At 44.1% G+C, this 144,179-nt stretch overlaps 1 gene segment (V, D, J or C); it reads left to right on the top strand.

Moving 5' to 3' along the window:
- Positions 1–54,958: 54,958 nt before the first annotated feature.
- On the top strand, positions 54,959–128,293 carry LOC143380311 (Ig kappa chain C region, A allele-like). The segment is given in 2 exon segments: positions 54,959–55,022; positions 127,813–128,293. Coding segments are annotated over 2 exon segments (372 nt in total).
- The last annotated feature ends 15,886 nt before the right edge of the window (positions 128,294–144,179 follow it).

Below are 144,179 nucleotides of genomic sequence, written 5' to 3'. Positions count from 1 at the left end.
TTTTCAGAGAGCAACTTCTCAGACTGGGCCCCTCTCTCCTCCAGGGGAACAGGCCAGCAGGCTGATGATCCCTCTGCCAGGCCAACCATATTCTTCTGATCCATGTCTTCCTCTACAAAGGCAAGATAGGTTTTACTCAAATTGTGGTAGACCATCGGGACCAGGAGAACACAGAATTCCTAATATGCCTCCTTTGAATAAATGGGATGGGCCTATGTCTTTACAAAGGCAATCCAGTAGAAAGGAGACCATAGTCGATCTCGGGGACTCTGATGTGCTTGATTCACCTCTCCATGCTGAAAACCAAGCAACTGGCTCTGGCTCTGTGTTGGCACCTTTCCCTCCAATCAGAGGTGCCTTGTTTCCAGTTGACCCAAGGAGTCAGTTCATGAGAAGGGGACCTTTTTTTACCTCCACCTCTCCCAGGAAACTTGTATGGGAATCTGGAGTTTATTTTCCACCTGGCCCACCACCCACTCCATTTCCAATGTGAAATGTCGATGGAGGGAGGGGGTTTTCCTCACAATCTTCCCCCAAGAGCTGGAATTCAGACATCTACACCTGCATTCTGAAAGTACAAGTGAGTTCCCTGAAGGGTTCCTTCCACCTGCAAATGAGCCTGTTACTCAACATCCAGAACCAAACAAGAAACCTCATGCTGTTGCTCTCTCTTCAAATGTAACTGGACTTATCTCTCAATCTTAGTTTTTTAAGTAACTGCTTTTACTTCAGTAATTGACTATACTTTGGCTCCAATTGAAGCTCAATGAAACTATAATTCATAAGATAGTTTTTTGTAAATAAAGGTAGTTTACGTAGGAATCTTATGAGTAAATTATTCCTATTTTATTTTACTCCAGAGTACAGCATTTAATCTGATGAAGCCACTATTACATAAACAAGAATGGGAGTTCTAGGCACTTGTAATCTAGCTGATGGAAATATATTTTAAACTCCCAACAAAGAAGTGTATTTAGTATGCCTGTAGCAAATTTGAAGTGACTTTAGGCTTAATGAAAAATTGTCACTGATTTAAGACTGGTTGGGCATATCAGCTAGTTTTTCCATATCAGAATAACTAGAGCAGAATACAACAGTTACTAATATGGCCTTTTGTAAAAATGTGGATGTGTAAACAATGTGATTGTGCAATCTGTATATAGGGTAAAAATGGGAGTTCATAACTCACTTGAATCGAATTTAGGAAATATGATATCTCACGAGCTATTGAATGTTTTAAGCAACCAATATAAAAAAGAGGTCTTCATTTTTCTTTGTAGTTGAGATCTCCTGTTTCCGTGACATGTTTCGTTGTGTTCTCTCCTGTAGTCCTTCCACAAAACTCTGCCTAAAGGGCCTGTTACTGAGGGAGACATTTGTCTCTCAGCAGCAGTGTGACCTTCTGCATCACAGTTTAAAAAATTTAAAACAAACAAGGCATGATTAAGGCTATTTTGGGGAGTCATAAGCCTATTCCCCCTTTTAGTTTTTGTAATTGAAGTTTAATAGATAAATGAGCTCATTCTACAATGGCTTGACCTTGGGGGTTATAAGGAATTCCTGTTTTATGATTAATTTTAAACTCTTGACAAAATTGTTGAAAAGAAGAGCTTACATAAGCATTATCTGTTTTAATCTGCATAGGGCATCCTAAAACAGAAAAAGCTGCTAGGCAATGAGAAATTACATGTTGAGTGTTTTCCTTAGTACGTGCTATGCAAAAATAAATCTAGAATAAGTATCCACTATGACATGCACATAACATTGTTTACCAAATTGAGGAATATGAGTTACATCCATTTGCCATATTTTATTTGGTTTTAATCCACAGGGATTTATCCCTGATGGTAAAGATGGAGTGTGAATAACACACTTAGGGCATTGGCTTACAATCTGACAAACTTGTTCTCTAGTAATATTAAATTTTTTACATAAGCTAGAAGCATTTTGATGATGTAAGGAATGGGAAGCTAGTGAACAGTCATATGAAGACATCTGTTGACAAAAAACTACTAACCTATCAATTTTGTCATTACCTGAAACTAAGGGTCCTGGAAGATTAGTATGAGCCCATATATGTCCTATGAAACATGGATATTTCCGCATTAGCACTGCCTTTTGTAAATTATGAAATAATTCAAATAACTCTTGTGATGAAGTATACCCAATAACTGAAGTTTCAATATTTTTAGTAACTCCGACTGCATATAAGCTGTCAGAATAAATATTAATAGGCTCATTTGCAAAGTAATTTAAGGCACAAATCAGAGCTTGAAGCTCTGCTCTTTGGGCAGAAGTATAAGAAGTTTGTATTACCTCTGTGTGAACACGACTATAAAAACCTGCTTTACCTGAGCTTGATCCGTCAGTGAACACTGATAAGGCTTCATCTATAGGATGTGTACATACAATTTTTGGAAAAATAAGTGACATTAATGATGCAAATTGTATAATTTTATCACGAGGATAATGACTATCTATCTCGCCAGGAAAATCAGCAAAAGCTATTTGCCATGAACTAGAAGTTTGAAAAAGCCAATTAATCTGTTGAACAGAAAATGGAATAATTATGATATCAGATCCAATTAATTGTAATATCCTAGTTTTACCTTTAATTGAGCCATAGAATAATGAAAAGGAATTAATTTTTTTTGAGGGGAGTGGGAAAAATAAATCCACTCAATAACTCCTAATCTTTGCCATATGGCTCCTGTTGGGGTATGTTCAGTTGGAAATATTAATAAATACACCATTTCCTTAGGATCAACTCTAGTAAGTTGTGCATTTTTTATTGCATGTTCAACTTTCTTTAAAGCCATTTTAGCCTCTAAAGTTAGCTGACGTGGAGAGGTTTTAGAAGGATTTCCTTGTAATATCTGAAATAAAGGACTTAACTCAGAAGTAGTTAGTTTTAAGGATGGCCTCAGCCAATTAATATCTCCAAATAGCTTTTGAAAATCATTAAGGGTATGTAACTCCTTGATTTTTATCTGAAGATTTTGAAAACGGATTGTATGTCCTTGAATTATCTGACCTAGATATCGAAAAGGAGACACTTTTTGAATTTTTTGAGGAGCTATGCATAAACCCATTGCTGTAAGAGAAGTCTCTAACTGAGTAAAGATTTCCAAAAGTACCTCTGGATTACCATGAGCCAATAATATATCATCCATAAAATGAATAATATATGCATCAGGAAAGCTATTTCTTATGGGATCTATTGCCTGGTCAACGTATTTTTGGCACAGGGTAGGACTATTACGCATTCCCTGTGGGAGTACTTTCCAGCAATATCTTTTAACAGGTTCCTTAAAATTAATTGCTGGGACAGTGAAAGCAAATCTCTCACAATCTCCAGGATGTAACCTTATAGAGAAAAAACAGTCTTTTATATCTATTACCATTAAGCTATAATCTAATGGGATGGCTGTGGGGGAGGGAAGTCCTGGCTGTAAGGATCCCATAGGCTGAATTTCATGATTTATTGCCCTTAAATCCTGTAGCAATCTCCAATTTCCTGAATTTTTCTTAATAACAAAAATAGGTGTGTTCCAAGGACTGAGCGTTGGTTCTATATGACCAGCCTGAAGTTGTTCCTCAACTAGCCTATGAATTATTTTAAGCTTTTCCCCTGAGATGGGCCACTGAGAAATCCATATAGGCTCCTCTGTGAGCCAAGTGATTTTTTCAGCTGTCTTAGGGATCGGGGAAGTACTCAGGGCCCCTAATAAAAATTTTGGCTTGGAGCATTTATCGTGGAGACTGGTTTGTAAACAGATACTCTTCCTGAAGGGTCTCCTTATCATCTCCAGGAAAATACCTCTGACTAACTTCCTCAACTGACCTTATAGAGTTAGGAGTAACTAATAATAATCCCATTTTGGTTAAAATATCTCTTCCCCATAGATTAGCTGGTAAAGGTTCTGCACTGTCGCCATTTTGAAATTGGGCTTTTAAGTCACGTGGCTGAGAAGAACTTTGAGCCCCTCTAGGAATCTCTTCCAGATTTTCCTCTCCAGGAAAATTGTCTACCTCCTCTGGAGGACTCTCTAGGACTTCGGAGGTATCTCCTCTCTGATGTTGCTCTTGATAATTTCCCTGCGGGCTAGCCTGATTTTGCAAGTTTAAGTTTACATTTTTAACCTTCAGCTTGGCCCCTAGTGTCTTTGTTTTTAAACGGCTTAAGGGAAAGGAAATGAACTTAGCCTCAGGCGGATTTTCCATTTGAATAGAATTAATGGCTCCTTGAATGCCTTTTAGCAGGTCCTCAGGGGGCCCATATATTCAAAAAGACAAAGTTCCAGAGCTGTCCAGGTTCTCTGATTATTATCTATGCCTCCAGGTAATTCATTTGAAAGAAGGACCTTTTGTAACTTTCTTCCTAATTTCTCCCAAGTAAGTAAATTTGGAGACTCTTGTTCACAAAACCAAGGACAATATTCACCTACAATCTCTAAGAATTGTAATAACTGAGCTTTCTTTATCTGTTTTCCTTTCTGATTAATTATACTGTCTAAAATAGTCAGATACATTTCCTTATCCCTAGAAGTTGAATTTCCCATTTTAGTTAATTTAATGTCTCTTTCCTTCAATATCTTAAGGTACTTTTGTGACCCAAATCGTCACCACTTCCTTTATCTTTACTTTTATCTTTATCTTTATAGAGTGCTCCCACTCAATCTAACTTATCTAGAATGCCCCCCTCGTGGGCGCCAATTCCACCATGCGGCCAGCGCAATGGTTTCATTAATGAGGTTCTTGGCATAAAAGTTAGCTAGTGAGATCGGAATAAACACACAGACTCAGTTACCTTTTTCTATGACCAGGTCTGAGATGGCTCCCCTCTCTGGTTCCCACCTCTAACCGCCCAGCAGGGCAGCAAGGATTACTCAGGGCTAGCAGGAGAGAGAAAGAGCGAGCACGCCAGGGAGTAGCCTTTTACTGGGGAACAAGAAATTCAGGGGATAATTCCATCCAATGAAGGTTGAATGGGGGCCACACTCCAAGGTCAGGGTCAGTGATTGGGCCTCCGGGATCAGTGGTCAGTCACACCCCCACACGGACAGGTTCTCTCAACAGGAGAGGGCCGGGAAAGCTCCAACACAGCCAGAACACCTCAGACCCTAACCAGGAGTCGCCCAGTCACATGTGAGAATGGCTCCCGACACTGGAGAGACCCAGGTGGAAGAAGATTGCGTGTCATAAAGGAGGCCAGGAGGACAAGGAATAAAAGTTGGTACCTTCTATATTGGATGAGGCACAGGGAAATACTAGTCATCAGAGTGTGGAAGTCACCAGATTCTCCTTTGAGGTGAAGACTAATGTTGGCCAGTCACGTGATCTGTCTATGGAAACATGCAGATTCCTGTCACCTGAAAATCTTGTACTGTCCCCAGGAGGCCTGCACAGCCTTGGGCTTGGTGACTCCCATAAGATGAACAAGCAGTCACATGGCCAATAAAGGTTCCATACTTGATTTTCTCCTGGGTCCTGAAAATCCACCAAGAAATCAATCATAATATATGACCTGTGAGGGGAGAGGAAGCAGGAAAGCCCAGAGCCCTGTGAGGAGGAAGCAGCTGAGCAAAGGCTCCCTGACCCTCAGCCTGGAAGAGGCTTGTGTCTTAAGGCTGAGGCTCTTGGGAGGAGCACTGTGGTGTTTCTACAGGAACAATCTGCCATGTCCTCAGCCTGAGGCTGCTGATGGGGAGAGTGGAATCTGCTCCTGACCCACTGCCCCTGAATCTGCATAGGATTCAAGATGTGGATGCCCAGGAGAGGAGCCTAGGAACCTGTCCTGGCTTCTGATGATGCCTTGCTATGTAGTCCTTTCATTTGGATAAAAGACTCTGGCTGGACTTCCAGCTGATGATGACCATGTCTCCTGCAGACAGAGCCAGGGAGCCAGGAGACTGGGTCATCACCTTGTCCCCAAAGGCACCTTTAATCAAGAAAATCTGGAATGGACCCTGATATACCTCTCTCTCTCTCTCTCTCTCTCTCTCTCTCTCTCTCTCTCTCTCTCTCTCTCACACACACACACACACACACACACACACACACACACACACGTATTGTGTTGTATTATAGTAGAAATTATTATAGTAGAAATATGTACTTTGTAATATCATTTAACATCCATTCTCCAGTAATGTGTGATGAGCTCAAAATTAAGCCCATGTTGGAATTCACCATAATTTCCCAGCACATGTTTTAATGGCTGTTCCAAATCTATGCTTATGAAGACATTTAAGATCCAGAGCCACAGAAACATGAACTACGGTATCTGGGACATCATCTTGCTTCCCAAGCCTGCCTGAGTCATCTCAGGTCTCATGACAATGACTTTGTTTATAAAATGTGGCAGTTGGGCTGGTGCATGGCCCATGCAAAGCCCTCAGCAGATAGGGAAGCCCATTGCCTGGATGGTGGGTTCTGAACAGAGACTAAATCTGTAAACAGGCAGATGAATTAATGAAGAGCTTCTATTTTAACTCAAATATAACTCAGAGTAAATTCATTACTCAAAAATATTTTTCAGCTAATGAATAGAGACTAATAATACTGGTAAAATAATAAAAACTGCTGCAAAATACCACATCATATGAAGAAGAGAGAAGAGGGTAAAGGAGGGCCAGGAGGGAAGGGAGGGAGGGAGGGATGGAGGCAGTGGAAGAAAAGAAACAGAAACAACATCTTCAAATACTAAAAAATAACATTCAACCCAAGTTTCTGTAACTAGAAAATTGAGATTTTTAGATTGAGGAAAATGGAGAAACCTATTCACACAGAATCTGGAGGACACATCCTTGGTCTTTGCACAGGACACGAAATGCCCACATGACACATCCAGGCAAAGGTGGGTGGCTGCAAATGAAGGTCTCATTTGTACAAAGATGAAAAACAGGAATGAGTTTTTAAAACTTTCTTCTTATTTGAATGTCTGTGATAGCTAATGGAACCTGTCCCCAAAATTATAAGGAGGCACCCTGTGGTGTGTAACCTATCACAGTCTGTTGAGAGCCACCACTGAAGGGGCCCCAGCAAACTTTCAGCTGCCAGCTGATGATTGTCTCAGAGCGGGCCCAGCAAACTTTCAGCTGATTGGCTCCTCTGCAGTGATGCTCATTGGGCTGTTTCCCCATGCTTTCAGACCACAGATCTGCTCATTGGGGGACTCTTTTGGCTCTGCCCACGTGACCCAGCCAATTGGCCTCAAGAGCAGGAGGAGTTGGGGGGGGGGGGTTGAGAGGCTTGTGGGAAGCTAGTGGTGGCAGTTGGGCTCTGAGGGAATTCCTGAAGAGCTCGTGTGGTGTAGCATGTGTGTTCTAAAAATAAAGTTCGTTTCTGCTTGATAAGTGAATTGTGTCCAGCCAGACTGTGGCATTTGGTGGCCCACATGGGGAATGACTGAGGGTAAGTGATAAGGTAAAATGCTCATCCATGAGGGCAGGGCAAGAGGATGGGTAGCAATTTTAAGATTCTTCTTTCATTTTGTTTCACTTTTGTTTTAAGTTGCCTGTCCCTGGAGATGAGTGAGATGGAAGAAAACCCACTGACATCTGAGGAAAAACTATTTGTGTCTGAGGAACAGATAAGGAGAAAGGATGGATAGACATCTCAGGAGGATAGAAAGGCTGATACAATGATTTTTTGTTGTTCCATTTTTGTTTCATTCTGTCTCGGTTTTGTTTGGTATCATCTTGTTGGGTTGTATTATAGTAGAAATATGGGATCAGAAATTAGTAAAAAACAAACTGAAAGAGTGTTAAGCAAATTGTTAGAGGAAGGAGGCATCTCCTTAAAATCAAGAACAGTCAGGGCATACGTTGATACAATACAAAAATGTGGCCCATGGCTTTTTAAGGAGGACTTGTTAAATATATCACAATGGAAGCATGTTGGTGAAGATTTAAAAAGAATAGAAAAGAAAAGCTCAGGAACTCTGCCAGTTGGCACATTGCCATTGTGGACATTGGTATCTTGTTTGCTTAGTCCAAAGTCTTCAGTTCAGACAATGGTAGAGGAAGGAGAAGATATATTGATTCAGGAAAAGAAAAGATATCTCAAGCTAGTCAGACAGAGGAAAAGATTCAAGTAAAAGAGAAGGTCTCTCAAGTTAGTCAGACAGAGGAAAAAATTCAAGTTATACTTCTACATCTTTTAAACAATTTTGCTCATCATTTGGCATTACTCATATAACAGGAATCCCATACAATCCATAGGGACAAGGCATAGTTGAAAGAGCTCATCAAACTATTAAAATGTACTTATTAAAACAAAAAGAGGGGATTGGGAAGGGGTATATATTCCCAAAAGACAAACTTAAAATAACCCTTTTTACTCTAAACTTTTTAAATTTGTTTTTTTTCTTTTTTTTATTATTGGTTGTTCAAAACATTACAGAACTCTTGACATATCATATTTCATACATTAGATTCAAGTGGGTTATGAACTCCCATTTTTACCCCAAATACACATTGCAGAATCACATCGGTTACACATCCACATTTTTACATAATGCCATATTAGTGACTGTTGTATTCTGCTACCTTTCCTATCCTCAACTATGCCCACTCCCCTCCCCTCCCATCTTCTCTCTCTACCCCATCTACTGTAATTCTTTTCTCTCCTTGTTTATTTTCCCATTCCCCTCACAACCTCTTACATGTAATTTTGTATAACAATGAGGGTCTCCTTCCAGTTCCATGCAATTTCCCTTTTCTCTCCCTTTCCCTCCCACCTCATGTCTCTGTTTGATGTTAATCTTATCCTCCTGCTCTTCCTCCCTGCTCTGTTCTTAGTTGCTCTCCTTATATCAAAGAAGACATTTGGCATTTGTATTTTAGGGATTGGCTAGCTTCACTTAGCATAATCTGCTCTAGTGCCATCCATTTCCCTGCAACTTCCATGATTTTGTCATTTTTTAGTGCTGCGTAATACTCCATGGTGTATAAATGCCACATTTTTTTCATCCATTCATCTGTTGAAGGGCATCTGGGTTGTTTCCATAGTCTAGCAATTGTGAATTGTGCTGCTATGAACATTGATGTGGCAGTATCCCTGTAGTATGCTCTTTTAAGGTCTTCAGGGAATAGTCCGAGAAGGGCAATAGCTGGGTCAAATGGTGGTTCCATTCCCAGCTTTCCCAGGAATCTCCATACTGCTTTCCAAATTGGCTGCACCAATTTGCAGTCCCACCAGCAATGTACAAGAGTACACTTTTCCCCACATCCTCACCAGCACTTGTTGTTTGACTTCATAATGGCTGCCAATCTTACTGGAGTGAGATGATATCTTAGGGTAGTTTTGATTTGCATTTCTCTGACTGCTAGAGATGGTGAGCATTTTTTCATGTACTTATTGATTGATTGTATGTCCTCCTCTGAGAAGTGTCTGTTCAGGTCCTTCGCCCATTTGTTGATTGGGTTATTTGTTATCTTGTTGTCTAATTTTTTGAGTTCTTTTTATACTCTGGATATTAGGGCTCTATCAGAAGTGTGAGGAGTAAAGATTTGTTCCCAGGATGTAGGCTCTCTATTTACCTCTCTTATTGTTTCTCTTGCTGAGAAAAAACTTTTTAGTTTAAGTAAGTCCCATTTGTTGATTCTTGTTATTAACTCTTGTGCTATGTGTGTCCTATTGAGGAATTTGGAGCCCGACCCCACAGTATGTAGATCGGAGCCAACTTTTTCTTCTATCAGATGCAGAGTCTCTGATTTGATATCAAGCTCCCTAATCCATTTTGAGTTAACTTCTGTGCATGGCGAGAGGAGGGGATTCAGTTTCATTTTGATGCATATGGATTTCCAGTTTTCCCAGCACCATTTGTTGAAGATGCTATCCTTCCTCCATTGCATGCTTTTAACCCCTTTATCAAATATAAGATAGTTGTAACTTTGTGGATTAGTCTCTGTGTCCTCTGTTCTGTACCATTGGTCCACCCGCCAGTTTTGGTACCAGTATCATGCTGTTTTTATTACTATTGCTCTGTAATATAGTTTGAAATCCAGTATCGCTATACTGCCTGATTCACACTTCCTGCTTAGAATTGCTTTTGCTATTCTGGGTCTTTTATTTTTCCATATGAATTTCAAGATTCCTTTATCTATTTCTACAAGAAATGCCGTTGGGATTTTGATTGGCATTGCATTAAACCTATAGAGAACTTTTGGTAATATCGCCATTTTGATGATGTTAGTTCTGCCTATCCATGAACAGGGTATATTTTTCCATCTTCTAAGATCTTCTTCTATTTCTCTCTTTAGGGTTCTGTAGTTTTCATTGTATAAATCTTTCACCTCTTTTGTTAGGTTTATTCCCAATTTTTTTTTTTGAGGATATTGTGAATGGAGTGTTTTTCCTCATTTCCGTTTCAGAAGATTTGTCGCTGATATACAGAAATGCCTTTGATTTATGCGTGTTGATTTTATATCCTGCCACTTTGCTGAATTTATTTCTTAGTTCTAGTAGTTTTTTTGTAGACCCTTTTGGGTCTTCTAGGTATTGAATTATGTCGTCCGCAAATAGTGATAATTTAAGTTCTTCTTTTCCTATTTTTATGCCTTTAATCTCTTTCGTCTGTCTAATTGCTCTAGGCCAGTGTTTCGAGAACTATATTGAATAGAAGTGGTGATAGAGGGCATCCCTATCTTGTTCCAGATTTTAGAGGGATTGCCTTCAATTTTTCTCCATTCAGAATGATGCTGGCCTGAGGCTTAGCATAGACAGCTTTTACAATGTTGAGGTAAGCTCCTGTTATCCCTAGTTTTTCTAATGTTTTGAACACAAAGGGATGCTGTACTTTGTCGAATGCTTTTTCTGCATCTATCGAGATGATCATATGGTTCTTATCTTTAAGTCTATTGATATGGTGAATAACATTTATTGTTTTCCATATATTGAACCATCCTTGCATCCCAGGGATGAATCCTATTTGATCATGGTGCACAATTTTTGTGATGTGTTTTTGTATCCAATTCGCCAGAATTTTATTGAGGATTTTTGCATCTAGGTTCATTAGAGATATTGGTCTATAGTTTTCTTTCTTTGAGGTGTCATTGTCTGGTTTCGGAATCAGGGTGATTTTGGCCTCATAGAATGTATTTGGAAGAGCTCCCTCTTTTTCTATTTCCTGAAATAACTTGAAAAGTATGGATATTAATTCTTCTTTAAAGGTTTTGTAAAACTCCGCTGTATACCCATCCGGTCCTGGCCTTTTCTTGGTTGGTAGTCTTTTGATTGCTTCTTCTATTTCATCCATTGATATTGGTCTGTTCAAATTGTGTGTATCCTCTTGACTCAGTCTGGGCAAATCATATGACTTAAGAAATTTATCGATGTTTTTACTATCTTCTATTTTATTGGAATATAGGTTTTCAAAATAATTTCTAATTGTCTTCTGTATTTCTGTAGCATCTGTTTTGATATTGCCTTTTTCATCCTGTATGTTAGTAGTTTGAGTTCTCTCTCTTCTTCTATTCATTAGCATGGCTAAGGGTCTGTTGATCTTATTTATTTTATCGAAGAACCAACTTTTAGTTTTGTTAATTTTTTCAATAGTTTCTTTTGTTTCAATTTCATTGATTTCAGCTCTGATTTTAATTATTTCTTGCCTTCTGCTACATTTGCTGTTGTTTTGCTCTTCCTTTTCTAGGGCTTTGAGATGAAGTGTGAGCTCATTTATTTGTTGGTTTTTTTCTTTTTTTGAGGAATGACCTCCAGGCGATGAATTTCCCTCTTAGAACTGCTTTTATTGTGTCCCATAGATTCCGATATGTTGTGTCTGTATTTTCATTTATCTCTAAGAATTTTTTGATTTCCTCCTTTATGTCTTCTGTAACCCATTGATCCTTCAGTAACATATTGTTCATTTTCCACGTGATGTAGGATTTTTCCTTCCTTCTTCTATCATTGATTTCCAGTTTCATTCCATTATAATCAGATAAAATGCATGGTATTATCTCCACCCCTTTATATTTACTGAGGGTTGTCCTATGGCATAATATATGGTCTATTTATGAGAAGGATCCATGTGCTGCTGAGAAAAAAGTATATCCACTTGATGATGTTTGATATATTCTATATATGTCAGTTAAGTCTAGGTTATTGATTGTGATATTGAGTTCTATAATTTCTTTATCCAACTTTTGTTTGGTGGATCTGTCCAATGGTTAGAGAGGTGTGTTGAAGTCACCCATAATTATTGTGTTGTGGTCTATTTGATTCTTGAACTTGAGGAGAATTTGTTTTATGAACGTCACAGCACCATTATTTGGTGCATAAATATTGATAATTGTTATGTCTTGTTGGTGAATGGTTCCTTTTAACAGTATATAATGTCCTTCCTTATCCCTTTTGATTGACTTAGACTTGAAGTCAATTTTATTCGATATGAGGATGGCCACCCCTGCTTGCTTACAAGGACCGTGTGCATGGTATACTTTTTCCCAACCTTTCAGCCTGTGTATGTCTTTTCCAATCAGATGTGTCTCCTGGAGGCAGCATATTGTTGAATTTGTTTTTTTAATCCATGTTATCAGCCTATGTCGCTTTATTGGAGAGTTTAAGCCATTAACATTTAGAGTTACTATTGATAGATGGTTTGTACTTCCAGCCATGTTTGATTATTCATCTTTTTTTTAATTTAGTTTGTTTCTCCATGATTAGCTTTCCCCCCACCCTCTGTCTTTACTGAGGCACTTCCCACTGATGGTTTTGGTTACTGTTTTTCATTTCTTTCTCATGTAGTGTTTTGCTCAAGATGCTTTGCATGCTGGTTTTCTGGCTGCAAATTCTTTTAACTTTTGTTTATCATGAAAGATTTTTATTTCATTGTCATACCTGAAGCTTAATTTTGCTGGATACAGAATTCTTGGTTGGCATCCTTTGTCTTTCAGTGTTTGAAATATGTTGTTCCAGGATCTTCTCGCTTTCAGCGTCTGTGATGAAAAATCCGTTCTTAACCTTATAGGTTTACCCCTGAATGTAATCTGCCTCCTTTCTCTTGTAGCTTTTAATATTTTCTCTTTGTTCTGTATATTATATATCTTCATAACAATGTGTCTTGGCGTTGGTCTACTGTGATTTTGTATGCTCGGTGTCCTGTATGCATCTACAATTTGTATATCCATTTCCTGTTTTATTTCTGGAAAGTTTTCTGTAATTATTACATTCAGCAGGTTACTCATTCCCTTGGTTTGAATCTGTATACCTTCCTCTATCCCGATGACTCTTAAGTTTGGTTTTTTTTATGTTATCCCATATCTCTTGGATGTTTTTTTCGTGATTTTTTTACCAGCCTTTCTGAGTTGGCTAGACTCTTTTCAAGATGATATATTTTGTCTTCATTATCTGACATTCTGGCTTCTACTTGCTCCACTCTGTTAGTGATCCTCTCATTTGCATTTTTAATTTGGTTTATAGTTTCCTTCATTTCTAGAATTATTGTTTGATTCTTTTTATAATCTCTATCTCCTGATAAAGATGCTTAACTTCTTTTATCTGTTTATGTAATTCATTTTCAGTGTGTTTTTCACTGTTTGAATTTGATGTCCCATATCCTCTTTAAGGCTCCATTCCATCTGTCTAAGGTATTCCTTGAGTTCTTTATATGACCATTTTTCTGATGACTCTAGGTCCTCCTGAATATTTAGGCTGTCCTGCATTGTTTGTTATCCTTTTCTTCCTTGATTTTTCATGCTTCTCATGTTACTTCTTGTTCTGTTTGACTGCTGAGTTACTGTTTACTCCTATAAATTTATTTGATGCTTGGGAGGAATGGTATTAGAAAGGAAGGGAAGAAGTCACTAAAGAGAATGAGAGTAAGCAGGTAGAATTCAAGGAAGGGGGAATAAGAAAATTGAAAAGAAATGAAAAGACAAAAGAAAAAATAGAAAGGAAAAAAAGAAAAAGAAATTTAAAAAATAATTAAAAGAATAAAAATTTAAATTTAAAAAAATAAAAAATAAAGAAATTTTAAAAACAACAAAAAAAATGAAAATGAAAAAAAAAAACAAATAAAAAAAATTAATAAATGCAGTCTTAGAGTTTGATTAACTGTCTTCCAAGAGGTGGAACTGTGCCCACCGGGCCAAGCTTCTCCTCTCGATATGTGGGAACCAATCACTGTGCAACAGCGCCTTCTCCCAGACTGGGCGGGTCTCCAATCCTGAGTGCCTAGGGCCTTCTCTTGTGTCTAGTCACTTCCCCACTTTTCCTCAAGCCAGGCCCCGCTCACCAATGATGCTCACCACAATACTGGCTACACGGGAGCCCTGTTTTCATGAACGACTGGGCACACTCTCCCTGTTTGCCATTCCCTTAGACCCTAAGTTTGTAGAGCTTGGGGTTGAGAACGCTCAGTGAAATATGCTTGCCCTCCAGTAGCCACGCCCCTGGTAGCTGGTGCAAGAGGCCTCAGTTATCAGCACTGGTGGGAGCGGTAGCCGGGAGTTTCGTGCCGCGGGTCCCGCGCCACTCCTGATTCCCTCGGTCTGGCTATTGTGCTCATGGGAGAGCTGGGAGGGACCCTTAAGGTTTCTCCGCTGTGTGGAGAGGGAAGGCTAGGGGGTTACACACCTGTCACCGCTGGTTTCAATGAAGTTATCACTTCTGCCACATTCTGGTGACGTCAGTTCTCTGCCATGGTGGTATCCCATGCAAATGGCGACAGTTTGTTTCCCTTTGCCGGGTGACCAATGCAAAGGGTGGGTCCTGACTGGCTATCCCAAGCCCCGTTTCAATCCTGTGGCCACTGCCTATGAAGGTTAGGTTGGCATTTACCTCCGTAGGTGCAGAAGGGCTGACCAGTTGTTTCAGCGGGATTGTTTAGAGATGAGTCACAGCAGTTTGTCTTCGAGAAGCAGGTGAACAGGAGCTTTAATTCAGCCGATCCGGGCTCGGTGTGTGTTCTGAGAGGCCCAGGCTGTTCACCCCAGATCCACGTCAGCTCAGGATTGCCTAGTGATCCTGAGCAAACAGCATTTAGATGGTTTACGACTCCCTATGCCCGCGCAGCTGAAGAGGTCAGAGACTTGATCTCTCCACACCTGCTGCCATGTTGAATCCTAAAACTTTTTAAATTTGGATACATCAGGGCTTAGTGCTGTGGAAAGGCACATGTGTCCAAGAAGTGTACATAAGCCCAAGGTACTTTGGAAGGATATCCTATCAGGACAATGGAAAGGTCCTGACCCAGTAATTGTCTGGAGTTGGGGGTCTGTTTGTGTGTTCCCACAGGGAGAACAGCAGCCTATTTGTATTCCAGAGAGATTAACTAAAGCAATTTCTAGAGACCAAAAAGAAGATGATTTGGCTCAAATCCATAACAGCTGATATCCAGAACTACAGTTTGGCTATCCTTACATCTGCGACAGAACCAGGATGCTTTTTTTCAATATCTATTTTATTATTGCCCTTTCCCACATCATGAAGTTCTATTTTGTTTTTTGAGCTCATACAGACCTAGGTTAATGTTTTGCTGATCAGTTCTATTTTTTGACTATAGAGTTTTTAAACATTGCAATGGAGATTTCATCTGTGAAAAGTTATAAGGCCTTTACTATTATGTTATGTGTTGTATGTATTATATTATGTGTGCACACTTGTGTTTTGTGTTGTACGTTTGTATGTACATAGGTCCATATATCATATATGATGAGCGCTCATGAAAAAATGGATCCAAATATTTTTTTTATTCACGTGATTTAAATGGTTTAATTTAAATTGGGTAAACAGCTGTTGAGGATTGTTTTAATATGTGAACAAAAAAGGAGGTTAACAGATCTGTTTGTTTACTTTCACCTTTCCTTTTCATTATATTTAATAATTCTATTCAGGATAATGTAATCTGTTCAGAAAATTGTTTTATTTTAGTGCCTGCTGGAATGTTACATAATTTTTTCTTTAGCCATTATTACCAGAATTCCTATCTTCATCCCAGTGCCAGTGAAGACAAAGATAAAACCAATCTACAGCTTCTGCAATAGCTATCACTGAACTGCTTGCAGAACTTGCCTAAACTATGTATCACTTGTATGCATTGTGAACTATCTGTTGGTGCAGTGACTAGTGATAGTGTTGGGGTATTTTTGCTGATGGTGTCATTGGTGGTACAATTTTTCCAAAAGGAGCCATCAATTGGCTTGGTGTATTCTCCTCCCTTCTGCTTGTGATGGTCGTTCAGCTAAAATTTGGGGGCCAACAGAGTTGAGGCAAAGAACCTCATCCCCCCACTGGTACAAAAGCCTATCCACAGGTGTGGCTGTATGCTGGACTGGTAGTCAATGATTGGTAAGATCTAATTGCAATGGTGCCAACCTAAGACAGGAGGCTGATGCCTTGAAGTCAGCTCCTCCGATGATGGGTAAGGACCAAATGTAGTATTGGACAACCTAAGGCAGGCACGGTCCCTAAGCCACATGCTTGTTGTTTAAACAGAGAGGGGGGAGATGTTGAGAGCCACAGCCAAAGGGGCCCCAGCAAACTTCTAGCTGATTGGCTCACTGTGGCCCCAGCAAACTTCCAACTGCCAGCTAATGATTGGCTCACAGCGGCCCCAGCAAACATCCAGCTACCAGCTGATTGGCTCCTCTGCATTGATGCTCATTGGGCTGTTTCCCCACCATTTCAGACCCCGGATCTGCTCATTGGGGGACTCTTTTGGCTCCACCCACACAACCCAGCCAATCAGCCTCAAGAGCAGAAGTATGGGGGGGGGTTGAGAGGCTTGTGGGAAGCCAGTGGTGGTAGTTGGACTCTGAGGGAATTCTTGAAGAACTCGTGTGGTGTGGCGTGTGTATTCTAAAAATAAAGTTCGTTTCTGCTTGATAAGTGGCTCGTGAATTGTGCCCAGCCAGACTGCAGCAAAAGTCAAATGCCTGAGGACAGCACAGTTGACAATATTTCCTGCAGAATCCTACTGCTAGGAAAGCTGGGAGGATCCTCCAGGCAGGAGGCCACCAGGGGACAGTCAGGAACAGTCTCAGCCACCAGGAGGCCCCAGTGCCCTGCCTTCTAAGTCCCCTCCAGTTATTCAACACTCTCCCCTCCACACAGGACAGGGCTGGCCTGTTACCAATCCAGGACCAGGAAATGGCAGTGAGTGACTCCAGAGGCCAGGACACTGAGACTCCTTCCTGCTGACCACTCTGGGAGAATTGCTTCAGAAGAAGCCAGATGATACCTGGTGAGGACCCCCTGGCACCACAGGGCATGGCCACAGTGGAAACCCCAGGCCCTTGCTATGGCAGCCTCAGCTGGCCAACATAGGGGAGGCCCCTGAGACCCACCAGAGAAGTCCTTCTATGGCTGCCCATGTGGCTAACACCCCGCAACACCTAGGGACAAATCTTGAGCCAAAACCACCTGGGCAGCCCCTTCTGATTCCTTTCTCACAAAAGAGGAGTAAGAATAAAAGGGTAATGGTTGAAATTATTTGGTGCAATGTCTCACACAGAAACACACAATGCATGCAGAGAAACAGTAAGAAATTCTAAACGGATTGGCAAGACTCTAATATCTGTTGGCTGTAAAAAGCAACAGTGCTTCACTGGGTGAGCACACACACTGAAGGACCTACCTTGCATGATATTATTAGCACCTTGTAATTTTTCTGGCAAAATACAGAGTTATTTTTCACTATTTCTTCTACTGTCTGACCTGGGAAACAGTGATGTTGTTTCTTTTTAAGAAAAGACTTTTCTGCAAAAGGTAAAAATAACCTTCAATAAGTCACTCCATTTCCAGGGCTCCTATTCCACAGCAGCTAGAGACCATGGAATCCACATGGGGCAAATATAAGGGGTGGAGCCTCTTCAGCCTGGGTCCCTGTGACACTACCTGCAGCTGTCCTTGCCTGGCCCTGGAGCAAGCCTGAGGAAGATTCTGTGTTGCCTGCTGTGACGTTGGCACTCCCTGAGTGCTCTGAATGCATAAAAGAAAACTTGAATGACAGCAGAGAGACCACGGGGTCTTGTGCATTTCCTATAATGAGGCTTCCTTAATAGGTAAAAATGTGAAATTAATTTATGCTTGAAATATAGATCAGCCTCTCCAGCCCTGAGGTAATGGTGAGTTTATTTGCAGCTACTAATGTTGTGTCCATCCTCTTTGTCCAGACCAGAGTCCAGACACAGCAAGATAAACAGCACCAATATAAATGGTTACAAATACTCTGAATTTGTTTCTTTAGATACTTTAGGACTGAGCTTCTCCTGTCTTCATCTGAGCTCAATGTGAAGAGAATAGTCAACCTCTGCCCCCCATCCAGCTGTTGTCTATTGGAGCAGTGGGAAGATTACTTTGGAATTGTGGGGGCGGGGGGTTCTTCTAGTGAATAAAACAACCTGTGCCTTTTATCCTGCATGTGTGTGAACTTAAACATGGTATTTCTTACCTGAGACATTCAGGTAAGAGGACACTCCGGAGCAATGATTCTGAGTTTACATGGCTCCATGGTGCCCACTCTGACACCACTTGGTGTGCTCAAACTTGACCCACCTGAATTTGAGAAGATCAATAAAGAAAATGACATCTTTGGGCATTTTAGGAGCAAGGTTAGAGTCTGCAACAGATTCCAGGGTCCATTTCTCTATCTGGAGCAAGGACCCAGTGTCCCCTGCTCTCTCCAGCTCCTGAGCATGATACACACATCGTGCAGACACTCTTCTGAGCTCCCTGTACCCTTGGAGGATCTGAAGGTGACCTGGAAACAGGGGACTCAGTGCTGCCCTCTGCTGGCCACTCTCCAGTCCTGTGCGCTTCCAGGAAGGTGGCTCAGCAGGCTTCCTCTTCAGGGGACCCTCCTGTGATCAGAGCCAAGCTGAGGAACTGCTTTTGTATCTCAGGGTATTCAGCTATGAGGAGCGAGATCCTTTGTCTTCATCCTACATGAAGGAAACAGGCTCCCACAGGACATGTGTGTGCAGGATGTGTTCTTGGTCCATGCAACTGAATTCCTAAGTCTCTGCCCTCATGGGGACACACTCCTGACAGCCAATGCCACACACAGGTTTCTCTATGTACTGCACAGCTATCTGTCTGCTGATGAGATGGTTTTTAACTACTCTGGTGGGATCCAATCCATGTTCCTTCACCACACACTGCAATCCTGGTCAACTCCACCTGGTGACAGAAACAGGACAATTCACAGACCAAAGTAATTTCCAAATACAGATCACCACATAACAAACCAGCAACTTAGTTATAAGTCTTCATTCATGATATAGATCCATTAGTTTTTTAAAATTTTTTACTTTTTTCATAATGAAGTATTTTTGCATAAATTTTAACCTTTTAAAAATATTTCATTAAAATAAAATGTATGAAAATACCCACATTGGGGAGGTCCTTACACTTGGCCCCAAGGTCAATGCCTCCCAGGCCTAAGCTTAGTCTGGAGCATGTCCCATGGATGGTGAGGACACTGGTGACTTTTATACACCAGAGACCCCACCTTCACTGAGAAGGACACTGGCCTGGAAACAGCACCCTCCACAAGGACGATGCAGGGCTCGAGAGCCCATGGAAGAGTCTGAGTTCGAAAGCCATCCACCTAGATTCCTCAGGAATGAGCTCCAGGGCCCTGAGCTGGGCTAGAACATCAGGGAACAGAGGGAGGGGAGGTAGCCCAGTCTCTGTAGGAGGCCTGGTCATAAGAGGGGAGAGCACCCCACACACTGGCAGGGGGAAAGGAGGCCTAGGGAGAAGGCTCAACCCAGAGTCTCCCTGGAGCTAGGCAGGATTAACACTGACCTCACCCCCAGAAGGAGGATGTTGGTGAGCTCTGCATGTCCTGTCCCAGACTCTGGGGTTGAAAAATGATCCTCAAGTTGTCATCATCATCATAATCATCATCATCATCATCAAGCTACACCCACCCTCATCAGACAACCCTCTCTGGCTCTGTGGGCTAAGACCCAGGCACAGTAGTGTGCAGATACTTCCATGAGGTTCCAAAGTCACAGGCCAAGGATGGAAAACCGCATGAGAACCCAGGATGAGGACAGTGAGCTTCTAAGTTACTGAGAGCCCTTCATAGTGTTTACCTGTGTGAGGTGGCGGCTTCATATTTCTGAGGCAGTTGTGTGGTTGTTTAGTTTTGTGGTTGTTTTAGTTTGCAGTTGTGGTTTTTGGTTTAATACTGAAGAATGAACACCAGGGCACTCTACTACTCAGATTCCTTCCCTCTCTTTTCTTACTTACAAAAGTATTTATTTATGTTTATTTTGATAAGTTCTGTTTCCCATGCTGGCCACTAACTTGCAGTCCTGCTGACTCAGCACCTGAGTTCCTGGGATCACAGGCTGGCACCACCAAGCTCAGGTCTTGGTTTTATTTCAAGATATTTCTGATTATTTTGTGAAAGATAAAAATATGAAGAACCTATTGACCATCAACCACCTGTCTGCACATTTGCTTCCACAAAATTACATCTAACCAAAACAATGAGTCATAACTAAGATCATAGAATGTACCCAGGTTACTCCTCAGACAACTTTATAAGAGAGATGTTATTACTCCCATGTTTCAGATGAGGAACTGAGGCTTGAGTAAAATGAAGTAACTAACCCAATGTCACACACACTTCTTAAGTTGCAGTGTCAAGATTCTAAGCATCTCTGGGTGAGTGTTGCATTAATCATGCCACGTGTCCTCCAGCTGGTAAGAAACCTGGGGACCAGAAGAAGCCACTGGGCTGCCTACAGGAAGAGTAGGTATCTGGTTTCCATGAAGACATCAGCATATGGCATCAAGATGAATCCACAGGGGACTGAAATAATACCAAAGGGATGTGAGTCTGCAGGTCTCAGGTGGAAATTCATAGAAAAATTCACCAGGATTGATGCCTGGGAGGTCACAGCATGGCTTGTCCCCATGTTCCCAGGCTGCACAGCAGCCTTGCTCAAGGCTGGAGAGGGACAGGCTGGTCCTGTGGAAGGAAGTCACAGAGTCAGTGTTTGGAGGCAGACAGGGTCTGAGGCTGGGAGGCCATGGAACTCTGTCAGGGAGCATGAGGCCTCTAATGAGGGCAGGGAGCGCCGGTGGGTCCAGGAGAGAAGCAGGCCATGTGTTGCTGAGTACTTAGTGCCTGGTGCAGCTGACACACAGGAAGACAGGGGAAGCCATTGTCACCTCCATACTAACTGTGTGTTAGCCCTTTATCCTCTCCATATCTGGAATCAACTGACCATAGAAGAACAGAATCCTCCAAAAATACCAAACTCCAAACATCCAACAGGGATCCAGTCATTATGGTGATAACCAAAGGCAGTAGATAGTCAGGATTCTAAGTGGTTCTCCCAAAAACCTAGTCCCCATATCAAAATTCACCCCAGAAATTGAAAAAGGATTTCTGGAAAAATTATTTTGAAGGATTTTATAGATGTAATGACATAGATGGTTTAAGAGAGGAAAGCCTCTCATATCTGCATGTAGAGTCAGAGGAAGAAAATCTCATGCCATGAAGATTGGATGTGGGGACATGGTCTAAGGCTGTCTTGGAGGTGGCACTAGCCACAGTGAAAGCACTTAGAGCAGCTTCAAGTAACGCTGTTATGATGGCCACAGGGAAATTGGGACTTCACCCTACAACTGTGGAAGGATGACTCTGCCTCATTCATTGGACCTGGAAGAAGACCCTGAACTTCAGCAAGGAGAGCTGCCCACTGACTGCTCCATTTCATTCTTGTCAGACTGAGCTGAGGACCCAGCCTGGACTCCTGAGGGACAGGCCTGGGAAGGAACACACTGCTCAATAGGGGGGAATTTGTTGCTCAGCCACAGAAAACTAGGAGTGACATCAAAGTGCCATATCTCATCAAAAGGATCAGAAAACTAAACACAAGTAGTAATTGTCCCACATGGCTCATGGCTGATGGGACCCTCAGCTTTCTGCTCTCTCTGCAGTGTGGTCAGGTTCTGCCTTCTTCTGCCACAGAGATCCTCCTGATCTGTCCACATCCACACAATCCAGGCTGAACTTGGAGCCTTAAAGAGGAAGGAAATGGTGGGATTTGCTGGTAAATGGATGGAAGTAGAGAACATCATGACAAGTGAAAGAGCCAGACTCTGGAAGGTGAGGGTCCCATGTCACCCTCCTATGTAAAAGCTAGAGCAATGGAAGGGGAAAGGGGGTAATGTGTCATAGGAGAGAAGGAGGATCAGTGGCAACCACAGAGGTCTTTAGACCTCCACAGAGGTCTAAAGCCCACCAATAACAAAAGAGCAGATGAATAAACAGAAGGAGGATAGGAACAAAGAAGGAGGGGTGCGGATGGAGGAAAGGGAAAGAGGGGGCACCAGGGACTATGATGGAGCACAGTGTATCCCATGCCTGCAGATTGTGCCCAGGGAACCATCTGTTTTGCAGAACTCTAATGCACCAATAGGAGCATTTACTATAGTAAATAGGGCACTGAAGTAGAGTCATGGAAAAGGGAAATCTACTTACCTAGAAAATTGTTTATAAGTCAATCAGGCATAAACTATGGAAATCAGTTGAATAACCAGATCTAAACTGTAACTGAGATGGCTCAGGGCCATCATGAGATCCCCCAGGAAACACCCTGAGGACATCCTTAGGGCAAGGAGAAGACAGAGGAGTGATCTGCCCACCACTTTCTCCCAAGGGCTTCTGTGCTCTGGAACTTTCTGAGACTCTGCCCTTTTCCTGTTCCTGCCCAGTGAGTTCCAACCTATCCTCATTCATTTCCTTTCCTTCTGCTCATTCAGAATAAGCACAGGAAGACCACAACCTGGGGAAACTGCAAACAGGCACATTTCACAGGTTCAGAGGATGCTGCCCACTCAGGGCAGGACAGCCACAGAGGTTCAGTTAAACTAAGAGACACATGGCAGGGTCCTCAGCTGCTGGTGGCTCACGTTCTACAGAGTGGAGAGGGTGTGTCAGAGGTCCTGGGCTGGGAGGAAAAGCAGCACAGCCATGTTAGCCAACACAACACAGGCTCCCTCTGTCCCACCTGTGAACAAGTGTTATGCTCGAATTTGGTACCCCCAAAAGACCACGAGAGACAAAGAAAGATGTAAGCAGCAAAGAGGTGTTTATTGTGAGGTAGCTTGGTCCTCCGCTCACACACAGAAACTGGTGATGTTGAGAAGCCCAGAGCCCAGAGTTTGTAGCAGTTTTATACAATCTTTGGGGAAGGCAGGGACTTCACAAACATCATAGCATCTCTTAATAAATCATAACACACCGTGGGAAAAGCAAACAACAACTCTAAAACATGATTAGCACATTCACTGGTGGGAAAAAGTTGGGTAGGGGTGATTGGTTACTACAAGAGGGGGATTCATTTGAACTAATTGGTTAAAGCCAAGAGGGGTGTTCTGGTGAACTTCATGGTTTCCCAACATATTATCAACCAACATAAACTACTAGGAGGGTCATCTGGCATACCAGGTATTTCCCTGTCTTATACTAATTGGTGGCTGCTAGGGGGTTGCTATGGTTCCCCACCTAGCCTGACTGAGTCAGGGATACCTGGTGCAGCCGATCTCTTCTGTTATTTGTAAAAAAACAACTCAGCAGGGTGGGTATGTGCCTAGGAATGCTCTGTGGGTCTTTCCAAGGACAAGGGTCATGCCCCCTTCCTTGGACAGGCTTTGCTCTGAGATAGAGGCTGGTTTTTCATAAGGAGGGATGAAATCAATGTCCCTGTGCAAGGAAAAGGACCTTCTCCCCATGACACCTTGGGGCAAGTCACAGGAGAACAGTAATGCATATGGAACCCCTGGACATGGGGAGAGTGCCTAGGTGCAGTTCTGACCTAGGGAATCTACTTTATTTTTTTTATTGGTTGTTCAAAACATTATAAAGCTCTTGGCATATCATATTTCATACATTAGATTCAAGATGGTTATGAACTCCCAATTTTACCCCAAATACAGATTGCAGAATCACATAGGTTACACATCCACATTTTTACATAATGCCCTATTAGTGATTGTTGTATTCTGCTACCTTTCCTATCCTCTACTATCCCCCCTCCCCTCCCCTCCCATCTTCTCTCCCTACCCCATCTACTATGATTCATTTCTCTCCTTGTTAATTTTCCCATTCCCCTCACAACCTCTTATATGTAATTTTGTATAACAAGGGAATCTAATTTAAAACCCAGAGTAGTGGCACCTGCTCCCTAGTATCCCTGACAAGGAAGAGCAGATAGGGAGAGATGTCTCTATCATCTATGAGAAGGAACTAATGCAGAATCCTCTTTGTCCACACTATCCCGTGGGCTCAGGGGTCCATCTCCTGGGAAATGTTTGGTAACTCTAAGTGTCAAATGCATGGAAATGACTAGGAAAGTATGGCCACCAGTTACAGACCTCACCCCAGGAGCTTCAGAGTGACTACCTCAGGGGACATGCTCCTTGTCCTCTTCCCTTGAGCAGGGATACTTGATCTTCTTCTGAAAAACAATTTCTTATTTCACAACCTTCTTGTCACACTCCTGCTATTATTTCAGTCACTGGGCAAGGAAAAGGTGATATCTAAACTGTCCTTGACATTCTTGTATTTCTCCAGGTAACATCAGACACCAGAAGCTCTTGAACCTCCTCAACTGCATGCTGTGGCTGAAAGAAATTTCAAAGATCAACACTTGTGAGGTGGCACTTATCACCTTCTCTTCTCAGCTGAGAGGAAGACAGAAGAATGGTCATTTCCCTCACAGAGGCTGACCGCAGGCCACCTTCTTATCTGTGCATCTGTGCTGTCTTAGGAGGACAGGCCCTGGGCACCATGACTCTTCACAGTGTGAGGCTTCCATGATGAGGCCTTCTGCCCACACCACAGTCACCAAGGGCTATTTATCTGCTCTCTTTCCTCTAAATATAGAACACATCTGATGTCCCTGGGCTTGTAAGGAGACCCCACCCTCCCTCACTCTCCCCACCCAGAACCCACCAGGGCATTTGCATGCTGCTCCCTGGGGAGGGCCTTCCTGCAAGGCTGACATAAAAGCTCAGCTCTGACCTGCCTGAGACTCACCAGGACTCCTCAGCTCATTTTCTCAACATGAGGCTCCCTGCTCAGCTCCTGGGGCTGCTGCTGCTCTGGATCCCTGGTGAGGACAGAGGGGATGGAGAAGGAGAAGGGGGTGGGAGGAGAGCCCTGGGTCCCCATTCTGCCCATGTGTGCTGTACCCATGTGAGAGATGTGCAGGTCTCTCCTCCAGGATGAGGCATCTGAGGTCAATCAATGTGAGAGAGTATTCCAGAAGGAGCAAGAGACAGGGCTCTGATTAAAGTTGTCACATAACATGAGGGGGATGTTGAAGGGAATTCTAGGGAGGTTCTTAGCTTACAATATTTGAGGTGTTTTTAAATATGAATAATTTTATTATATAAATCAAAACAACAAAAATAATATAGCCTGAAATGTACAATAAAGAAAACATGCAAAAAATTTTCCTAAAGTATTTACATAACCTTTCATTTAATTGTTATTTTTCCAGGATCCAGTGGGGATGTTATGCTGACCCAGACTCCTCTCACTGAGCCAGTCACCCCTGGACAGTCAGTGTCCATCTCCTGCAGGTCCAGTCAGAGCCTCCTACACAGTAATGGAAACACCTATTTGAATTGGTTTGTGCACAAGCCAGGCCAGGCTCCACGGGGCCTAATATATTGGGTTTCCAACCGCTACACTGGGGTCTCAGAAAGATTCAGTGGCAGTGGGTCAGGAACGGATTTCACACTGAGAATCAGCAGGGTGGAGCCTGACGATGCTGGAGTGTATTACTGCTATCAATGGACACATGCTCCTCCCACAGTGGTGCAGCCCCAAACAAAAACCTTCCTGCCTGGGTGGCCCAGCTGCCACATGAGCTGCTGATCTGGGCAGCAGCACAGCAGATTCTCTGCCCTGTGAGAAGAAGGTGCTGGGAACTCAGGGAACAGGTGCAGCTGAGGGCTATGGACCATGACTGCCTGGGCCACAGCTCAGGCCACACCCATGAGTGGCCCTGTCAGCTGCAGCAGCCTGGCCTAGCATGTGGAGGACAAGCACAGAGATGTCTAGGGACTTTGGAATGAGCAAACAGGATGAGCATAGACATTGCAGAGGGAGCGGGACCTGCCCTGGGCAAGAATTGGCCAAGTTAGTGAAGAGATGAAGTGAAATGCTAAAGGTCCCTCCAAAAGCTGCTCTGTGTAAAATTCAGATTCAAACCTAATAAAACAAACAAAGAGGTGAAACAGAAAAATGACTTTGCCTACAATAACTAATTAAAGAAACTTCATGAAATTGAATTATTAATTTTGCATAATATATTCTGATTCTCTCATTATTACAAGTCACATTCCACATCTAAACACTCAAAATCACTCCAGGAAAACTGGGTTGCACAAAATATCAACAAAAGGACAGAGACATGCCTTTTCCTTTGGGTCCTCTGGTGTCTCCTCTGACCTTAGGGTTCCCTGGAATGAGAGAGAGGAGTAAGTGCTGAACCCTTTTAGTAGGAAGAAGCCATTCAAATGAGGCAAGGGGTCAGGATTCAGGGGATGGAGTCTAGCTTTGTGGTGTCTGCTGTCAGCAGATTGACTGACATGTAGGAAGGCCATACCCAAAGACAGAGCAAGAGAAGGGGACACAAAAAGGGAGTTTCCATGAAACCTTCTATCCCTAACAGGCAAAGGGCAGGATGACAAAGGAAACAGGTGAGTGTAACTCAACCCTAGGGACACACCCCACAAAGAGAAAAGACCAAGTCAGGAATCATGGCACTACCCCACAGACACAGTAATCTTTCAGATCCCAGTGGTGCATCAGGACTGGGAGGCCTGGTGAATCAATATGGTCCCCTCAATTACAGGATTCAGCAGAGGCACAGGAATGATACAGACTCCAGTCACCCTGCCTGCAACCCCTCAACTGCCTGCCTCCATGTGGGGAAGAATCAGAGTTGGAAAAATCACTGATAAGTCTCGCAGAGGTTGGAAAGTTTTCCCTGGGGCCCTGTGACTCTAGGTCTCTACTGCCTCAGTGACTCCTAAAGATCCTGGCTAGATGCCCCTCAGGTCACCTCATAGTTTACTAGTCTGGCCACCAGAGCTACTGATGCTATCGATCCCTGGTGAGACAGAAGGAATGAGAAACATAATGGGGAGGAGGGTGAACTCTGGGGCTGCCATTCTGCCCATGGGTGAGGACCTGAGGGCATCTGCCCACCTCAGATGCCTGGGCATGACTGCAGGGAGATGGTCACTGAGGAAGGCCATTTTGGTCAAGGTGAATATAATGTTGACCCAAAAGCAGAGGTGGGCTAGGAAGGTCAGTAGGAGATGCAGTGGGAGCCCAGGTGCCCTCCACTGGCCACAGAAACCACAGCAGGCAGGATCCTGGGAGAGTCCCTGGGGATGGGGGAGGTGTCCTCTGCCTTCTGACCTAGCCCCTTTTCTCTCCCTGAGCACAACACATGTCCAGAAAGTATCCCAGCCTGGGGTCCAGGGCTCAGCTCCTGTCCTGTCTGTCAAGGAGGCTCCATGCCTCTGCCCAGGTCAGCTGGGTTCTCTTCCCCACACTCAACCTGAAACATAGATTTGTTATAATTTTTAAAGAAATGTGAGGTAATATTCCCTACAAGATTGTAAACTCATGCATAATTAACAAGTTACCATGAGAAAAAACAATAATAAAGAAATGATTAATGCAAAGAAAATCAAGAAATCAGGGAAATTCTCCACTTTATGTTCAAGACTTTGTATTTTATCTTCATTGTCTGAGGTTCAGTCTTGCAAGTGGTCTCTGTGTTGGTGGTGCCTTCTTTTGAATATAACATTTGGATTATTGATTTCTCCATTTTCAGGATTTCTGCTTGTAATTTTCTTATAATCTCTGTTTATTGAAGTGATCTTTCACTTTCTGGATTTTTTTCTTTCATATCACTCCTTACACTATCCCTTACTTCACAGATCACATTTCTTCTGTGCTATCTGAACTCCTTCTTGGACATTGATTTTACTGTGTTGTCAGTGGGTTCTGTCATTGGAGCATCTTGTTTTGTTTGGGGCACTTTATTGCCTTGATTTTCATGTTATTCCTGTGTTTTCCCATCTAGCAGGATGGACTAAGGCAGCACAAATTCTACCTGTAGACCTGAGACATCCACACTGCCCAGTCCAGTGTCCACACCAATCCTCATCCTACTAGACCCACCAATGTGACTTAGCACCTCAGAACACCCTCCTCCTCAAGGTACTTTCTTCCTGAGCCTCAGGACATCACTCTCTCCTGCTGCTCCCCCTCCCACTGCCCCTTCCCAATCACCTTCCTGGTCTTCCCTCTCCACCTGTCCCAGAACTCAGGCCCTGGGCCTCTACTCTGTGCAGCCCTCACTGCAGTGGTCATCAGAGCTGAGTCCCCAGGGCAGACCTTACCCCTGAAACCCAGCCTCAAACACTCTGTGGGCTACTTGGCAACACACTGCCAGTCTAATGCACATGGCCAGCCCCAACATCCAGAGCCACATTCCTCATCTCCTCCCCAAGGTCACTCTCCCCACAGACACCACTCTCAGGACAAATGGCAACTCCACCCTGCTCACTTCTCAAATCAAGATCTCAGAGTCATCTTGAGACTCCTTCTCTCCCATCCTTTGACCTAACCACAGCAGGTTGTTCACCTCCAACTCCAAAATGCACCCCTCTCTGCTCCTCCCACTTTAATCACCCAGCACCAAGGAAACCTCCAGGCCCACCCAGGTGCTGGCAATGGCCTCCTAACTGTGCCTCTCCTGTCTTTGACCTTCAAATAGCCTATTCCTTTGTCCTTTCACCCGCCAAGTGAGCCTCTGACTGTCTCTTCATAGACACTGGGAAGAATTCTGCAGTGATCATGGCACTGTGGTCATCTTTATCAGTTGATGACCTGGTTCCCTTGAGTTAATGTCCAGCAGAGAGATACTTGGGTCACAGATTAGTCCTATTTTTATTTAGCTTAGTATCTAAAACAGACACATTTCCTGGGACCTGAAAACAATCCAAGGAATAAATCAGACATATGACATCTCAGCAAGAAGGAGACTTGAATGTCCTTTGAGGAGGAAACAGCTGGCAAAGACTTGCTGACCCTTGGCCTGGCAGGAGGTTCATGTCTGAGTCTGAAGCTCTGTGGGGGGAGCATGTGGTGGTGCTAAGAGTAATACTCAGCCACACCCTGCAGCCTACTGAGGAAAGCTGTTCCTGACCTACTGCCACTAAATCTCATTGGGAACCCAGCTGCCTGTGGGGACACTTAGGAGAGAGGATCAGGACAGGAGCCTGTCCTAGTTTCTGCTGGTTCAAGGCCCTGTCCTTCTCTGGAGGGATAAGAAACTCTGACTGGACTTGTAGGTGATGATGACCATGTCTCCTGCAGACACAGCCAAGGAGCCTGGAGACTGGGTCATCCCGTTGGGCCCACAGGCACCTGCCATCAGGGAACAATGAACTATGAATACACACACATAAACACACACAAACACAAACACACACACACACACACACACACACACACACACACACACACAATGTATCCTTTGGACTTTGAAATACCATTTACAATCCCTTTGCCAGGGTCTTGTGAGTCAGCAAATAGTAAGACCCATATGGAAGTGGCCACTGTTGCCCAGTCCATCTTCTAATTGCTATTCCAACTCCACAGAGTTATTACTCTGAGGTCACTGAAGTACATAAGTTGCTCCCCTGAGGCCCAGAGCCACAGGAACATGCACACTAGGGTTTGGGACACCATCCTGCTTCCCCTGCCTTCCTGACACAGCTCGGGTCTCATGGCAAAGTCCTCCTTTATGACATGTGGGTACTGACAGGTCTGCAGGGGCCTCTCTGAAGACAGTAGCTCATGAGGAAGCAAACTGCCTGGACTGTGGGGGCCAAGCAGAGTCTCTGACACTGTGCATAGGCAGAGGATTAATGAAGAGCTTTTATTCTAACTCAAATTACTTGGAGTGGATTCAGTAGGAAAAAATGTGAAGCTGGGCTGGGGATGTGGCTCAAGCAGTGGCGCGCTCGCCTGGCATGCGTGCAGCTGGGGTTCGATCCTCAGCACCACATACAAACAAAGATGTTGTGTCCGCCGATAACTAAAAAATAAATATTAAAAATTCTCTCTCTCTCTCTCCCTCTCTCTTTAAAAAAAAATGTGAAGCTAATTACCCCAGATTAATAATCCTGGTCAAATAATAAAACAAGCTGTAAACAACAAAGCAGATAAAGAGAGAGAGAGAGAGAGAGAGAGAGAGAGAGAGAGAGAGACAGAGAGAGAGACAGAGAGAGAGAGAGAGAGAGAGAGAGAGAGAGAGAGAGGAGAGAGGAGAGAGGGAGGGGAGGGAGGAAGAGAAGAAGGCAGTGGAGGGAGAGGAACAGAAACCCCTCCTGAGTACTGAAAAACCAGGTCCAACCAAATTCTATAGTCATAAAATCAGCATTTCCAAGGAAAATGTAGAAACTTTTTAACACAGAACTGGAGAACATGTCACCTGCACTTGCACAGAACAGGAATCACCCATATGACTCTTCCAGGCAAAGGCATGTGGCAGCAGAGGAAGGTCTCAGTTACACAGAGGATTGTAAAATAAGATTGAGTTTGTGAAACTTTTTTTTTCTCATTTAAATGTTGTTTTAATATGTAATCCACTATGTACTCATAATTAGAACAGTGATCATGGGGTGTGTAACACACCAAAGTCAAATGCCTGAGAACAGCAGAGTTGATAACTGTCTTCTGCAGAATCCTGCTGCTAGGAAAGCTGAGAGGAACCTCCAGGCAGGAGGCCTCCAGGGGGACAGTCAGGAACAGACTCAGCCACCAGGAGGCCCCAGTGTCCTACTTTCTGAGTCCCCTCCAGTTGCTCAACACTCTCTGCTCCTCATAGGACAGGGCTGGCCTGTTACCAATCCAGACCAGGAAGTTGAGTGAGTGACTCCAGAGGCCAGGACACTTAGACTCCTGTCTGATGACCACTCTGTGAAGAGAACTGCTCCAGAGAAAGCCAGAGGATATTGATGTGGGCCCCCAGGCAGCCCAGGGCAGGGCCACAGTGAGAACCCCAGGCCTTGCCAATGGCAGCATCAGCTGGCCAACATAGGGGAAGAATCTGGAGACCCACCAGAGAAGTCCTTCCATGGATGCCCCTATGGTTAACAGCTCATAACCCCTGGGGACAAACCTTGAGCTGAACCACCGGGAACATCCCTCCTGATTCCTCTCTCACAGAAAGATGGGGAGAGTAAAATGCTAACTCATTAAGCTGCTGGGTTGGGCACTATTTCACACAGGAGAATATGGGGCATTCAGAGAAATAGCCAGACTGTAAATGAAGTATTGGGAACCACACTTTCTGTTGGCTGTAGAGAGCAACAGTGAGTGAGCAGACACTCTGAAGTCCTGTGCTTACTATTAGCACCTTGCAGAAGAGTTAGGTATAGTTTTTTTCTGGCAAAATACAGAGTTATTCTTTGCTATGTCTTATACTGATTCACTGGGTAAACAGTGATATTCTTTTTCTTTTTTTTTTAAAGAGGTTTTTGTAACAAGTAAAAATGACCTTCAATAAGTCACTCACTTTCCAGTCTTCATTTCTCACAGCATCATGTATGAAAAATATGCAAACACAAGGGGATGGAGCCGCCTCAGCATGAGTCCCCATGTGATTCTGTGTAGTAGTCCCTGCCTGACCCTCGAGGACACAGCCTGAGCAAGATTCTTTGGTACAAGCTGTGACATGTGGGAAGTGGTGATATCCACCAAACCAGAGTGCCATGAGTGGATAAAAGGAAATATAAATGTCATCAGTTAGAGACCATGGTGTCTTAATTTCCTATAATGTTTTTGTCTGACCAGTTAAAAATGTAAAATTTAATTTATGCTTGAAAACTAGATCAGCCACTTCAGGGCTGAGGCTATGGTAAGTTTATTTGCAGGTGCAAGTTGTCCTCTGGTGGGCAAAGAAAGGAACATCCTAGCAGAGAATTCAGTGAGAGGAAGCTGAGGTGAGCCTCGCCTGTGTCCACAGGGTCCTGTGCCCTCTGCTCTCCACACTGATGTCCTGCACCACCAAGAAGAGAGCTCAGCCACCTGTTTACCTCATGACACAGACACACTCTGAGAGAAGCCCAGAAACCAGCTGTCATTCCTGGGAACCTGCGAAGAGGCCACAGCAGAAATGTCCACCCAGGACACTCACTGAGGTCAGGCAGAGCTTAGCTAAACCAGTTGTCAAGGGCTAATGTGCTGTCCATCCTCCTTCTCCAGTCCTGAGTCCAGCAAAAAGCAGGACAGAAGAGGCCCAGCATGAAAGAAGTATTTTAAATACTCTGAATATATCTCTTCAGATGCATTAAGATGGGGCTTCTGGTTTCTTTATCTCAGCTCAATGGGACATGAATAAATAAAATCCTCTCTAGTTGTTGGAACCTGACGCTGTGCTGAGGGGATTTCTCATTGGATCCCAGGTCTCTGACTCTCTGTTTCTCCAGAGTTAAGGCTACATGTCAGATTCTCTTCCTCCTTCCTCTCCCCACCCCACTGTCATGGTCTGCAAGTATCCATCTAGGATACTTGCAGGGTATGGCTAGATTGTCTCTCCTCTCTTGATTTGTCTAATTGCTCAAGATATAGGAAGGACGGATCCATGAAATCTAAGTCTAGCCACATTCCTGGAGTTTCAATTATGATGCAAGAGCTGGATGTAGCTCAGTGGCAGAGTGTTGTCTGGGATGCACGAGGCCCTGGATTTCATGCCCAGCACTGAAAAAAGAAAAGAAAAGAAAGAGAAACAAGCAAAGTAGTGACCACACACCATTCACACTACTGCCTTGGTATGCCTTCAAAACATTCCATGCTGCTCAAACTCACATTTGTTCTGACATCTATAAATCTATCTTGCTACAAAGAAAATTTTATGGCTGTATTAATTTTCCCTTCAAACAGAAATTCTAGAGCTGAAGAAGATACTGAATGAGATGAGAAAATGCTATAGAGAGCTCAACAACAGACTCCACCCTGGAGAAGAAAGCACCTGTGAATTAGAGTGTGTGAAAGTATCCACTCAAAAGAGAATAAAGAAAAAAAAAGAAATGGAATGATTAAAACATACTAGATATATGCGACAGGTTAAAAAAAAAACAAGAAATTATATATATATTCCATAAAAATAGGAGACATTTAATGAGGAAAAAAATTGTTAAAAGTAGTAATTATTGAAAATTTCCCAGATGATAAGAGGAATATGGACATTCAGGTTAACTACACTTGAAGGTCCCAAACAGGACCAACCTAAAGATGGTCACACTAAAATGTAATATAAACAAATTATCAAAGTTTACAGACAGAGATAGTTTTGAAAGCCACAAGAGAAAAGTGACTCACAACAACCAAGGGAACTTCCATATGGCTATCAGAGATTCTCAGAAGAAATATGCAGGCAGGAGGAAAAAGAATAATGTCTGCAAAATGCTAGGTACAAGACTCTCAAGCAATAATAACCAGTCATTGATCCCACATTTTCTCATGCAATTTCTAAGCTAACTTTAGACAATTATCAAAATTTTGCCAGTTTTTTATCCTCTTAATTATAAAATTATGGGTAATGAGCTCTAGTGTATCTAGCTCTTGCATACTCTTGGTGGGTTATTGAAGGCAGGAAATGTTTTTACTTGTGTATAGTATTTCATTGCATTCACGTCCCTTATTTCACTTTTCATTCTACTCTTGATTGGCATTTAGCTGATTCAGGTTGCAGTTATCACAGATAATGCTGTGCGGTCACCCATCAGGACACCTGTTTCCTGAGATCCCCCCATTATTGCATGTGCCCTTCCCCCAGCTCCATCTGAGCTTTGGCTTCAGAAGCTAAAGATCTCCTGGACCAGCTGATCCTCTACCCTGAGTCTTCCATGTTTGCTAACCTGTCTTTATTCTGTCACCAAATCTCACCCAGGTCCTAGGAGAACACTGTCCCCAGAGGCTGGTGCAAGGTTGGGGGCACATGCTTGGTGAGGAGAAAGGTGTGTCAGAGGATTGGGCTGGAACACCCTCCATGCTACTGCAGCAAAAGAGGACACCTGTGTGGTGGAGGGGACATTGCAGCAAGGGGAGGATGGTGTCCTCTCATGCAGATGGTGTTAGTGCAGGTCCCTGCGCTGGTCAAATATGGAGCACAGTGAGGAAGACACACTGCAGTGTGGCCCCAGTGAGCAGGTGGGGGACATAGGCAGTGGGAGGAAGGCTTCTGTTACAGTTTATATGTGAAGGGTCCCCCAAAGTCTCACTGGGTGAAGACCTCATTACTATACTCATCCATTTGATGGGTAAATGATTTAAATGAATTTGGGTTGTTGAACCTAGTGGGAAGGAGCAGGTCACTGAGATTGTGCCCTGGAAGATGCTTCTTTATCCCGAGCCCTTCCTCGTACCTTCCTGGGGCCATGGCTGAGCAGCTTTCTTCCAATCAGCCCTTCCGCCATGATCCTTCTGACTTGGAGCCAGCTGATCCTGGACTGAAACCGTGACCCAGAGTAACTCTTCCCTCCACTAAAGTGTTTTACCCCCAGGTTTTTTCACAGTGACAAAAGGTAATTGACATAGTATTCGTACCTGTGTGTAAAGTGGGTTGTGCCCTGGCAAGGGGTATCAGAGCAGGATCAGGGTACGTTCATGAGTGGCCATGAGGCTGTCTAATGGAGGGAAGGCCAATGTCAAGAGGTTGCTTTCAGTCAGAGGAATGTTGGAGGGAAACAATGCCCCAGAGACAATCAGAGCCATGATTCTTACTGTAGGTGGAAGGGATCCCAAACAAAAAGGGACATCACTAGAACAAACACAATTTTGACTAGAATCAGAAATATCAGAATAAACTCAGAATTGTATGTAGGAATAGATAGTAGTGTGCATGCAAATAGATAAAGAGATGATACATGTTTTGGTCCATAGATGGGTTGATTGAGAGAGTTACTTACACATTCTCTTTAACCCAGGCACAATAGCCCATGCTCCCAACACGCACTCACAGTGCCCAGATTTATTTGCCACTAAAGGAATCTTAGGATAAGAAACACCTGCACCACCTTGAGTTGGGAACAAAAGAAGTCCTCCAAAAATGATGAGACCCTGGCAAAAGTAAAGAGAAACTACCAGGAAGGAGGCTCTCACTGGCCAGGTCTGTATAACTTGAGAATCAAAATTTGTAATTACGACAAACTAACCCATTAAACAAAATATCATCCATGAGTTCAGCCTGATACTGATACTTTGATGAGGAATGGAATATCTATAAAGGATTGAGGAACTTTTCAACAATTTCATGTTAACTTTTTTTGCGCTCTATTGTAGGAGATGGATCACAGTGAGGACCTTGGGCATGGTACATAAGTGCTCTGCCACTAAGTCACACTCCCAGCCTCATGCTCATTTCAAATAGCCAAAGAGGAACTACAGGAGAGAAGTCTGGAACATTCCTTTAACCCAGGAATCAACGGGAAGATCTGCAGTAGTGAAACAGATTGAAATCAGGCACCACTCACTAGGGAGCCCTAACAGAAGAGCATCATTTCTAGATATTCCTGCCAGAGATGCTGCAGCTAACTTCTACCATGTGTGGTAGACAAACATCCTAATTGACAGACACTCTACAAAACAGCTTTGTGAGCTCTCCAAAAGTGTAAAATCATGAAGTCCAGGAAAAGTTCAGCCAAAGCAGGTTGCAGCAGTGCTCAGCTCTGTCTCCTAGTACAGGGTCCTGTAGGCTGCAGAGTGCTCACAGTGGATGTATGGCTCCCAGAGCAGCTCTGAGGCAGAGTCCCCATGGAAAGTTACAGCTTCCCATTGACAATACTGAGCTGAGGGGCAGGTGAACAGTGCCACCTTCCTCTGACTCAAAACCATCTTGAGAACCTCTTTCAGGATTTGGTATTTATAATTTGATTTCCTTGATTCAGCTTGATTTGGGTTTGTTCGGCTCTTCTTTTATTAGTTTGTTGAAAGAGAAACTGAGCTACTGATTTTAAACTTTTCTTCTTTCTTTACTATTAAACACATTGAGAGTCCTATGTTTACATTATTTGTTCCTTCATGTGTTTATATTTGTCCATAAAGCAATAAAGAATCTGAATTTTCTCTCACTTGAGAAGAACCTGGGAAACATGAGGACCTGGGAAACTGGGTTAGAAATCACCTGGAGGTATATTTCTAATGCTCTTCACTTGAAGGAGCTTCCATTCTTAATGGTCTTCTCACAGGGACCATTTTGGAGAAATATTTTTTTAAATATCAAAATGATAAGAAATCTAGCTCAAACCATTTTCTGAATAAGTGAATAAATAAATGAATGAATTATGAATAAAAAAAAGACACCTTCTAGCTGGTGTCCCCACTCACTACCCTGAGATATGGGCACAGTGGACAGAACAGGAGGTTTGCTTTTGGTTCAGGAACTAATGGAAAGGTGAAGGGATTATTATGCAGATACAATTAACATGCCAAGGCTGTTCATTTTAAGTCAGTCAAAAGGAGATTATTCTGGGTAGGCCTGATTGATTCACATCAGAGCCCTTAAAAGGGAGTCAGCCTCTCACTCTGGTGGAAGGATTCTTTATCCTGGACTCATTACTGAGCAGACCATATGGTAGACACTCAGGAGAGGATCAGGCCAGGAGCCTGTCCTGGTTTCTGCTGGTTCCAGGCCCTGTCATGCTCTGGTTGGATAAGAGACAGTGACTGGACTTGCAGCTGAGTGACCATGTCTCCTGCAGACACAGAGACTGGGTCATCACGCTGTCCCCACAGGCACTTGCCATCAGGGAAATGAACAATGAACTATGAATACACACACGCACACACACACACACAAACATACACACACACACACAATGTGTCATTTGTACTTTGAAATGGTATTTACAATCCCTTTGCCAGGGTCTTGTGAGTCAGCAAATAGTAAGACCCATATGGAAGTGGCCACTGTTTCCCAGTCCATCTTCTAATTGCTATTCCAACTCCACAGAGTTATTACTCTAAGGCCACTGAAGTACTTAAGTTGCTACCCTGAGGCCCAGAGCCACAGGAACATGCACACCAGGGTCTGGGACACCAACCTGCTGCCCCTGCCTGCCTGACACAGTTCAGGTCTCGTGGCAAAGTCCTCCTTTATGACATGTGAGCACTGACAGGGATGCAGGGGCCTCTGTGAAGATGGTAGCTCATGAGGAAGCAAACTGCCAGGACTGTGGGGCCTAGCAGAGCCTCTGGCATTATACATAGGCAGACAATTAATGAAGAGATTTTATTCTAACTCAAATTACTTGGAGTGGATTCAGTAGGAAAAAATGTGAAGTTAATTACCCCAGATTAATATTCCTGGTCAAATAATGAAACAAGCTGGAAACAACAAAGCAGATAAAGAGAGAGAGAGAGAGGGAATGAGTGGAGGGAGGAAGAGAAGAAAGCAGTGGAGGGAGAGGAGCAGAAAGACCTCCTGAGAGTACTGAAAAACCAGGTCCAACCAAATTCTATAGTCAGAAAATCAGAATTTCCAAGGAAAATGTAGAAACATTTTAACACAGAACTGGAGAACATATCATCTGCACTTGCACAGGACAGGAATCGCCCACATGACTCTTCTAGCAAAGGCAGGTGGCAGAAGGACTCAGTTGCAGAGGATCATAAAATAAGGATGAGTTTGTGAATCTTTTTTTTCTTATTTAAATGTTATTTTAATATGTAATCCACTGTATATTCAAAATTATAACAATGCTCATGGGGTGTGTAACAACCAGAGTGAAATGCCTGAGGACTGCACAGTTAACAACTGTTTTCTGCTAGGAAAGCTGAGAGGATCCTCCAGGCAGGAACAGACTCAGCCATCAGGAGGCCCAGTGCCCTGCCTCCTGAGTCCCCTCCAGCTATTCAACACTCTCCCCACACACAGGACAGGGCTGGCCTGTTACCAACCCAGGACCAGGAAGTTGAGTGAGTGACTCCAGAGGCCAAGACACTGAGACTCCTGCCTTCTGACCACTCTGGGAGGAGAACTGCTCCAGAGGAAGCCAGAGGACCCCTGGTGAAGACCCCCAGGCCACCCAGGGCAGGGCCACAGTGAGAACCCCAGGCCTTTCAATAGCAGCATCAGCTGGAAAACATACGGGAGGCCCATGAAGACCCACCAGAGGAGTCTTTCAATGGCTGCCCCTGTGGTTAACACCTCACAACTCCTGGGGACAAACCTTGAGCCAGAACCACTTGGGAAGCCCTCCTGATTCCTCTCTCACAGAAAGATGGGGAAGAGTAAAATGCTGACACATGAAGCTGCTGGATTGGGCACTATTTCACGCAGGAGAACATGGGGCACACAGAGAAATGGCCAGACTGTCAATGAAGTATAGGAACCACACTTTCTGTTGGCTGTAGAGAGCAACAGTGCTGCACTAGGTTAGCAGACACTCTGAAGTCCTGTGCTTATTATTAGCACCTTGCAGAGGAGGTTAGGAATAGCTTTTTTCTGGCAAAATACAGAGTTGTTCTTTGTAATCTCTTGTACAGTTTCTCTTGGGAAACAGGAAAATTATTTTTCTTTTTAAGAAAAGAGGTTTTGAAAGAAGTAAAATGACATTCAGTGAGTCACTCACATTCCAGGCCTTGTTTTCTGCAGCAACCACTGGAGGCCATGGGCTCCACATGGTGCAAACACACGGGCTGGAGCCCCTCAGTCTGAGTTCCCATGTGACTCTGTGGAGAAGCTGCTGCCTGGCCCTAGAGGACAGGTGTCGCGACCCCTTGCCCGCAAGGAAGACGCAACTCAGGAATCTTCTTTCAGCAGTTTATTCAGGCCTTGATTTAAGTATCTTTTAGTGACTCCCTTTCTTTCTCTCCTCCCGAGGGCCCAAGCACAGCCTAATAAAGCCTCCCACGTACCAATCTTAAGCCGCCGCATGGATCTTTCTTATAGGGTGGCAAGAGATAGCGTGCCAACTCTCCACAAAGGAATTTGTTTATCACAGGCCACAGTGGAAGCCGGCGCCATCTTCTAATGGCGGCCACAATCTACAACAATGGCTTACTACAGTTCCCCCTTCTAATTTATAAAACAATGCAGGCGAAAGTAGAGGTCCTATCCTACTGTGCAGAAGTGGCTGCAATGTATGGTTCAGTCCTAAGGAGGCGCCTTCCCCAGACCTGACCCCATATCAGCCGACGCCTTTTTTCGTAGGGCGGGGGTGTGGACGTCAAACCCGCATGCAATAGGACATGCTTTCCTTGAGGTCCGTTGAGGGATCACTCAAGTGCAGTGCTTTGCCTTGCATCCTGCATCGTGATGAAGGTGGACGAAGGGGGACAGCTGAGGCTGTTCTGTGGCTGTACACAACGACAAACAAGTTGACAGCACCCCGAAAGAAAGGCACGGACTTTAAGGCGATAGAGAAGCATTAGTGTGGAAACCCACCTGCGTGCAATGGCAGCAAGACCGGCAGAGTGCAAGGGCTTTCCAACACCAAGAGAATAATGAGGAAAGACATGCCGATCCCAGTGCAATGTTATAATAACTTGGGGTGCAATGGCCATGTCAAAGATTTACTGTTTAAGCTGCGCAAGCCAGACTTGAGGTGAATTGCCATTTTCTAAAGCTGCAAGAGCTTGGATGATCATAGCCTTATCGTGAGCATTGCGGGCCTTGAGGCGACAGAGAAACCACAAACAGAGAAACATACCGAAGCAACACATTGTACCAAAAATGCCTACCCCCACCCACTCTTTAAAAAAGGAAAAGGCAGAAGATATCTAATCGGTGAATTGACCCAAAGTCACAGGATCAACACGGGTGCTATTCAAGACAGCTATCTGGGTTAGTTGAGACTGGATCATGTCTTCCGCTTCCATGGACCAATTTCCAGCCAAATATTCACCAATGATGCGGGAAGCATTCCTGGAATCATTAAATCTGACAGAGGTTATGCATAAATGTGCACGTTGGTCAACACAACCCAAAAGTACTAAGTCAGCCAATTCTTCTACCTGAGTTTGGAGTAAGTCTATTCTTTGGTTGGCAGCTAAAATCCCTGACAAAATATGTTGATTAATTGTATTTTGGGATTCAAGTATGGTGGAAGTTTGTTGGACAACTTGATTAATGGTGGCAGCAGTTTGTACTTGATTGGCCATAGCCACTCCGGCCGTAACCGCTGCAGCAGCAGATATCGCCACGGCTGTCACTATAGCCGCTGTGATCCCAAAATCTCTGCGGACTCTAAGTAGCTCAACAATAGGGAATTTATCAGGATCCGCAGTGACCGGGATTGGGACAAAAGTTGGAATTTTCATAACCACTGCTACAGTCCAGGAACCATTCCAACACTCAGATAAGAGACAGGTAGTATGAGAACAATCCAGCATCCCCGATGAGGTGGCCTCAGCCAAAAGGAATAAGAAGGGGGATTGGACACAGACCATTGCAGGAGGCAACGTGGCATTATACAACAGAGAGTTGAATGAAACAGATGTAAGTCTATTACCTTGTTCACTTTCCCTAACAGTACCAGAAATATTAGCCAGCCAACTTTTGGCTCCTACCAACTGAGCCAGTGCAGAAATATCGGCTGAAGCCCCCTTTTCATTGGAAATCAGCCATTGAAACCAGGACCAACCTACTCCTGTAGAGGAGCTGGCACTATTGTTAAAGTTATAAACATACCTATTAAGAGAGGGGGAAAGGGAGAAACCTTTAGCAACTTGATGTTTCTCCCAAGAATGATCCTGACAAGGCGTAAATGTTGGGGGGAAACCAAGATTAGGGGAACAGTAAGGAGAGGCCTTAAAATGAGTGGCATTATAAATACTACTAGAAGAAGGAGGCACTGGGATTAGTACCTCGGAGATAATAGCCAAGGTAGTTATGTTAAGAGCAGAGCTGCTGTTTGTGGGGGTCCCTGAGCCTGATTGCTTCCCCGAAGCTACCTTGCTCAATACAGCACTGATAATGCTTCCTGAGACCTGATTGGACCGCAATGGGTCCTCCCAGTTAGTCAAATTTTTGGCCTTAAGGCTAATGCAATTAGCGTTTCTAAGGCTGAAACAAAAAACTCCTGTGAGATTAACTTGAGATTGATTTAAAATTCTCTCCATGTCCCCTCTAGGAGAGGCACAGGGAGCAGACATCTCACATGAGGTTGAAAAAAGAGTGGAGAGGACACTAGAATTACCATGAACTGGCATCGGCATTGGCCATGCCCGTGCCACTGCCCACCACCGCATTGGTGTCGCCTGTGCCATCGGTACCAGCACCAGAGCCAGAGCACTTAGCAGAATGAAGATCCTCATCACAGGATTGTTGTGGTATCTCTTGTTGCTGGTCAGCTGATGTCGAGACTCTTCTTGTCAAGCGTTCAGGGACCCACAATGGTTCCGTACGATCCTGGGGAAAAACACATACAGATCCTCGTGCCCATGTCAGCACGGGGTCAGGGCCATTCCATTGGCCCGTAAGAACATCCTTCCACTTAACATAGCCAATCACAGAGGGCTGAGGGGACACATGTCTATCGGCCGCAGAGCGACCATGAATATCCAAATTCAAAAAATTAATGGTAAAGAGAGCTAAGGACAGGCGTTCTTTAGGAGTGTGTTCAGCTCCTATACCCCCTTTTTGTTTTTGTAAAGTTTCCTTTAAGGTGCGATGAGCACGCTCAACAATGCCTTGTCCTTGAGGATTATAAGGCAAACCATGAGTAAGTTGCACTCCCATAGTAGAACAAAAAGCTGTAAATTGTCTGCCAGTATAAGCAGGTCCATTATCAGTCTTAAGGGATGCAGGTGCACCCCATGCTGCCCATGCCTCTAAACAGTGAGTAATGACATTACGTGCCTTTTCTCCCGATAAAGCAGAAGCATAGATAATTCCAGAGCATGTATCAACGGAAACATGCACATATTTAAGGTTACCAAAGTCAGGTATATGTGTCACATCCATTTGCCAAACAATCAATGGCTTTAATCCCCGTGGGTTTACTCCATAATTAGGGGGATGAAGAAATGTGACACAATGGGGACATTGCAATACTATCTGCCGAGCATCCGCTCTTGAAATGGAAAAACGCCTGCGCAGCGTTAAAGCATTAACATGGAAGTTTTGGTGAAACAACTTAGCCCCCTCTAAGGAGGAAGCCAAGCATATCAATTGACTTCTAGTGGCTAAGTCCGCACAGGCATTACCTTGGGATAACCGGCCAGGAAGAGAGGTGTGAGCCCTAATATGCATTGGATAAAAGGAAGCAGTGCGGTTAGAGATAAGCTGTTGAAGCTGAGTAAAGTAAACAGACACATTGTGGGCATCACTAATAGTTCCCACGGCCTCCAGGACTTTCAGTGCTTGTACCACATAGCTGGAGTCCGAAATAAGATTAAAAGGAAAAGAACACTGTTTAAAAACTTCAATAACAATTTGTAGTTCTACCCATTGTGGATTTCCAGGAGCAAATTGATGCTGGATAGGGGGAGAGTCATTAATTACATAAGCTCCCATTCCAGACTTGGAACCATCAGTAAAAATGTTAACAGCCCCCGGAATTGGACTGGATGAAGTTACCTTAGGGAAAATGATGGGATGTTCTTTAACAAAATGGAGTAATGGATGAGAAGGGTAGTGATTATCAATACTCCCTTGAAACGAGCAACACAGAATAGCCCAGTTGTCTAGAGTAGCACATAAAACATTAAGTTGAGCTTTAGTGTAGGGTATGATAAGAGAAGAAGGTGATTGGCCGAAAAATTGAATGCTTTGTTGAATCCCTTTAAGTGCCAATGCTGCAACAGCATCAGGATAATATTCTAAGGATTTTCCTGGGGATACATGTGGGTGGATCCATAGTAAAGGCCCATCTTGCCACAGTACTCCAGTAGGCTGCCGCATAGTGGCAAGCACACATAACTGGAAAGGTTTATCACTCTGGAGCCTGCATAGAGTGGCATGCTGTATAGCTTGTTCTACTTTTATAAGGGCCGCTCTAGCCTCAGTAGTGAGGCTACGAGGGGAAGCAAGATCTGGATCACCCTTAAGAGTAGCATACAAAGGCTGGAGCACAATATTAGGAATATGTAAATATCCTCTTATCCAATTAATATCTCCCAGCAATTTTTGAAAATCATTTAAAGTTCGGAGATCTTGAGTCCTGATGGTAATTTTTTGTGGTTTTAATTTGTCATACCCAATTGTCGCTCCCAAAAACCTGATAGAATCCCCCGTTTGAACCTTTTCAGGTGCGATGTGCAGTCCATGTTGAGCCAACAGCATCACGAGTTCTTTATAAGCCTCATAAACTGTCTGTTCTAATTTTGCGGCCAATAACACATCATCCATATAGTGAATGATCTTGGTGGAGGAATAGTTATGTCTGAGAGGTGCGAGTGCCTTCCCCACATACATCTGGCACATCGTGGGACTGTTAGCCATCCCCTATGGCAACACCACCCACTCAAACCTTTGATCTGGTTCCTCGTGATTACACGAGGGAAGGGTGAAAGCAAAACGTTGGGAATCTTTAGGATGCAAAGGAATGGAAAAGAAACAGTCTTTAATGTCAATAACAATTATATGCCAGCCTTGAGGAACAGAGGAGAGCAGAGGCAGCCCTCTTTGAATGGGCCCCATAAGCTGCATCTGAGCATTAACTGCTCGTAGATCATGCAGTAGGCGCCACTTCCCTGATTTTTTCTTAATGACAAATATGGGAGTATTCCATGGAGAAGTAGAAGGTTGGATGTGACCCAAATCAAGTTGTTCTTTGACTAGATCATGGGCTGCTGCCAGTTTAACCGAGGGAAGAGGCCACTGAGGCACCCAAACAGGCTCCTCGGTGAGCCATGCTATGGGTATTTGAGCCCCAGTGGCCCCTAGGAAAAACCCAGACCAAACCTGTTAAGCTTTTGATGACCTTGCACAGGATGCTTACACCCCTGTAGGTGTCTATTAGGGTCCCCAAAAATCTTTCCAGCGACATCCATCATCCTTGCTACAAAATCTGAAAAGGGTTCTGTAGGGCCCTGCAGAATCTTAGTCAAGTTACCAGACACCTCTCCTCTATTTGGAAGTGACTTCCATGCCCGAATGCAAATGTTGTTAATTTGATCATATGCCTCAGGAGGGAATCCTGTCTGTTGATTAGCAAATCTGCCTTGTCCCAAAAGCATTTCCTTGTCCCAATGGGGGTGTCCCGCCGCATAGTTTTGGGCAGCCTGCTCTACAGCGCCCTCTAGCACAAAGGCTCTCCAGTCCAAATATTTGCCTGGAGAAACACAAGCCCGAACAAGGCTAGCCCAATCAGAGGGAGTCATACAGTATCTAGACAGACTCTCCACCTGAGTTAATGTGAAGGCAGCATCCACCCCATAAGTGCGCACAGACTCTGCCAGGGTCTTCACAATTTTGAAATCTAAAGGCTCATGGAATCTTCCCCTATTGTCATCCTGGAAAACTGGATAAGCAAGACCCATCTCAGCGTTAACAGCCCTCCATGCTTGGGCATGGAAAGCTCTCCTCGAAACACCCTCACCGTACGGCGGCGGGTCCGGAGGATCATTTTTCTTGAGCTCCTGTTTATTTTTGTTCCCTTCTCCCATAGTTAAACTCCCTAGCTGCCGAGACAGTCTCCCGAGCTCCTCCTGTTCATCCTCCTCCTCTTCTGACCCACTTTTGCATGGGAGTGTGCGCAGTGTACTGAGATCTGGATACAAGCGTTTCCTCCCCCGTTTCTCGCTCTGCACATTCCCCTCCTCCTGAAATATTTCACTCCGTGCCAGAGACAATCGCCTCCTCCCCTGTTTCTCGCTCCGCACACTGCCATCCTCCTGAAATACGTCACTGCCTGCCGGAGATAATTGTTTCCTCCCCTGTTTCTCGCTCCGCACACTGCCACCCTCCTGAAATACCTCACTGCCTGCCATTTCTGATTTTTCTTCATGTAATTGCTCTAAAACTTCTTGTCCTTTAGTAAGTGCTTCCTGACATCTGCTATCTGTGAGGCAACTACGAATCATCCTCCAAAGGGGTATCACCCCACCCTCTAATATGCCCTGCTCAGAAGCAAAGTCAAGGTCTGTGCCTAACTTATCCCAGCTAGGTAGAGTAAGACTGCCAGAAAATGCGAACCACGGTGCAACAATATCTGTCTTCTGTAAAAATCTCTGTAAAGTACTACGTTTCACTTTTAGGCCCTTGGAACGTAACAGGTTATCTAGGGCCAGGAGAAGCGGACTTGAAGATACGGCACCCATGACACAACAAAAGACACACAACAAACAAGAGTGAAAGTAAGAGCAAAAGTACACAGTGCAGCTGCAATAAGATTTAATGCTCTCTCTGGTTTTACAGAGGAGCTGCCGCTTTGACAGCGGGTCCTAATTACCTAGGACTAATCTCCGCTTTAATCGCGGGTCCCAATTAATCTGGGACTAATCTCCGCTTTAATCGCGGGTCCTATTTATCTAGGACTGATCTTCCGCTTTACCTGCGGGTCCCACCTTACCTGGGACTAATTGGTGCACCACCCCTGACTGCTGAAAGTTCTGGTTCCCGGGTTTTCAGCACCACTTGTCGCGACCCCTTGCCCGCAAGGAAGACGCAACTCAGGAATCTTCTTTCAGCAGTTTATTCAGGCCTTGATTTAAGTATCTTTTAGTGACTCCCTTTCTTTCTCTCCTCCCGAGGGCCCAAGCACAGCCTAATAAAGCCTCCCACGTACCAATCTTAAGCCGCCGCGTGGATCTTTCTTATAGGGTGGCAAGAGATAGCGTGCCAACTCTCCACAAAGGAATTTGTTTATCACAGGCCACAGTGGAAGCCGGCGCCATCTTCTAATGGCAGCCACAATCTACAACAATAGCTTACTACAGACAGGTAAGTGTCTGTGGTGCCAGCTGTAACATGTGGGCATTGGTGACCTCCATCCTACCTGAATGCTATGAATGGAAAAAAGAAAACCTTAGTGACAGTAGTGAGAGACCCTGGTGTCTTGTAATTTGCTATAATGTCCTCCTCTGACCACTTAAAAGTGTAAAATTAAATTTATGCTTGAAAACTAGATCAGCCTCTCCAGGGCTGAGGCTCTGGTGAGTTTATTTGCAGGTGCACATCGTCCTCTGGTGGGTGAAGAATGGAACATCCTAGCAGAGAATTCAGTGAGAGGAACCTGAGGTGAGCCATACCTGTGTCCACAGGGTCCTGTGCCCTCTGCTCTCCACACTGATGTTCTGCAGCTCCAGGAAGACAGCTCAGCCACCTGTCCACCTCATGACACAGACACACTCAGAGAGAAGCCCCAAAACCAGCTGTCACTCCTGGGAACCTGAGAAAAGGTAACAGCAGAAATGTCCACCCAGGTCACTCACTGAGGTCAAGAAGAGCTGAGGTCTAAACTAGGTGTCAAGGGCTAATGTTGTGTCCATCCTCTTCTCCATTCCTGAGTCCAGCAAAAAGCAGGAGACAAGAGGCCCAGAGTAAAAGAAGTATTTTAAATACTCTGAATATATCTCTCCAGATGCTTTAAGATGGGGTTTCTGGTTTCTTTATCTCAGTTCAGTGGGACGTGAATAAATAAAATCCTCTCTAGTTGTTGGGAACCTGAGGGTTGTGCTGAGGGGATTTCTTATTGGATCCCAGGTCTCTGACTCTCTGTTTCTCCATAGTTAAGGCCTACATGTCAGATTCTCTTCCTCCTTCCTCTCCCCATTCCACTGTCATTGTCCTTCTCTAGGATACTTGCAGGGCAGGGTCAGATTGTCTCGTCTCTCTTGATTTGTCTAATTGCTCAAGATATAAGTAGGACGGATCCATGAAATCTAAGTCCAGCCACATTCCTGGAGTTTCAGTTATGAGCAAAGAGCAGGGTGTAGCTCAGAGGTAGAGTATTGCCTGGGTTGCATGAGGCCCTGGATTTCATGCCCAGCATTGAAAAAAAAAGATAAAGTAAGAAAGAGACACGTGTCAAAGTAGTGATCACACACACCATCCACCCTCCTGCTTTGGCATGCCTCAAATCATTCCAGGCTGCTCAAACTCACTTTTGTTCTGACATATATAAATCTATCTTGCTACAAAGAAAATCTTATGGTTGTATTAATTTTTCTTTCAGACAGAAATTCTAGAGCTGAAGAAGATACTGACTGAGATGAGAAAATGGTATAGACAGCTCAACAGCAGACTCCACCCTGGAGAAGAAAGGCCCTGTGAATTAGAGTGTGTGAAACTATCCCCTCATAAGAGAATACAAAAAAAAGAAAAAATGGCATGGATAAAACATACTGGCTGTATGGGACAGGTTCAAAAAAACCAACAAATGCCATATATGTAATCCATAAAAATAGGAGACATTTAATGAGAAAAAAATATTAAAAGTAATAATTCTTGAAAATTTCTTAGATGATAGGAGGAATATGGACATTCAGATTAACTGAATGCTTGAAGGTCCCAAATAGAACCAACCTAAAGATGGTCACAGTAAAACATAATATAAACAAATTATGGAAATTTATAGAGATAGTTTTGAAAGCCACAAGAGAAAAGCAACTCACAACATACAAGGGAAATTCCGTGTGCCTAACAGAGATTTCTCAGGAGGAGGAAAGAGAATCATGTCTGCAAAATGTTAGGTACAAGACTCTCAAACAAGAATAACCAGTCATTGAACCCCCTTTTTCTCATGCAAATTCTAAGCTAATTTTAAGTAATTATCAAAAGTTTGCCAGTTTTTGATCCTCAAAGAATAAAATCATGGGTAACGAGCTCTAGTGTATCTAGTTCTTGCATACTCTTGATGGGTTCCTGAATGCAGTAAATTTTTTCACTGGTGTATACTATTTCATTGGATAGACTTCCCTTTTTTATTTATCCATTCTACTCTTGATTGGCATTTAGATGATTCAGGTTGCAATTATCACAGATAATGCTGTGTGGTCCCTGTACATAAAGATCTGTGAAAATCTGCATGTGCTCTGAGTGGAAGGCCTGGATCACAGGTGCTTGCATAGTCCAACCCAGGTACCACTTCACATTTCCAAACACATGAGCGTGTTCTAGATCATTCCTCAGGCTGCTTGATGCTATTTATGGGTCAGTTTTATGGTCTTTCTGTTGAAGGTTTTTGGTGGTTTGTTAGAACTTTCACTCTCTGATCATTACTGATGTTGAGCCCACTTTATACACCAGGTGACTGTTTGCATATGAGGCTGACAGAGAACATTTCTATGGAGAGGACTTTCCACAGTTTTTGTAGTGTCATCTCTGTCATAAGAACTGAGTGTCTCTTCATTTTTCTGAAATGAACACCAATTCTGTTCCCCTGGGCATCTAGGTTGAGCTCACCCAGCACCAGAGTCCTACACCCACAGGGTAAGAACTCGTCATGGTGCTTCTCCTGATTTGCGTTCTTTTAGCATCCTCTCACTCACTGGTTGGTGGAACACTACTGCACAGAGCAGGGCACACACCTTCAGGGACACCCACTCATGTGGACCTGATCTGATGGTTGAGTGCTTGGGCTGACAAGGAGAAATAAACAGAGTGCAGAGGAACTTCTTCAGGCCTAGAATCCCCCCCAGTGGCCCTCAGAGTCTGATTGCCCCTGAGCAGTGCCCTCAGCAGGTGGAGGCTGCAGGAGGAGCAGCTGGGGCAGCCCAGCCTCACACTTTTGCTCCCTGGGAGGATTTTGTCATGGCCTGTGTCACTGTGGGAGGGAAACTGATACCTTGTTGACAGTAATAAGTGGCAAAATCTTCAGGCTCCAGGCTGCTGATGGTGAGAGAATAATCTGTCCCAGATCCACTGCCACTGAACCTTGAGGGGACCCCAGATTCCAAACGGTTGGTATAATAGATCAGGGGCTTAGGAGCTTGCCCTGGTTTCTGCTGGTACCAGTTTAAGTAATTGCTAATGCTCTGACTGACCTGGCACCGGATGGTGACTGTTTCTCCTTGAGATTTAGACAGGGAGCCTGGAGACTGGGTCATAGTGATGTCACATTTGGCACCTACAATTGAACACATGAGAAGAAATATGCACACTAATGTCATAAGAGGATTTTCCTCAACACCAGGCAGCACTGATGAAATTGGTCTGAGCACATCCCCAGTGCTATCCCACCTTACCTGTGAGGCAGAGCAGCAGGAGCCCCAGGAGCTGAGCAGGGGCCCTCATGGCCATGCTGTGTCTTGACAGGGACTGACTCCTGCAGGGATGTGAGCAGCCTCTTAAGAAGTCCTCAGGGCAGTGGGCTGTGCTATGGACACATGCAAATCAGCAGGGCTGGGCAGGCTGGGCACAGCTGCAGGGAGGCTCCTTTCATGCCTGTCCAAGTGTCTCCAGGTGCCCCAGCATAGGCCAGGGCAGCACAGATTTGCCTAGAGAAAATGTGTTTCCTGAGAGGCACAGGAGAGAGAACCATCCCTCCTTCCTGTGATCAGAGAGACCTCTTGGTCTCATCAAGGTTCAGGACACACTTCTCCTGCTCACTCTCCAACCAAGACGAGGTTCATGAGTTCTGTCACAGGACCACACCCTGCAGGAGGAGTTACAGACCTCTTCCTTTTTATACCTGAGCACAATATTTACTCCAGAGAGGCTTCCTCTACACCTGACTCCTTGAAGATCTTTGCATGAAAAATCATCATTGTTACCAGCCAGAAATGCAAAGAGGGTAACAGGAAGCAACAGAAAGGGACAAAACACATCAAGTGCGGGCACCGTGGTTGGTAAGGAAGGGAAGGATGTTGACCATGTGGCTGCCAAGGTCAGGAGTTGGCCCTTCCACAACTGAAAGGTCAGCTCCCTCCCTGTCTGCAGGCTGTGTCACCCATCAGGCCATGTGTTCCCTGAGATCCTCTCATTATTGCTTGTGCCCCTCCACCAGCTCCTCCTGAGCTTTGACTTCAGAAGCTAAAGTTCTCCCTGGACCAGCTGCTTCTCTGTCCTGAGTCTACCTTGTTTCCTAACCTCTCTTTATTCTGTCACCAAATCTCACCCAAGTCCTAAGAGAATACTCTCCCCAGAGGCTAGTGCAAGCCTGGGGGCACATGCTTAGTGAGGAGAAAGGTGTGTCAGAGGACTGGGGTGGAACACCCTCCATGCTACTGCAGCAAAGAGGACACCTGGGTGGTGGAGGGAACACTGGAGCAAAGGGAAAAGGGTGTCTTCTCATGCAGATAGTGTTACTGCAGGTCCCTGTGCAGGTCAAATGTGGAGCATAGTGAGGAAGACACACTGCAGTGTGGCCCCAGTGGGAGGAGTGCTTCTGTTACAGTTTACAAGTGAAGGGTCCCCCAAAGTCTCACGGGGTGAAGACCTCATTATGGTACTCATCCATTTGATGGGTGAATTATTTAAATGAATTTTGGGGGGTAGAACCTAATGGGAAGGAGGGGGTCACTGAGATTGGGCCCTGGAGGGTGCTACTTTACCCAGAGCCCTTTCTCTTACCTTCCTGGACCCATGGCTGAGCAGCTTTCCTCCACCCAGCCCTTCCACCATGATACTTCTGCCTTGGAGTCAGCTGATCGTGGACTGAAACCATGACCCAGAGTAACTCTTTCCTCCTCTAAAGTGTTTTTCCCCCAGGTTTTTTTCACAGTGGCAAAAGCAATTAACACAGCATCTGTACCTGTGTGTAAAGTGGATTGTGTCCTGGCAAAAGGTATCAGAGCAGGATCAGGGAACATTCATGAGTGGGCATGAGGCTGTCTAATGGAGGGCAGGCCAATGTCAAGAGGTTGCTTTCAGTCAGAGAAATGTTGGAGGGAAACAATGCACCAGAGACAATCAGAGCCACGATTCTCACTGTAGGTGGAAGGGATTCCACACAAAAAGGGTCATCCATTCTGTCCAGTGGCCTCAAAGGGTTCCTCTCTTGGGAAAAGTTTGGATGACTCTGATGTGTCACATACATGGACAGAACTAGGACAGGATGTCCACCAGTTAGTAAATCTTGCACCAGGGAATTTCACACTCACTGCCTCAAGTGGACATTTCCCTTCTCCTCTGTCCTTGAGCAGGGTAACAGGGTCTCAGCTAAAACACAGCTATCTGAGCAGAGCCACCGGCCACGCCTGCAAGGTAGACAAACCTGCAACAGACCGGCAGAACAGACCCAGCGGCCCACCAGCGTGGTAGACATGTCACCCCAATTGGAGGAGGGGCAGAGCAGAGCCGCTGCCCAAGACTGCAAGGTAGGCAGACCTGCGACCAACAGGGAGCACAGACCCAGCGGCCCGCCGGCGTGGTAGACATATCACCCCAATTGGAGGAAGGGCCCAGCTGCCGCCTGCAAGGTAGGCAGACCGCGTGTCCCGGAAAAGGGGCCCAGTGGCCCACTGGCCTAGTTGAAAGATCACCCAGTTGGAGGAGGGGCACAGCTGCTGCCCACGCCTGCAAGGTAGGCAGACCTGCAACCTGGAGAACATGCCCAGAAGCCCGCCAGCATGGTAGATAGATCACCCCTATGGGAGGAGGGGCCCAGCCTTTGCCCACAAGGTAGGCAGACCACACGACCTGGAGAAGGGGCCCAGTGGCCCACTGGCATGATAGACAGATCACCCCAATTGGAGGAGGAGCACAGCCGCTGCCTGCCCCTGCAAGGGAAACTTTGCAACTATACAAGAGCAATATAAATATATAGGGGGAAAATTCAATAACAAAAAACAGTTTCACCAAGCAGAAAGAAACGCGAGCAGTATGAAAAGACAAGGAAATAAAGGACCACAAGCAATGCAGGTCAACTCAACTTTAGAAGAGGTAATAGCTGCAGCAGATGGAATGTCAGATAAAGAATTCAGGATTTACATACTTCAGATGATCTGGAGTCTCAAGGAAGACATTATTTTTGAACCATATGATCATCTCGATAGAAGCAGAAAAAGCATTCAACAAAGTGCAGCATCCCTTTATGTTGAAAACTCCAGAAAAACTAGGGATAACAGGAACATACCTCAATATTATAAAAGCTATCTATGCTAAGCCTCAGGCTAGCATCATTCTAAATGGAGAAAAATTGAAGGCATTTCCTCTAAAATCTGGAACAAGACAGGGATGCCCTCTCTCACCACTTCTGTTCAACATAGTTCTCGAAACACTGGCCAGAGCAATTAGAAAGATAAAAGAAATTAAAGGTATAAAAATAGGAAAAGAAGAACTCAAATTATCACTATTTGCAGATGACATAATTCTATACCTAGCAGACCCAAAAGGGTCTACAAAGAAACTATTAGAGCTAATAAATTAATTCAGCAAAGTGGCAGGATATAAAATCAATACGGATAAATCAAAGGCATTCCTGTATATCAGCGACAAATCCTCTGAAATGGAAATGAGGACAACCACTCCATTCACAATATCCTCAAAAAAAAATAAAATACTTGAGAATCAACCTAACAAAAGAGGTGAAAGACTTATACAATGAAAACTACAGAACCCTAAAGAGAGAAATAGAAGAAGATCTTAGAAGATGGAAAAATATACCCTGTTCATGGATAGGCAGAGCTAACATCATCAAAATGGCAATATTACCAAAAGTACTCTATAGGTTTAATGCAATGCCAATCAAAATCCCAATGGCATTTCTTGAAGAAATTGATAAAGCAATCATGAAATTCATATGGAAAAATAAAAGACCCAGAATAGCAAAAACAACTCTAAGCAGGAAGTGTGAATCAGGCGGTATAGCGATACCAGACTTCAAACTATACTACAGAGCAATAGTAACAAAAACAGCATGGTACTGGTACCAAAACAGGTGGGTGGACCTATGGTACAGAATAGAGGACACAGAAACAAACCCATAATATTACAACTATCTTATATTTGATAAAGGGGCTAAAAGCATGCAATGGAGGAAGGATAGCATCTTCAACAAATGGTGCTGGGAAAACTCGAAATCCATATGCAACAAAATGAAACTGAATCCCTTTCTCTCGCCATGCACAAAAGTTAACTCAAAATGGATCAAGGAGCTTGATATCAAATCAGAGACTCTGCGTCTGATAGAAGAAAAAGTTGGCTCCGATCTACATACTGTGGGGTCGGGCTCCAAATTCCTCAATAGGACACCCATAGCACAAGAGTTAATAACTAGAATCAACAATGGGACTTACTTAAACTAAAAAGTTTTTTATCAGCAAAAGAAACAATAAGAGAGGTAAATAGGGAGCCTACATCATGGGAACAAATCTTTACTCCTCACACTTCAGATAGAGCCCTAATATCCAGAGTATACAAAGAACTCAAAAAATTAGACAACAAGATAACAAATAACCCAATCAACAAATGGGCCAAGGACCTGAACAGACACTTCTCAGAGGAGGACATACAATCTATTAACAAGTGTATGAAAAAATGCTCACCATCTCTAGCAGTCAGAGAAATGCAAATCAAAACCACCCTAAGATACCATCTCACTCCAGTAAGATTGGCAGCCATTATGAAGTCAAACAACAAGTGCTGGCAAGGATGTGGGGAAAAGTGTACACTTGTACATTTCTGGTGGGACTGCAAATTGGTGCAGCCAATTTGGAAAACAGTATGGAGATTTCTTGGTAAGCTGGGAATGGAACCACCATTTGACCCACCTATTCCCCTTCTCAGTCTATTCCCTAAAGACCTAAAAAGAGCATACTACAGGGACACTGCTACATCAATGTTCATAGCAGCACAATTTACAATAGCAAGACTGTGGAACCAACCTAGATGCCTTTCAATAGACGAATGGATAAAAAAAAAAATGTGGCATTTATACACAGTGGAGTATTACTCTGCATTAAAAAATGACAAAATCATAGAATTTGCAGGGAAATGCATGGCATTAGAGCAGAATATGCTAAGTGAAGCTAGCCAATCCCTAAAAAACAAATGCCAAATGTCTTCTTTGATATAAGGAGAGTAACTAAGAACAGAGTAGGGATGAAGAGCATGAGAAGAAGATTAACATTAAACAGGGATGAGAGGTAGGAGGGAAAGGGAGAGAGAAGGGAAATTGCATGGAAATGGAAGGCTACCCTCAGGGTTATACAAAGTTACATACAAGAGGAAGTGAGGGAAAGGGAAAAAAACAAGGGGGAGAAATGAATTACAGTAGATGGGGTAGAGAGAGAGAAGAGGGGAGGGGAGGTGAGGGGAGATAGTAGAGGATAGGAAAGGTAGCAGAATACAACAGACACTAGTATGGCAATATGTAAATCAGTGGATGTGTAACTGATGTGATTCTGCAATCTGTATATGGGGTAAAAATGGGAGTTCATAACCCACTTGAATCAAAATGTTAAATATGATATATCAAGAACTATGTAATGTTTTGAATAACCAACAATAAAAATTTAAAAAAAAAATAAAATAAAACACATCTATCGCTTCCCACCATCTTGTTTTGACCCAGGTGCTCAGATTTCATTTACTAGCACTAAAAAGATCAACATCTAACACTGTTTCTGACATTCTGCTATTTCTCCAGGTCACAGCAGACACCAGAACCCCTTGAACTACCTCTACCCCATGTTGTGAATGATAGAAATTTAAATATTAATATTGTGAGGTGGAACTTGTCATGAAGCTGTGAGGGAGCCACCAAGGCTGCTATTCCCTTCTCAGAGGCTGACCTGCAGGCAGCCTCCACATCCTGTGTCTGTGCTGACTCAGGATGGCAGACACTGGGCACCATGACCCTCCACACACAAGGCTCCCATGATGAAGCATAATGTCCATGACACAGGCACCCCGGGCTGTCCTTCCATTAAATTTCCTCCAAATATATAAGACATCTGATGACCCTGAACTCACAAGGCAGGTCCCACCCTCCCTCCTTCTCTGGAGCCAGCACCCACCAGGACATTTGCATACTGCTCCCTGGGGAGGGCCTTCCTGCAAGGCTAACATAAAAGCTCAGCTCTAACCTGGCCTTGACTCACCAGGACTCCTCAGCTCAGCTTCTCAAAATGAGGCTCCCTGCTCAGCTCCTGGGGCTGCTGCTGCTCTGGATCCCTGGTGAGGACAGAGGAGATAAGGAGAGAAAAGGGGGAGGGGGGTGAGCTCTGGGCCCCCATTCTATCATGTGTGCTCTGTCCACATGAGGGATGTGCAGGTCTGTCCTCCAGGATGAGGCAGCTGAGGTCAATTAATGTGAGAGAGTATTCCAGAAGGAGCAAGCGACAGGGCTCTGATGGAAGTTGCCACATAATATAGGAGGATGGTGTAGGTAAATTCTAGAGAGGTTCTTATAGCTTATAACATTTGAGATGGTTTTCAATATGAATAATTTTATTGTATAAATCAAAACACCAAAAATAATTTAGCCTGAAATATACAATAAAGGAAAATGCAAAATTTTTTCTAAAGTATTTACATAATCTTTCATTAAACTGTGATTTTTGCAGGAACAAGTGGGGATGTTGTGCTGACCCAGACTCCTCTCTCTGAGACCATCACCCCTGGACAGTCAGTCTCCATCTCCTGCAGGTCCAGTCAGAGCCTCCTACACAGTGATGGAAACACCTATTTGAACTGGGTTGTGCACAAGCCAGCCCAGGCTCCAAAGCTCCTAATATATAAGGTTTCCAACAGGGACACTGGGGTCCCAGACAGGTTCAGTGGCAGTGGATCAGGGACAGATTTCACACTGAGAATTGGCAGGGTGGAGGCTGAGGATGCTGGAGTATATTACTGTGCCCAAGGTACACAGGTTCCTCCCACAGTGGTGCAGCCCCGCACAAAAACCTCCCTGCCTGGGTGGCCCAGCTGCCACCTGTGCTGCAGATGTGGGCAGCAGCTCAGCAGATTCTCTGCCCTGTGAGAGGAAGTTGCTGGGAACTCAGGGAACAGGGTGCAGCTGAGGGCTGTGAAGGATGACTGCCTGGGCCATAGCTCAGGCCACACCCATGAGTGGCCTTCTCAGCTGCAGCAGCCTGGCCTGGCACATGGAGGACAACACAGAGGTGTACAGGTGCCTTCTGAATGAGCAGACAGGATGAGCATGGACACTGCAGAGGGAGCAGGACCTGGGCCCTGGGCAGGACACTGGTAAAGAATCAGAGGTCTTCAACTGGAGTGGAAATTCATCTTTTGCCCAGAAACTTATTTTATGCAATTTTGTAATGAATTCTGGAACTAAAGTGGAAACTTTAATAATAGCTGACAGAAGTTCGAGCAGATGACCACAAGAGGAGGGAGAACAGGGAACGACTTACAAAGGACCTCACCAGAAAGTCTCCTCAGAATGCAGGGTCTGAAAAAGGATGAAAACAGAGGGGTAGGTAATAATAGAGAGAGGTTAACAAGAGAGAGAGAGAGAGAGAGAGAGTCTCTATATGAGGGGGTTGAACTGCTGGGTGAAGAGTCTCATACTGGAGGGACCCAGGTGGAAAGAGATTTCAAGTCATGAAGGAGGCTTGGAGGACAAGTAATAAAAGTTGGTACCTTCTATATTGGACGAGACACAGGGAAGTACTAGTCATCAGAGTGTGGAAGTCACCAGATTCTCCTTTGAGGTATAGACTAATGTCTGCTCAGTCACGTGATCTGTCCATGGAAACACAGATACCTGTCACCTGAAAACTCTTGTTCCGTCCCCAGGAGACCTGCCCAGTCTTGGGCTTGGTGACTCCCATGAGATGAACAAGCAGATACAAGGCCAATAAAGGTTCCATTCTTGATTTTCTCCTAGGCCCTGCAAATCCTCCAAGAAATCAATCAAAATATGTCACCTGTTAGTGGAGAGGAAGCAGGAAAGCCCAGAGCCCTGTGAGGGGGAAGCAGCTGAGCAAAAGCTCCCTGACCCTCAGCCTGGTGGAGGCTTGTGTCTGAGGCTGAGGCTCTTGAGATATGCACTGTGGTGCTGCTACAGGAACAACCTGCGACATCTCAACCTGGGGCTGCTGATGGGGAGGGAAATCTGCCCCTGACCCACTGTCCCTGAAGCTGCATGGAATTCAAGCTGCCCATTTGGATGCCCATGAGAGGAGCCTGGGAGCCCATCCTGGCTTCTTCTGGGGCCAGGCCATGTAGTCCTTGTGGTTGGATAAAAGACTCTGGCTACACTTGCAGCTGATGGTGACCATGTGTCCTGCAGACACAGCCAGAGAGCCTGGAGACTGGGTCATCACCTTGTCCCCAAAGGCATCGTCAATCAAGAAAATCAGAAGTGGACCCTAATCTATCTCTCTCTCTCTCTCTGTCTCTCAGCACACACACACACACACACACACACACACACACACACACACACTCACTCACACACAGGTGCACATTTCATAATATGTACTTTGAAATATTATTTAACAGCCATTCTCCAGGGATGTGTGATCAGCTCATAATTACGCCCATACTGGAATTCACCATAATTTTCCAGCACATGTTTAATGCCTTTTCCAACTCTATGACTGTGGGAGACCAACCTTGCACATGACTGAGTCACACTCCCCGGCTGGATGCTGAGGCACTCAGTCACAGAAATGTGGCAGAGCTTTCCCCAGCCTTCTTGGGTCTGAGGGTTGGTGTCTTGTGCATGGGTGTGTCTTGCTACAGCCCCATGGGTGAAGCTATGCTCACCTGTTCCTTTGTAATATAACCCCTTGCCCTGTTTAGGATAGAATCTTCCATGGAATTCCTTGTGTCTTCTTCTCTTACTGTGCCCTTGGGTGTGGCCTACCCAGGTGTCACTCAACCTGCTGACAGGGGACATCATGAAGATAGACTCAGCCCCCTGAAACCTGACCCCTTGCCTCATTTGAATAGCTTCTCCTCAATAAAAGGGGTCAGCACGTCCTCTTTCTCTTTCTGAGGACCCTTAAGGTTAGAGGAGCCATCACAGAGACCCCAAAGAAAAAGGTATTTGTGTCTCCTGTGTGGTTATTTCGTGCAGCCCAGTTAGCCCAGTTTAACTGAAGTGACCCCTGAGCCTTTTAGTTGTGAGAACAGAAACCCAGCATACAATTATGAAGACATTGAAGTCCCAGCACCACAGAAACATGAACTACGGTATCTGGGACATCATCTTGCTTCCCTGCCTGCCTGATTCAGCTCAGGTCTCATGGCAATGATTTTGTTTATAAAATGTGGCAGCTGGGCTGATGCAGGGCCCATGCAAATCCCTCAGCAGATGCAGAGGCACATTGCCTGTACGGAGGGTTCTGAGCAGAGACTAAATCTGTAAACAGGCAGATGAATTAATGAAGAGCTTCTATTTTACCTCAAATATAACTTAGAGTGGATTCATTACTCAAAAAACTGTTAAGCTAATTAATATAGACTAATAATGCTGGCAGAATAATAAGACCTGCTGCAAAATAACACATCATATAAAGAAGAGAGGAGAGGGAGAAGGAGGGACAGGAGGGCAGGTAGAAAGGGAGGGAAAGAGGAAAGAGGGGAGGCAGTGGAAGAAAAGGAACACAAATAACATCTTCAAATACTAAAAGATAACTTTCAACCCAAGTTTCTGTAGCTAGAAAATAGAGATTTTTAGATTGAAGGAAATGTAGAAACTTTTCACACAGAATCTGGAGCACACATCCTGGGTCTTTGCAGAGGACAGGAAATGCCCACATGACATGTCCAGGCAAAGGTGGGTGGCAGTAGATGACAATCTCATTTGTACAAAGATGGAAAACAGGAATGAATTTTAAAAACTTTCTTTTCTTATTTGAATGTCTGTGCTAGCTAATGCAACCTGACCTCAAAATTATAAGGAGGCACCCTGGGGTATGTAACTTATAGTCAAATGCCTGAGGACAGAACAGTTGACCACTGTTTCCTGCAGAATCCTGCTGCTAGGAAAACTGAGAGGATCCTCCAGGAAGGAGACCTCCAGGGGGACAGTCAGGAACAGACTCAGCCACCAGGAGGCCCCAATGCCCTGCCTCCTGATTCCCTCCAGCTGTTCACACTCTCCCCTCCACACAGGACAGGGCTGGTCTCTTACCAATCCATGACCAGGAAGTGGCAGTGAGTGACTCCAGAGGCCAGGACACTAAGATCTCTGCCTGCTGACCACCCTGGGAGGAGAACTGCTCCAGAGGAAGCTAGAGGACCCCTGGTGAGGACCCCCAGGCAGCCCAGGACAGGGCCACAGTGAGAACCCCAGGCCATTGCTATGGCACTATCAGCTGGCTGACATAGGGGAGGCCCCTGGAGACCCACCAGAGAAGTCCTTCCATGGCTGCCCCTGTGGTTAACACCCCACAACTCCTGGGGACAAATCTTGACCCAGAACCACCTGGGAAGCCCCTCCTGATTCCTCTCCCACAAAAGAGGAGTGAGAATAAAATGGTAATGGTTGAAATTAGTTGGTGCAATGTTTCACACAGAAACACACAGTGCATGCAGAGAAATAGTAAGAAATTCTAAAATAATTGGTGAGACTCTAACTTCTGTTGGCTGTAAAGAGCAGCAGTGCTTCCTTGAGTGAGCCTGCACACTGGAGTACATACCTTACATGATGTTATTAGCATCTTATAGTTTTTTTGGCCAAATATGGTGTTGTTCTTCACTATCTCTTCTACTGTCTGACCAGGGAAACAGTGATGTTTTTCTTTTTAAGAAAATACTTTTCAGTAAATGGTGCAGTCTGACCGGACAAAATAACGAGGGCGGGGGCGGGGGGGGGGGGGGCGGGCGGACAAGCAACTTGTGAAGGTTGATACAGCAGGATCTGCTTTATTGTAGGACAGCAGAGGTATATATACATAACTGAACACACAGCTTGACTCAATTTAGCCTCATCCAGTTACAGCAATCAGTCATTAAGGAAACCTCATTATCCTAATAATTATACACAGCTTAACTTAATTAACATCATACAGCAGTCAGTCATTAAGGAATCTCCATCATCCTAATGGCTTGCTGGCATTACTTCTCAAACCACTCCTCCTGGCAAAGTGCCAGGCACCATCTTGACTTGTCTGTGGCCCTCAACATCTCCCCCTTTTGTTTAATTAAGCAACAAGTATGTGGCTTAGGGACCTGCTGGTTTAAGGTTGTCCAATACTACATATGGTCGTTACATGTCATTGGATGGTCTGCCCTCAAATTGTCAGCATCTTGTCTTAGGTTGGTACCATTGTAATTGGATCCTACCCATCTTTGACTACTGGCTCAACACACTCAGCCATACTTGTGGATAATGACCATAGTGGTTTTTACACAAAGACCATAAATAATCTGCTACAAGCAGAAGGGGAGGATACAAAATGCCATGATACCAAGCCAATTGATGGCTCCAAGTAAGAAGCCCTTGGAAAAATTGTTCCACAGATGACACCATCAGCAAAGATAACCTGGCATCATTACAATTTATCGTCTCAATAGAAATCACAGTCCAGTTAAATCACAGTCCAGGTAAGTTCACATTACAGATAAGTTCAAAGCTCAATAGATTTTCAATAGATTCACAGCCCAGGTAAGTTCTGCAGGCAGCTAGCTTAAGCTGTAGCAGCAGAAACAGCAACACTGGAAATCCCTCCATCCTCCATCCTCGTCCTCACCAGCACTGGGATGAAGGCAGGAACTCCCACAATGATGGCTAAAGAAAATCATGTAGCATTCCAGCAGGCACTAAGAAAACAACTGAACAATTTAGTACATTATTTCAGGTTTTTTACATTTGAAATAGGCCTTAATTGTGCTCATTATTCATTAGCCTCCAGGTGTGGGAGAACCATTGTAGTTATTGACATTGGAAATGACCAAACTTCAGGGGCACCTGCCATCCTCCACAGCCAGGTGCAGTGTCCTCGGGAAGTCCCATGGGGGTGGGGGGAGAGCCACCGCTGGGTTGGAAATTCCCCGCTGTGCTGGAAACCGCCTGCACAGCCGCTGCACCTTTCATGCACCCTCTGGTGATGGAAAGTATTTAGTAGTAGCCTTTTGTTGCAACTTTTTTTCTGATAGTCCTTCCTCCTCTGAACTTTCTTCCTCTTTCTGACTAGAGTTCCTGGGCTTTTATCAACGTATGCCCTAACTGTTCATTCCACTGGGGTGCCTCCTTCCTTCAGCAATTTACTTAACACCCCTTCCATATTTTGGTCACAAAGACAATACAACACACCAAGACAAAACAAGACACAAACATACTGTATCAATCTTCTCCATCTTCCTGAGATGGCCATCCTTCCTCTCGCCCTTTCCAGGGATGAGCAGGTTTGCTCCTGTCCCATCTATCTCTAGGGACAGGCAGCCTACCTTGTCACTCACCCCCGAGTGTCCCGGGGCTCCCTGTATGGGCCATCATCTGCTGCAGTCTGCCTGGGCAAAATAACGGAGGGGGGAAGGGGGGGTGACAAGCAACTTGTGAAGGTTGATACAGCAGGATCTGCTTTATTGTAGGACATCAGAGGGGTATATATATATAACTGAATACACAGCTTGACTCAATTTAGCATCATCCAGTTATAGCAATCAGTCATTAAGGAATCCTCATTATCTTAATAATTATACACAGCTTAACTTAATTAACATCATACAGCAGTCAGTCATTAAGGAATATACATCATCTTAATGGCTTGCTGGTGTTACTTCTCAAACCACTCCTCCTGGCAAAGTGCCAGGCACCATCTTGACTTGTCTGTGGCCCTCAACAAGTAAAAGGTAAAAATAACCTTCAATAAGTCACTCCCTTTCCAGGGCTCCTATCCCACACCAGCTGGAGACCATGGGATTCACAGGGTGTAAACACAAGGGGATGGAGCATCCTCAGCCTGGGTCCCTGTGACACTATGTGTGGCTGTCCTTTCCTGGCCCTGGAGGAAACAGCCTGAGCAAGATTCTGTGTTGTCCCTGCTGTGACATGGGCAGTGGTGACATCTACCCTCCCTGAGTGCACTGAATGCACAAAAGAAAACTTTAATGACAGCAGAGAGAGACCACAGGGTCTTGTTCATTTCCTAAAATGAGGCTGTCTTAATAGGTACAAGTTAAAATTAAATTTATGCTTGAAATATAGATCACCCTCTCAGGGCTGAGGCTCTGGTGAGTTTATCTGCAGGTGCTAAGGTTGTGTCCATCCTCTTTGTCCAGGCCAGAGTCCAGATACAGCAGGATAAAGAGGGCCCATATAAATGGTTATAAATACTCTGAATTTGTTTCTTTAGATACTTTAGGATTGAGCTTCTCCTGTCTTCATCTGAGCTCAATGTGAAGAGAATAATCAACTTCTGCCCCACTGCTGTTGTCTATTAGAGCAGTTGGAAGATTAGTTTGAAATTGTGGGATTTTTTTTTTCCTCCTAGTGAATAAAACAACCTGTGCTTTTTATCCTACATGTGTGTGAACTTAAACATGGCATTTCTTACCTGAGACATTAAGGTGACACTCCAGAGCAATGATTATCAGGTTACATGGCTCCATGGTGCCCACGCTGATACCACCTGGTGTGCTCAAACTTGACCCACCTGAATTTGAGAAGATCAATAAAGAAAATGATATCTTGGGCATTTTAGCAGCAAGAGTAGAGTCTGCAACAGCTTCCAGGGTCCACTTCTCTATCTGGAGCAATTACCCGGTATCCCCTGCTCTCTCCAGCTCCTGAGCATGATACAGCATGGTTCAGACACCTCTTCTGAGCTCCCTGCACCCCTGGAGGATCTGAAGGTAACCTGGAAACAGAGGACTCCGTGCTTCCCTCTGCTGGCCACTCTCAGGCCCTGTGTGCTTCCAGGAAGGTGGCTCAGCAGGCTTCCTCTTCAGGGGGCCCTCCTGTGATCAGAGCCAAGCTGAGGAACTGCTTTTGTATCTCAGGGTATTGAGACCCCTGTCTGCCCTTCATCCTACATGTAGGACACAGGCTCACACAAAACATGTGTGTGCAGGATGTGTTCTTGGTCCATGAAACTGGATTCCTAGGGCTCTGCCTTCATGGGGACACTCTCCTGACAGCCAAGGTCACAAAATGCCACAGGTTTCTCTGTGCACTGCACAGCTTTCTGTCTGCTGATGAGATGGTTTTTAACTACTGTGGTGGGATCCCATCCCACGTCCCTTCACCACACACTGCAACCCTGGTCAACTCCACCTGGTGACAGAAACAAAACAATTCACAGACCAAAATAATTTCCAAATACAGATCATCACATTAGAAACCAGTAACTTAGTTATAAGTCTTCATTCACAAGATAGTTCCAGTAGTTTTTTTTTTTAATTTCTTACTTTTTTTCATATTGAAGTATTTTTGCATGAATTTTAACTTTTTAAAAATATTGCATTAAAATAAACTTCATGAAAATACCCACATTGGGGAGCTCCTTACACTTGGCCCCAAGGCCAATGTCTCCCTGGCCTCAGCCTAGTCTAGAGCATGTCCCATGGATGGTGAGGACACTGGTGCCTTTTACATACCAGAGACTCCACCTTCACTGAGGACACTGGCCAGGAAACAGCACTCTCCACAAGGGCGACGCAGGGCCCCAGAGCCCATGGGAGAGTCTGAGCACGGAAGCTGTCCACCTAGAGTCCGCAGGAATGAGCTCCAGGGCCCTGAGCTGGGCTAGAACATCAGGGAACAGAGGGAGGGGAAGTAGCCCCAGACTCTGCAGGAAGCCCAGTCCTGAGAGGGGAGAGCACCCCACACACTGACATGGGGAAAAGAGGCCTAGGGAGAAGGCTCAACCCAGAGTCTCCCTCGCCTAGGCAGGCCTCACACTGACCTCATCTCCAGAAGGGGGCGTTGGTGAGCTCTGCATGTCCTGTCCCAGACTCTGGGGTTGAAAAGTGATCCTCAAGTCATCATCATCATCATCATCATCATCATCATCATCATCATCATCAAGCTATGCCCACCCTCATCAGATAACCCTCTCTGGCTCTGTGGACTGAGACCCAGGCAGAGGTAGTGTGCAGATACTGCCATGAGGTTCCAAAGCCACAGGCCAAGGATGGGAAACTGCATAAGAACCCAGGATGAGGACAGTGAGCTTCTAAGTTCCTGAGAGACTTTCAGAGTGTTTACCTGTGTGAGGTGGCAGCTTCATATTTCTGAGGCGGTTGTGAGGTTGTTTAATTTTGTGCTCATTGTTGTGGTTGTAGTTTTTGGTTTAATACTGAAGAATGAACACTCTACTACTCAGATTCCCTCCCTCTCTTTTTTTTTTTACTTTCAAATGTATTTATTTATTTTTCTTTTGATAAGTTCTAAGTTTACCATGCTGGCCACTAAATTCTGGTCCTGCTGTCTCAGCATCTGAGTCCCTGGAATCATAGGCCAGCACTACCAAGCTCAGGTCTTGGTTTTATTTCAAGATATTTATAAATATTTTATGAAAGATAAAAATATAAAGAACCTATTGACCATCAGCCACCTGTCTGCACATTTGCTTCCCACAAATCTAGATCTAACCAAAACAATGAGTCATAACTAAGATCATAGAATGTACCCAGGTTACTCCTCAGACAACTTTATAAGAGAGATGTTATTACTCCCATGTTCCAGATGAGGAACTGAGGCTTGAGCAAAATGAAGTAACTAACCCAATGTCACACACAATTCTTAAGATGCAGGGTCAAGATTCTAAGTGTCTCTGGGTGGATATTGCATTCATCATGCCACGCCTCCTCCAGCTGGGAAGAAACCTGTGGATCAGAAGAGGCCACTGGGCTGCCTATAGAAAGGGTAGGTGTCTAGTTTCCATGAAGACATCAGCATATGGCATCAGGATGAATCCACAGGGAACTGAAATAACACCAAAGGGATGTGAGTCTGAAGGTCTCAGGTGGAAATTCATTGGAAAAGTCATCAAGATTTAAGCCTGGGAGGCCACTGCAGGGTTTGTCCCCACATTCCCAGGCTGCACAGCAGCCTTGCTCAAGACTGGGAGAGGAATGGGCTTGTCCTGTGGAAGGAAGTCACAGAGTCAGTGTTTGGAGGCAGACAGGGCCTGAGGCTGGGAGGCCATGGAGCTCTGCCAGGGAGCCTGAGACCTCTGATGTGGGCAGGGAGTGTCTGTAGGTCCAGGAGAGAAGCAGGCCTTGTATTCCTGAGGACTTAGTGCCTGGTGCAGCTGACACACAGGAAGACTGGGGAAGCCATTGTCACCTCCATGCTAACTGTGGGTTAGCCCTTTATCCTCTCCAAATCTGGAATCAACTGACCATAGAAGAAGGGAATCCTCCAAAAACACCAAACTCCAAACATCCAACAGGGATCCAGTCATTATGGTGATAACCAAAGGCAGTAGATAGTCAGGATTCTAAGTGGTTGTTCCAAAGAGCCTAGTCCCCATATAAAAATCCACCCCAGGAATTCTAAAAGGATTTCTGGAAAAAATCTTTGGAAGGATTTTGTAGATATAATGACACAGATGGTTTAAGAGAGGGAAGCCTTTCACATCTGCATGTAGAGTCAGAGGAAGGAAATCTCATGCCAGGGAAGATTGGATGTGGGGACATGGTCTAAGGCTGGTCTTGGAGGTGGCACTAGCCACAGTGCAAGCACTTAGAGCAGCTTCAAGTAACTCTGTTATGATGGCCGCAGGAAATTGGGACCTCACCCTACAATTGTGGAAAGATGACTCTGCCTCAGTCACTGGACCTGGAAGAAGACCCTGAGTTTCAGCAAGGAGAGCTGCCCACTGACTGCTCCATTTCAGTCTTCACAGGCTGAGCCGAGGACCCAGCCTGGACTCCGAAGGGACAGGCCTGGGAAGGAACACACTGCTCAATAGGGGGGAAATTTTTGCTCAGCCACAGAAAACTAGGAGAGACATCAAACTGCCATATCTCATCAGAAGGAACCTAAAACTAAACACAAGAGCAATTGTCCCACATGGCTCATGACTGAGGGGACCCTCAGTTCTCTGCTCTCTCTGCAGTGTGGTCAGGTTCTGCCTTCCCATGTTACCAGGCTGCACTGCAGCCTTGCTCAGGGCTGAGAGAGGGACAGGCTGGTCCTGTGGAAGGAAGAGACAGAGTCAGTGTCAGCTGGGTTCTCTTCTCCACATTCAACCTGAAACATAGATTTGTAGTATTTTTTAAAGAATTGTGGGGTAACATTCCCTGCTAAATTATATATTCATGTATAATTAACAAGTTACCATGAGGAAAAACAATCATAAAGAAATGATTAATGCAAAGAAAATCAAAAATCAGGGAAATTCTCCACTCTACTTTCAAGACAATATATATTGTCTTCATTGTCTGAGGTTCAGTCTTCCAACTGGTCTCTGTGTGCCTTCTCTTGAATTCTAACTTTGGTTAATTGTTTTCTTCATTTTGAGGATTTCTGCTTGTATTTTTCTCACAATCTCTGTTTATTGAAGTGATCTTTCACTTTCTGTATATTTTCTTTGATTTCACTCCTTACATCACAGATCACATTTCCTCTGTGCAATCTGAACTCCTTCTTGGACATTCATTCTACTGTGCTATCAGTGATTTCTGTCGTTGGAGCATCTTGTTTTGAATAAGCCACTTCATTCCCTTGATTTTCATGTTATTTCTGTGTTTTCCCATCTAGCAGGATGAAATAAGGCAGCACAAATTCTACCTGTTGACCTGAGACATCCACACTGCCCAGTCCAGTGTCCACACCAATCCTCATCCTACTAGGCCCACCAATGTCATTTAGCACCTGAGAGCACCCTCCTCCTCCAGGCACTTTATTCCTGAGCCTCAGGACATCACTCTCTCCTGCTGCTCCCCATCCCACTGCCCCTTCCCAGTCACTTTCCTGGTCCTCCCTCTCCACCTGTCCCAGAACTCAGGCCCTGGGCCTCTGTTCTGTGCATCCCTCACTGCAGTGGTCATCAGAGCTCAGTCCCCAGGGCAGACCTCACCCCTGAACCCCAGCCTCAAACACTCTGTGGGCTACTTGGCAACACACTACCAGTCTAATGCACATGGCCAGCCCGAACATCCAGAACCACATATCCCATATTGCTCCCAATGTCACGGTCCCCATTGTCTCCTCTCAGGACAAATGGCAACTCCATCCTTCTGGCTTCTCAAAGCAAGATCTCAGAGTCATCCTGATACTCTTTCTCTCACATACCTTGACCTAACCACAGCAGGATATTCACCTCCATCTCCAAAATGCACCCCTCACTGCTCCCCCCCACTTTAATCACCCTGCACCAAGGAACTCACCAGGCCCACCTGGGTGTTGGCAATGGCCTCCTAACTGTGCCTCTCCTGTCTTTGACCTGCAGAAAGGGCCTATTCCTTTGTCCAGTTACTATTAATGGAGATTTGGCTGTTTCCTCATAGGCATTGTGAACAGTTTTACAGGGATCATGGGAGTGCACCATCTTTTCAGTTGGTGACACCATTTCCTTTGAGCATAGATCCAGCAGAGGGCCTGCTGGGTCATACAGTAGTTCTATTTTTAGTTGCCTTAAGGTTCTCCACATTGGTTTCCATGGTGGCTGCACCAATTCCTATCCCACAAAAGTCTACACACACTCCTTCCCCCATAGCCCTGCCTGCATGTGTCATCATGTGTCTTTCTCATGTCACCATCCTAACAGATGGAAGCTGGGAACTCACCGTGGGTTTGATATACATTCTCTAATGATTAGAATTATTGTAGACATTTTCACATACCCATTGGTCACTTGTAAACTTTCTTTGGAGAATTGAATATCCAGGTTCTTTCTGCATTTTTTAATCAGATATTTGTCTTTGTGTTGTTGAATTATGTGAGTTCCTTACTTATTTTGAATATTAACCACTTATCAGATATGTGCTTTTCAAATATTTTCTCCCAATCTGTAGGCCATCTTTCAATCTTGTTGTTTCCTTTGCTATGTAGAAAGTTTTTAGTTTGGTGTAATCGCATTTATTTACATTTGATTCCACAGTCTGAGATTTTACTGTGATGTCTACAACACCATTGCAAAGAAATGTCAAGAAGATTTTTCCCAGTGTTTTATTCTAGAACTTTTATGATTTGGGGTTTCACATTTAAGTCTTTTTTCTGTTTTTTACATCTGAATATTGACTTTTCCCATTTATTGAAAAGACTACCCTTTCCCCAATCTGTCTTCTTCATGAACTCATCAAAAATTAGTTGACCATAAATGTGAGTGTTTTCTTCTGGACTCTACTCTGATCCATTGGTCTATGTGTCTGTATGACAGTACCAATCCTCTTAGATTACTAAATATTTGCAAATTTAGTTAAAATTAAGAAATGTGATGTATCCAACCATCTCTTTATCACTATTTGTTGGACTTCTGAAAGCCATTTGTAGTTCCATATGTATTCCAGAAGTATTTTTCTATTTCTGTGAAGAATACCACTGGTGCTTTGATATGCACTACATTGAATATGTATATTCTGATAGGAAGCATAGAAATTTAGCAATGTTAAATCTTCTTGTCGGAGACCAGCTCCAACAGGGGGTCTCAGGAGACGAACGGATGGTGAGGAGTCGGCGAAAGAGGGGTGGAGAAACAACACAGACACCAAAGTGCAGGTGTTGATCCCAATTTTTACTTGTGAAGTTGATCATATATACTTTTCATTTTGGCAGGCTCACAGTACTTTGTGGTTACAAAACAGGAATCATTATTTAAAGAAACAAAATATTACCTAGCTACAATCAGAATAGAAGAATGTATCTTGGCTTATGCATAAGCAAACATTTGTACTTTCAGTTCGTGTTTTGCTTTGAGCTGTTTCTGCTTAGTTAACTTTTAATAATAGTTACAAATGTGCCAAACTATTGGCCTATACTTTGACTATTCTTTCTTGACTTACTGACTGGAACCGGTGCCATGGTTATGGCAAGTGGTTGACTTGTTATTAATTTTAATCAAACAAGAGTAAGAGCACAAACCATTGTGCACAGGAACAAGAACAAGTTGCCCAGTACTAAGCACTAATCTGTCTTCTTAACATTAGTTTTTCTTCTCTAGATTTTAATTTAATTTCTCAAAAACTTCCTTGACAGGAATACAGGGAGTTTTTCATTAGACATTAACAATTTACACTCCACAGCTGAATCATTGCATTTAGAGCAAACAGATCCATTCTTTAGAAGTAGTTGCATTATTGGGAAAGTTTTTTCCTTCATACTCAATGGTCATATGAGAAGTCACAACTATACTTATTAAAGGAATACAAAAACAAATTAGCCCATTCCCAGAAACATACTGCGCTCCTCCAGAGGATGGACGCCTTGCGCCATCCACCTCAGTAGGGCCTTGCCATTGTCTGAGTCAGGGGAGGGGCGCAGCATCTTCTGATCTCTGAACAAACATTGTTTTTCTATTCATTTCTGACTTTTTCAATTTCTTTCATTAGAGTTTTATACTTTCCATTGTACAGGACTTCTTTCCACATAATTGGTTAAGTTGAATCCTAACATTTCATTCTTTCTAATGCTATTGTAAGTATAAATATTTCTTATATTTTGGATAGGTCATTATTCATGTACAAAAATAAAACTAGTTGGGCTGGGGATGTGGATCCAGCGGTAGCGCGCTCGCCTGGCATGCGTGCGACCCTGGTTCGATCCTCAGCACCACATACAAACAAAGATGTTGTGTCCGCCGAAAATTAAAGAATAAATATTGTAGTAAGCCATTGTTGTAAATTGTGGCCGCCATTAGAAGATGGCTCCGGCTTCCACTATGGCCTGTGATAAATCAAATTCCTTTGTGGAGAGTTGGCACGCTATCTCTTGCCACCCTATAAGAAAGACCCACGCGGCGGTTTAAGATTGGTACGTGGGAGGCTTTATTAGGCTGTGCTTGGGCCCTCGAGAGGAGGAAGAAGAAAGAAAGGGAGTCACTAAAAGATACTTAAATCAAGGCCTGAATAAACTGCTGAAAGAAGATTCCTGAGTTGCGTCTTCCTTGCGGGCAAGGGGTCGCGACAAGTGGTGCCGAGACCCGGGAACCAGAACTTTCAGCAGTCAGGGGTGGTGCACCAATTAGTCCCAGGTAAGGTGGGACCCGCGATTAAAGCGGAGATTAGTCCCAGGTTAATTGGGACCTGCGATTAAAGCAGAGATTAGTCCCAGGTTAATTGGGACCCCGGTTAAAGCGGAGATTAGTCCTAGGTAATTTAGGACCCGCTGTCAAGGCGGCAGCTCCTCTGTAAAGCCAGAGAGAGCATTAAATCTTATTGCAGCTGCACTGTGTACTTTTGCTCTTACTTTCACTCTTGTTTGTTGTGTGTCTTTTGTTGTGTCATGGGTGCCGTATCTTCAAGTCCGCTTCTCCTGGCCCTAGATAACCTGTTACGTTCCAAGGGCCTAAAAGTGAAACGTAGTACTTTACAGAGATTTTTACAGAAGACAGATGTTATTGCACCGTGGTTTGCATTTTCTGGCAGTCTTACTCTGCCTAGCTGGGATAAGTTAGGCACAGACCTTGACTTTGCTTCTGAGCAGGGCATATTAGAGGGTGGGGTGATACCCCTTTGGAAGATGATTCGTAGTTGCCTCACAGATAGCAGATGTCAGGAAGCACTTACTAAAGGACAAGAAGTTTTAGAGCAGTTACATGAAGAAAAATCAGAAATGGCAGGCAGTGAGGTATTTCAGGAGGGTGGCAGTGTGCGGAGCGAGAAACAGGGGAGGAAACAATTATCTCCGGCAGGCAGTGACGTATTTCAGGAGGATGGCAGTGTGCGAAGCGAGAAACAGGGGAGGAGGCGATTGTCTCTGGCACGGAGTGAAATATTTCAGGAGGAGGGGAATGTGCAGAGCGAGAAACGGGGGAGGAAACGCTTGTATCCAGATCTCAGTACACTGCGCACACTCCCATGCAAAAGTGGGTCAGAAGAGGAGGAGGATGAGGAGGAGGAGCTCGGGAGACTGTCTCGGCAGCTAGGGAGTCTAACTATGGGAGAAGGGAACAAAAATAAACAGGAGCTCAGAAGAAAAAAAAAAAAAAAAGATCCTCCGGACCCGCCGCCGTACGGTGGGGGTGTTTCGAGGAGAGTTTTCCATGCCCAAACACAGAGGGGGCTGTTAACATTTTTACTGATGGTTCCAAGTCTGGAATGGGAGCCTACGTAATTAATGACTCTCCCCCTATCCAGCATCAATTTGCTCCTGGAAATCCACAATGGGTAGAACTACAAATTGTTATTGAAGTTTTTAAACAGTGTTCTTTTCCTTTTAATCTTATTTCGGACTCCAGCTATGTGGTACAAGCACTAAAAGTCCTGGAGGCCGTGGGAACTATTAGTGATGCCCATAATGTGTCTGTTTACTTTACTCAGCTTCAACAGCTTATCTCTAACCGCACTGCTTCCTTTTATCCAATGCATATTAGGGCTCACACCTCTCTTCCTGGCCCGTTATCCCAAGGTAATGCCTGTGCGGACTTAGCCACTAGAAGTCAATTGATATGCTTGGCTTCCTCCTTAGAGAGGGCTAAGTTGTTTCACCAAAACTTCCATGTTAATGCATTAACGTTGCGCAGGCGTTTTTCCATTTCAAGAGCGGATGCTCGGCAGATAGTATTGCAATGTCCCCATTGTGTCACATTTCTTCATCCCCCTAATTATGGAGTAAACCCACGGGGATTAAAGCCATTGGTTGTTTGGCAAATGGATGTGACACATATACCTGACTTTGGTAACCTTAAATATGTGCATGTTTCCGTTGATACGTGCTCTGGAATTATCCATGCTTCTGCTTTATCGGGAGAAAAGGCACGTAATGTCATTACTCACTGTTTAGAGGCATGGGCAGCATGGGGTGCACCTACATCCCTTAAGACTGATAATGGACCTGCTTATACTGACAGACAATTTACAGCTTTTTGTTCTACTATGGGAGTGCAACTTACTCATGGTTTGCCTTATAATCCTCAAGGACAAGGCATTGTTGAGCGTGCTCATCGCACCTTAAAGGAAACTTTACAAAAACAAAAAGGGGGAATAGGAGCTGAACACACTCCTAAAGAACGCCTGTCCTTAGCTCTCTTTACCATTAATTTTTTGAATTTGGATATTCATGGTCGCTCTGCGGCCGATAGACATGTGTCCCCTCAGCCCTCTGTGATTGGCTATGTTAAGTGGAAGGATGTTCTTACGGGCCAATGGAATGGCCCTGACCCCGTGCTGACATGGGCACGAGGATCTGTATGTGTTTTTCCCCAGGATCGCACGGAACCATTGTGGGTCCCTGAACGCTTGACAAGAAGAGTCTCGACATCAGCTGACCAGCAACAAGAGATACCACAACAATCCTGTGATGAAGATCTTCATTCTGCTAAGTGCTCTGGCTCTGGTGCTGGTGCCGATGGCACAGGCGACACCAATGCGGTGGTGGGCAGTGGCACGGGCATGGCCAATGCCGATGCCGGTTCATGGTAATTCTAATGTCCTCCCCACTCTTTTTTCTACCTCATGTGAGATGTCTACTCCCTGTGCCTCTCCTAGAGGGGACATGGAGAGAATTTTTAATCAATCTCAAGTTAATCTCACAGGAGTTTTTTGTTTCAGCCTTAAAAACGCTAATTGCATTAGCCTTAAGACCAAAAATTTGACTAACTGGGAGGAACCATTGCGGTCCAATCAGGTCTCAGGAAGCATTATCAGTGATGTATTGAACAAGGTAGCTTCGGGGAAGCAATCAGGCTCAGGGACCCCCACAAACAGCAGCTCTGCTCTTAACATAACTACCTTGGCTATTATCTCCGAGGTACTAATCCCAGTGCCTCCTTCTTCTAGTAGTATTTATAATGCCACTCATTTTAAGGCCTCTCCTTACTGTTCCCCTAATCTTGGTTTCCCCCCAACATTTACGCCTTGTCAGGATCATTCTTGGGAGAAACATCAAGTTGCTAAAGGTTTCTCCCTTTCCCCCTCTCTTAAGATGTATGTTTATAACTTTAACAATAGTGCCAGCTCCTCTACAGGAGTAGGTTGGTCCTAGTTTCAATGGCTAATTTCTAATGAAAAGGGGGCTTCAGCCGATATTTCTACATTGGCTCAGTTGCTAGGAGCCAAAAGTTGGCTGGCTAATATTTCTGGTACTGTTAGGGAAAGTAAACAAGGTAATAGACTTATATCTGTTTCATTCAACTCTCTGTTGTATAATGCCACATTGCCTCCTGCAATGGTCTGTGTCCAATCCCCCTTCTTATTCCTTTTGGCTGAGGCCACCTCATCGGGGATGCTGGATTGTTCTCATACTACCTGTCTCTTATCTGAGTGTTGAAATGGTTCCTGGACTATAGCAGTGGTTATGAAAATTCCAACTTTTGTCCCAATCCCGGTCACTGCGGATCCTGATAGATTCCCTATTGTTGAGCTACTTAGAATCCGCAGAGATTTTGAAATCACAGCGGCTATAGTGACAGCCGTGGCGATATCTGCTGCTGCAGCGGTTACGGCCGGAATGGCTATGGCCAATCAAGTACAAACTGCTGCCACCATTAATCAAGTTATCCAACAAACTTCCACTATACTTAAATCCCAAAATACAATTAATCAACATATTTTGTCAGGGATTTTAGCTGCCAACCAAAGAATAGATTTACTCCAAGCTCAGGTAAAATAATTGGCTGACTTAGTACTTTTGGGTTGTGTTGACCAACGTGCACATTTATGCATAACCTCTGTCAGATTTAATGATTCCAGGAATGCTTCCCGCATCATTGGCGAATATTTGGCTGGAAATTGGTCCATGGAAGCGGAAGACATGATCCAGTCTCAACTAACCCAGATAGCTGTCTTAAATAACACCCGTGTTGATCCCGTGACTTTGGGTCAATTCACCGATTGGATATCTTCTGCTTTTTCCTTTTTTAAAGAGTGGGTGGGGGTAGGCATTTTTGGTGCAATATGTTGCTTCGGTATGTTTCTCTGTTTGTGGTTTCTCTGTCGCCTCAAGGCCCGCAATGCTCACGATAAGGCTATGATCATCCAAGCTCTTGCAGCTTTAAAAAATGGCAATTCACCTCAAGTCTGGCTTGCGCAGCTTAAACAGTAAATCTTTGACATGGTCGTTGCACCCCAAGTTGTTATAACATTGCACTGGGATCGGCATGTCTTTCCTCATTATTCTCTTAGTGTTGGAAAGCCCTTGCACTCTGCCGGTCTTGCTGCCATTGCACGCAGGTGGGTTTCCACACTAATGCTTCTCTATCGCCTTAAAGTCCGTGCCTTTCTTTCAGGGTGCTGTCAACTCGTTTGTCGTTGTGTGCAGCCACAGAACAGCCTTAGCTGTCCCCCTTCGTCCACCTTCATCACGATGCAGGATGCGAGGCAAAGCACTACACTTGAGTGATCCCTCAACGGACCTCAAGGAAAGCATGTCCTATTGCATGCAGGTTTGACGTCCACACCCCCGCCCTACAAAAAAAGGCGTCGACTGATATGGGGTCAGGTCTGGGGAAGGCGCCTCCTTAGGACTGAACCATACATTGCAGCCACTTCTACACAGTAGGATAGGACCTCTACTTTCGCCTACATTGTTTTATAAATTAGAAGGGGGAACTGTAGTAAGCCATTGTTGTAAATTGTGGCCGCCATTAGAAGATGGCGCCGGCTTCCACTATGGCCTGTGATAAATCAAATTCCTTTGTGGAGAGTTGGCACGCTATCTCTTGCCACCCTATAAGAAAGACCCACGCGGCGGTTTAAGATTGGTACGTGGGAGGCTTTATTAGGCTGTGCTTGGGCCCTCGAGAGGAGGAAGAAGAAAGAAAGGGAGTCACTAAAAGATACTTAAATCAAGGCCTGAATAAACTGCTGAAAGAAGATTCCTGAGTTGCATCTTCCTTGCGGGCAAGGGGTCGCGACAAAATATTAAAAAATTCTCTCTCTCTCTCTCTCTCTCTCTCTCTCTCTCTCTCTCTCTCTCTTTTAAAAAAAAATACAACTAGTTTTTGTGTGTGGTTTTGTAGGTAATATCATTTAAATCCAGACTTTTCAAAAAATGTGACCTCTCAGGCAGAAGGAGGCAGGGAAGTTCAGGGCTCCTTGAGGACAAAGCAGCTGGGGCAGCAAAGTCTCCCTGAACCCTGGCCGGGGCAGGGGGTTTGTGCTCAAGCCTGAAGCTATAGCGCTGCTCACAGTAAGAGCTGCCTGTGTCCTCATACTGGATCCTGCTCATGATGACAGTGAAATCTGTCCGTGACCCACTGCTTCTGAACCTCCATGGGACCCGGCTGCCCACGTGGATGCCCAGGAGGGGAGCAGAATGGAAGCCTGTCCTGGCTTCTGCTGGGGCCAGGCCCAGTCCTCCTCTGGTTGGATAAGAGACTCTAGCTGGACTTGCAGTGATGGTGACCATGTCTCCTGCAGACTGAGCAATGGAGCCTGGTGACTGGATCATCACCTTGTCCCCACAGGCACCTGCAGTTAGGAAAATCAGGAATGGACCATGATACCACCCCCACCCCCACACAGATGTACACAAACACACACACACACACACACACACACACACACACTTACACACACACTTCATCATATATACCTTGAAATATCATTTAAATTTCTTTTTCTACGGGTGTTATGAGTCACCACATAACTAGGTCCATATTGGAAATAGTCATTATTTCTCACTCTATCTTAAAATTAGCTTGTCAATTCTACAAACATGTTATTCTGAAGGCATTGCAGCACTTAAATTCCTCACCCGAGGCCCAGAGCCACAGGCACATGCACACCAAGGTATGAGACACCATCATTTGAGCTCAGGTATCATCACAAAGTCCTCCTTTATAAAATGTGTGCTGCTGGGTTGGTCTGCAGAGGCCTAGGCAAAGCCATTAACAAATAGTGAAGAAATCACCTAGACTGGGTTCTGAACAGTACTTTTAAAACCAAGAAGGCCTGAGTGATAGTGAGAGACATGTGTGCCTTGTTCATTTCCTGTAATGTTGCTGTCTCAGAAGTTAACATAAAATTAAATTTGTGCTTGTAAAATAGATCAGCCTTTCCTGGGATGAGACTATAATGAGTTTATTTGCAGGTTCATGTCGCCCTCTTGTGGGCAAACAGTGGAACATCCTAGAACGGAATTAAGTGGGAGGAACCTGGGGGTGAGCCACCTCTGTGTCCACAGAGTCCTGTGCCCTCTGCTCTCCACACTGATGATCTAAAGCTTCAAGAAGACAGCTCAGCCACCTGTCCACCTCATGACACAGACACTCACACCCAGAGAGAAGCTCAGAAATCAGCTGCCACTCCTGGGAAGGAGGGAAGACTCCAGAGCAGAAATGTGTGCCCAGGCCACTCACTGAGTTCAGGCAGAGCTGAAGCCAAAACCAGGAGTCAAGGGCTAATCTTGGGTCCATCCTCCTGCTCTAGTCCAGAGTCCAGCAAACAGCAGGATAAAGGAGTTCCAACATGAATGAACTATTACAAATACTCAATTTATTTCACTAGATGTTTTAACTTGGGGCTTCTTCTTTCCTCATCTGCACTCCCTGGGAAGTGAATAAATAAATACTTTCCTCTCCCCACTGCTATTGGTGCAGACTGAAGCTTAGCAAATAACACACTTCTGCCTGTTACCCTGTGTGAGTGTGTGTGTGTGTGTGTGTGTGTGTGTGTGTGTGTGAACTTAAACACAACACTTCTTCCATGACACTTCCAAGTACGAGGTCACTCCAAAGAGATGCTCCCTGAGGTCAGGTGACTTCACGGTGCCCAGGTCACACCACCTAGTGAGCTACAGCTTCGCCCACCCTAACATGAGAAGAGACATAAAGAAACCTCCCCCTAATGGCAGCATCATCACCAAGACCAAAATCTACAGTAGCACCCCGAGTCCACCTATTCCCAGTGTCCCCTGCACGCTCCAGCTCACCAGCATGATCCAGGCATGGGGCAGACCCCTTTTCACAGGGGTCATAGAGCTTCCTGCGCAGCTGTTGGATCTGAAGGTGCTGTTGAAACATAGGCGCTCACTGCTGCCCTCTTCCTGTCAGGCTCGCACACTGCACACGCCCAGAAAGTCCCTGAGCAACTGTCCTTTTTGAGGACTTCCTATGACCCTGTACTTTGCCTGGTGACAAAAACGGGAAAATTCCCGGACCAAAGGAACTTTCAAATTCGGGATTGTATACCACAAACTAGTCCTTATTGATATATCTTTATTCACAAGCTAGATCCTGTAGTTTTTTTAAATTTTGAATTTTTTCACATTGCAATGCCTTTGCATAAATTTTAATTTTTTAAATATTGTGTTAATACATACTTCATGGAAATACCCACATCGAGGACCTCCTTAAGCATGGCCCTCAAGGAAAATGCCTCCCTGGTCTCTGCCTTATCTGTGACGTGTAGCAGGATGCAGGAGCCCAGGTCTCCACTGAGGAGGAGACTGGCCTGGGAACAGTGCCCTCCACATGGAAGGGTCAGGGCTTCCGGCTCCCCCAGGGGAGAGACTCTAGTGGTTGAAGCCCCACAACCTAGACTCCTCAGGAAGGAGCTCCAGGGCTCTGAGCTGGGCCAGAGCCACAGGGAATACAGAGGGAAGGAGAAGTAGCACCTGGCTCTGCAGGAGGAGGCTGAGGTCTTGAGAGGGGAAAGAACTCTGCACACTAGAAGGTCAGAGGGGAGGAGCAGGAAGAAGGCTCCTGGGACAGGGAGCCTGCTAAGGAACATCACCAGGCAGCAGCAGGGGTCAGGGCTGATAACTGCAGCCACCTGCAGAGCTCACCAACATCCCAATTCTCAGGCTGAGGTTATGGTGAGACCTGCTTAGCATGTGGGAGACTCTGAGTTTTATTCCCAGATCTGCAAAAAAAGGTAAAGAAAAAAAACCTCCGGCCATCTGTGCCCAGAAGTCTTGTCTCACCTGCTGACACAGATCCAGGCAGCAGTGTTTTTCAGAACTCTCCACCAGATTCTGAACCCAGAGGCCAAGGGCAGGAACCCCAGTTGTGAACCTAGTAACAGGACAACCAGAAACCCATCAAAGAGTTTACACAGGGGAATGATAAAATTTGCTTTGGGGGTTTTGTTGTGTGGTTGATTGGTTGTTTGTAGTACTGGGAATTGAACCTTGGGGCACTCTACCACTGAGCTACATTCCCTTTCTTACTAACTTATTTATTGATTGATATTTTGAGACAGGATCTCCCTTGGTTACCTGGCTGGTCTTGAACCTGTGATCCTTCCACCTCAGCCTCCTGAGCAGTTGGGATTATAGGCATGCACAAGCAAGCCTGGCTATTTTTGTTGTTGTTGTTGTTTCTGTGTTTTTTAAGATGACTCGGGTTACTTTGTGAAGAATAATATGGAAAACCCATTGCTCATCAATGAAATGATGTTTGCTTCCCATGAACCTGGATATAACCAACAAAAATTAGTGCTTGGTAAGAATGTGTTACATGCCCAGCTACATAATTCACATATGCCACTTTAGTTATTCCTCAGGCATCCCATAATTCAGAGGAGAAACTGAGGCGTGGGGAAAGTTACCTAATGTCACAAACAAATGTTTTTTTGTTTTGCTTTGTTTTTAGTTTTCTTAAAATTTTTTTGGGAGGTCGGTCACACACAATTCTTAAGAAGCAGAGTCAAGATTCTAATCCTCTCTGGGAGGATTAGACCATTGACAATGTCATACGTCCTCCACCTGGGAAGAAACCTGGGGGCTAGAGGAGGTCACCAGCCTGCCTCCAGGAAGACTAGGTGACGGTCTCCATGAAGACATCAGCATGTGGCATCAGGATGAAACCACTGGGATCTGAAATAGCACCAAGGAGCTATGAGCCTGCAGGTCTCAGGTGGGAATCCATAGGTGAATCCCCAAGGCTGATGCCTGGGAGGCCAGCCTGAGAGGCCACGGTACAGCTTGTCCACCACATTCCCAGGCTGTACACCTGCCTCTCTACCTGATGCTCTATGGGCACACTCTGCATTTGTCCCGGAAGTGTCTCATAAACTGTGTTCTTATATCTGCTCTGAAGTTGCCATTTATAATGTTACCCAACTCACACCTACCAGCTGCTCTACGATGCCCAGGAGAGAGGTTATTCAACTTTTGTACCCTGAAAAACCTTCAATGGGGAACTGGAATTTTCCCCCTAAGGATAGGTATGTAACTAACACAATATTTTGTTGTTGTTGTTGTTGTTGTTGTTGTTTTGCTTCTAAGAAGCTCAGATGAAAATTCTATATTCCATTCCAAAGCTTTTTAAAAATTTAAATAAGGTTTACTGAAGTACAAGTTATATTCTGAAAGGATCATGGTTTTTAGTAAATATTTCTATGAGTTTTGCCAAATGCACAGCCAAGTATTCACAGCCAGAGTCCAGATACAGGAGAGAGCCAGCTCCCTAGGAAGCTTCTTGGGGCCCTTTGAAGTCAACAATGCCCCACTCTGACCCCTGGCAACCACTCCTTTGTTTCCTGACCCTGTAGCTTGCCCCCTCCAGGATGCCCTACAGTGGAGGGCATCAGCATGTGGCTTTGAGAACCTCTGTTCCCTTAGCTGGATGCACTGAGAGCCCTCTGTGTTGTTGTATCAGGAGTTCACTTTCTATTGCTGATTAGGCTTCATGCTTAGATCAGTTTTCTTTGCTAGTTACGGGCACCAAAATTTTCATCCTTGTTCCTGAAGTCCAAAATAAGGACAAAGTTTTAAGAGAAAGAAGAGAAGTTTTATTGCTTTGCTAGCAAAAGAGAAACACAGGGACTCCTGTCCCAGAGGCTGAATTCTCACCTTCAGGGGAACAGAGAGCTTTTAAAGAGGGCCTTCAAAGGCCACACTCCAGCTGTGACCTGTCAGGGGTTAAAATTCAGTTGTAACCTTGATAAATACCCATATGTTAGGTCTCCAGCACATGCCAAAGTCTAAGTTACTCCATGGCTCTGGTGTGTGTGCCCAAGGTCAGATAACCCAGCCTGGAATGGGAAGGAGGCCATCCTGCTACCCTAGGATTAGTGAGGAGGAGAGGAAAAAATAAACCATGACAGCTTCAAAATAAACCTCAGTAGCAGAGCAGCAAGTGCCATGTTCAAAGCATGAAGCGGACCCCTGTGGGTTACCAGTGCCTAGTCTTTCACTGTTTCCAATTAGGATTTTATATTTCTTTTTTCCCCCATTTTTTTCTATATTTCTTTCATGGTGCATTATATCTGCAGACAATGCTGGAATATGTTGTCAAATATTTGTCCATGCACACAGTATGACAATATAATTTAGCCAACATTATTCCTCCTCAGTATTTCCCCTTTCTCTCCTCCTCCTCCTTCCCCCAGTCCCTTTCCTCTATTCTACTGATCTCTCTCAATTTTCATGAGACCCCCCCCACCTTTCTTTTCCTTTTCCCTCTCTAGCTTCCACATGTGAGAGAAAACACAGGATCCTTGCATTTCATCATATTGGTGCTGGCTCCAACTTTTTAAATAAAACCCCTGATGCTCAAGCAATAAAACCAAGAATCAATAAGTGGGATGCACTCAAATTAAAAAGCTTCAGCACAGCAAAAAAAACAAGTGTGAAGGAAGAGCCTACAGAATGGGAGGAGATCTTTGGCAGCTGCTCCTCTGACAGGAGATCAATGTCCAGAATATATTAAGAACTCAAAAAACTTTGACATCAAAAAAAATCAATAAATGGGCAAAAGAACTAAACAAACATTTCTCAAAAGATGCAACAACCAAAGAACACATGAAATAATATTCAACATTCCTAACAATAAGGGAAATGCAAACCAAAAGTACACTAAGATTTCATCTCACTTCAGAGGATGGAATTATCAAGAATATAAATAATAATAAATGCTGGTGAGATGTGGGGGGAAAGATACACTCACACATTGTTGGTGGGACTGCAAATTGGTGCAACTACTCTAGAAAGCAGGATAGATTCCTCAAGAAACTAGGAATGGAACCACCATATGATCCAGCTGTCCCACATGCTGGTATTGATCCAAAAGAACTAACATCAGCATATGATAGTGATGTACCACATCAATATTCATAGCAGCACAATTCACAATAGCCAAATTATGAAACGAGCCCAGGTATCTGTCAATACATAAATGGATCAAGAAAATGTATATATACACAACAGAATTTACCTAGCCATAAATAAGAATGAAATTAGGGCATTTTCTAGTAAATTGATGAAATTAGAGAACATGATAATAAGTGTTTTATTTTGTTTTTTATGGGGTATGAATTCTTATTATTCCCCTGTGTACAGATTGCAGAATCATGTTGATTATACAGCCATGTTTATACATACTGCCAAACAAGTGTCTGTTGTATTCTGCTGCCCTTCCTATCCCCTTCCTATCTACCCTCCCCTCCTTCTACCCCAACTACCATAACTCATTTCTCTCACTCTCTCTTATTTTTTTATTTATTTTTTCCTCCCCTTCGCCTCACATCCTCTTATATGTATTTTTTTTTATAATTGCAGATCTCCTTCCCTCTTCCATGCAATTCCCCCTCACTCTCCCATTTCCTCCCACCTCTCATCCCTATTGATGGTAATCTTCTTCTCATGCTCTTCTCCCTGCTCTGTTTTGAGTCGCCTCCCTTATATCAAAGAAGACATTCAGCATTTGTTTTTAAGGGATTGGCTGACTTCACTTAGCATAATCTGCTCTAATGCCACCCATTTCCCTGCAAATGCCATGATTTTGTTGCTTTTTATTGCTGAGTAATATTCCATTGTGTATATATGCCACATTTTTTTAATCCATTCATCTGTTGAAGGGCATATAGGTTGGTCCCATAGTCTAGCTATTGTGAATTGTGCTGCTATGAACATTGATGATGCTGTGTCCCTGTAGTATGCTCTTTTTAGGTCTTTTGGGAATAGTCCAAGAAGGGGAATAACTGGGTTGAATGGTGGTTCCATTCCCAAGTTTCCGAGGAATCTCCATACTGCTTTCCAAATTGGTCTCACCAGTTTGCAGTCCCACCAGCAATGCACCAGTGTACCCTTTTCCCCACATCCTCGCCAGCATTTGTTGTTGTTTGACTTCATAATTGCTGCCTTTCTTACTGGGGTGAGATGGTACCTAAGGGTGGTTTTAATTTGCATTTCTCTGATTGCTAGCGATGGTGAGCATTTTTTCATGTATTTGCTGATTGACTGTATATCCTCCTCTGAGAAGTGTCTGTTCAAATCCTTGGCCCATTTGTTGATTGGGTTGTTTGTTTTCTTATTGTTCAATTTTTTGAGTTCTTTGTATACTCTGGAGATTAGGGCTCTATCTGAGGTGTGAGGGGTAAAAATTTTTTCCCAGGATGTAGGCTCCCTATTTACCGCTCTTATTGTTTCTCTTGCTGAGAAAAAAACTCTTTAGTTTGAGTAAGTCCCATTTGTTGATTCTTGATTTTAATTCTTGAGCTACAGGTGTCCTATTAAGGAATTTAGAGCCCGCCCCCACAAGGTGGAGATTAGAGCCAACTTTTTATTCTATTAGATGCAGAGTTTCTGGTTTGATTCCTAGCTCCCTAATCCATTTTGAGTTAACTTTTGTGCATGGTGAGAGACAGGGATTCAATTTCATTTTTTTTGCATATGGCTTTCCAGTTCTCCCAGCACCATTTGTTGAAGATGCTATCCTTTCTCCATTGCATGCTTTTATCACCTTTGTCTAATATAAGATAGTTGTAATTTTGTGGATTGGTTTCTGTGTCCTCTATTCTGTACCATTGGTCTACCCGCCTATTTTGGTGCCAGTACCATGCTGTTTTTGTTACTATTGCTCTGTAGTATAGTTTAAAATCTGGTATCGCTATACCGCCTGATTCACTCTTCCTGCTTAGGATTGCTTTTGCTGTTCTGGGTCTCCTATTTTTGCAGATGAATTTCATGATTGCTTTATCTATTTCTGCGAGAAATACCATTAGGATTTTGATTGGCATTGCATTAAACCTCTAGAGCACTTTTGGTAATATCGCCATTTTAATGATGTTGGTTCTGCCTATCCATGAACAGGGTATATCTTTCCATCTTCTAAGGTCTTTTTCTATTTCTCTCTTTAGGGTTCTGTAGTTTTCATTGTATAGGTCCTTCACCTCTTTTGTTAGGTTGATTCCCAAGTATTTCATTTTTTTTTTGAGGATATTGTGAATGGGGTGGTTGTCCTCATTTCCATTTCAGTGGATATGTCACTGATATACAGGAATGCCTTTGATTTATGCATGTTGCTTTTATATCCTGCCACTTTGCTGAATTAATTTACTAGCTCTAGAAGTTTCTGGGTAGAACCTTTTGGGTCTGCTAGGTATAGGATCATGTCATCTGCAAACAGTGCTAATTTAAGTTCCTCTTTTCCTATCTTTATGCCTTTAATTTCTTTCATCTGTCTAATTGCTCTGGCCAGTGTTTTGAGAACTATGTTGAACAGAAGTGGTGAGAGAAGGCATCCCTGTCTTGTTCCATGTTTTAGAAGGAATGCCTTCAATTTTTCTCCATTTAGAGGGGAGGCAGCGCTTTCAGTACCTCCTCAATAACGGGGACGCTTAGATTCTACCTGCTGAGAAACTTCTAGCAAAATTCCACTGAAGAGAGACCAGCAGGGAGAACCTCACTAGTGAGGTTCTCACTAGTGAGGTTCTCATAGTTGCTATGAATTGTGCTCCTAGTTCTCACTAGGAACCTCACTAGTGAGGTTCTCCACAGATCTAGTTACCTTGCAGCCCCCTGGGAATGACTAAGTACTCTTTCTGTTAGCCGTTCACCCAGACCCCAAAGTTCTGGAGCGGTGATCTGGGGGCCATCAGCTTATTTTGCCTGGTCCCTTTTGGTAGCCACACTCCCGGGAGCTGGTGGAATAAAGCCTCGGCTGTCGCTGCTGGTGGTAGGGGAAGTTGGAGGTCAGGTGTCCCCTCCATTTCCCCGGGCTCCTACAATCACATTCTCGGATATCTGGGGATAGATTATTGAGATTTCCCAGCTGTATGGGGCTGGTGAGGTGGGAGTCACACACCTGTTGAAGCTGATTTCGGGAATGAATCCCGACCGCAAACTCTGGTGACATCATCTCTCTCTAATGGTGGACTTCCTTGCTGGGATGTCCGATGGGAGGGGTGAGTCTGGTCTGTCTCTGGTCTGTCTCTGGTCTGTCTCAGCTTCAGTTCTCTGTCCGCTGTCTCCTGGAGGCTTAGTTCGCAGCCTCTTCCAAGGGTCCAACTCTTCATTTCTCTGCTGAGATGCCTCCATCTGTCTTTAAGCCACTCGTGGTCTCCATGTCCAGCACTGCTGAAATGCCGGGGTCTGCCACCGGCTGCCAGACAGTCAGCAAGCACCTCCGGGCATCGCAGGGTGGCTGAGATTTGCCCACATCTAAGCAAGCAGCTGCCTCCGGGGAGTCCAAACTCCCCGCCTAGGTCTCACTTCAGCCGAATTTTGCTGAGAGTTTCTCAGCAGGCAGAGTCCAATTGTTCTGAGGTCTCTCTCTGTCCATGTGGCTAAGGAGATGAAGGGATCGCTGCCTCCCCGCCCCGCCGCCATGTTTTTCTATCAATAAGTGTTTTCTTTCATGTGTGGATGCCAGAGCCAACAGTGGAAAAAAGGCAGTGGGAAAGGGGGCCAGATATCCTAAAGCTACAGGGAAGATGAGTGGAATACAAGGAAACTGAGAGGAAGGGAAGAAGACAGGAAAAGGAATGAACTTGACCAATCACATTATTTGCACATATCAATGTAACACCGGGAATTTCACCTCTATGTATAAGCAGAAAGTACCAATCAAAAATAACTAAATAAGTGTGCCAAAGGAAAATCAGTAGAGGAAGGAAAATAGGGAAAGGGAGGAGGGAAAAGAAAGGAGGGAGAACAGGGATTGAAATAAAATGTCATACATGTATGTGATTTTGTCAAAATAAACCCAATTACTATGTATAAATATGATATTCTAATAAAAAATATAACCCTTGACCTTCTGAGTTTAGCTTATTTCCCTTAACATAATATTTTCAAGTTCCAACCATTTTCTGCAAATGATATAATTTCATTCTTCTTCATGGCTGGATAAAACTCCATTGTGTGTATATACCATACTTTCATTTTCCATTTAACCACTGATGGACACCTGCCTGATTTCATAGTTGCTATGAATTGTGCTTGTATAAACATGGGCACAGAGGTGTCACTATAGTATGATGAACTTTACTTCTTCAGGATGAATACTGAATAATGGTCAGCTGGGTCATATGGTGGTTCCATGCCCAGGCTCTTGAGGAACCTCCATACTGATCTCTATAGTGGAAATCACCAAGAACATAAAAGTGTTCCTTTTTTCCCCACATCCTCTCCTGCATTTATATTGTTTGTATTCTTGATGTTAGCTATCCTGACTGGAGTGAGATGAAATCTCAGTGGAGTTTGACTTGTATTTCTGTAATTGTTAATGATTCTCAGCATTTTTTTCACATATTTGTTGGTTATTTGCAGTTCTTCATTTGAGAAGTGCCTGTTTAATTCATTTGCCCATTTATTATTGGGTTTTTTGTCATTTAGTTTATTTCTTCATATATTCTGGTTATTAATCCTTCATCAGAGAGTAGCTAGCAAAGATTTTCTCCTATTCTGTAAGTTCTCCTCACATTCTTTTTTTTAAAACATCATTAGTTGTAGATGGACACAATATCTTTATTTTTCTTTGTGGTGCTGAGAATCAAACCCAGTTCCTTATGTGTACTAGGCAAGCACTTTGCAACTGAGCCCCAACCACAACCCTCCCTTCACATTCTTTTTTGAGGGGGTGTGGGGGGTACCAGGGGTTGAACCAGGGGCACTCAACCTCTGAGCCACATTCCCAGCCGTATTTTGTATTTAAAGACATGGTCTCACTGAGTTGCTCAGTGCCTCGCTATTCCGGAGGCTGGCTTTGAATGGTGATCCCTTGCTGATCCACAGAGATTACAGGCGTGCACCACACACCTGACCCTCAAATTCTTAATTGTTTTCTTTAATGTGCAAAAGCTTTTTAGTGGTACGGGCATAAAAACAGACATATGGACCAATGGAACAGAACTGAAGACACACAGACACAGAAGACAGAGTAGAAGAGACAGATACAGTCATCAGATCCTTGATGAAGCTTTAAAGACATGCACTGAAGACAGCCTTTCTAACAAATGGTGCTTGGAAGACCAGTTATCTATATGTAGCAGAATGAGGCTAGATGCTTGTCTCTCACCCTGCACAAAAATCAACTTAAAATGGACCAAAGGAACTGCTGCCTGTATTCAAAGCAATGTGCCCTTGTGTTTTCCCACCAGTGACACTTGGAGTCCCTGTGTTCAAGCCCAGAGCTGTCACTTCACTCTGTAGCTTCCACAAAGTCCCCATTCACATTTTCAGCCAGGTTGTGCTGGGGTGCTTTTTGCTTATCATTGTCTGTGAGAATTCTATATACAATTCCTTTCTTGTATTTGTATTTTATGGGTATTTTCTCCCAGAGTGTGATGTGTTGATTTGTGTGATTTGTCTCTTCATTTTCTTTCTTTCTTTCTTTTTGTACCAGGGATTGAACTGAGGGTGCTTAACCACTGAGCCACATCCCCAGCCCTTTTTATTTTTTATTTAGAGACAGGATCTTGTTGACTTAATTACTGCCTTGCTTAGTTGCTGAAGCTGGCCTTGAACTGCCATCCTTCTGCCTCAGCCTCCTGAGCTGCTGGGATTAGAGGCATGACTCTTCATGTTTTCAACTGTCTTTCAAAATGCAGAAGTTTAATGGAGTCCAAGTTGTCTTTATTCCTTTTCCTTTTGGACCATTCCTCTCTTGTATGTATCTTTAGGATTAGCATTGTTGTTTAATCTCAATTTGTCTATTTTCACTTGTATTTTTTCAATTTCATTATAAATTTTTAATTAAACTCAAATACTTCAGGGGAAAGAGGAACAGGTCAGTGGGCCCTCTGCCTCTGATTGTTCCTCATATGCAGATGCAATCATCTTCAGATAAAAAATAGTCAAAACATTTGCCTCTGTCCTGAACATGTACACAATTCCTCCTTGTCACCATTCCCAAGGCCTTCCAACCTCACCCCTCTTCAGGGCACTGATATTCCATGAGGTGTTATGAGGAGAGGATAGGTGGCTTGGAGTGTACAGGAGGGAATGCATAGGGTTCATGTGAATTCCATACCATTTTGCATAAGAAATGAGCATCTGGAAGTGTGGAGCCACAGAGCCCTGGATACTGAGTGAAGACTGTGAAAACATAATATAAGCAAAAATTTCCAAGTCATCTGCTGAGAAAGTAAACCACCTCTGCACACTGATTGCCTAATTTTAGACTTCATTAGTTTACGAGGCTGCTCATATTACAGGTTTTCCAAAGAATACCCAAACTGGGAATCACAAAGAATAAGTGTTTTGTCCACTATCACAAAAGAAAAGAATTCTATGATGGCAGGCCTAGTGGCAGAGTCTGTCCCATTATCCATATGTCAAATTCCAGAGCCACTCCATAAAACTGTTTTAGATAATATAAGTTCAAACATCACATTATTATTAGGTGAAATATTTTGTCATCTATGAATTGTTGCCTATTTTTATTTTCAGAAAATCTCTTATATAGAAGAAAATCACTTCCTTCTCTAGACTGAACCATGCCAATTAAAAAGGGGAAGAGAACTGCAGAAATATAGGGGAAAGTTTATGGTACAACTTTTAAGGCAAACCCCCAAATCATTTCCATTTACAAATCAATAATATTCTACAGACAATATATACATGCCTAAAAATAACTGGTTAAAAATACAATTAGGTAGATACATGTATATATATTTTTATTAACAAGAATAAATGCAAACTATAACAAGATACCAAATGCTTTTACTGTTGTAATAAGTTTGTAGGTTTGAGCAGTGTTTGTTTTATTTTTCTGCCTAAATTGTCTAGGTGACTTTTTAAAAATCACTTAAAAATTTAAACTTTTAAGATAACTGCATACCTCTTCCTTTTTTCCCTATGGTTCTAGGGATTGAACCCAGGGCCTCAGGCATGCAAGGAAAGCACCTATCAATTGAACTATCTCCTCAGCCCATAGACCTTTACTTGGCTCCACCTAGCTTAGCGGGTAAGCCTGTATAGGCTCGTGGCTTGTGTAACACCGCCATCTGCCAACAAAGCTTGTCACTGCACCCTGTCTTCCCAGAGTGTAGATGAGGCATTTGGAAGCAATATAAGATGGTTTCTTTGTTGTTGTTGTGTTGTTGTTGTTGTTTTTAGTTATACATATCAGTAGAATGTATTTTTACCCATCATACATTCATGGAGTATAACTTCCCCTTCTTGTGGTTGTATGTGATGTGGAGTTTCACTGGTCATGTATTCATATATGAACTTAAGAAAGTGATGTCTGATTTACCCTACTGTCTTTCCCATTCCTGTCTTTCCATTCCCCTCTAAGATGCTTTCTTTTTAATTTTTCTAATTATCAGTGTTTACAGGACTATGTTCAACATACAAACATACAAAAATAGTATAATTACATCCAAGTTTCACAAATCAACAATTCTCAATTTGTTTTACCTGCCTCTCCAGCTACTCTCTGAAACCTCTCCCTTCAACACACACAAGGTATTTTAAGCCAATTATTAATAAATTACTAAGTTAAAGGACCACTTAAAATAACCACCATGCCCTTATGAGACAAAACAGATTTAAGAGTAATCCCCTAATAGCTAATAAAATCCAATTTTTATTACAACTTCCTTGATGTCTCCAAAGGATGTTTTCATAGTAAGTTTGCTTAAATCAAGGGCTGGGTTCAAATAAACATGTGGTTAAGTTTTACCAAAACAAGTATTAAAAAAAAAAATACCAGGAAATAGCGAAAGAGTACACTACCATTATTCAGAAACAAATCATGTCATAGGATTAGGATCACTGAAGCCAAATCAAACACCAAAAATGTCCAGGGGCAATGGTGCACACCTGTAATGCAAATGGCTTGGGAAGCTGAGGCAGGACAATCTCGAGTTCAAAGCCAGCCTCAGCAACTTAGGAAGACCTAAAGCAACTCCGTGAGACCTTGTCTCTAAAATACTAAAAGGGCTGGGGATATGGCTCAGTGGTTAAGTGCCCCTGGGTTCAATCCCTGGTACCTAAAAAGTAAAGTAAAAAAAGACCAAAAATGGAGAAAGGAGTCATAACCAACCCTGTTAAAAACCTCAATATGAAACTCTGAGTGAAAATGTTAGGTTGTTGTATTTCTAGTCATTCATCCAGCTGTATAAAGCTCAGATCTAATGAATGAAGCTTCACCAGACAAGGGACAAGGGGGGAGCTTTCTTCTCACATAACGTGGAGTAGGGTGGGTGGTCCAGAGCTGGAGCAGCTTCCCTGGACCCAGCTCCTTCTCCCTCCTGCTCTTCGACCCCTGTTTGTGACTTCCATCCCAGTAGTGGTAAGATGCCTCCTCCACCCACTTCCAGACGGGAAAAGTGGAAAGAAAACAAAGGAGAAATGAGCAGAGGTTCCCTCTAGGAAAGCAGGGTTTCTCCAGGAATGCACAGGGGACTGCAGATGAGCCCATTCACTACCTGCTGGGAAGGGGGAATTCTGTTGCCTGTGTTTGGGATTTTTCCAAATATTCTCTGCAACTTCTGACCTCCATGGGCAGCTGAACTTAAGATCACTCATGTGAATTTGCAGGGACACCAAATAAAACAGACACAATTTGCCTTTACACAAGCTTCAGGAGGGTTTCTTCTCTCTCAGCCTCAGGCTTCCCAAGAGGGAGAGCAAGAGAAAGTCATGAGAGGCTGGTGAGAGAGCGCGAGCGCATTCAGAAGTGGGCTTTTATTCGGGGGACTCTTTTTCTTAGAAAGTTCTACGTTAAAAAGTCCAGAAGGGGCAGGGTTATAAGGGACACATGAGTGTAACTCAACCCTCATGGATAACACCTACACCAGAAGACCCGCCTCACTATCTGAGCTGGGACAATGCCCAAGTCACCATGAAATGTAATGTTTGGTCAGAGCCTCCTGCTTCAGGACTGGGAGGCATGCGACCATTCAGAGCAAATTCCCACATATTCCCCCATTTTTCTTTGAAAAAGCGGGTGATGGGTCATTATTTCAAGTCCCCAAATTCTTGTTCTGAAGGCACAACATCCTACATACAATACAATAGAGAATTAGTAGCAAAGAGAAAAATATAAGGATATACCATGCAGAGAGTTTAAGAATGTTTCCAAGGTTAAAGCCATTCAATTATTTAAGTATTTAATCAGCTAAAGAAGTAGGATCTGAAAAATCAATCTTACTTTTTTGTATATCTTGAATATGATGATGGAGTTGCAAAAGATCCAAGCTATTATTTTTATTTTGCCAAATACCCACCAAATGGTTTTTAACCGTCTCCCAATCCCACTGGGAAGCATTGTATTCAGCAGCAGTAACACACACATACTTATAGCATGACATTTAAGTCTTTCCTTGAATTTCAAAGCTGAAAGTTCATTACCAATATTTATTACAGTAGCCTCTGAGGCATTTAGCTTAGCCTCAATCCTTTCATCAGTATTTATTTGATTATGAAGAGCCTTGGAAGTATTCTGAGCCAAATTATTAAGAAAATCTGCATGTTGAATATTTTGAGATAGGGCCACCGAAGCTGTGACCCTTGAAGCCATAAAAGAAACTAAAGCGAGTAACGTCACCCCAATTGGAGTAGGGGCAGAGCACAGCCGCCATCTGCACCCGGAACAGGCCCAGCGACCCGCCGGCATGGTAGTCATGTCACCCCAATTGGAGTACAGGCAGAGCAGAGCTGCGCCTGCGCCCGGAACAGGCCCAGCGACCCGCCGGCATGGTAATCACGTCATCCCAATTGGAGTAGGAAGAGCAGAGCCACCGCCTGCACCCGGAACAGGCCCAATGACCCGCCGGCGTGGTAGTCACGTCACCTCAATTGGAGTAGGGGCTGAGCAGAGCCACTGCCTGTGCCGGGAACAGGCCCAGCAGCCCGCCAGCATGGTAGACACATCACTCCAATTGGAGTAAGGGCAGAGCAGAGCCGCCGCCCGCGCCTGCAAGGTAGGCAGACCTGCGACCGACTGGCAGAACAGGCCCAGTGGCCCTTCAGCATGATAGACAGATCACCCCAATTGGAGGAGGAGCACAGCCACTGCCTGCCACTGCAAGGGAGACTTTGCAACTATACAAGAGCAATATAAATATATAGGGGGAAAATTCAATAACAAAACACTTTCATCAAGCAGAAAGAAACACGAGCAGTATGAAAAGACAAGGAAAGAAAGGACCACAAGCAATGCAGGTCAACTCAACTTTAGAAGAGGTAATAGCTGCAGCAGATGGAATGTCAGATAAAGAATTCAGGATTTACATACTTCAGATGATCTGGAGTCTCAAGGAAGACATTAGACAGCAAAATCAGACAATGAAAGATCACTTCGACAATGAATTACATAAACAAATCCAAAAAGCAAAAGATCAACTATACAGGGAGATAGAGGTTATAAAAAACAAACAAACAGAAATCCTAGAAATGCAGGAAGCAATAAACCAACTTAAAAACTCAACTGAGAATACTACCAGCAGAGTAGAACACTTAGAAGATAGAACATCAGACAATGAAGACAAAGTATTTCAACTTGAAAAGAACATAGACAGCTCAGCAAGACTGTTAAGAAACCATGAGCAGAAATTCCAAGAAATATGGGATAACATAGAGACCAAACTTAAGAGTCATTGGGATACAGGAAGGTATAGAGGTCCAAACCACAGGAATAAGCAATCTATTCAATGAAATAATACAAGAAAACTTCCCAGACTTGAAGAATGAGACAGAATCCCAAATCCTAGAAGCCTACAGGACACCGAATGTGCAAAATCATAAGAGATCCACACCTAGACACATTATAATGAAGATGCCCAATATACAGAATAAGGAGAGAATTTTAAAAGCTACAAGAGAAAGGAAACAGATTAAATTTAGGGGTAAATCAATCAGGATAACAACTGATCATTCAACACAGACTCTGAAATCTAGAAGATCCTGGAATAACATATTTCAAACACTGAAAGAAAATGGGTTCCAACCAAGAATTGTGTATCCAGCGATATTAAGCTTCAGGATGGAAGATGAAATTAAAACCTTCCATGATAAACAAAAGTTAAAAGAATTTGCAGCTAGAAAACCATCTCTTCAAAACATCCATCCTCGGAAAAATATTACAGGAAGAGGAAATGGAAAATATCAATGAAAACCAACAGCGGGAGGTAGTACAGTAAAGGGGGGAAAAATAATCAAAGTGGAAAACAAACCATGTTTAGTAACATAAATAAACAAATATGGCTGGAAGAACAACCCATATCTCAATAATAACCCTAAATGTTAATGGCTTAAACTCACCAATTAAGAGACACAGGCTAGTAGAATGGATCACAAAACAAGACCCAACAATATGCTGCCTTCAGGAGATGCATTTGATAGGAAAAGACATACATAGACTGAAGGTGAAAGGTTGGGAAAAATCATATCACTCATATGGACTTCGGAAACAAGCAGGAGTGTCCATACTCATATCAAATAAAATAGATTTCAAGCCAAAGTTAATCAAAAGGGGTAAAGAGGGACACTACATACTGCTCAAGGAAACCATACACCAACAAGACATAACAATCATAAACATATATGCTCCAAACAATGGTGCAGCTATGTTCATCAAACAAACTCTTCTCAAGTTCAAGAGTCTAATAGACCACCATCCAATAATCATGGGGGACTTCAACACACCTCTCTCACCACTGGACAGATCTTCCAAACAAAAGTTGAATAAGGAAACTATAGAACTCAATAACACAATTAATAACCTAGACTTAATTGACATACATAGAATATAGCATCCAATATCAAGCTGTTACACCTTTTTCTCAGCAGCACATGGATCGTTCTCAAAAATAGATCATATATTATGTCACAGGGCAACTCTTAGACAATATAAAGGAGTAGAGATAATACTATGCATCTTATCTGATCATAATGGAATGAAACTGAAAATCAACAATAAAAGAAGTAAGGAAAAATTATGCATCACTTGGAGAATGAACAATAGGTTACTAAATGATCAATGGGTTATAGAAGACATCAAGGAGGAAATTAAAAAATTCTTAGAGATAAATGAAAACACAGACACAACATATCGGAATCTATGGGACACATTGAAAGCAGTTCTAAGAGGAAAATTCATTGCTTGGAGTTCATTCCTTAAAAAAAGAAAAAACCAACAAATAAATGATCTCATACTTCATCTCAAAATCCGAGAAAAAGAAGAGCAAAACAATAGCAAAAGAAGTAGAAGGCAACAAATAATTAAAATCAGAGCTGAAATTAATGAAATCGAAACAAAAGAAACAATTGAAAAAATTGACAAAACTAAAAGTTGGTTCTTTGAAAAAAAAAAATAAAATCGACAGACCCTTAGCCATGCTAACAAAGAGAAGAAGAGAGAGAACTCAAATTGCTAGCATACGGGATGAAAAAGGCAATATCACAACAGACACTTCAGAAATACAGAAGATAATCAGAAATTATTTTGAATCCTTATACTCCAATAAAATAGAAGATAGTGAAGGCATCGATAAATTTCTTAAGTCATATGATCTGCCCAGATTGAGTCAGGAGGATATAGACAACCTAAACAGACCAATATCAATTGAGGAAATAGAAGAAACCATCAAAAGACTACCAACTAAGAAAAGCCCAGGACCGGATGGGTATAGAGCAGAGTTTTACAAAACCTTTAAAGAGGAACTAATACCAATACTTTTCAAGCTATTTCAGGAAATAGAAAAATAGGGAGAACTTCCAAATTCATTCTACGAGGCCAACATCACCCTGATTCCTAAACCAGACAAAGACACTTCAAAGAAAGAAAACTACAGACCAATATCTCTAATGAACCTAGATGCAAAAATCCTCAATAAAATTCTGGCGAACAGGATACAAAAAACATATCAAAAAAAATTGTGCACCCTGATCAGGTAGGATTTATCCCTGGGATGCAAGGCTGGTTCAATATACAGAAATCAATAAATATTATTCACCACATCAATAGGCTTAAAAATAAGAACCATATGATCATCTCGATAGATGCAGAAAAAGCATTCGACAAAGTACAGCATCCCTTTATGTTCAAAACTCTAGAAAAACTAGGGATAACAGGAACATACCTCAATATTGTAAAAGCAATCTATGCTAAGCCTCAGGCTAGCATCATTCTGAATGGAGAAAAATTGAAGGCATTCCCTCTAAAATCTGGAACAAGACAGGGATGCCCCCTCTCACCACTTCTGTTCAACATAGTTCTCGAAACACTGGCCAGAGCAATTAGAAAGATGAAAGAAATTAAAGGCATAAAAATAGGAAAAGAAGAACTCAAATTATCACTATTTGCAGATGACATGATTCTATACCTAGCAGACCCAAAAGGGTCTACAAAGAAACTATTAGAGCTAATAAATGAATTCAGCAATGTGGCAGGATATAAAATCAACACACATAAATCAAAAGCATTCCTGTATATCAGCGACAAATCCTCAGAAATGGAAATGAGGACAACCACTCCACTCACAATATCCTCAAAAAAAAACAAAATACTTGGGAATCAACCTAACAAAAGAGGTGAAAGACTTATACAATGAAAACTACAGAACCCTAAAGAGAGAAATAGAAGAAGATCTTAGGAGATGGAAAAATATACCCTGTTCATGGATAGGCAGAACTAACATCATCAAAATGGCGATATTACCAAAAGTTCTCTATAGGTTTAATGCAATGCCAATCAAAATCCCAACAGCATTCATTTCTTGTAGAAATAGAGAAAGCAATCATGAAATTTATATGGAAAAATAAAATACCCAGAATAGCAAAAACAATTCTAAGCAGGAAGTGTGAATCAGGCGGTATAGCGATACTAGACTTCAAACTATACTACAGAGCAATAGTAACAAAAACAGCATGGTACTGGTACAAAAACAGGCGGGTGGACCAATGGTACAGAATAGAGGACACAGAAACCAATCCACAAAACTACAACTATCTTATATTTGATAAAGGGGCTAAAAGCATGCAATGGAAGAAGGATAGCATCTTCAACAAATGGTGCTGGGAAAACTGGAAATCCATAGGCAACAAAATGAAACTGAATCCCTTTCTCTCACCATGCACAAAAGTTATCTCAAAATGGATCAAGGAGCTTGATATCAAATCAGTGACCCTGCACCTGATAGAATAAAAAGTTGGCTCCGATCTACATATTGTGGGGTCAGGCTCCAAATTCCTTAATAGGACGCCCATAGCCCAAGAGTTAATAACAAGAATAAACAAATGGGACTTACTTAAACTAAAAAGTTTTTTCTAAGCAAGAGAAACAATAAGAGAAGTAAATAGGAAGCCTACATCATGGGAACAAATCTTTACTCCTCACACTTCAGACAGAGCCCTAATATCCAGAGTATACAAAGAACTCAAAAAATTAGACAATAAGATAACAAATAACACAATCAAAAAATGGGCCAAGGATCTGAACAGACACTTCTCAGAGGAGGACATACAATCAATCAACAAGTACATGAAAAAATGCTCACCATCTCTAGCAGTCAGAGAAATGCAAATCAAAATCACCCTATGATACCATCTCACTCCAGTAAGATTGGCAGTCATTAGGAAGTCAAACAACAACAAGTGCTGGCAAGGATGTGGGGAAAAGGTTACACTTGTACATTGCTGGTGGGACTGCAAATTGGTGCGGCCAATTTGGAAAGCAGTATGAAGATTTCTTGGAAAGCTGGGAATGGAACCACCATTTGACCCAGCTATTCCCCTTCTCGGTCTATTCCCTAAAGACCTAAAAAGAGCATACTACAGGGACACTGCTACATCGATGCTCATAGCAGCACAACTTACAATAACAAGACTGTGGAACCAACCTAGATGCCCTTCAATAGACGAATGGATAAAAACAAATGTGGCATTTATACACAATGGAGTATTACTCTGCATTAAAAAATGACAAAATCATAGAATTTGCAGAGAAATGGATGGCATTAGAGCAGATTGTGCTAAGTGAAGCTATCCAATCTCTTAAAAACAAATGCCAAATGTCTTCTTTGATATAAGGAGAGTAACTAAGAACAGAGTACGAACGAAGAGCATAAGAAGAAGATTAACATTAAACAGGAATGAGAGGTGGGAGGGAAAGGGAGAGAGAAGGGAAATTGCATGGAATTGGAAGGAGACCCTCAGGGGTATACAAAATTACATACAAGAGGAAGAGAGGGGAAAGGGAAAAAAATACAAGGGGGAGAAATGAATTACAGTAGAGGGGGTAGAGAGACAAGAGGGGAGGGGAGGGGGGAGGGGGGATAGTAGAGGTTAGGAAAAGCAGCAGAATACAACAGACACTAGTATGGCCATATGTAAATCAATGGATGTGTAACCGATGTGATTCTGCAATCTGTATACGGGGTAAAAATGGGCGTTCATAACCCACTTGAATCAAAGTGTGAAATATGATATATCAAGAACTATGTAATGTTTTGAACAACCAACATTAAAAATTTAAAAAAAGAAACTAAAGCAACAACTCCCACTATTACAGAGTCCAAGAGCACATTTAGGTCTAACTAGATAGGTATGTATTTGTTATAAGATTTGAGAGCCAGCATCAGCAACCACAGCTCTAAAATATTAGTTGGCAATAAGACAAAAGAGGGCTGATGAGTTTCAGTGTTCCTTTCTCTCTATTATATCTGGTGATAAAGTTTGTTAAATTACATTTATTATATGTTACAAGATATCTATCATCCTTTCTTTTAACTTTCACATTTCCAGTAATTAAAATGTCAGGAGATTGAACACAGGCCCATAGGCCATAACAGGAACCCTCCTTACAGTTTTTGCCTACAAAATCCGGTAAAGGTTTGTCAGTAAAATGTAAGAATTCTGAGGCAACAATTAAGTGCCAAACATTTTTCTGAATGCCACCTTCACTGAAGGTCAGGATGATACAAACAAATCCTCCAGGAGTCATGGCAGTACCCTTGAGCAATTGCTTTTTGCCAATTTTAGAAGACCAGTCCAAAATGTACCCACTATTTCTAGGCATCTTAAGCTGTACTTGAAAAGTATTTATACAATCCATCTAGTTAGGAAAGGTACCAATTTCTATCACAAAACGATTAGGACAATGAGGTATTTGAGATGACTGATTTATTATGAGAAAGTTCCATCTTAATAACTGATCTAATATAAGGCTTTTAGTCTCCACGAGCAGTACGATTAGTTGATCCCCCAACTGCTGTCTTTTCCCCCAAAGGACATTTTTAGACAGCCAGCATGTTTATTGTGGGACCAACACAAACATGATTGGGCACTATAGCCAGAATAATTAAATCCAGTCACACGGATGGGAGTAATAGGGGTGTCTATAAATCCTCCCATCATATATGAGTCATTAGTAAATGCTGGGTGTACTAAAGGTGGATCTGGAAAATATGTCCAATAGATTTCTCCCTGATTCCCCTTTACCTGACAGCTCAATAAAGCTAATATTTCAGCAAACATCATCCTTGGAGATTTAACTTTTCCTTATTGTTGAATCATTGGTTCAGCCTGTAGCGTCAAATTCTTCAGCTCCTCCCATGAGGGTAGCTTCACCATTGGGTCTCTCTGGACCATCTTTCTTCCTCTCTTCCTTTGAGAGTTCCTCCTGTTGGAGGCAGCCAGGTCTGGCATTTCTGGGTCAATCCTTAGTCGTTTGAATCTTGGTTCTAAGTCCTCCATGCCTTATGGTGCCTTCAGGTGCCAAAATAGAATGGAAAGCACCTTCTGGGAAAATACAAGCATAACCTCTACCCCACATAATCACTGGATCTGGTCCTTTCCATTGGCCAGTCTGCAGATCTTTCCACCAAACGTGGCCTAAAGGGCCTGTTGCTGTGGAAGACAAGCCGCAGTGCAAACTTCTGAGTCAAAATTTAGAAAATTTAAAACAAACAGAGCATTACCAAGGTTATATTGGGGAGTCCTAGTCCTATCTCCCCCTTTTAGTTTTTGAAATTATAACATAATAGATAAATTAATTCATTCTGAAATAGGTTGACCTTGAGGGTTGTAAGGAATTGGTCAATATGAAACTCTTGGCAAAATTGTTGAAAAGAAGAGATAACATAAGCCAGCTCACTATCAGTTTTAATCTGTAAAAAGATACTGCAAAAGCAATTAAATAATGAGAAATAACATGTTGAGTATTTTCTTTTGCATGGGCTATGGCAAAGATAAATCTAGAATACATTTCTACAATTACATGTATATAACATTGTCTGCAAAATTGAGGAAAGTGAGTTACATCCATTTGACATAATTGATTTGGTTTTAATCCATGGGGATTTACCCCAGATGGTAAAGATGGTGTGTGTATAACACTGGGGGCATTGGCATATAATTTTACAAGCTTGTTCTAGGTAATATTAAATTTTTATGTTAAGCTAGAAGCATTTTAATGATGCAATAAATGTGAAGCTTGTGCACAGTCATACAAAGACATTTGCTGACAAACAGCAATCAATTTATCAATCTTATCATTATCTGATGTTAAAGGCCCTAGATTAGTGGGGGCCCATATGTGGCCTATAAAACATGGGTGCTGGGGATCCAACATGGCGGCGGGCGCGGAGGGATCAAGTATCTGACCTCTTCAGCTGCATGGGCATAGGGAGTCATAAATCGTCTAAATGCTGTTTGCTCAGGATCACTAGGCAATGCTGAGCTGACGTGGATCTGGGTCGAACAGTCTGAGCCTCTCAGAACACACACCAAGCCTGGATCAGCTGAATTCAAGTTCCCATTCGCCTGCTTCTCGCAGACAAACTGCTGTGACTCATCTCTAAACGATCCCACTGAAACAACTGGTCGGCCCTTCCAAACCTGCGGAGATTAATGCCAACTGAGCCTTCATAGGCAGTGGCCACAGGATTGAGAAGGGGCTTGGGGAGAGCCAGTCAGGACCCACCCGTTACATTGGTCACCCAGCAAAGGGAACAAACTGTCGCCATTTGCATGGGATACCACCATGGCAGAGAACTGATGTCACCAGAATGGAGCAGAGGAAAAAACTTCATTGAAACCAGCGGCATAACCAGACCGAGGGAATCAGGAGTGGTACAGGACCCTTGGCGCGGAACTCCCGGCTACTGCTCCCACCAGTGCTAACAACTGAGATCTCTTGCACCAGCTACCACGGGTGTGGCTACGGGAGGAAAAGCAAAATTCGCTGAGGGTTCTAAGCCCCAAGCTCCACAAACTTAGGGTCTGAGGGAATGGCAAACAGGGAGAGTGTGCACAGTCATTCATGAAAATAGGGCTCCTGGGAGCAGCAAGACCTGGCATGTAGGCAGTATTGTGGTGAGCATCACCGGTGAGTGGAGCCTGGCTTGAGGAAAAGTGGGGAAGTGACTAGACACAAGAAAAGGCCCTAGGTACTCAGGATTGGAGACCCGCCCAGTCTGAGAGGAGGAGCAGCTGCACAGTGATTGGTTCCCACGTATTGAGAGGAGAAGCTTGGCCCGGTGGGCACAGCTCCACCTACTGGAAGAGAAGTTAATCAAACTCTAAGACTGCATTCATTAATTTTTTTTATTTGGGTTTTTTTAATTTTCATCTTTTTGTTGTTTTTTTAAACTTTTTTTTTAATTTTTATATTATTTTTTTAATTTTAATTTTTTTTAATTTTTTTCTTTTTTTATGTTCTATTTTTTTCTTTTGTCTTCATTTCTTTTCAATTTCCTTATTCCCCCTTCCTTGAATTCTACCTGCTTACTCTCATTCTCTTTAGTGACTTCTTCCCTTCCCTTCTAATACTTTCCTGCCAAGCATCAAATAAATTTATAGGAGTAAACAGTAACTCAGCAGTCAAACAGAACAAGAAGTAACATGAGCAGCATGAAAAAGCAAGGAAGAGAAGGAGTACAAACAATGCAGGACAGCCTAAATATTCAGGAGGACCTAAAGTCATCAGAAAAATGGTCATATAAAGAACTCAAGGAATACCTTAGACAGATGAAATGGAACCTTAAAGAGGATATGAGACAGCAAATTCAAACAGTGAAAGAACTCATTGAAAATGAATTACATAAACAGATAAAGGAAGAAATTAAGCATCTTTATCAGGAGATAGAGATTATTTAAAAAATCAAACAATAATTCTAGAAATGAAGGAAACTATAAACCAAATTAAAAACTCAATTGAGAGTATCACTAACAGAGTGCAGCAGGTAGAAGCCAGAACGTCAGATAATGAAGACAAAATATATCATCTTGAAAAAAAGTCTAGACAACTCAGAAAGGCTGGTAAAAAATCACGAGAAAAACATCCAAGAGATATGGGATAACATACAAAAACCAAACTTAAGAGTCATTGGGATAGAGGAAGGTATAGAGGTTCAAACCAAGGGAATGAGCAACCTGCTGAATGAAATAATTATAGAAAACGTTCCAGAAATAAAAAAGGAAACGAATATACAAATTGTAGATGCATACAGGACACCGAGCATAAAAAATCACAGTAGACCAATGCCAAGACACATTGTTATAAACATATCCAATATACAGAACAAAGAGAAAATATTAAAAGCTACAAGAGAAAGGAGGCAGATTACATTCAGGGGTAAACCAATAAGGTTATCAACGGATTTTTCATCACAGACGCTGAAAGTGAGAAGATCCTGGAACAACGTTTTTCAAACACTGAAAGACAATGGATGCCAACCAAGAATTTTGTATCCAGCAAAATTAAGCTTCAGGTACGACAACAAAATAAAAATCTTTCATGATAAACAAAAGTTAAAAGAATTTGCAGCCAGAAAACCAGCATTGCAAAGCATCTTGAGCAAAACACTACACTACGAAGAAGTGAAAAACAATAACCAAAACAAACAGTGGGAAGTGCCTCAGTAAAGACAGAGGGTGGGGGGAAAGCTAATCATGGAGAAACAAACTAAATTTAAAAAAAAAAAAGATAAATAATCAAACATGGCTGGAAGTACAAACCATATGTCAATAGTAACTCTAAATGTTAATGGCTTAAACTCTCCAATAAAACGACATAGGCTGGTAACATGGATTAAAAAAACAAATCCAACAATATGCTGCCTCCAGGAGACACATCTGATTGGAAAAGACATACACAGGCTGAAGATGAAAGGTTGGGAAAAAATATACCATGCACAGGTCCTCGTAAGCAAGCATATATCGAATAAAATCGATGTCAAGACTAAGTTAATCAAAAGGGGTAAGGAAGGACATTATACACTGTTAAAAGGAACCATTCACCAACAAGACATAATAATTATCAATACTTATGCACTAAATAATGGTGCTGTGATGTTCATAAAACAAATTCTCCTCAAGTTCAAGAATCAAATAGACCACAACACAATAATTATGGGTGACTTCAACACACCTCTCTCACCATTGGACAGATCCTCCAAACAAAAGTTGAATAAAGAAACTATAGAACTCAATATCACAATCAATAACCTAGACTTAACTGACATATATAGAATATATCAACCATCATCAAGTGGATATACTTTTTTCTCAGCAGCACATGGATCCTTCTCAAAAATAGACCATATATTATGCCATAGGGCAACCCTCAGTAAATATAAAGGGGTGGAGATAATACCATGCATTTTATCTGATCATAATGGAATGAAACTGGAAATCAATGATAGAAGAAGGAAGGAAAAATCCTACATCACATGGAAAATGAACAATATGTTACTGAATGATCAATGGGTTACAGAAGACATAAAGGAGGAAATCAAAAAATTCTTAGAGATAAATGAAAATACAGACACAACATATCGGAATCTATGGGACACATTGAAAGCAGTTTTAAGAGGGAAATTCATCGCCTGGAGGTCATTCCTCAAAAAAAGAAAAAACCAACAAATAAATGAACTCACACTTCATCTCAAAAACCCTAGAAAAGAAAGAGCAAAACAACAGCAAATGTAGCAGAAGGCAAAAAATAATTAAAATCAGAGCGGAAATCAATGAAATGGAAACAAAAGAAACTATTGAAAAAATTGACAAAACTAAAAGTTGGTTCTTCAAAAAAATAAATAAGATTGACAGACCCTTAGCCATGCTAACGAAGAGAAGAAGAGAGAGAACTCAAATTACTAACATATGGGATGAAAAAGGCAACATCACAACAGATACTACAGATAATTAGGAATTATTTTGAAAACCTATATTGCAATAAAATAGAAGATAGTAAAGACATCGATAAATTTCTTAAGTCATATGATTTGCCCAGACTGAGTCAAGAGGATACACACAATTTGAACAGACCAATATCAATGGATGAAATAGAAGAAGCAATCAAAAGACTACCAACCAAGAAAAGCCCAGGACTGGATGGGTATACAATGGAGTTTTACAAAACCTTTAAAGAAGAATTAATACCAATACTTTTCAAGTTATTTCAGGAAATAGAAAAAGAGGGAGCTCTTCCAAATTCATTCTATGAAGCCAACATCACCCTGATTCCAAAACCAGACAAAGACACCTCAAAGAAATAGAACTACAGACCAATATCTCTAATGAGCCTAGATGCAAAAATCCTCAATAAAGTTCTGGCGAATTGAATACAAAAACACATCAAAAAAATTGTGCACCATGATCAAGTAGGATTCATCCCTGGGATGCAAGGATGGTTTAATATACAGAAATCAATAAATGTTATTCACCACATCAATAGACTTGAAGATAAGAACCATATGATCATCTCGATAGACGCTGAAAAAGCATTCGACAAAGTACAGCATCCCTTTATGTTCAAAACATTAGAAAAACTAGGGATAACAGGAACTTACCTCAACATTGTAAAAGCAATCTATGCTAAGCCTCAGGCTAGCATCATTCTGAATGGAGAAAAATTGAAGGCATTCCCCCTAAAATCTGGAACAAGACAGGGATGCCCTCTATCACCACTTCTATTCAATATAGTTCTCGAAACACTGGCCAGAGCAATTAGACAGATGAAAGAAATTAAAGGCATAAAAATACGAAAAGAAGAACTTAAATTATCACTATTTGCAGATGATATGATACTATATCTAATGGACCCAAAAGGGTCTACAAAGAAACTACTAGAACTAATAAATGAATTCAGCAAATTGGCAGGATATAAAATCAACACACATAAATCAAAGGCATTTCTGTATATCAGCGACAAAACTTCTGAAATGGAAATGAGGAAAAACACCCCATTCACAATATCCTCAAAAAAAAATAAAATACTTTGGAATCAACCTAACAAAAGAGGTGAAAGATTTATACAATGAAAACTACAGAACCCTAAAGAGAGAAATAGAAGAAGATCTTAGAAGATAGAAAAATATGCTCTGTTCATGGATAGGCAGAATTAATACCATCAAAATGGCAATATTACCAAAAGTTCTCTATAGGTTTAATGCAATGCCAATCAAAATCAATGGCATTTCTTGTAGAAATAGAGAAAGCAATCATGAAATTCATGTGGAAAAATAAAACCCAGAATAGCAAAAGCAACTCTAAGCAGGAAGTGTGAATCAGGTGGTATAGCAATACCAGATTTCAAACTATATTACAGAGCAATAGTAACAAAAACAGCATGGTACTGGTACCAAAACAGGCGGGTGGACTTATGGTACAGAATAGAGGACACAGAGACTAATCCACAAAGTTACAACTATCTTATATTTGATAAAGGGGCTAAAAGCATGCAATGGAGAAAGGATAGCATCTTCAACAAATGGTGCTGGGAAAACTGGAAATCCATATGCAACAAAATGAAACTGAATCCCTTTCTCTCACCATGCACAAAAGTTAACTCAAAATGGATCAAGGAGCTTGATATCAAATCAGAGACTCTGCATCTGATAGAAGAAAAAGTTGGCTACAATCTACATATTGTGGGGTCGGGCTCCAAATTTCTCAATAGGACACCCATAGCACAAGAGTTAATAACTAGAATGAACAAATGGGACTTACTCAAACTAAAAAGTTTTTTCTCAGCAAGAGAAACAATAAGAGATGTAAATAGGGAGCCTACATCATGGGAACAAATTTTTACTCCTCACACTTCAGATAGAGCCCTAATATCCAGAGTATACAAAGAACTCAAAAATTAAACAATAAGATAACAAATAACCCAATCAACAAATGGGCCAAGGATCTGAACAGACACTTCTCAGAGGAGGACATACAATCTATCAACAAGTATATGAAAAAATGCTCACCATCTCTAGCAGTCAGAGAAATGCAAATCAAAACCACCCTAAGGTACCATCTCACTCCAGTAAGATTGGCAGCCATTATGAAGTCAAACAACAAGTGCTGGCAAGGATGTGGGGAAAGGGTACACTTGTACATTGCTGGTGGGACTGCAAATTGGTGCAGCCAATTTGGAAAACAGTATGGAGATTTCTTGGTAAGCTGGGAATGGAACCACCATTTGACCCAGCTATTGCCCTTCTCGGTCTATTCCCTAAAGACCTAAAAAGAGCATACTACAGGGACACTGCTACATCGATGTTCATAGCAGCACAATTTACAATAGCAAGACTGTGGAACCAACCTAGATGCCCTTCAATAGACGAATGGATAAAAAAAAATGTGGCATTTATACACAATGGAGTATCACTCTGCATTAAAAAATGACAAAATCATGGAATTTGCAGGGAAATGGATGGCACTAGAGCAGATTATGCTAAGCGAAGCTAGCCAATCCCTAAAAAACAAATGCCAAATGTCTTCTTTGATATAATGAGAGCAACTAAGAACAGAGCAGGGAGGAAGAGCAGGAGGAAACGATTAACATTAAACAGAGACATGAGGTGGGAGGGAAAGGGAGAGAGAAGGCAAATTGCATGGAAATGGAAGGAGACCCTCATTGTTATACAAAATTACATATAAGAGGTTGTGAGGGGAATGGGAAAAAAAACAAGGAGAGAAATGAATTACAGTAGATGGGGTAGAGAGAGAAGATGGGAGGGGAGGAGAGGAGGGATAGTAGAGAATAGGAAAGTTAGCAGAATACAACAGTTACTAATATGGCATTATGTAAAAATGTGGATGTGTAACCGATGTGATTCTGCAATCTGTATTTGGGGTAAAAATGGGAGTTCATAACCCACTTGAATCTAATGTATAAAATATGATATGTCAAGAGCTATGTAATGTTTTGAACAACCAATAAAAAAAAACATGGGTGCTTTTGCATTTGCATGGTCCTTTGTAGGGTATGAAACAAATGAACAACTCTTGTGATAATGTATACCCAATAATTAAAGTTTCAATATTCTTTTGTAACTCCAACTGCATATAAGCTATCAGAATAAATATTGGTGGAATCATTTGCAAAATGACTTAAAGCACAAATGAGAGCTTGTAGTTCTGCTCGTTAGGCAGAAGCATATGAGGTTTGATGACCCCCGTATGAGCATGACTATAAAAACCTGCTTTACCTGAGCTTGAGCCATCAGTGAATACTGTTAGTGCACTATCTATTGGTTGTGCACATACAGTCCTTGGAAAAATTAATGGAGTTACTAATGCAAATTGAATAATTTTATCATGAGGATAATGACTTTCTATCTGACCAGGAAAATTAGCAAAAGCTATTTGCCAAGTATTAAAAGTTTGAAAAAAGCCAATCATTCTGTTGAGCAGAAAATGAAACAATCATAATATTAGGTTCTGATCCAACTCTTGTTCTGCCTTTGATAACTAATTGAGCAATAAAATCATGAAAAGGAGTTAATGACTTTTTAGGAGAGTGGGCTAAATAAATTCACTCAATAACTCTCAATGCTTGCCATATCACCCCTGTAGGAGCATAAGAAGTTGGAATATCAATATATATATAGGCTCCTGTGGATTAATTCTAGTAAGTCGAGCATTTTAAATAGCAATTTCAACTTTCCTCAAAGCTGTTCTTGCTTCTGCTGTGAGCTGACAAGAAGAAGTTGGAGAGGGATCTCCCTGTAATATCTGGAATAAAGGACTTAAATCTGAAGTAGCTAGCTTTAAAGATGGCCTCAGACAATTATTATCTCCTAATAGTTTTTGAAAATCATTAAGGATGTGCAGCTCCTTGACTTTTATTTGTAAGTTTTGAGGACAGATTATATGTCCTTCAATTACATGACCTGGATATTGAAAAGGAGATGTCTTTTGCACCTTTTGAGATGCAATGTACAAACTCATTGTTGTCAGTGAAATCTCTAATTGGGAAAAAAAAATTTGAAGTACATATGGGTTAGCATAAGCTAAAAGTATGTCATCCACAAAATGAATAATATATGCATCAGGGAATTTCTCCCTCACAGGCATGATGACCTGTGTCACAAAATTTTGACAAAGGGTAGGTCTGTTACGCATTCCCTGAGGCAATACTTTCCAGCAATATAATTTAACTGGTTCTTTAAAATTTATTGCTAGGACACTAAAGGTAAAACTTTTACAGTCATCTGGGTGCAAAGGTACAGAAAAGAAAGAATCTTTTAAATCTCTTACTATCAAATGATAACCTAAAGGAATTGTTGTAGAAGTCAGTATTGATTGTCAGGCTTCGATGGGCTCTATAACACAATTAATAGCCCAAATATCTTGTAATAATCTCCAGTTGCCAGATTTTTCATAATTAAAAAGATTTGTGTGTTCCACATGTTCCAAAGTTCTAAGTGGCCAGCCTGAAGTTGTTCCTCAGCTAACATGTGGGCTATTTTAAGTTTTTCCCCTGTTAGGGACCATTGACTAACCCAGATTGGCTCTTCAGTGAGCCAATTAATTTTTTCTGCTGTTCTCTGGGTCGGGGATAAGGTCAGGGCCCCCTACCAAAAATTTCTGCTGGGTGCATTAATTATTCTCTGTTGGGAAGGTTGGGTTATAGGTAGGTATCTTCTTGTAAATTTTTCTCAATTTCTCTAGGAATAAATCTTTGATCTCCCTCAAATGACATGATAGAATTTGGAGTTACTAATAATAAACCTAAGTTGCTTAGAATATCATGGCCCCACAAATTTACTGGTAAAGTGTCTAAAACATAAGGCTTGAAAATTCCAGAATTACCATCTTTATCTTCCCAGTGAAGATACTGAACCCTTTGTGCAGGTTGAGGGATCTGACCTATGCCTTCCAAGTTGGCAGGCACAATATGTAAAGGCCAGCTTTTGGACCAAAATCTACCTGATAGAACAGACATCAGCTCCAGTATATACGATACCCCCAAATTTTTGTGATTGATTTTAAGATCCAGTAGAGGGCGCTCCTGCTGAACTAATTGAATTGAGCCCAGTGCACTCAGTCTGAGAACCTGGAAGTTGAGGTCTTATCTGTGCTCTCTGGAGTGGCAAGGCAGGAGTATTAGCTGCTCTGGCACATCTCTTGTGGAGAGCTAGGTGGCATGGCCTGATTGCACAGTGATCTCAGTCTCATCTCTAAAATTTGAATCAATCACTCCTGGCAGTACCTGAATTCCCTTTTAAAAATTGTTTCATCCCCAAATTAGACCTATGGTATTTGGGGTAGGAACTCATTGCGGCCCCACTTCAGGCACTAAAGTTACTGCCAGGGCTGATTGTGTTACCGCTGTTGACCGGTGACGAGTCCTTGCTTCCCCAATGTTGAAGAATAACACCTGAGAGCACGCTGAGGCAAGGTCAGAGTAGAAATTAGAAGTTTATTAAAGGACAGCAGAAAAGACTTCTCCTGGAGGAAGAAGGGGACCCAAGGGATGGAATCCGTGGAAGTGTGTTTGTCTCCCCTTGTTACAGTTTTGGTGATGGAATGTAAGGGAGAAGGGTTAGGACACAGTGGGCCAAACAAGTAATCTGGGCAGGAAGGACTTCATTATCACTTCTTTGGGATGGGCTATCTCCAAATCTGTTGGGGGCTGTTTCCTGGGCTCCATTAACATTTCTTTGGGGTGGACTTTGGCCTAGGGCTTTTCCAGGACTTCATTAACATTCCATGAGTTGTCCTGCGTTTCCGGAATCATTGTCAGCATGGCCTCCATTTTAGATTTCACTCAATATGATATTAGACCTGATTTACCTAACTACACTGACTACCTAATTTTAAATCTGGCTTCAATTGTAAGAGCACAGTCTCTGTGGAGCTAGCTGGTAATAGTGACAAGCTGACATGGCCGGCCCTGATGACATCAGAGTATGTGACTCCTCTTCCCCGGCACATACTACAGAGCCCCTATTGTTTTGGGCCCTAGACCAGGCCTTGCCTTTGGTTTCCCGACCCCAAATAAGACGTAAGTGAGGTCAGAATTGGCTTCGGGCCATTGCCACCACCACCATATCTGTCCAAATCTTCCCACGCCTGCGATCATCTCTCCAGTAGCTTGTCTGTGTGAACCAGGAGAGGCCTCTGCCTTATTGCGGGATGACCCACAGTCCCAAGCCATGTGCCCAGTTCCACCATAGTTGAAACACCATGAGAATGGCGTCTCCAAGACTGAGGCTAAAGTAGCTGTTTTAGAGCCACATCGAGTGTAAAACTCTGTAATTGTGTAGGGCCAACACCTGCACAAAGGCAGATGAACTCAGAGACCGTTCCCTTCTTCCAATGGGGTCAGAGGATTTCCTGACAAACTTTATTATTGTTCTCAAATGCTAGCTGCTTGACTAGGAATTCAGAGGCATTTGAGTCTCAGATTGATCTGTTTGCTCCCTGATATAGATGATGTGCCACGTAATCAGAAAATGACCCCTCTGATTCCTGTTTAACCTGACTAAAATCCAAAGTTGATGGACCCAGGTGCCATTTTGGCACCTGCAGTTATTTGATCATATATGGCCAGATTGTGATTCAATTGTCTCTCCAGGTCCCTAAAATCCCCAGTTCCCATTAACATCTCCAAAGGGGCATCAAAGCCTTGCCTTTGGTTTCTCTCAGCCTGTTGGGTGCAATAATCAGTCCAGTGAGATCGCCAAAGGAGATAATCACCCCCTGATAGACAAGCCTTGGCCATAGAGATCCAGTCACATGGTGGTAAAGGCTCCTTGCATAACGAATCAAGCAGACTGAACAAAGGCTAAATTTGGACTGAAAGTACAGCAAGCACTTTTGAGCTTCTTTAGAGTCTTAAAAGGAACTGCAGCATGTATGCAGACACACTGATTTTGCTCCTTCATCTGCTCAAAGATTGGAAAAGGCTGAAAGCCTGTAATGTCCTCCTCCCACTTCCCGCGCTGTCCTAAGGCCACATTGGAGGGCATGTGCATGGCTACGACCAGCTCAGAGTAGGTACTGAACCTCGTTCTCCTGGAGGAGAGGGGCTGGATCCGAATGGCGGGTGAAGGGCCAGCCAGATGTAACCTACCAAAGCCCTCCTCCAGGTCTTCCTCACCCTTTGACTGAGTCTGAGAAACTAATGTGACTCCATTTTTGAGAAACCAGCCTCTACCTCAGAGCAAAGCCTGTCCAAGGAAGGGGGCATGACCCTTGTCCTTGGAAAAACCCCAGAGCACTCCTAAGCATATACACATACTGCTGAGTTGTTTGTCTGTAAATAACAGGAAGCTAGCAACCTCCAATCAGCATGAGACAGGGAAAATACCTGGAATGCCAGATAACTCCCAAGTAGTTATGGTGGTTGATAATGTTGGGTGCAGGGCAGGCTGAACTGTGTTGTCTGCAGGGCAGGCTGAACAGATGTTGGCTGCAAGATAGCCCACACACTCAAACCCCCCTCTATCTGGTCCTTTATCACCTGTTTGTGTCAAGTCCCGCTCAAGGCTGAGCACTCAACCCCCCTTGGGCCAATAAGGCAGCTTGCAGACCCAGAGGCCCCATTAGATTTGGGCTATAAAAACTCCCTCCTGCCAGCCCCCCCGCCTCTCTCGCTCTCTCTCTTGCTCTTTATCTTTCTTGTGCGTGCTCTCTGTCTCTCTCTTGCTCTTGCTCTCTCCCTGTTCATCTCTTCTCTCCTCTCTCTCTCTCTCTCTCTCTCTCTCTCTCTCTCTCTCTCTCTCTCTCTCTTTCCTTCTTTCTTTTCTCTTTGTTGCATTGCTGCAATAAAGATCTTTTGGTTGCTCCAAGTGTTGTGGTCACTTTCCTTTCAGATAACATGTTGGGAAACCATGTAGTTTAGCATGGACACCCCTCGTGGCCTAAACCAATCAGTTCAAGTGAATCCCCCTATTGTACTAACCAATCACCCCTACCTAACTTGTGTGATTGCATCGGATTCGGCTCCTGGAGGTCTATTGGGGTCCCACAAATCTGGCATAACAAGTCTCCTCAGACTGAGGCCCAGCTTCATCAGTATCTTCCAGTCCATTTTCTTCCCCTCCATCCTGAATCTGCCTCCCAGAAACCTGATCAGGGCTGGTTTCCTCTCTGGAACACGCCCCTTGGTGCTCCCCTAAATCACTGGTTCTGTCTGGTTCAGCTGTGACTGAACTTGTGGTCTTAGGTCTTGCCCTGAGGCTGTCTGTCTGCGGTTTGTGAGCTTCAGACTGAGCTAAAATTGACTCTGCCTCAGTCCCACTACAGATGGAGAAAACAGCCTGGGAGCAGCCTCAGGCCGCTTGTCCTGCTCCAAGCTCCTAATGGCTCTCTGACGCAGCCCCTTTAACAGGTCTTCTGGAGACCACTGGTCCTCCTCTTGATCTTCAAAAAGACACATTTCTAAAGCGGTCCAGAGCTTCTGAACACTCTATTGTACTCTTTGACAGCTTGGAAGAGAGACAGCCTTTATACAATTTTCTACCTAGCCTCTCCCAAGTACGCAAATCTGGTGACTGTTCCTCTCAAAACCACCAGCATGTCATTAACTGTTTTCATGAATTGAGCCAGCTGGGGCCTCCTAACTTGTTTTCCTCTCTGGTTGAATAGAGTCTCCAGGATTATTAAGTACATTTCTTTATCTGAAGACATGGAACTGCCCATGATAGTTCTTTAACATCCCTGGCTCTCAAACTGCCTGCTTCCTCTATAACCCAAAAAGACATGGCTCACAAAATTTCTAAAGTGTGCTCACTCAGTCTACTTGGAAATTCACCCTGAGTAGTCCCTGGTTCCAGGTGCCACCTCTAAGGATGCCTCTGTCCTGTCCCTGTGCCCTGCAGGCCTGGGGACTGTGTCAGTGGCCTGGACCTCCACCACCTGACACATGGTGCCTCCTTCTGCAGGGAGGCACCTGCACAGGCAGCTGAACTTAAAATCACTTGTGTGAATCTGCAGGGACACCAAATAAAACACAGACACAATTTGCCTCTACACAAACTTCAGGAGGGCTTCTCTGCTCTCAGCCTCAGACTCCCCACAAGGGAGAGCAAGAGAAATTCACGAGAGGCTAGGAAGAGAGCTCGAGAGCATTCGGAAGTGGGTTTTTATTGGGAGGACTCTTGTTCTTAGAACGTTCTATCCAAAAAAGGCCAGAAGGGGCAGAGTTATGAAGGACACAGGACTGTAACTCGACCTTGATGGGTAACACCTACACCTGAAGACCTGCCTCTCTATCCAAGCTGGGTCAACACCCAAGTCACCAGGAAATGTAGAGATTGGTCAGAGCCTCCTGCTTCAGGACCGGGAGGTGTTCGGTCACTCAGAGTAGCTCCCACTGTATTTAACTTCTAGTTTGACTCCAGGGGGTCACAGAACACATTCTGTGTGGTCTGGATTCATTGAATATAACCTTGGAGTATGTCCACGTTTAGTCAGCTTTCTTGCTGCTGTGATAAAAAATTGGACCAGAGCAACTGTAGGGAAGCAAAGTTTATTTGAGGGCTCACGGTTTCAAACATCTTAGTCCATAGAAGGCCAGTTCCATTCCTTGGGGCTTGAGGTGAGGCGCAACATCACAGCAGGAGAGTGTGGCAGAGGGAAGCAGCTTACATGGTGATTAGAAAGCAGAGAGAGACTGGCTCTCCAGATATAAACAGACCCTGCAGCCACACTCCTGATTCCCACCTCCTCCAGCCACACCCACCACTTCAATGATACTCAGTTAACCCTATCAGGGTTAAGACTCTCACAACCAATCATTTTTCCTCTGAACCTTCCTCATTTGTCTTTTGGGGACACCTCACATCCAAACCATAACAATCCCATAGGTATATTCTGTGTTGGTGGCTGGAATACTCCAGGAATGTTGGTTCACAGTCTTAGTAGCTGATGGTTCTGGTGAATTCTAGGTGTTCTTCCAACATGACTTGTAGAGCCTCATCAGGGAATCCTGACATCTGTCACATCAGTACCCCATCTGTTAACTGCCTCATTAAAGTTGACGTTTTCCTAGTTCTTGGTGTGATGAGAGATTCTCAGTTGAAATCTGGACACTTGGAGTCCCATGAGACCCTGGGCTTATTTAAACCTATGACTGTGTGTTCTCTTACCAGGCTCTGGAAGAAGTCAGGGTACCATCCAGTCACCACCAGGTAGGTACAGGAGTCCAGGTGCACAGCACGGCCTCCTGGAGTTGGGAGGCTCCTCTTTAGGGTAGGACAGAGGTGGTCATCAGGTTCCTACGAAGCCTCTGCTGGCCTCCTCATGGAAAAGGCAGGAGTGCATTGCTACTTCCTATGGGGCTTCCACTGGCACCAGTGGCAGGGGCTGAGCCTCCCTCCAGGCCTCCTGTGTCATCAACCCTGCAGAAGGGGGCACCCTGTGTCAGGATGTGGAGGTCCAGGCCACTGACATGGTCCCCGAGTCTGCAGGGCACAGGGACACGACAGAGGCCTCCTTACAGCCCAGGGAGGACAAAGCCCTGGCTACCACTCATCACCCCTCTGCTAGCCCACAGAGGGATCAGCTCTTGATCATAGCCTGGGCTCCCCAGCATGGGCATCCATGGGGTTTGACTGACACTGTCCCCATCTAAAAGCTTTCCAGCTTCCCAAGCTGCCTGTCTGTGTCCTCTGGGAAGAGCAAGCCACCAGCATTGGGCTTTTTGCCTGTACCCGAGGTGTTTCTGGGACACCAGCTTCTCCAGCATCAAGTCTGGGATACACAGAGTAAAAAGAAACCTTCACCCCTGCGTGGTTCCCTGTGTCCACACTTCTCAGAGCCTCTTGCTTTCTGCATAATGTTCACTGTGGGAGGAGTGGGCAGCTATAGAAGACCAGGAACTAGCCCGGGCCTTAGGTGGAAGATCACTGACCCAAGGGAACACTTTTAAGTGAGGTTAACCAGTGAGGCCATCAAAGTAGTCAGGGGTTTTCACAGCTGGTATTTCTCTTTAATCACAGCAAAAGCTGACAGTGCCTTATATGTATTAAGCAACCATTTTGTGCCTGACTAGAAAGCAGAACTCCCTTCCCAGGAACCCAGCCCCTGGCCACTAGAGGGCAGAGTCTGGAAACAGCAGCCCAGCTTGGGCCACCTGGTGGACAGGATCCTCCTGGGGAGCAACAGGGCACAGTGACTCCTAGCTGCTATTTCTTCATGAAGCATCAGTTTCTTTTTTCTTTTTTTAACCTTTATTTATTTATGTATTTATGGTGCTGAAGATTGAACCTAGGGCCTTGCACATGCTAGGTGTGTGCTCTACCACCAAACCACAACCCCAGTCCCAGCATCAGTTTCTTAATAATTAAATATTCTGCTGCAAGCATTGCTGTGATCCCCAAAGCTTGGTCTTGTGCCCATTGCCACTCCCATAGCTAGGACAGGTTTGGAGAAGAAGCAAGAGGTCTTAATAATTTGCCAGCAAAGGAGAAACGCAGGTTGGGCAGATGGCAGATTTGAGGACGGGCACACTCTGCACCAGTTCCTCAGCTCATGATTTAAAAAGCGGGTAACTATGAGAAATCATTGGAGTCAACACTGGGCAGCAAAATAATCATGGAGACACAAAGTCAGAAACTCTGATCATAATATTAGAAATAATGGCATCAGTGCCACCAGCCCCCTGCTGAGGGGAGGGGAGACAGGCAGAGAGAGGGGGAAGCAGGTGAATAAAACTCGCTTGGAGCCAGGTGTGGTGGCACACACCTGTAATCCCAGAGGCTCAGGATGCTGAGGCACGAGGCTCACAAGTTCAAGGCCAGCCTCAGCAACTTAGCAAGGCCCTAAGCAACTTAGAGAGAACTTGTCTCAAAAATATTTAAAAAGGGATGGGGATATCGTTCAGTGGTTGAGGGCCCCTGGTTCAATCCCTGCTACAAAATAAATAAATAATAAAGCCTGGCTTGGAGGAACCTGTGGAACAGAGTGGGACCCAGAGATGGTGGTGGAAGCTGTTGCGTGAAAAGCAATGAATATCATCTGGCCGAGGGACAGAGAGCTTGGCTGAATTCAGAGCCCTGGTGGTGGGAACCACTTTTGAGGGGCTGGACAACAGAGAAAGCAGAGGTTGGAGGCTGGGAACTCATGCAGGAAGTAGCCAGCCTGATCAGCAGCAGTCACCTGTCGTGGGGCCCAAAGTGTGCCTGGACCAGTGTGCCTGAAAAAAGAGCAGGTGGAGGGCACCTAGGTGATACAGGCTGGGGACATGAGGACAGAGCGCCTTTTGGTGCTGGTGTCCCACTTGAGCATCTCGAAAGGCGCCAGTGACCAGTCAGACAAACAACCATGTCTGCACTCCAGGTCTGGCCCCGGGGAACAGGATGGAGAGGACTATGTGAAGCCTGTTGAGGTCTAGACTCCTCACCCTGGAAGTGCCAGCTGTAGGAGGCCCCTGACACCTAATCTTCCAGCACAGATTGGCCCCCTCCCTAGCAACAGAGGGGGTGGGTCAAATCTCACCCACCAAACTGTCCCAGCATCAGCCAAGTCAACCTCAGCACTGGAACTTCACTTCTGCACCAGCCCCCCAGGGAGCACCCACCAGATCGGGCACCGCCCAGCAGGTGTGTGCCCCGGCACCCAGCCGCCAGCCTCCCTATCCTGCTTTGGGAGATGGAAAGCTACTACCACCAGCACTGGCTCCTGGCCACAACAGTGAGGCACCAAAGTGCTGGACTTGGCAACCCCAGCCCTCGACCAAGTGTTACAGGGCCCCAAACTCAATACAGAGAATGAAACTCCACCCTCAACAACAGTTCTGATAACCTTCATGGAAACAAGCCCTGTGTTTCTCATTGAGGATTTCCCAATTCTACTTTTGCATTTCTTTCTCATTATAATTTTTTATTTTGTTTTTTTTATTTCTTATGTTTTTTAATTATAATTTTTTACAGTTTTCCATTCTCCATGATTGTATATATCATATAATTGTGCACACAGATGTGTGTGTGTGTGCGCACATGCGCACACACGCTCTCACTGTGTGGATAGGTTAGATATATGTGTGTATACATACATATATATATGTATACACACACACATATATATTACTTTTCTTTCATTTTAATTTTTCTCTTCTTCACTCATTTATTATTCAGACTTAGTTTGACTTTGATGGGGTGAAAATTCAGCAAAGTAGTAGGGTATAAGATCAACACCAATAAGACCATAGCTTTCCTATACTCCAACTCTGATGCCACTGAGGAAGAAATCAGGAAAACCATCCCATTCACAAAAACTTGAAAAAATAAATACTTGTGAACAGTCTAACCAAGGAGATGAAAGATCTATACAATGAAAACTATAGAACACGGAATGAAAAAAAAAATTGAAGAGAGCCTTAGAAGATGGAAAGACCTCCCATGTTCTGAGATAGTCATAATTAACATTGTAAAAATGTCCACACTACCAAAAGCAATATACAGATTCAATGCAATCCCCATCAAAATGCCCATGACATTCTTCACAGAACTTAATATTCATTTGGAAGAATAAGAGACCTAGAATAGCCAAAGCAATACTGGGCAAGAAGAGCAACGTGGGAGGCACCACAATACCTCATGTCAAAGACCAGAAACAAACCCACATACTTACAGCTATCTGATAACTGACAAAGAGCCAAAAATACATTGGAGGAAATACTGGATGCCAGAAATACTGGATATCTATATGTCTCTCACTCTGCATAAGGTAAAATCGAAATGGACCAAATACGTAGAAATGAGGCCATAAACCCGCAAGATGGAGAAGAAAACAAAGTCATCACTCCATAGTATTGGCGCAAGCACCAACTTCCTCAACCAGATCCCTAAAGTTCAAGAAATAAAACCAAGAATCAATAAATGGGATACCATCAAATTGAAAAGCTCCTACACAGCAAAGGCAGTGATTAAGAGCATGGAGAGAGAACCAACAGAATGGGAGAAAATCCTGCCAGCTGCTGCTCTGACAAGGGATCAACGTGTAGAATACGTAAAGCACTCAAAAAGCTTGAGACACACACAAAAAATTAAAAATTAAAAAAAAACTAATCAATAAATGAGCAAAAGAACTGAACAGCCTTTTCTCAAAAGAAGAAACACAAATGGTCAACAAATATATGAAAATGTTCAACATTCGTAGCAATCAGGAAAATAAAATCAAAACTAGGCTAAGATTTTATCTCACTCCTGTTAGAATGACAGTTATCAAGAATGCAAATAATAATGAATTAATAAATGCTGGCAAGGATGAGTGGGGAAAGGTACACTCGAGCATTGTTGGAGGAACTGTAAATTAGTGCAACCACTCTGGAAAACAGCATGAAAATTTCTCAAAAAAAATCTAGGGATGGATCCACCATATGACCCAGCTCTCCTGCTCCTTGATATTTATCCAAAAGAATTAAATTCAGCAGACTATGGAGGTGGAGGCAATTCTATGTATAGAGCAGTGCAATTCGAAAGAGTCAAGTTATGGAACCAAGCTAGGTGCTCTTCAATAGATGAATGGATTAAGCAAATGTGGTGTACATACACAATGGAGTTTTACTCATCCATAAAGAAGAATGAAATTATGCCATTTGCTGGTAACTGGATGGAAGGGGAGAAGATCATGCCAAGTGAAACAAGCCAGACTCAAAGAGACAAGGGTCACATGTTTTCTCTCATATGTAGAAGTCAGAGCAAAATAAGGGGAATCAGATATCATAAAGACATAGGAAAAATCACTCCATCTTTGAGACAAACAGCACTGTATAATCAAATAAAAATATAATTACGTATATGGTGGGTAGAATAAGACATGTTTGGGTTGATTTGAAATATATATATATAAGGAATACCAGTGAAATAGAAAAAGGAGATCAAGAGGGAGGGAGGAGGGACAGGGGAGGGGAGGAAAAGCAGAGTCAATGTAACAAAATCACAGTATGTGCACATATAAATGTGCCACAGTGAATCCCACCTGTATGTTTATGTGGAAAAGCACCAGTCAAAAATAAGTAAATAAATGAGTGAAAGAAAGATTGGTGGAGCAGAGGAAGGGAAATAAGGAGGAAAAGGAAGGAAAAGGGGGAAACAGGGACTGAAATGAAGTAAGTCAAATTCCATGCATGTATGATTTTGTCAAAATGAGCCCAACTATTATGTACAATTATAATGCACTAATAAAAATAAAATAAGCGTCGGGGGGACATGTGACTGTGATTCTGCCATGGGGAACACAAGGCTTTTAAAAGAGGAAAGCCAGGATTGGGGTCCAGATCGTATCAGGAGATAGAAACAATTAGTGTCCCTCAGGTGTCCTTTAGAGAACAAGTGATGCTCAAGTTCTTAGGTCTGGAGTTTTCTTATTCTCAGGGGCTGTGACACTTCCAGGCAGAGAAGAACAGGACAGCTTAGCCTGGGACAGGAACAATTTTAGTCTCGTTCCTGGCTGTTAGGGAGGGAAACAAGGGAGAAGAAGAAAAAGAAACAGTGTCAGTTTTATAAGGCACTGTGGTCCAGCAGCTAAGTGTGTGCTCACAGTATTCCCTTACTGGCCATTTGGCACTGTCTCCCAACTGCTTCCTGCTGAAACTGGGCAATGAAGGAGCTGGAGTGGAAGATTCTCCGTTTTCCTTGGATTTTCCCAGAAGGAATGGCAGGTGATTCGAGCTTGGGTGGGAACTGGAGAAGCACACTCGGGGACAGAGTTAAGATGTAACCAGTTTAAACCAGGGTCTTCTGCTCGCCCCTCACTTCTCAGGAAGGGATTCCCATGCGCTGCTTTCTCGGAGCTCAACGGAGGCCTGCTTCTGACGGCCACCTATGTGCAGGAGACAGCAGTTGGCAACGCCCTCTCCCTAGGCACCACTTAGCCACCCTTTCCTTGAATGTCTGATTCATCTCTTCATTTTCCCTATACATTAGGGTCTCGGGTGTGTGTAGCTCCCACTGACATCCAGTGCTTTGCTCACTTCTGGGGCCCCTTTTGCCATAAAGATGGTTGGTCCTCACTCTGCATCATACGGCTTTGGTTATCGCTGAAGCTTATTGTTCTCAATTTATCCTAAAAAGGCATTATTATTTAAAGCAAATATCTAAGGGATTTTTTTTGGGGGGGGGGGAGGGCGTTCGGTAAAAATCCTTTGCCAATTGTGAAAAGGCTATGACTTCTACATGTTGGGTCCAGTGGGCTCCTTTCAGTCCTCAGATTGTTTGGGGTACATAAGACACAGACCTGAGCACCCCCTGAATAGTCCGCTGGGGGCATGGCCCTTGTGAGTGGGGCTTGAAGAACTTCACGGGGCATCTCCAATGCCCGTAATGTTCACAAGTGTGTTTTATCAAGGATCAGACCTGGGCTTCGGGATGCAGGATGAGCCATGAGAATTCTGTCTCCACCTGGTGGCACTGCTACCCCATTACCAGGCCATTTTTCATCCTCCTCAGTATAGACAGGTTTGTATTGGTCTACCCTAAGCTGAAATATTAGGGTACCATAGGTATTGGGGTACCACCTATCGGTGGCCTGATTTCCCTTGGCTGAGATAGTATGACTAACCCCTGCTCCAGTTGCCCACGGTGTCCATATCTCTAGGGCATGTTTAATGACCTTGTTTTCAGTGGTGAGGAGACATCATTTTTCCCCAGGTATCTCCATGGGTGTGCACTATCATGAAAGCATATTTTACCTTCAGCATGTTTACCTTCTTTCCTTTGGACACTCTGAGAGCTCTTGTCTAAGTGATTAGCTTGGCTTTCTCAGCTGGGGTAGGCTGCTGTTCCATTTCCACAGCGTAGCTGCTGCTGTTGTCCATGAAGTCTCTCCCGTCACTGAAGAGGTCCCCACTGGGCTCTGCAATTGGCCCATCAGACAAGTCCAACCCACTGGTGTAAACAGTCTCTAAGACCTCCAGGGGGTCATGTTGTATTGGCCCCTTATCATCTGGCAGCAGGCTTGCTGGGCTTAGAGTGGACAGAATTTAAGGCTGACATTGGGGCTGTCTGAAACCCGGCCTCCTATCTGCCCAGCACTCAGTACCACCCTCTGTTCAATGGTCCCAAGGTCTGGTGGGGGAAACACAGCAAGGGGTTGTTCTAGAGGAAACTTCTCAGCCTCTGTGGTAAATCACAGGTGGCAGCCATCACCCCAGAGGAAGGAGGGCTCTGCTTTTGTGCTGTGGTCAAGTCACTTTAACAAATGGCTACTCGTTCAACCATCCCATAATGAGAACAGAAGGGGAAAGTCTTGTTGATTTGCTAGCAAAAGAGAAACACAGGGATGCCTGTCTCAGAGGCTGTCCCAGGGGCAATACAGGGCTTTTCATAGGGGAGCCCAGGGCTGGCTTTCAAATCCTATCAGTAGACAGGTAATTAGTGTCCATCAGGTGCCTTAGAGAGCTCTTGCTCCAGTCCCCAGGTCTGGAGAGTGGGCAGGAAATGTGTTGGTCTTGTTTCCCCAAATGCCAGGGAGATGGAGAAGGAGAAGAAGGCGGGGTAGAGGGTCCATTTTAAAATAAGCCACCTGCCAACAAGCAGCAAGGTTTGCACCCAGAACATGAAGTGGACCCCGTTACACTTAAATAACAGAGCAGCCTGTACCTTGAATTCCCCAAGTTTCAGGCTGAGCTTGACCTGGTGAAAAATGGAGAGCTATAAACACCCCTCATTCCACAGGTGACAGACCCTACGTACACCTACCCTGGGGTTCTCGTTCTAGGCTCTCCAGTGCCTGTGGCTGGAGACCAGCCTCTGCTTGTGCAGGGTGGCTGGCTCAGGCCCAGCATCTCCAAACTGAATGGCCAGCACTCTGCCCTCCCCTCCGATGGTCTATTCAGGAGAGTCAGTCCAGATGTGAGATGAGGGTGCCAGGTCACATTGACCTGGGCCAAAACCAGGATGACAAAAGCAACCATACACAATATACCACCAGCAGGCAGGACAGGACAGGAAGCTCCAGGGCACAGACTGAAGGATACCACGGTCACTCATGTAAAAGGAGCCAGAAACCACAGCAAAAAATATGTAAATCTCCCCCTGGAAGGGCAGTAGAGCCTGACCCCGTGGCGCTTTCATTTTCACTCAGAAAAGTCAAGAACTGCCTGCAGCTCTGACGTCCTCCTGAAAGCAAGAGGAGAGCTTCAGGTCCCAGGGTGAGATTGGCTTCTTGGCACACAAGTTTGCACATGGCTGGGAAAGGACTGTGCTTCTGCCAGCATGCCCTTCTTCAGGCACGAGTGGGGACGGACATAGAGAAGCAGATAAACACCTGTCTTCAGCAGCCTGTCGCCCTCCTTCCAGCCAACGGGGCCAGCCCTGCATCTTGGGGATCCAGGACCCATGTCTACTCATGCCACTCTAGCTGGAAGAAGGACCATTGATCCAGCTCTAAGCAGTACTGTATGTGGACCCCTCCTTTCCTGGTGGACAGCTGAGGCCCAACAAAAATGAGACTTACAAGTCCAGGTGGAGCCAAGCTGAAGGGAAGGAAACTGCCTACTAAACCAGACGTCAAGGTGGACATCAGACAGGAATACTGCAGATCCAGGTAGGGAAGACGCCTTCCCCAACCTGGTAGAGAACAGGACTGTACCCTGGTGTTTCTGACACGCTGTTGACTCCCTGAGCATGACCCATGTGTGGGGAAACCCCCCAAATAGGCTGGTTATTTATGGCAAATAAAAACCAAGATGAGACCTGAGCAGCTTTGGAAGGTAACTCACCAGGAGTGTCCAGGGAGATTGACAGATACGCATTTAGTACCTGCCCGTGTCTCTCCCTTACCCCCACGCCCAGCCCCCAGCTCCCAGCAGCTTAGAATTTACTCTGAGAATCTGACCTTGCTGGGGTCAGATGGAAGCAGCTTCATGAGTTTTCTGGGATTGTTTCCCAAGAGGCTTGACCCCATCACTCCTGCTTTATGTCCAAGAGTTTCCCAGGCCCTCTTATGGACACTCCACCTGTCCTCACTCAACTGATCTTATCAGTGATCATCATAGGCACCCTGCAGAATCATAGATCCTGGCAGAGGCTCATGTGCACTTCTGAGACATCCTTTGTCTCAATGAACCCTACACACATATTTTAACCACTTCTCGGTGATCCATTATGTATCTGTGTGTGTATATACACACAAGAGGTGTATGCCCCCGGGTGGCCTTGTTCACATGAGGTCTGCAAGATGTGTCCTTTGGACAGTGGGCCATCTTTTCCACTCCCATGCTCCAGCTTCACCCTTGACACTTGTGAAAGGTCACCCTCTGTATAGAATCAAGGACGCTCCCACCTTTTCTTCATTCTCAGTCTAAAAAATTAAAGGAAAAGATTTAATTGACAAAAAAAAAAACTTCATGTACCTGTGCTCATCGTTTTTGACATTCTGTCTGTGCATTGCATTAGTATTGAGAATGCTCTCTTGCAGCCTCAGAGTTCACTTTTTTAATTTTTTTTTTTTTTTTGTATCAGGAATTGAACCCAGGGATGCTTAACCATTGAGCAACATTTCCAGCCCTTTTTAATATTTTTATTAAGGAAAGGGTCTTGCTGAATTGCTTAGGGCCTAAATTGCTGCGGCTGGCTTTGAACTTGCAACCCTCCTGCCTCAGCCTCCTGAGCTGCTGGGATGGCCGGTGTGGCCAGAGTTCACCTTCTTTTCAGAGTGCAGCTTCTCTGTTTCCAAAGACCCTAAGATGAAGGAATGAATGCCTCCACATGATTTCTAAAAGCAGATCACCTGTGACACACAGAAGAGGAGACAGCATCATTACTTCTCCTTAGCCTCAGGAAACACTGAGTGTGGTCTGTAAGAATTGACATACATACTTCCTGTGAGTGGGACCATGATACCACACCATGGGGACTCCTCAGTGGCCTGCATCTTCACAGACTCTCCCTGCGACTGGGTGGAAACTCACTTTCCCTCTCACTGGCTCCCCTGTGCTCCATTGTAAAGCTCCACCAAAACTGGTGATGGAGATTTCAGTTACATTCCACTTTTTATTTATTTATTCATTCATTCATTTTGCCTTTTAGACAATATTTTGATGCAGAATCTTGTATTCCTGATGGGCACACTTACCCACTCATTTCCAGCCCTAGGATAGTCTAAGTTTTCCTCCTGCAACCTCGGGATTCTCTGTCATGTGTGGAGTGACTTCACTCCCACGGTCTAATGTGCAGGATGTGCAGTGAAGTGCCCAAACTGCCAGTCCAGATCCCAGCTCTGCCTCAGGCCAGTTGACCTTCCTGCGCTCAAATTTTCTCACCATCAAAATAAGAAGGGATATTGATTTGTAGCTCACAGAGTCTTGGGGATAATTAAATATGGCGATCCATGTTCCATGTCCTGGTCCTTTGCAGATGCTCAATAAACATCAACCTTTATGATTGATAGGGCTTGTAGCTCTGCAGAGAAGATCACTTTCTAGCCTCTTTAGGACTTATGTTGGCTATGTCCCCATTGACAATTTTGCACACTTAATTTCCACTTGCCAGTTTCTCTTCCCTCTACCTCCAACTTGATTCCTCTCTTTCCTCATCTTCTGGTGAGATCCATTACTGATTCTGCTATTCAAAGCAACTAGCAAATCTCCCAGTAACAGAATCAAATAGACCTACCTCTAATCTCCAAATTGCACTTACAATTTCTCCTATAAAACTTAACTACTGTAGTGGTCAGTATTAATCCTTGTCTACTGTAACTGATCATCTCTGATCTATAATTTAATTTCAATTTTTTTTCATTTATTCTGCAAATGTTTGTTGAGCATTTGCCAAGTACAGATCCTGGACCAGATCTCCCAAATACAAGGCAAATAAAATAGCCAACAGCTTACAATCTTGTAGGGAAAAGTGAATCTGACAGCAGGTAGAGCAGGTAGGCATTCTAGGCCTCATGACCTGTCTCTGTCACTTCAGATCACCCACTTGGGAACAGTCTGAAGAAGGTCTCTCTTGAGCTGAATCAAAGAAAACTAGCTGTCTATAATCTGACCAGGTGGGCAAAGGCGTTTCCAAGCAGAGGGAATGTTTTATAAAAATTGGAGAACTGTAAGCAGTTAAGGGTGGTGGGAACCAAGTGTGGAAGTAGGGAACACAAGTTGAAAGGGAAGCAAGGCCGTTGTGGCTCAGTGGTAGCACTTGCCTAGCATGTGTGAAGCATTGGGTTCGATTCTCAGCTCCACATAAGAATGAATAAATAAAATAATGATATTGTGTACATTTACAATTAAAAATAAAAAAGTCTTCAGTGTCCTTCAAGGGGAGATTATGGGGACATGATGGGACACCAAGACCCTGGGCAGCCCTACTAGGTCCAACACCTGGTTAGCTCAGTAACACTTGAGCTCTGCCTGTCCTGTGACAGCAGACCACTCCATCAAGTAAGGTCCACGGCTCTATTCTGCTCATCAGTCCTGCTTCACTTCAGCTCATTTCCAAAACACATGTCAACATATGGGCCTTGATTTGAGGTATTTAATCTACCTGTTTTGAAACAACATCATAGCAAGAGAAAATTCAAATAAGAATGCATTCTTTAATTATCATTAACCAAGACAAGATAATGAGTTCCATAATTACAACACAATAAAGTTTATCATTCCCAAGCCCAGGAGAAAATATAAAGAAATAGCTACCTTTTAAAATTTGTTTGTTTTTCTTTACAGTTTACTTTCAATTTATTTTTTAAATGCATAAATTTAATAAGCAGTCCGGATGTGGTTGGCTGCTAAAGAAGGGAATCGTTCGTCCTTAGAATAAAATGCATTGACTTCTAGGATTTTAGATCTCACATAAGAAAGCAAGCTTCTATCAGAGGAGCCCAGGGCTTCCACACCTGCTGAAACAGGGTCAGGCCTCAGCAGCTGGCTCAGTTCCTCCTGGGTGAGGAGGGTTTTTGTACGCCGAGGCAGTGGAAAGCTATCACTGTGGTGGACGTTCGGCTCCGGGACCAAGTTGGAAATAAAACGTGAGTAGATCGCTGGTTTCCTTCTGTTGTCCATGTCTCGTGGTCTCTGTGTGTGTGATCTGAGCCTCTGCAACCTGGCTCTGGCACCCTCCAGGGAAAGGTGGCTCTGGGATCTCTAAGCAAACTTAAGAATCAAAGGTACATTTTTGTGTGAAGAGCAAGATTAAGTCATTGAGTGAGAAAAACTAGGTAACAGCCTTAGACACTCATGGGGGGCATGCTAGAAGGTTCCAGAGCCTCACTCAGTTGTCAGGGAGGGAGACTCAGTATTTGTACAGGAGGGAAGTTCAGAGCAGTCACTGTGGTACACGTTCGGCGCAGGCACCAAGCTGGAGATCAAACGTGAGTATCTTTTTCAACCGATTCTTCTCTTCTAATTGCCTTGCTTTGTTCCTTTTTGTATGGTTTTGTTAGTTGGTTGTTGGGGACGTGAGAGATTTCATCCCCAGATTAGGTTCAGAGGAGGGGCGACTGCTCCACCGGAGGTGGCTGGTCCTAATTTATAGGATTTCTAAGTCAAAATAAAAATGGGGAAGAAGGGTGGCTGCCCCTCTAGGGGGGTTTTCGTAGGGGAACAAGGCAAAGCGAGTCATTGTGATTCACGTTCGGCGAAGGGACCAAACTGGAAATCAAACGTGAGTACCGTTTTGCTCACTATTTGTGATGTTTGGGCCGTGTTGTAACGTTTGTGTGATTTTGTGATATTTTGGTGAACTGAACCATTCCTGGTGACAGAGAAGTCAATCGAAGAAAACCAGAAAATAGCCAATTTAAAAGCAAATAGATGAGGTGTTCAGTTGGGAGGAGAGAGAAATGGCTGGGTCTTTCTGGGAACCAGCCTGTCTGGTGGGACTGGCAGCCAGGGCGGGTTTTTGTAGAGGGGGGCAAGCTGGAGCTGGCACTGTGGCTCACGTTCGGTGGCGGGACCAAGTTGGAGATGAAACGTAAGTGCCTTTTCCACTGTTTTTTCTCATGGAATTGTAAAATGGGGGGGGGGGTTCATGTTTGGAGTGTAAGTGGAGGTCAGTTCTGAACAAAACAGGTTTCTTCCAATTGAGTTGGGGGCTGAAAGTCTGTTCACCTCAAAGAGGAGGGGTTTTTGCTGAGGGGAATGTGATCTAGTTAATGTGGTGGATCACCTTCGGCCAGGGGACATGATTGGAGATAAAACGTAAGTGATTTCTCTGTTGTCTTCTGGAACTTGGGTGCAATTCCCCTTGGCCCTGACTTGTAGAAGCTGAAGTAGGAGGTTGTCATCAGTTGCAACCTCCAAAAGTAGATTTGGAAACAGAAATACTCAAAAGGGCTAAAATGAGTGACTCAAAGTGGGGGTAAAATAGGGTAGACAGAAAAATCAATTTCTGATTTTTATTAAGTTTTGTCAGATGTTGTGTGGGGTTTCGGTCATTGCGCATTGTAATATGGAAAAGTTGGGAAATGGACTTCCTAGTCTATTTTATTTTTTGCCTGATAAATTATTTTATAAGGCAACTATGAAATGAATAGCAGGCCCAAAAAATCACTTAAGTTAGAAAATTAAGCCTGTTTGTCATGTTGAAGAGAATCATCAGCATTGTCACTTGTAGAATGTAATATGAGTGCTAAATGCCAAACTGAGAGATTCTGCAGGTATCAGATCTCAACAGATCTCATTGATAGCTCCTTTGTCAAAATTTAATTTCTATACTAGAGTAAATTTGAGGTGATCTGTTATCATAATGGTGAGAAGACAATTGACACCTAAAACTATTTTTTTTAAATGTGTTTAAAAGAAGGAAATTAATAATTACATTTTTTAAATGTCCATGGTTTATAGGAAATATTTTAAAGAACATGTTATTTACTACCTTAGTTATCACGGGTCCATATTCTCACACTGCGTGGCCTTTGCTGGCGTGGTCTGTAGGTCCCGTGGCGCCCTTTCTGGCACTGAGTACTCCTGTGGCCACTCACGTGGCAGTTCACCTGGCCGCTAAAGGACACGGAAACCCGTGTTAGCTGGGTGACCTCTGCTGTGACCACTTTTCCTGGTACACAATGATGCAGATGATGCCACTAACATAGAGAGGGCAGAAACAGGGTGGGCATAACACCAGTACAGAGAAAACTGATTTATTACAGTTTTCAGGAATAAAATTATATTAAAATCCATTATTATGTCCTCTCAATGAGGCTGTAAAAAAAAGATTTTTTTTCAGTCATATATCATTATTTTATCTAATCTATTTACAAAAGCTCAACCCAAAAGAAAGAAATAGAGTCTACATAACTCTTTCAGGGTAAAATCCACAGGAGTAAAAACCGAGTTTGATGCCAGCAATCTGACCCCTCAGGACTTGGTGAATTTGCTCTGAGTTCACAAGAATACAATTGCATTGTATTAACTGGTAGAAAAAAAAAAAGTCTGGGACATGTTTTTAACTTTCATAAACTTAACTGCTTGGGTAGAATTATGTTTGAGTTGTAGCTAATTTTATATAAATGTGATTGATAAAAAGTTAACAGACATTTTTCAATACTGTAAATATTGTGATAAAAATTAATCTGGCTATTTTAATCCCATAATGTCTAAAACATCATAATGACTTGCTTTTGTGTAGCCCCACTGATTTCAAATCTGTGCTTAAGAAGGATTACTTTGTTCTATGCAGGACAGGACTATTTTAGGGCTCCTTTGAAACCTTTTAATGCATTTTAGAACTATTTATTTAACTATTTTAAGTTACCTTGAAACTATTTGGGAGCCTTTAAAAAAACTCTATTAAAGCCTAATGCAAAATCTTGAAATAATTTCCACATCAAATACAGTAATTATTAAATATTTTAAAGCTAGATGGAAAATTTGAATTGGCCCAGGAGGATCTCCACAGAGATCACATTATTTTGACACTGAGAAAATACAATCATTTTGTGAGAAAATAGTAATGAAGGTTTAAAAAGGAAAAAAAATAATAACAGTTCATTTATCTTATGTTGGTTAACATTGGGGTTAGCTTTATTTAAAAAAAAAAAATTAAAGCTGCTCACATATCTGTTGACTTCTCCCAGCCAAGAACTCTTGATTTTCATTTTTCGTTTTTACTATTTTGCTGGGCTTGCATCCCCGCTGAGGGGATTTCCAGGAGGACACCTGGCAGCTGCTGGAGGTCAAAACTGAAGCTGGTCAGGTCCCCCAGACAGGTGGCCAGGGTGACAGTTGACACCTCCAGGTCTGGCTAAGAACTGCTTCGTGTGGTTGCAGACCATCAGGCAGGGCCCAGTCTCACTTTCAGGCCTTCATGAGGGACGGCAGAACTGCCTGCAGGTCTCCAGAGGGACATGCCACCCAGCTGAGGCCCACCAGACCCAGACGCAGCCAGGGCTGCGCAGGGCCTTCCTCTACATGGAGGGGTGGAGTCTTGCCCTGATGACCCTCGGGGTCAGATGAAGTGTCCTGTTTTCTTCCAAAGCCCTGAGCTTTTGGAGGTGGCAGGGGACACAGTTAAAAGGCCTCAGAATGGCTTCAAAGAGTTCAAACTCAATTTAGCACTTTTTAAAGGGGCAGCGGGGAGCAAGGGAGTAACACCAAACCCTGGACACCTTACGGTGCTTCCTGGCTCCGCTGCCTCTCTGCAGCCACCCACCAGCACGCACCCAAGCCGAGACCTTCCTGGGACTTAGCCAGCTCTGTGCTTCCTTCCCCAGGGGACGTGGCTAGACCAAGTGTCTCCATCTTCCCACCGTCTTCGGAGCAGTTGCTGTCCGGAGGGGCCACGGTCGTGTGCTTTGTGAATGACTTCTACCCCAGAGACATCAACGTGAAGTGGAAGGTGGACGACACCTATCACAACAGCAATATCCAGAACAGCTTCACGGAGCAGAACTCCAAGGACAGCACGTACAGCCTCAGCAGCACCCTGTCGCTGACCAGCTCAGAGTACAACAATCACAACAGCTATACCTGCGAGGTCAGCCACAGCAGCCTGTCCTCGCCCATCACCAAGACGGTCAAAAGGAACGAGTGCTAGAGTCAGAGGCCGTGCCCTCCCGCTGCAGGCCTGGGCCCTCTCCCCACAAGGAACCCACCCCAGTTGCAGTCCTCCTCCCCTTCCCCACCTCACCTCTCCTCCTCCTTGGCTTGAATCAGCTGGTAATGGGGGAACAACAAATAAAATCAATCTTTGCACCTGAGGCTCTCTCCTTCCTCATTTAATAAAGTTTTAGGCATTATCCTTCAATTACCCAGTTTCCCCTTTAAGGGACTAAATGTCTACTTGCCCTAACACATACCACCATGTATAAAAAACATCCTCCATTTCACCCTATCTGTCTGCCCTGTACAAGACCCTGCTCTCTGAGACCCACCCACCACCTGTTCACGCCCCCTCCCCTGGGCCATGGCTCGAGAGCCTCCCCCTTGGTCTCCCCGCCTCAGCAAGCTTCCCTAAGGACGATGGTTCCTGCAGTCCACATCGCTTGATCCAATTCAAGCTTCCCTGAAAACTTAGCAGAGCAAATGTTTCAAAATGTTTCAAAAGACGAAAACAATAGGCTGAGGGTGGGCTCAGTGGTGAGCACACACAGCATCCTGTGTTCCATCCCCACCACTGGAAAAAAAGAATACAGCCCTAAGGAGGGTCAATCATCGCAAGATGATATGGAGTAATAAAGCCATATGACCAGCCTTTGGTTAAACCCGCACCTGGGTTTAACCAAAGATTGTGCCTTTGTTACATCTGTAGATGTGTTTTAGGGACAACTTCTGACTGTCAAGAACAGTCTAGAGCACTTTCCACAACTGACTTGAACCCTCACGACACTGGAGAGTGCACTCTGAGTTTGTGGGAATGATGGACAGGTTCTGGAAAGTGGAGTTTTCCATAACTCAGCAATCCCACTCTTTAAAGGACCACGTTCCTATCCACAAAAAAAAAAAAAAAAAAAAAAAAAAAAAAAAAAAAATCTGTGCAAAAATGCTTACAGCAGCTTCATTCATAAAAGCCCAGAATTAGAAATAACACAAACGTCCACCAGCAGTAAAATGGGTCATGAAATCATGGTACGTTGGCCACTGAACTGCTGGGTGAGGAGAATGGCCATAACCGAGGGCTGAAACACGAGGATAAGCCCAAGAACCCAAACCCCAGGGAGGCAGTCTGTGCTCCATCAAATAAAGTTCAAGACCAGGTAAGATAAAACTAGAAGTCGGACTGGGGTACTCTTGGCTGGGGTGAGGTGGGTGTGGTGCCTGGTGGGGCCTCTGGGGGGTTGGTAGGTTCCATTTCCCCCTGTGGGGTATGTCCCTTTATGAGTTTATGAGAAGGTCCTGAGCTGTAGGATTAGGAACCATGCACTTTCTGTATGTCTTGGCTTCAAAATCAGTCACTCCCAGTCTACACAAAAGAGGAGAGGGGAGGGCCGCTAAGCTGTGAGCGGGGCCTGGGGAGGTCTGTCCCTCAGGCCCTCCAGAAGAAGCCAACCTTGCCAACTCCTCAACTCCACAATTGTGAGACAATAAATGATTTATTTAAATCCCCAGTGTGTGGACTTAGTGAGGACAGTCCCAGAAAACTGACATAGTGTGGCTGTAGAGAGACAGGTCAGGTCCCCAGGAACGTCCTCCTGCACTGCCGAGGTGTCCCGTAGGTGTGACCTCCCCAGAGACGGCTGGCCAAGGCCATGCACACACCTCTGAGAGGTCCTCAGATCCAGAAAGTTCAGGTCGACATGAGTGAAAGGCCAAACCAACAAGAGACTGGGCCTTCTCGTGGGAGATGGCCTGCTTGGGGCTCTAAGCTTGAGCCCTGGAGTTGGAAAGCCCTCACGGTGCTGTGTGAGCCTCAGCAAGGTTCTTCACCTGTGTGGCCCTCACGTCTCACCTGTAGGATGCAGGAGTGATGGTACCACCTAGTAGGTCAACAACTGCCAAGACTCAGTGCCAATGTCAGGGGCTCGGCACACCGCCCAGCTCCTCCCCAAAGCTCATGGGTGCTGGCTGTTGGAGGAGCACACTGTGCCCTCCTGGATCTGCAGGGTGGGCTTTTGGGCTTCAAGCCCCATGGGTCCCATGGTAGGTTTAAGGAAAAATGGAGGAAAGAGAGAGAACAGAGAAAGAAAACGAAAAGGAAGGAGTTAAAGAGAGAGAAAAGAGAAAAGAAAGAAGGGCAGAAAAAAAATAATGGGATGGAGTCTGCCCAGGAAACAGGGGGACTATGCCATGACAGCCCCACCGACATCAGGGGGAGCCCCTCTCTGCAGTGGGACAGGCTGTCAGCACACTGTGAGCTCGCCGGTGTGAAGCAGCAGTCATTCCAGGGGAGAAGGGACAGGCCCAGCCATGGCCCGAGCCGGACACCAACCACTGTATGGTGAAGATGCCTTAACGCCAGACGATGGGCTGTTTGTCGGTCAAGACACAGCACAGGAGAGAAGACTGACACTCCCAAGAGTGGGCAGTGGATCAACCTGACAACTGTGTTTATCAAAGATTAGGGCAGAGCCACCGCCAACCCTGCATCTCACCCGCCACTCCTATCAGCCACCCACACACCCAGCCCCCATCTGCACCCAAGCCCCTGTCAGTGGGACAAAGTGCTGCACAGGAGACTGGGAAGCCCTTTCCAGCTCGAATGTCTGCAGATGTCACAGCCCCGGAGTGGGATCTTCTGTGGCTTCAAGGGGCTGTGGTCTCCATTTTAAGCTTTTTCCTATATAAGGAAGAGCCTTTAGAATGAGCAAGTTTTCATAAAGTTGGTACTAATGCCCTTGCTCCAACAAACCCCTGAGCAAGTCAGCAAGTTGCATGTGTTATTTTGGAGAAGAGGAAAGGGGAGATGAGAGAATGGTGGAAGATGGGAGAAGGGAGGGGAGGTGGAAGAGGAGAAAGAGGAAGCAAAGGCCAACGGAGGGGTACAGGGGAGGAACAGGAAGGGGAAAGAGGAAGCCACACAGATGATGCTTCTTTGCCTTTGTACGCAGCATGGGTCCAGGCCCTGGTGGCCCCAAGCCTCAGTTCTTCATCCTGGTCAACGTGACAGCCCTCTTTGCTCTTTCTTACAGCCGGACCCGGGAGCCCATGAGTGTGGGTCTGTTCACCTCCATGGCTGGTGCCACATCCAGGGGCTCTGCAGCCCTCTCCCCTGGGTGTGAGCAAGGGGAGCCACACCAGTGGTGGAGTCAGCCAGAGCCTGCACAACAGGAGAGGATTAGCGAGCAGGCTGTCCCCACAGCACTGTCCATACAGGGCAGCCTGGAAAGTATCCACAGCTCACATAGCAAGCTGCTTTACCCTGGGCCTCTGCTTCCTCCGTTTCCTAGCCCTGGGGCCATCAAGCTCTGGACATGAGGCTAGTCCTCACCCAGATGTGCTCTACAGGGAGCAGTGTATCAGGCTTTGAAGACTCAGTATGACAAATGGACACAAAACATCCCATTAACAAATCTGACACATTGTATCCTTGGATTCCATGTTGAGATGGTAATACTTGGGCTATATTGGGTTAAGTCAAATATATTATCAAGATTAATTTCACAGGTTTAATCATGTTTTTATAATGTGGTACTAGAAAAAAATTTGGGAGGGTACTAGAAAATTTTAATGCTTATATGTGGTTCACATCATATTCCTGTCCGACTGGCAACCTAGATTATGCTAAACTTCTGAGTGTGTCCTGGGAAGCAGATCCACCTTCACTCAGAAGGGTATGGGGACTTGACCTGAAGCTGGTCCTTAGAGACATATATCCCCAGGCCTTACCCAGCACCTCCACAGGGACTGAGCAGCTCCTGGGCAGAACTTGTGCATCTCCCCAGTTTGCTGGTGATTCCTTCCTGCCACTCTGTCTCCTCCCAATCAGCTACTCCCCAGTGAGTGCCTCAACACTGGCTTACAAGTGTGGACACAGCCCTTATGACAACAGAAGCCATACCACACGACTGTCCCCAAACACAAGCACAGCAGAACTCAAACATTTATAAGGTATAACATAATTTGTAGAGAATTAGAAGGAGGTAGTCTTCATAGTTCATTAACACAGGTGCATGTGTTAAGCAAGCCACCACCACCAACCCCTCACCACATTAGCAACACTGGAGAACATAAAGCAGTGTGAGGTAAGGCCCACACTTCCTGCCACAATGCTCTTAAATCTAATCAAACAGCCAAGCAATATACAAGGAAATTGAGCCAGCCCCCAAACACTGGTTTTGGGAAATGGGAAACCAGTGGTCTGGGGACTGGAATTCCAACTTATTCTTTCACTTAGTGTTTATTGAATGGCTAAAATATGTCAGGGTGTCTCAGATACTTTCACAGATGTGAGGAGTAGTGTGAGCCCAAGGTGCTCATAGCCCAGGGTTACGGGAGTCCCGTGAGTCACAAGAAGAATTGCTTGTACTCCAAGTGAGAAGAGGTGGTTTTGAATAGAATAATTTCATCTGACTTATAAATAAGCAAGATTTCCCTGGGTGTTCTGATGAGAATGAACCTCGGGGTGAACAGGTACAAGGGTCCAAGCAACAGGTGGCACTACACTGGAGGCTGGTCTGATGTGCCCCACTAGATGATTATGGGGAGAGACCTCAAGGTTTCCAGCTGAGGGATTGGAAGGATTGAGTTGCCTTAGTTGAAGTGAGGAAGCCTGCAGGAGGCACAGGTTTGGGAGAAAAGAGCAGAATCCACCTGGAATTGATTTTTATGCACAGAACGAGGTTAGGGTCAAGGTTCCTTCTCCTCCACATGGACACTCAGCTGCTCACTTCCCTGTGAGATCGCTGTGGCACCTTTGCTGAAAATCCAGAGCCACATAGTCTAGGTCTAAGGCCTCTATTTCACTCTGCAGACCCACTTCACCATCCTCAGCCAGCAGACGCCGCCTGGATCCATGAGGTTTTGGGACTCTGTCTTGGGCACACTGGATCTGAGATGCTGCTTAGAAAGCCAGGGGGGTGGCTGGCTATAGAGTCAGGAACTCAGAGTCGGTACTGGGGACAAAGGTTCTCCAGAGTCACCCAGATGGTGTGAAAAACCACCAACTAGGAGAGGAGGCCTCGCAAGGGACGGCAGATGGAGACTGGACCGGGAGGCACTCCCACACAGCAGGCTGGCAAGATGCACAGGAACCAGAAAAAGAAGAGCGGGAAGGACTGGCAGGGGAAGGGGAGGAAAATCAGAGGAGCAGAAGAAATGTACAGGGGGGACAGACTGCTTGGTCATGCCGGCTGCAGACAGGCCAGCTACAGTTAAAGATGGAACTGGGCCCTTGGGTCAGCCATGTGAGGACTGTGGGTGAACCAGCTGAAGGCAGTTTCTGTACAAAGGCAGGAGCAAAAGTCTGGTCAGAGGGGTTCAAAAGAGAATTGGAGGAAAGAAAGTGGAGATGGCGAGGGAAGGAGAGAGCTGAGGCAGTAACTGAGAGGAGAGTGGGAAGGGAAGTGGGGTCTGCAGAGGGCACGTTTGAAAGGAGAGAGATGAAGGGTTGTTGAAAGCTGAGGAGGAGCAGAACCAGCAGAGATGGCCAATGTGGAGCTGAGGAGGGAGAGGAGCGCTCCATTGGAGAGGAGGGGTGGGGAAGCCAGCGGAGGGACAGAAGGGAGAGTCCAGGGCACAGGTGCACAGGGCTTGGCAGGGAATGTGCTGGGACTTGTTGGTGACTTCTCTAACAAGTGGGGATGCTGAGATCCTTCAGGTTGAAAAGTTCAGGACTTATAGATTGACATAAGCAAGTCAAGGTTCCAGGCAAGATAAAGAGGAGAGACAGAGAGCTCACCAGGGAGCCCCCTGACCACCTGCCAGTGCTTTCCCCATGGCCTTCCATGCAAATGCCCTCCCTGAACAGATCCCCCAGGCACCCCAGAAGGCAGCTCTTACCCTTCAGAGACCTATTCTGACCTTTCCCACCCACACCCTCCCTGTCCTTCCCACGCCTCCTGCTCCATTCCCAGCTGCAGGTATGGGAATTTCTCTCTGTGGCCTCCCCTCCTCCCCACTCCTCTCATCCCTCCTAGCCCTCCATCTACCTACCCACCCTTCCTGGGATTGAACCAACCTTGACACCCCTACCAGGTGCTCAGCTACCCTTTTATGAGAAGGCTTCATCTCCGACTGTGGCCGGTTTTGTGTGTTCCTGAAGCTACAAGTGTCTGCACAGAGTAGAAAAGAAAAAGGGCAGAGGGCAGGGGGCAGGGGGATGAGGAGGGGCCTGACCTTCACTAGTGTGGCCCCTTATGGCCCCCTGTGATTCTCACACCCCACACCAAAGTGTTTCTCACTAGGTCTGATTCATAAATGAAGAAACTGGGGCCAAGAAAGGTTTTATAATGTGCTGAGGACACAGAGCCAGTGAGAGATGTAATGGTGACTTCCACCAGGGTCATCAAGTCCAGATGACCATACCTCTCCCCAGGTGTTGCACTTGGTGGGCTCTGGGCAGGTCTCAATGATATTGGTTTGTTATAGGAACAGGCAGCAGGCAGACCTTTAAAACTAAGAGGAAGACCAGGCCATGACCTGAGCAAGGGCCTTTGTTCTCTGAGTTCATTGAAAGAAAATGTACAAGCTTTTATTTCACAGTGGCTCCTGGGCAAATAAGAAAGACCCCAAACCTGTGACACAGTAATAAAATATTGACGATCAAAGAAAAATAAATAGTGCACAGAGAAGACCTGTGGGGTGCTGGTGGCCCAGCACGTGCCAATGTGTGGTGGGATTTGCTCTAAGATAACAGTGACGACCAGGGAGTCTCCACACTGATGGCATCCTGTCTCCGAGTCTTCCAGCAGTCCCTGGGGAAGTTTGTATCGCCCTCTCTTTACAGATAAGGAAGCTAAGACTTAGAAACATGCCATGTCCAAGGTCCGCACAATCAGTATGCCTTAAAACCAGGACCTGACAGGTGGCCTATTCAGAGTTGCCAAATCCCAGAGCAAAGCAGCAGTAAAGGTCAGGTAAGGAAAGCTTAGAAATCAAGATCTCCTGTGACCAATGAGGACATTCAAGAGCAGGGACTCTTGGCATGGCCTTGTCATTCCACCTCCCGGCAGACTGGAGACTCGAGGCCAGGGCACTTTCTACCTGTCCTGTTTTACCAGTTGCAATAGAAGCTAATGGAGACAGCTGGTGGAGCAACCCATAAACCTTGCAGAAATGGAGAGTCGGTCATGCCCCAGACAACCAGAAAGAGTGTTGGCCAAAAGTTCTTCTTCCACATCTCCTCACAGTGCCCAGGCTCTAACCATGCCCCACCCTGAGCCCTAGCCCAGGTTGGTTATTACTGAGTTTCATGGTGACTGACCTGAGAACACCAAAAAAAGTAATGCTACCTTGTTGAGGAGAGTCCCAGAACCAAGATAGCAACTGTCATGGCAACGGTCACACTGATTCAGTCAAGGAGAGGACCCTTTGGGGAACTGAAAACAGAACCCAGAGCACATCTGTTGCTTTCGCTCGCTCCCATCCTCCCCAGCATGCTGGGCGGTGCACCCCACACCCTTTCAGAAGCTCCCGAGGCCCTGTGCACCTGGGGCCCCTCCACCTGGCCACAGCCATGTCCAGCCCCAGGATGGAAAAAACACTAAGCCAACCTTGTTTGACACCACTCCACCTACACCCACCGCCTCACCTCCAGGGCAAGGGCTTTCCCGCTGGACCAGCCCAGGACAGTCAGTGTTCTTAGAGAGGTCTGACCTGGGAATTAGACCCAGAGGCTGACGTGTGAAGAGGTACTTTCTGGGGCCACAGAGGTCCTGGAGGTACCCGAATAGCAAGGAATAGTTTGCTGAATAGTTTCTCCATTTCAGGGATGAGAGGCAGGGAAGGACAGGGATGAACTCCATCAACATTTCAGAATAGATTTCAGTGAACTTCTAGAGGCCATGACAGAAGTTCCCTCTTCTACCATGTCCCTTCACATCTATGCATATATCCACCCACATGTCCTGGCACCCATCTGTCAGTCCTTATACAAGCTACAAGGCCATTTGTTTACCTTTCTACACCAGACAACCCTACAACTATAGGAAAAGCTTGTCTGTGTGCTTGTATGTGTGGACGCCCACCTTCATTCTTTCCATGGACATCTATGAACATCTCCTATGTGTGGCTCTGTCTTCTGCTCTGAAGATACCCCAGTAGACAAGGCAGGACTCTCAGCCTCATGGCGCTCCTGGCCTAACGTGGAAATAAGGAACCAGAAATTGCAACATGGAGCATTCTGGTGGGGAAAGAGGAGGTCTAGACAGCTCAGCACAGGAAGGGCACCTAACACACATACTAGAGGTCAGAGAAGGTGCATCCTGTCATCCACCAGTGTAAATGACCAGCCTGGGGAATCCTCGATACCCTGGGTGACCTCATAGGTAATCACAGCACTCCAGCCCTCTGATTAAGAAGATGGAATACTGAACTCTCACGTGGGAATCCATCATTGTAAATTTATTTACCCCCTCTTCATCTTCAGCTCTCTGTCTACTATAAGACAAGAGTAATGAAACCTCTACCTTGGCATCATTCTGACCAGTAATTGAAATATTGTGCAAAATCCACTCAGTACAGAGCATGTGCAAACTCAGTCAGTGATCTTTTCATGTTCTGGATTGCTGACAGGTTCTCCAGGCCCATGGCTGAGCCCCGTGGATATTCTCCCCTGCACTAATTCCATGTGGGTCCTTCCTAAGCTCATCCCAAAACATGTTTCTCCCACTATCCAATAATACCTTGCATTCCTTCTGTTCATCCCCACCTATCTAACATGCAAAAGTGAGAAAAACATATCTTGTAAGATGAAGACTGAGGCACCAGGTGAAGGCACTATTTGCTGATTCTGTACCTCCCCCCAGGCCTAAGGAACAGTTCAATCTGGGGCATTTCCTCCCACCCACCCTAACTGAGGCCATGATGGATCTTACAAACTGTTGCAGGATTAGTATAAAAGATGCATTTTCCAAAAAAATCAATATTTTATACAAACACACACACACACACACACACACACACACACATACACACATTCTTCAGTCGTCAGCACATAATCTCAAGTGGTCCAACAACCTAGCTGGTCAGGGAGCAAAGGGCCTACAGAGAAGGGGGCTCTGGACTCAAGACATCTTAGACTCTCTCTGGGCCACATGCCACTTAGACCTGCCCTCTGCCCACCTGGTTCGTAGGCAGGTAAGTGGCGGTGTTTTACTGAAGTTCTGTGATGGCTGCAATTTTTTTTTCTTTGCCCTTCACTCTGCAAAGACAAATAACAAGGGAAAAACTAACATCATGAGAAAATAAAAAAACACCTTGGGGAATCAGAACATATTCAACCCAGTCTCCAACAGCTTCTAAGGCCACATCGATACCTGAATTCTTTCACCCTATGGATATTTATGAGCATATGGCCTGTGAGCCAGAGACAGGGAGGCGGGTGGGAAGGGTACACATGGAACGGGAGGAAACGAAAATCCCCGGCCTCACGGAACTGAAGCAGGACCCTCAAATGCTCACTTGCGACTTCCAGAGCCTAAGTCACCTAACAAAAGCTTAGACCTGCTCCCAGGACCTGAGTAAAGTGGGAAGGATGCCCACCTAATGCCACTTGGCTTCCCTGTGCTCCACAGACTCAGGATCCACATGAGTTCCCCGGAGAGATTCTCTGTTACCCACCAAAGACAATAATCCAGATATAAGAAAACCCTGGATTCAGGATCACCCATCCAAACACATAGTCAATCCCCATTTACATTCTTCTAGATATTCTAATTTTTTTTTTTTTTGAGCTAGGGATTGAACCCAGGGGCACTTTACCACTGAGCAACATTAACGGTCCCTAGCCCTTCTTATTGTCATTTTGAGTCAGAGGTTTTTAATTCTTTTTTTTTTAATAGAAAATATTCTGTGGGTGTGGATATATATATTATACAGCCTTTTATTTAGCAAGTTGTTCATCTTTTAATTCCATAATGTTTACAATTAAATATTTGAAATGATTCCAGGGGAATGATAATGATTAGAGCTAGGAAACCGGGTGTGTGGTGCACACCTGTAAGGCCAACTCTCCAAGAGGCTGAGGCAGGAGGATTAAAGTCCAAGACCAGGCAGGGCCACTTAGCAAGACTCTGCTTCTAAATAAAAATGGCTGGGTATGTAGCTCAGTGGCAGAGTATCACTGGGTGAATCCCCAGCACCACAGGGTGGGGGAGAGAGAGAGACAGACAGACAGACACATATGATGAGAGAAAGAAGAAAACAGAGATGGAAACACTGGGGAAGAAGGAGGAAAAGCAGAGAAATGGAGACAGTAAGCTCTGAAGACATTTCCAACCACAGGGCCCTGTCCAGTGTGGGCTTCTGGGAGTTTCTGTGCATTGAGCCAATCAGCTGCCTGCCCCTCCCGGTGCCAGGGTTCCATTATTAGAGAGGGCAGTGGAGATTTGGAGCCTCCACTGACTACTACCAGAGCAGCCCACCTGGAGAAGGGAAGATTTCCTGGGACTGCAACATCAAGACAAGAGCCACTCCAGCCAAAGGGCCAGAAGGCTTCCTGTGCCCTCAGGTTATCTTGTCTATGCTGCCCTCCCCCACCTCCGCGACATCCTTGGAAGGCTGTAAATGCTTACAGAAGCAGACAGAATCTCCTATAGTGATAATAAAATAAAAAAAGAAATCAAAGTCCTTGAAACAGGAGAGGTGAGACAGGAGTGTGTGAGAATGACACAATCTACCCCATCTCCCCACCCCCAACACAGAGGCTGTCTCTCTTTCCTCACCCTGAGCTTGGGTTTCAAAAATGAATTGCCCGGAAATACAGTAACCCCTAATTATTATGCAAGAACGAACAGTGAGCGCCCTTCCTAAGGAAGAGCTAATAAGCAGAAAGAGCTGATCAGTGCCATCGACAAGTTTCTAAAATGTGTTTCCAATAAGTCTGTTTGATAGGATAGTTGCACACAACACTGTCACCATGTGGCAGGATTCATGGCACCCTCTGAAATAATGATGTGGAAATGGATTAACTGTGGTGCCATCAAGGCCACCAACCTCTTAACTCATGAGCAACTCATCTGCGGGTGTGTCTGAACAACAAACTTGGTCTATTTCCACCCAACTTAAACAAATTCCCTCTCCCCAAAGAGATTGTAGGTGCATAGTGAAAACCCCTCTGACTACGCCCGGAGGTGGCCCCCTGACTCCTCACGTCACTCTATTCAAGTATTCAAGGCACAGTACCCCCCACATGTGTATTTTGGTTTGTGTAAGATCAGAGTATCTCTGTGTTTATTTCCTATCAAAATATAAGCTCCTAAAATTGTCCATCACATAGAGACCAGCAGGGCTGCCCTTGGGAGCTGCAGGCCACAACAGCACCAAGGGTCAGGGCAGCAGCTTGAGACCTACAGGAAGTCTCTCCCTATTTCCACACTTCCTTTTATGATTCTCCTAGCACTGAGACCTGAACTAGAATTTTTGCACTTTGATTTATATAATTTTACAGATTCGACAGAACTTAGCACAGAGCACAGTGCCCTAGTCAAATGAGCATTTGCTGGATAAATGAATGAGTGCATGTATAAAGGAATTGCTGATGTCTGATATGTGTTTGTAGAAGTTACATGAGCTGTTTTTCTCCAAGTGTGGTTATGTTTGTTTGTTTGTTGGGTACAATGACTCACAGAGTGTGACACTACTTCCTCAGTTTACATGAAGAAGCAGGACCAGGGAGACGGAGGCTTACCCAAGTGAAGAAGTCACCTCTCAGATACCTGCCCTCTGAGTTCAAAGCTCTCTCTTCTGCAGTCACCCTCCTGGAACAAGGCCAGGGGACCTGATGGCCCAGGCCTCCAGGAAGAGTCCCTCCTGTCACCCACTCTTCACCTGAGCCTCCAGGGACTGCCTGCCCTTGTAGAACAAGAGTTTCTTGTGTTCCTTCTCAGCTAGAAATGTTTTCACTTCTGATGACCCCAGATGATCTAGATTAACTGCATGAACAACCTGTACCCAGGGTTGTAGCTATGCTCTCTGTATACACAATGGGCACTTACAGTGGTCGGCAGGGCCTGTCCACAGGTTGAACAGAGGTGAGAGGTCTTTGAGCTGGCCAGGAAAGAACCGCGTCCTGCCCTGAGCAATTCTGATTTTTACAAGGAAAAAAAACTGCTTTTGTGAATTTATTGCCTTCATTTATTTTTTATTTTTTTTAGAGAGAGGGAGAGAGAGAGAGAGAGAGAGAGAGAGAGAGAATTTTAATATTTATTTTTTAGTTTTCGGTGGACACAACATCATTGGTTTTTTTGGGTTTTTTTGTTTGTTTGTTTTTTTGTATGTGATGTTGAGGATCAAACCCGGGCCTCACGCATGCCAGGCGAGCGCGCTACCGCTTGAGCCATATCCCCAGCCCTTGCCTTCATTTATGATAAGAAAAAATACTAGATCTATAAACATTCCAGGTTTTATGTAAAATGTTAGTAACTTTTTACTCTTGGGTTATGACTATTTTTGTACACATGAGAAAGACTCTAAAGAAAAGACGAAATCACTGGGAAGGGTCGTAGTTTGGACAAGAGCCCCAAGAGAGCAGGGCACAGTGAGGAAACACAGTACTTGGACGTCACAACACCTGCTCTCCGAGTTCCCGAGAAAGAAACATCCTTGCCAAAAAGAAAAGCTTTCTCAGGGGTACCAACAAGCAAAAATTATTACAGAATGAACTGGGTACCAATGCCCCTCGGGGAGCCAACTAAAAGTAACAGAGGAATGGGGATTAGATTATAATTAATAGAAAAAAAAAGAATAAGGTCAATTTATAAATTAGGAGTACAATGGTCAGAAGGACAAGACAACCCCCTCTAATAAATAGAGAGATGGGCCTTCGAGCAGCTGACAGACTTAACACAGTCCACAGCTGAGGTGGACACAAGCCTGGAGGCCAGGCCTTAGGGCTCTGTCCTGTCCTCTCTCCTTTCTATTCTCACACCTTGAGAAGTCGGCTCAGGGCCCAGACTCCCCTGTGGTGACAGGAAGGACCAGAGTCTCCCTGTCTTGTTAATTTCTGATTCAGGGGAAGTGATCTGATCATTAGACGGGCACAGACACCCAGATATTTTTTTCAGCTATCTTCACAGGACAAACCTGTGTGGGCCGAGGCAACGTGACTTGATTGAACTGACACTGGGACACACCAAGGGCTACACTTGCTGGTCTTCACACTCTTCCCCTTTGCAGGAACGCAGCTATGCAAGCTGTGGGGGCCCAGCCCTGGGTCTTCATTATACCTCCAGGGCAGTCACCCCATGAAATCAATGTGTTCCCCAAAGCCAAAAAAAAAAGTTCATAAGGAGTTGTTTTGAAATTGAAGGCTCCACCTTCCAAAGGAAAAGATAAATCCTTCCTGAATTATCCATTTGCTAAGCTGGCAGTTGTATCCTGCTGTTCTTGAAGGGAGCTGCCCAGGTGTTAGGGGAATGGGGTGTTTTCTAAAGAAGTAGCAGGCCAGTCCCTAATACCAAGGCCTCTCCCTTCCTTGGGATTCAATATTAGGTTGTGGGGAATTTGAGAAGGAAAATCCCCAGAAATTCACTTGAAGGAGACAAGATTTCATCCTGTGCAATGGATCTGTTATACTTTTTTGAAAACAAACAAAAAAAATCCAACAATTTAAGATAGAGATCACCATGAATGCCAGAGAGGAAGCCCTGCACCAAAGAAGGATGGGGCCCTTGCCCAGGGCAGGGACAGTGTTCAATCCGAGTCATGATTCAGTGTGAAGTCATTCAAAATGTCCAGCCTGTGTCAGCTATTAAAGGCAAAGGGATAATAAAAGGGATGTTTTTGGAATTCATCCATAAATCCACAACCCTAACACATTGGTTGTTTTCTCACATTGTGTGTGTGTGTGTGTGTGTGTGTGTGTGTGAGACAGAGAACAGAGCTCTGGGCCCAGTGCATGCTTGGCACACTCCACCTCTAGGCTATACCCCAGCCCTCACCCATTCTTTTCTAACATTTATCTGTGTGTCTTTAAACATGGCCACTGGGTCAGTGGCACCATTGCTACGTCCTGTGGTCAATTTCTGTCACTTACAGGTATTTCACGGCACACCTTCTTCCTACTTAGCGATCACATTGATCATTTTGAACAACCCACGTCAGTGTCTTACCAGCAGTACACAACTTCCTTACCTTTTCCCCTCGTGCTGAAAGCCACAGCCTGTGGTCTTGACTTCTTCAGATGAGCAGCCATACTGGCCCTCCACTACCCCTGAAAACAGGACCAGAGTCCGACCCTGGGAGATGTTACCTGCTCTTCTTGGGCACCTCGTGCCCAATATATCAGTTGGTCATTTCCTGAGTTACCTTGATCTCTAATTGATCAATTGGTATTCATTTTGCTTCATCTAAAAAATTGCTAGTTTATTTGAGATCAGAGGCTCATTGCAAACTTATTTTCCAGCTTTGAGGCCAATCACTAACTCATGTGTGTAAATAGAGAGGAACTCATGGTTGGACCCTAAGGGTCCTCAGTGCCTAGTACAGCTCCAAAAAGAAGAGCCCCCCTCACAATCTCCACCTAACCAGTGGGGGACTGAAGAGGGCTTTTTATTTTTTAATGTTAAGTTTAATTTTTTAATCATTATTTAATTAATTATTTTTTAATGTAGTGCTGAGGATTAAACCCAGTGCCTCACATGCTAGGCAAGTGCTCCCCCACTGAGTTCAGCCCCAGTCCATGAGAAGGGTTTACATTGTACTTTGAAAGATGGAGGCTTTGTTTTCAGAATAGCACCACATCTTTTCTCTCATTTAATTCCTCAAGAACCCACAGAGAAGGAACAAGGGCTGCATCTTGAGACTCACTCTCCCTCCTCATAAAGTAGGAATGATAATACCTTCTCCATGGGTTTTCTAGAATTACTGCATTTTAATAATTAACAATCCTGTAAAGTCCAATCACTAAGGATTTACAACTTTTGAGAGAAATCTTTCATTCTTAAGCATAAAGGAAGAGCAGTTGTCATGGAAACAACCCTCCCAGAGTTTAATACAGCCAACTGCCATTTTCCATGATCCTTAGCAAGCACATCAGGTCTTGCTGAAGATGTGGGGAGTGTCGACCAACTTGGGGAGGGTTGCTGGTACAGAGCACCTGGGGTGTCAGGGTGGTAGGCTCCAGCCATCAGGAATAACGATTTCTCCCTGACCCTACTGGGATCACATTGCTGTGATTCACATTGCTGGGTGGATTCCACAACCTGAGCTCTAATTAGAAACATAGACATGGATCTCAAAGCCAGAAGGGACCTTCAAATCACCAAGGACATGTTCTGTAGCTTACAAATGGGGAAACTAGAAAAATGAAATGTCCTGGAGAAGTCAGAAAATGCCCTGAGGTGGCAGATTTTCATCATCTCTCCAATCTGAATGCAAGGTAGAGGGGCAAGGGGGTTTCCACAGTGCCACATCACTCGGAAAAAGGGTGCTATTTTGAGGCCCCAGCCCTGCACCTGTTCTGTCCAGATGGGCTTGGCAAAAGAAGAAACGAAAACAGGCTTTTCTCGCTACTGAGACAGCGAGAGGGTCCAGGCTGCATGTTGCTTACGTGGCAGTAGCCCCAGATGTCTGGCCTTTCTGCCTAGGATTCCCGATCCAGGTACCCCAGAACTCGTCCCACACACCAAGGGCTGCCGTGCCCAGGCTCATCTGCAGTCCTGCTGTGTGCTGACCAAGTAGGAGGAGCAGCAGGCCAGAGAAGAAGCAGCTAGCCCTAGGGCACAGGCAGGGGAATTAGAAGTCTGGGCTACCAGCTCAGCTTGTCCAGAGACAGGAAATGCTGAGCTCTTGGGCACATTCTGAAGGAAAGCAGAAAGTCGTTTCACCAAAGTTTCTTTCGTGTAATAACAAGCGTTCAATGGGAGTTCTCGGGCTTTGGGGCCAGCTGCCCTGCCTTACACCCAGCATGGCCACAACTGGGCTGACCAGCCTGGGGCAAGCAGCAGACACCAGCCTCACCTCAGGTTCCCCATTGTGATTTCTAAGGACAGAGCACACCCTTGAAGGGGAGCCTGGGGACAGTGACATAGGACTGCAGTGAGGG

Source organism: Callospermophilus lateralis, chromosome 14 (genome assembly GCF_048772815.1).
Source record: "Callospermophilus lateralis isolate mCalLat2 chromosome 14, mCalLat2.hap1, whole genome shotgun sequence".
Classification (NCBI taxonomy): domain Eukaryota; kingdom Metazoa; phylum Chordata; class Mammalia; order Rodentia; family Sciuridae; genus Callospermophilus; species Callospermophilus lateralis.
This window is presented reverse-complemented; position numbering and strand designations above follow the sequence as displayed.